The 143,060-nt window shown below is 49.6% G+C and overlaps 2 protein-coding genes and 1 long non-coding RNA gene across 20 annotated transcripts; 1 reads left to right on the top strand and 2 right to left on the bottom strand.

The window, feature by feature from the left end:
• Positions 1–44,160: 44,160 nt before the first annotated feature.
• LOC123930842 lies at positions 44,161–46,884 on the bottom strand. The gene is made up of 3 exons (XR_006816156.1): positions 46,701–46,884; positions 45,278–45,462; positions 44,161–44,489 (listed from the first exon to the last, which is right to left on the bottom strand). It is a non-coding gene; the product is annotated as an uncharacterized LOC123930842 (long non-coding RNA).
• Positions 46,885–47,223: 339 nt separating this feature from the next.
• On the top strand, positions 47,224–62,250 carry LOC123937229 (zinc finger protein 596-like). Of its 8 annotated transcripts, none has more exons than XM_045997918.1 (7): positions 47,693–47,936; positions 52,576–52,619; positions 54,756–54,840; positions 56,651–56,777; positions 57,723–57,818; positions 58,287–58,369; positions 58,838–62,250. In XM_045997918.1, exons 3-7 carry the CDS (start codon positions 54,829–54,831, stop codon positions 60,083–60,085), a joined length of 1,566 nt encoding a protein of 521 aa, XP_045853874.1. In that variant the 5' UTR covers positions 47,693–47,936; positions 52,576–52,619; positions 54,756–54,828; the 3' UTR covers positions 60,086–62,250. The 8 variants fall into 8 exon arrangements, with proteins under 8 accessions (XP_045853873.1, XP_045853877.1, XP_045853874.1 ...); XM_045997919.1 differs by lacking the exon at positions 52,576–52,619 and adding an exon at positions 51,631–51,654; XM_045997917.1 differs by lacking the exons at positions 47,693–47,936; positions 52,576–52,619 and adding an exon at positions 47,224–47,256.
• Positions 62,251–81,719: 19,469 nt separating this feature from the next.
• Positions 81,720–102,462, bottom strand: LOC123931508 (zinc finger protein 14-like). Of its 11 annotated transcripts, none has more exons than XM_045988768.1 (9): positions 102,349–102,458; positions 94,745–94,843; positions 94,208–94,217; positions 92,731–92,800; positions 91,857–92,013; positions 91,170–91,296; positions 90,412–90,507; positions 89,549–89,631; positions 81,720–84,008 (listed from the first exon to the last, which is right to left on the bottom strand). In XM_045988768.1, exons 5-9 carry the CDS (start codon positions 91,959–91,961, stop codon positions 82,677–82,679), a joined length of 1,743 nt encoding a protein of 580 aa, XP_045844724.1. In that variant the 5' UTR covers positions 91,962–92,013; positions 92,731–92,800; positions 94,208–94,217; positions 94,745–94,843; positions 102,349–102,458; the 3' UTR covers positions 81,720–82,676. The 11 variants fall into 11 exon arrangements, with proteins under 11 accessions (XP_045844724.1, XP_045844684.1, XP_045844704.1 ...); XM_045988728.1 differs by lacking the exon at positions 102,349–102,458 and adding an exon at positions 99,270–100,852 and having other exon boundaries at positions 94,745–99,220; XM_045988748.1 differs by lacking the exon at positions 94,208–94,217.
• Between the last annotated feature and the right edge of the window lie 40,598 nt (positions 102,463–143,060).

The following is a 143,060-nucleotide window of genomic DNA, read 5'->3' as shown; positions in this document are numbered from 1 at the left end:
CTGCCTTCAGCTCAGGTCATGATCCCAGGGTCCTGGGATCGAGCCCCACATTGGGATCTCTGCTCAGCAGGGAGCCTGCTTCCTTCTCTCTCTCTCTGCCTGCCTCTCTGCCTACTTGTAATTTCTGTCTGTCAAATAAATAAATAAATATCTTTAAAAAAAAAATAAAAAAAAAATAAAATAAAAAAAATAAAAATAAAAAAAAAAAAGATCAAAAGCTTCTGCACAGCAAAGGAAACACTCCACAAAACAAAAAGGCAACCCACGGAATGGGAGAAGATATTTGCACATGACAGTACAGACAAAAGGTTGATATCCAGGATCTATAAAGAACTTCTCAAACTCAACACACACAAAACAGATAATCATATCAAAAAATGGGCAGAAGATATGAACAGACACTTCTCCAATGAAGACATACAAATGGCTATCAGACACATGAAAAAATGTTCATCATCACTAGCCATCAGGGAGATTCAAATTAAAACCACATTGAGATACCACCTGACACCAGTTAGAATGGCCCAAATTAGCAAGACAGGAAACAACGTGTGTTGGAGAGGATGTGGAGAAAGGGGAACCCTCTTCCACTGTTGGTGGGAATGCAACTTGGTGCAACCACTTTGGAAAACAGTGTGGAGATTCCTGAAGAAATTAAGAATAGAGCTTCCCTATGACCCTGCAATTGCACTGCTGGGTATTTACCCCAAAGATACAGATGTAGTGAAAAGAAGGGCCATCTGTGCCCCAATGTTTATTGCAGCAATGGCTACGGTCGCCAAACTGTGGAAAGAACCAAGATGCCCTTCAACGGATGAATGGATAAGGAAGACGTGGTCCATATACACGATGGAGTATTATGCCTCCATCAGAAAGGATGAATACCCAACTTTTGTAGCAACATGGACGGGACTGGAAGAGATTATGCTGAACGAAATAAGTCAAGCAGAGAGAGTCAAGTATCATATGGTCTCACTTATTTGTGGAGCATAACAAATAACATGGAGGACATGGGGAGATGGAGAGGAGAGGGAGTTGAGGGAAACTGGAAGGGGAGATGAACCATGAGAGACTAAGGACTCTGAAAACAACCAGAGGGTTTTGAAGGGGCGGGGTGGTGGGAGGTTGAGGAACCAGGTGGTTGGTAATAGGGAGGGCACGTACTGCATGGAGCACTGGGTGTGATGCCAAAACAATGAACACTATTATGCTGTAAATAAACAAATAAACAAATTAAAAAAAAAAGAAAGAAAGGATGAATACCCAACTTTTGTAGCAACATGGAGGGAACTGGAAGAGATTATGCTCAGTGAAATAAGTCAAGCAGAGAGAGTCAATTATCATATGGTCTCACTTATTTGTGGAGCATAACAAAGAACATGGAGGACATGGGGAGATGGAGAGGAGAAGGGAGTTGAGGGAAATTGGAAGGGGAGGGGAACTATGAAAGACTATGGACTCTGAAAAACAACCTGAGGGTCTAGAAGGGGTGGGGGGTGGGAGGTTGGGGGAACAAGGTGGTGGGTATTAGTGAGGGTACGTACTGCATGGAGCACTGGGTATGATGCAAAAACAATGAACACTGTTATGCTGAAAAGAAATTTAAATTTTTTTTTAATTTTTTTTTTTAGATTTTATTTATTTGAGAGAGAGACAGTGAGAGACAGCATGAGAGGGGAGAAAGTCAGAGGGAGAAGCAGACTCTCCAAGGAGCAGGGAGCCCGATGCGGGACTCGATCCCAGGACTCCGGGATCATGACCTGAGCTGAAGGCAGTCGCTCAACCAACTGAGCCACCCAGGCGCCCTGAAAAGAAATTTAAAAAAAGAAACTGGGGTGATGGGGTCTACCTGCACTTGAATGGTGCTGAGGAAGCTGGGCCCAAGGTAACCAGAATGGAAGAGGAAGAGTCCACATAGCTGGAACCTGGGGAGCACTGCCTTGAAGTGATTATTCATTATTCTGTTGTTTGCACTTTCTCCTACTGGAAAAACTACTAGTTCCTCTATCACAGAGATTACAATTTATATCCACCACACTCAACAAAGTTGTAAACCAAGATGAAACCTCAATAAACACTGATGTTTAAAACCACTTGTGCCACAACCAAAGCCCATGTGAAGTGAACAGTGGGGGTTCTGCACTCCATGACCTAGAAATTCCAGAAGTTCTGTTGCTGTCTTATTCCACATCCTCTACCTTAGTGTTCTTCTTGGTGGTATGAATTTGGCTTTCCTCTGAGGACCTTCTGTAACCCCTATATCATTTATGCACCCTAAACTCAATGTGAATATTGTGTCCTTTCTACACCATTACTCTCCCAGGAGAGGTAGGCATGCAAACCAGTCAAGAACCTCCAGTCATCAGAAAGGATGAATACCCAACTTTTGTAGCAACATGGACGGGACTGGAAGAAATTATGCTGAGCGAAATAAGTCAAGCAGAGAGAGTCAAGTATCATATGGTCTCATTTATTTGTGGAGCATAACAAATAACATGGAGGACATGGGGAGATGGAGAGGAGAAGGAGTTGAGGGAAATTGGAAGGGGAGGTGAACCATGAGAGACTATGGACTCTGAAAAACAACCAGAGGGTTTTGAAGGGGCGGGGGGTGGGAGGTTGAGGAACCAGGTGGTGGGTAATAGAGATGGCATGTCCTGCATGGAGCACTGGGTGTGGTGCAAAAACAATGAATACTGTTACGCTGGAAATAAATAAAAAAAATAAATAATTAATTTTTTAAAAAGAACCCCCAGTCATAAATAGCTCATCACCACCCCAGGAATCAGTGTCAAAAGTAGATCATACTGACACAGCCATTTATCCCTATAGTCAACCAAGATTTGCTTCCCTATAGATTCCACTCACTCACTCTCCAGGTCATAAATGAAGTGGAATCCTTTTTCCTGTGGCAGCATTCAGCTGGCTGAAACTAAAAAGCAGCACAATGGAGAACAGCACGATGAGGACAAACATAAGTTTCATGATTTTGTTGTGAAATTCATGTGTGCCTATTGAAATCCATTTCATGACATTGTCTAAATGAGCAACATGCTATTTCCTTCATTCCAACTATTCTTCATTCCAACTATCCCGGAGAGGAACCAGGATTTCAGGGAACACAGAGTGAGGATGAGAACAAATCAGGGGAAACAAAGGAAAAGAAGTCCCATTGACCTCCACGTGCCAAAACATCAGCAGTCAGAGACATATGTCCCTAACTGGCAATCTCTAGGGTACCAGTAAGACCTCAGTCTTGGCAAAACACAGCCCCCCCCCAACACACACACACACACACACACACACACACACACACACACACACGAGACAATATAAGGAGAACAAACACATTACAATGTCCCCAATGCTATTAACCTTCATTAGGCCACTGAATAAATGCTAAACAATGCTAACCTATCCAGGAATGTGGTCAGAAAACAAGAGATGAGAATGGAAACAAAGGGTGAAATATAAATGTTAGGAGGGCTCGGGGTATAAAGCCATTTTTCAGAAGGCCAATGTGGTGTGATCCACCTATACATGAGCTAATTAACCCCAATTGCCAACCCCCATGGAATATCTAACTTCAATGTGTGTGGTCACAGAATCCACTAGTGGAGTTTCTGGAAATACGGCTGTATTCTATCTCCCAAATCAGATTGTTCTTGGGAGTTTTTTAAAAGTTTATTCTTGTAAAAACTAATTTTTTATTGTAAGATAACCCTGGCCTTTCAGACCACGGCATCTCAGACCTGTTTTTCAAGGAAGGGGGTGGGGGCAAAAGGAAAGCAAAGAGGTATGGGGTGTGTGCAGGGCCACTGGAGGAGAGGTCACTATTGCCTAGAAAGAGAGAGAGACCATCAAGTAGGGAAGGAGCTGAGTTTTGTGCTTGAAAACTCCATTCTAACAGAGAGGGAAATGAAAATAGTGCAAAATATCCATTTTATGAAAAACACCCAGTCACATGCTCAACCCTGTACAGGTAAAAGTCATAGCAGGGGGTCTTCAGTTAAAACTCTCACCCCTGGTGGAAATGCAATTCTTATTTTTTCTTTGGAAACTGTGAATTTAATTATTCTCTAGAAAATAAAGAAAATTTATTCCCACATATTTTGAAATATCTGGTAAATGTGTTGTTTTTATAAACAGAAAACAAACAGTAAATAAATTTTCATTAGTTTGAATTCTTAATTTAATTCTCTTGAGCTTTATTTGGCATTTACTCTGTAATAAAGTAGAAAATATACCAAAAATGTTTAAGGAAAACATCATGACGTTAGGCATATACCATTATCTATTATCCCATGAGAAACAGGATAAATCTCCATTGTGAAGGAAAATTGTGTGAATGTGTCCTTCTTAAACCAATGCTGTCCTCATGACGATCTGTGGTCCACCTCCAGGAGACAAGGAAATGAGCAGAGTGCAGAAGGGAGATTGAAAACCAGCTTCTTAAGGTCCCAGTGATAGAAATGGCAACAATAGGATTCTGGAGGAAGACTGTAGTATTTCCTTAAAGACCTTTGAAAAAGAGACTTTTTGCCTCTCTGAGTTAAAGGAAATGTGTTACTGATTAGAGGAGAAACCTCTGCAAAGACCAATTCCTTAGTTTTCTAAAAGGATCTGTGAACTAAGCTGCAAAGAATTATACAAAAATAGGAAACTCACCTGAAATAACAATCCTAAAGGAAAATAGTGAGGAGAATATGTGTTAAGGTGGGCTGAGAGCTTCACAATATTGACATTTCCTGCCTTCAGTGCTCTCCCTCTGTGAGCTCAAGGTGAAGTCATGCAGAGTACTGATTGGCAACAGCTTACCAGTCATTCTCTGTGCCCCAAATCCATTCTGTTCTCCACTTTCCATCTCCCTTGCTAGAACCCAGATTCCTGTGCCCTTTCCTTGTAGGTCCTTCCTCTATCATAGGGAAGCTGACAGTTGCCCAGAGGGGAGAGGTAACCTCCTGAGAGCCAATTACATATTTTCTGGAGAGCAGTCCTAAATGCACAAGAAAGACCAGCCTCCTGAGACATTTGTCTCTTTCCAGAGGAGGTCCCTGAGCTGTTGACTTGACCAGAAATGGAGAAGAAACAAAGTATCAAATGAGAACCCACCTTGACATCCACAAAGGGACTTACACTTGTGACAACACAAAGGGACTTTACACCAGTAGTTCATCCCCAATCTCCAGTCTCTTCCACAGAATTCATCACAAAATTCTCCAGAGTTCTCTGAAGTATCCCTCCACCACCACTGAATGTGGTCCTCCCAGAAGACTGCTCCGAACTCTCACTCCCTATCATGCTGCCTCTAGGCTCAATCACCATGCCAGACAATACAGCTGACACTTAGACAATATGGGGATTAAGAGAACCAACCCCCATGCAGCCAAAAACACATGTGTAACTTTGACTCCCCAGAAGCTTACTACTAATAGCCTACTGCAGACCGGAAGTTTACCAGTAACATAAACAGTTTATTAGCACATATTTTGTACATTATGTGTATTATACACTGTTTTCTTACAATAAAGTAAGCTAGAGGAAAGAAAAATGTTAAGAAAATCATAAGGAAGAGAAAACACATTTACAATACTGGGCCTTATTTATCAAAAAAAAAAAAATCTGCATGTAAGCGGATCTGTGTTGTTCAAGAGTCAACTCTTTCTATAGAGACAATCCTTCAGAGGAGTGTTTTATATGAATGGTCAGAGCTTGCCAGCACTGGGCCTGCTTTTAGGGGAGGGAAGCTAGCATGTTGCTACAATGTCCAAATAACACAGCAATCCAACCTGTCTTAAGGGTTAACTGGCTTCAGACTTAGCACTTCTTGCTTGCTGACCTAAGTCGGTAGCAGAAATAATCTACTTTCCTTAAGATTTGTGGACCACTGGCCTTTTAAGAGGGAAGGACCAGGCTTTCCACAAGATAAGGCCTGACTGTGTTCGAAAACAGCTGCCACAGAATCCAGCAAGTCTGTTCAGGGTCATGTCCACTTATAAGTCACAGGCTGGGCGCCTGCTCCTCCCACATGTAGCCCCTCCCTTACTCTATGCCTTCTCCTGGTGTCACCTGGACAGGAAAGATGGTCTTTGAGGCATTAATTCACCATCTTCCCAGGTTGCTGGCTTTCCTTTCCCACTGTCACTTGTCTTTGAGTATTGGTTTTCAAGTGATGAGCAGCTGAACCTGAGTTGGGAAATGGTTCTCTGTTCATAACATAAATGGTTATATAGCTTTTCAATATCTTCTGAGTGGTACATCTGCCCAGCACGTCTACTGCTTTGTAAGTAGTACACACCAAGATGTATTATAAATGTTGTTAACCTTAAAAATAAAAATTATTTTTAGCAGCTAACATGGTGTATTTGGGGGAAGGAGGAAGCAAGATAGCAGAGGAGAAGCAGACTGAAATATCATTTGGTCCCAGGAGATCAGCTAAATAGTTATCAAATCATTCCAAATGCCTACAAACTCAGCAGGAGATAAAAGAAGAAGAGCAGCAATTCTAGGAACAGAAAATCAACCATTTTCTTGAAGGTAGGACGGTCGGAGAAGTGAATCTGAAGCGACAAGAAGATAGACCACAGGGGGAAGGGCTGGCTCCCAGCAATTGGTGGAGCAGCAGAGCACAAAATCAGATTTTTTAGAAGTGTGCTCCACTGAGGGACATCACTCCAGAGGCTAAGCGGGGGGTGGAAACTTCGTGGGGACAGTGTGGTCTCAGGACCTGTGGGGTCACAGAAAGACTGGGAGTGTCTGAGTGTCGCAGAGCTACGCAGAGTGTTGGAGCAGGGAAGCCGGTGGGAGAGACAGAGCTAAGCAGTGGGCTCTCAGCTTGGGCTTACCTTAAACCGTGATCCGAGGCACAGTCAGGCCACTAATCTTCAAACAGGTCCCCACAAGTGGAAGATCTGGGGAGACCCCCTCCTTCCTTCTCAGGAGGCGCATTGTGTGAGGACATGGCAGGAATCTGCTGGGTTTGGAGACTCCAAACAAAGCCATGCATCAGAGATAGAAATGCTCAGTCACAGTCTGGGTAACCTTGGAATGCGGCCGGAGACCAGGAAGACAGGAGAGATTGACTACATTTCTCTGAGGGTGCACTGAGGAGGGGGCTCGAAGATGGGAAGCTGGCTACAGAGACAGAACCCAGGAGTGAGCGCTCAGCTCGGGATTATCTTAAATAGTGATCATGGTACAGTCGAACCATTGCTCTTTGAGCAGGGACTCCACAAGCGGCAGATCCGGGGAGACTCACCTTCCTTCTCTGGAGGCAGAAATGTGCTGGGTTTGGAGATTCCAAACAGGGCCACACGCCAGAGACAGAAATGCTTGGTCACAGGCCGGGTGAGCTCAGAGTGTGGCCCGAGGCCAGGGAGACAGGAGTGATTGACTGCTTTTCTCTGAGGACACACTGAAGAGTGACGACCTGAGCTCTTAGCTCCTCTGGCTGGAGATTGGGAGGCCACCATTTTCATTCCCATCCTCCAGGGCTCTAAGGAAAGTGTTCAGGGATCAAAAGCTCCTAGAGCAAACCCGAGTGGATTACTTAGCCCGACCCTCAGCAAGGGCAGCACAATTCTGCCTCGGGCAAAAATCACTACAACAGGCCCCTCCCCCAGAAGATCAGCAAAAAGATCCAGCCAAGACCAAGCTAATCAAGGAGAACTGATAAAGAACTGATTAAGGAGAACAGCGGAATTCCAGAAGAGGGGAAAGCAAAGCATGGAATTCATTCCTTTCTCCCCATGATTCTTTAATCTTGCAAAATTATTTAAATTTTTTTAATTTTAATTTTTTTCTTATTCTAATTTAACTTTTCCCCTTTGCCCTTTTACATTTTAAACTAGTTTATCTTAACAATATCTTTCTAAAAAAATTTTTTTAAACCTTCATTATTATAGTCATATTTTATCCTTCATTATATCTAACTTAATTTTTTGTATACATATAAGGTTTTTTCCTCTAAAAAATTTTGGGATACAACTTCTTCTAATAGATCAAAATATACCTTAAATCTAGTACAGAGCTTTGTTCTAGCCTCCCGCCTAAGCAAATTCTCTTCACTTTCTTTTCTTTCTTTTTCCAACCAACTTATCAATTCCTTTGTTTAGAAATTTTTTTTAATTTTCATCCTTAGAGTCATATTTCACCCCTTCATCATGTTTACCCTTATCTTTGTATATATATATATATGTATATATATATATATATATATATATATGGTTTCTTTTCTTTAAAAAATTTTGTGAGGTAATTTCTTCTAAGAGACCAAAATATACCCCAAATCAAGTGGGTGGCTCCGTTCTATTTACCAGTATAATATATATTTTTTTTAATTTTTCTTTAATTTTTTAAACTTCTTTTTACCCCCTTTCTTCTGCCCCCAATTTGGGGTCTTTTCTGATTTGGTTACCGTACTTTTTTCTGGGGTCTTTTCCACCCTTTTAGTATTTTATTCTCTCCTTCATATATTCTTATCCGGATAAAATGACAAAGTGGAAAACTCACCACAGAAACAAAACAAAACAAGAGGCAGTACCGAAGGCTAGGGACCTAATCAATATGGACATTGGTAATATGTCATAGCTAGAGTTCAGAATGACAATTATCAACATGCTAGCTGGGCTCGAAAAAGGCATGGAAGATATTAGAGAATCCCTTTCTGGAGAAATAAAATCCCTTCCTGGAGACAAAAAGGAACTAAAATCTAATGAAATTGAATCAAAAAAAGCAATAAAAAACGGAGGCTCTTGGGGTGCCTGGGTGGCTCAGTGGGTTAAACTTCTGCATTCAGCTCAGGTCATGATCTCAGGGACCTGGGATCGAGCCCTGCATCAGGCTCTCTCCTCAGCGGGGAGTCTGCTTCCTCCTCTCTCTCCCTCTCTCTCTCTCTCTCTCTCTCTGCCTCTCTCTTTATTTGTGATCTCTGGCTGTCAAGTAATAAAATAAAATAAAATAAAATAAAATAAAACCCTTTTTAAAAAGGACACTCTTAAAATTGCACCCAAAACCATAAGATACTTAGGAATAAACCTAACCAAAGAGGCAAAGAATCTATACTCAGAAAACTATAAAGTACTCATGAAAGAAATTCAGGAGGACACAAAGAAATGGAAAAATATTCCATGCTCATGGATTGGAAGAACAAATATTCTGAAAATGTCTATGCTACCTAAAGCAATCTACACATATAATGCAATCCCTATCAAAATCCCATCCATTTTTTTCAAAGAAATGAAACAAATAATCCTAAAATTTATATAGAACAAGAAAAGACCCCGAATAGCCAGAGGAATGTTGAAAAAGAAAGCCAAAGTTGGTGGCAGACAACTGCAGACTTCAAGCTCTACTACAAAGCTGTCATCATCAAGGAAATATGGTCCTGGCACAAAAAGAGACATACAGATCAATGGAACAGAATAGAGACCCCAGAAATAGACCCTCAACTCTATGGTCAACTAATCTTTGACAATGGAGGAAAGAATGCCCGGGGAGAGTGAGGGGAACAGTCTCTTCAACAAATCGTTTTGGGAAAATTGGACAGCCACATGCAGAAGAAGGAACCTGGACCATTTCCATATATGACACACAAAAAAATAGACTCCAAATGGATGAAAGACCTCAATGTGAGACAGGAATCCATCAAAATCCTTGAGGAGAATACAGGCAGCAACCTTTTTGACCTCATCTGCAGCAACTTCTTCCTAGAAACCTTGCCAAAGGCAAGGGAAGCAAGGGTAAAAATGAACTTTTGGGACTTCATCAAGATCAAAAGCTTTTGCACAGTAAAGGAAACAGCAACAAAACCAAAAGACAAATGACAGAATGGGAGAAGATATTCCCCAATGACATATCAGATAAAGGGCTAGTGTCCAAAATCTAGAAAGAACTTATCAAGCTCAACACCCAAAGAACAAATAATCCAATCAAGAAATGGGCAGAGGACATGAACAGATATTTTTGCACAGAAGACATTCAGATGGCCAACAAACACATGAAAAAGTGCTCCACAGCATTCAGCATCAGGGAAATACAAGTCAAAACCACAATGAGATCCCACCTCACACCAGTCAGAATGGCTAAAATCAACAAGTCAGGAAGTGACAGATGTTGGCGAGGATGTGAGAAAGGAGAACGCTCCTACACTGTTGGTGGGAATGTAAGCTGGTGCAACCACTCTGGAAAACAGCATGGAGGTTCCTCAAAAAGTTGAAAATAGAGCTACCTTACAACCCAGCAATCACACTACTGGGTATTTACCCTAAAGATACAAATGTAGTGATCCAAAGGGTTATGTGTACCCAAAAGTTTATAGCAGCAATGTCTACAATAGCCAAACTATGGAAAGAAACTAGATGTCCATCAACAGATAAATGGATAAAGAAGATGTGGTGTATGTACACAAAGATAAACTCGAAATGGATAAAAGACCTCAACGTGAGACAGGAATCTATCAGAATCCTAGAGGAGAACATAGGCAGTAACCTCTTCGATATCAGCCACAGCAACTTCTTTCAAGATATGTCTCCAAAGGCCAAGGAAACAAAAGCAAAAATGAACTTTTGGGACTTCATCAAGATCAAAAGCTTCTGCACAGCAAAGGAAACAGTCAACAAAACAAAAAGGCAACCCACGGAATGGGAGAAGATACTTGCAAATGACAGTACAGACAAAAGGTTGATATCCAGGATCTATAAAGAACTTCTCAAACTCAACACACACAAAACTGATAATCATATCAAAAAGTGGGCAGAAGATATGAACAGATACTTCTCCAATGAAGACATACAAATGGCTATCAGACACATGAAAAAATGTTCATCATCACTAGCCATCAGGGAGATTCAAATTAAAACCACATTGAGATACCACCTGACACCAGTTAGAATGGCCCAAATTAGCAAGACAGGAAACAACGTGTGTTGGAGAGGATGTGGAGAAAGGGGAACCCTCTTACACTGTTGGTGGGACAGCAAGTTAGTGCAGCCACTTTGGAGAACAGTGTGGAGATTCCTGAAGAAATTAAGAATAGAGCTTCCCTATGACCCTGCAATTGCACTGCTGGGTATTTACCCCAAAGATACAGATGGAGTGAAAAGAAGGGCCATCTGTACCCCAATGTTTATTGCAGCAATGGCTACGGTCGCCAAACTGTGGAAAGAACCAAGATGCCCTTCAACGGATGAATGGATAAGGAAGATGTGGTCCATATACACAATGGAGTATTATGCCTCCACCAGAAAGGATGAATACCCAACTTTTGTAGCAACATGGACGGGACTGGAAGATATTATGCTGAGCAAAATAAGTCAAGCAGAGAGAGTCAAGTATCATATGGTCTTACTTATTTGTGGAGCATAACAAATAACATGGAGGACATGGGGAGATGTAGAGGAGAGGGAGTTGAGGGAAACTGGAAGGGGAGATGAACCATGAGAGACTATGGACTCTGAAAAACAACCAGAGGGTTTTGAAGGGGCAGGGGGGTGGGAGGTTGAGGAACCAGGTGGTGGGTAATAGGGAGGGCACCTACTGCATGGAGCACTAGGTGTGATGCCAAAACAATGAACACTGTTATGCTGTAAATAAACAGATAAAAAAAAAAAAAGAAGATGTGGTGTATATATATAAATGGAATATTATGCAGCCATCAAAAGAAATGAAATCTTGCCATTTGCAATGATGTGGATTGAACTAGAGGGTATTATGCTTAGCGAAATAAGTCAATCAGAGAAAGACAATTATCATATGATCTCCCTGATATGAGGAATTTGAGAGGCAGGGTGGGGGGTTGTGGGGTGTAGGGAGGGAATAAAATAAAATAAGATGGGACCAGGGAGGGAGACAAACCATAAGAGACTCCTAATCTAAGGAAACAAACTGAGGGTTGCTGGGGGAGAGGGAGGGATGGGGTGGCTGCGTTATGGACATTGGGGAGGGTATGTGCTATGGTGAGCGTTATGAATTTTGTAAGACTGATGATTCACACACCTGTACCCATGAAGCAAATAATACATCATATGTTAATAAAATTTAAAAAAAAGAAATTTTTTAAAAGGCAGGGGAGAAAAAAAAAAACCATTGGCCTTAAATGACATGTTAGACCAAATGCACTTAACAAAGATATGAAGAACTTCCCATCCTAAAGCAGCAGAATACACGTTCTTCTCAAATACACATGGAACATTCCTCAGTATCGATCCCATATTAGGCCACAAAAGAAGACTTGATTGGGATGCCTTGGTAACTCAGTCATTAAGCCTCTGCCTTCAGCTCAGGTCATGATCCCAGAGTCCTGGGATCAAGCCCCACATCAGGCTCCCTGCTCAGCCAGAAACCTGCTTCTCCCTCTTCTACTCCCCCTGCTTCTGTTCCCTCTCTCTCTGTGTCTCTCTGTGTCAAAAATAAATAAATAAAATCTTTAAAAAAAAAGATGATAAATTTAAGAACATTGAAATCACATTAAGCATGTTTTCTGAAGTTGTTTCTTTAAGTATGAAACTAAAAGTCAATCAAAAGAAGAAAATGGGGCGCCTAGATGGCTCAGTGTGTTAAACCTCTGCCTTCAGCTCAGGTCATGATCTCTGGGTCCTGGAACTGAGTCCCGCATCAGGCTCTCTGCTCACAGGAAGACTGCTTTCTCCTCTCTCTCTGCCTGCCTCTCTGCCTACTTGTGATCTCTGTTTGTCAAATAAATAAATAAAATCTTTTTTAAAAAAGAAGAAGAAAATGGGAAATTCACAAATAAGTGGAGTTTAAACAACATGATACTGTGCAATGAGTCAATGAATTAATCAAAAAAGAAATTTAAAATGCCTTGAGATAAATGAAAATGGAAACACAACACAAATTCTATGGGACACAGCAAAAGCAGTCTAAGAGCTAAGTTCATAGCAATAGTCAGAAAGAAAGAAAGAAGATTCAAATCAATAATTTAGCTTTACACTTAATTGACTTAGAAAAAAAGTAAGAACAGAAGTTCAAATTTAGTAGAAGGAAGGAAATAATAAAGATCAGAATGGAATCAAATAGAAGCCAGGAATAAAATTACAAAGATCAATGAAACTAAGAACTGGTTCTTTGAAAGGATAAACCATACTGACAAATTATTACCTAGACTTGTAAGGAAAATAAAAAGAAAAAGCTCAAATAAATAAAATTAGAAATTAAATAGAAGTTACAAATGATAACAACAAAATTTCAAAGGATCATAAGAGACTACTATAAATAACTATAAGGCAACAAAATGGACAACATAGAAGAAATGGATAAAAATCCTACCAACATTAAAACCTTTCAAGCCTAAGAGGACATGAACAGACATTTCTGCAAAGAAGACATCCAGATGGCCAACAGACACATGAAAAAGTGCTCCACATCACTCGGCATCAGGGAAATACAAATCAAAACCACAATGAGATATCACCTCACACCAGTCAGAATGGCTAAAATTAACAAGTCAGGAAATGACAGATGCTGGCGAGGATGTGGAGAAAGGGGAACCCTCCTCCACTGTTGGTGGGAATGCAAGCTGGTGCAACCACTCTGGAAAACAGCATGGAGGTTCCTCAAAATGTTGAAAATAGAACTACCCTATGACCCAGCAATTGCACTACTGGGTATTTACCCTAAAGATACAAACATAGTGATCCGAAGGGGCACGTGTACCCGAATGTTTATAGCAGCAATGTCTACAATAGCCAAACTCTGGAAAGAACCTAGATGTCCATCAACAGATGAATGGATAAAGAAGAGGTGGTATATATACACACAATGGAATACTATGCAGCCATCAAAAGAAATGAAATCTTGCCATTTGCGACGACGTGGATGGAACTAGAGCGTATCATGCTTAGTGAAATAAGTCAATCGGAGAAAGACAACTATCATATGATCTCCCTGATATGAGGACATGGAGAAGCAACATGGGGGGTTAGGGGGATAGGAGAAGAATAAATGAAACAAGATGGGATTGGGAGGGAGACAAACCATAAATGATTCTTAATCTCACAAAACAAACTGGGGGTTGCTGGGGGAAGGTGGGATTGGGAGAGGGGGAGGGGGCTATGGACATTGGGGTGGGTAAGTGCTATCGTGAGTGCTGTGAAGTGTGTAAACCTGGCGATTCACAGACCTGTACCCCTGGGGATAAAAATACATTATATGTTTATTTAAAAAAAAAATTTGGAAGGGGAGGCGAACCATAAGAGACTATGGACTCTGAAAAACAACCTGAGGGTTTTGAAGGGTCAGGGGTGGGAGGTTGGGGGAACAGGTGGTGGGTAATGGGGAGGGCACGTTTTGCATGGAGCACTGGGTGTTGTGCAAAAAGAATGAATACTGTTACGCTGAAAAAATAAATAAAATGGAAAAAAAAATAATTAAAAAAAACCTTTCAAGCCTAAATCATGAAAAAATAGAAAATCTGAATAAAAATTTACTAATAAGGGGACACCTGGGTAGTGTAGTGGATTAAGTGTCTGACTCTTGATCTTGAGCTCTGTTCAAACCTCACATTTGGTTCCATGCCCAGCATGGAGCCTACTTTTAAAAATTACAGTTATATTATTGAATCAATAATCAAAAATCCCTTAACAAACAAAATTACTAGACCAGAGAGCTTCACCAGTTAATTCTACCATTCAAAGAAGATTTAAGCCTATCAGCCTCAAACTCTACTAAAAATGAGAAAAGACTGATTCTAAATTCATATTATGAAACCAGCTTTATCCTTACACCAAAATAAAGACAGTGGAAAGAAGGAAGGAAGGAAGGAAGGAATTAAAAACTAGTATCTCTGCAACATGGGGGGGTAGGGGGATAGGAGAAGAATAAATGAAACAAGATGGGATTGGGAGGGAGACAAACCATAAATGACTCTTAATCTCACAAAACAAACTGGGGGTTGCTGGGGGGAGGTGGGGTTGGGAGAGGGGGAGGGGGCTATGGACATTGGGGAGGGTATGTGCTATCGTGAGTGCTGTGAAGTGTGTAAACCTGGCAATTCACAGACCTGTACCCCTGGGGATAAAAATACATTATATGTTTATTAAAAAAAAAAATTTGGAAGGGGAGGCGAACCATAAGAGACTATGGACTCTGAAAAACAACCTGAGGGTTTTGAAGGGTCAGGGGTGGGAGGTTGGGGGAACAGGTGGTGGGTAATGGGGAGGGCACGTTTTGCATGGAGCACTGGGTGTTGTGCAAAAAGAATGAATACTGTTACGCTGAAAAAATAAATAAAATGGAAAAAAAAAAAACTAGTATCTCTGGAGGGAGGAGACAAGATGGCAGAGAAGTAGGAGGGGTTGTTTCAACTGGTCCCCTAAAGTGAGCTGATTATCTACGAAAGAACTCTGATCACCCATGAAATCAGCCTGAGATTAGAATTATACACTTCTGGATCTCTACGGGGGCAGGAGATGCCAGTGGACAGGTAAAGCAGAGTGGGAACATCAGACTGATATTGAAGATAAACAAAAGGGGAAGGGATCCACCAGAAGTGACCCACTGGAAAGTAATACCCCAATATGAGAGTGCCCTGTGATTGGGGACCAGCATTAACTGGAGTCTGCTTGAAAGCACTCAAAAAGAGCAAAAGATCTTAAGGGGAAATTGGTGGAGTTGGGCAGTTAGGGACAGGGACTTAAGCCCATGGACCCAGGATGGCCTCTGCTGGTGCAGAACCAGAGAGCACAGCGAAGAAGCCAGGTCTTGGTGCCTGAGCCACCAGCATGCCTGAGAGTGTCTGGGTGGCAGCGCCTGTGAAGGAGTCTGGTCTGAACACCAGCCAGTGCTCTCTAGAATCACAGCCTTTTGTGCTCTGCAGGTGCGCTGTGCGACCAGGGTCTGAGTCATGCTCCACACCCTCCCCTGAGAGAGGTCCATGCAGGCGCTAGCCAGGGCTCTCTAGGACCGGGAGATTCTGAACACTCCCAGTCTGTGCCAGCGTGAAAATCTCAGTGCGCTATCTCTGGTTGGGACCTCTCTGGTGATCCGGACCTGCCCAGACAGCCGCAGCTAGTATTTCTCGTGGTTTTAGGTACAAGCGGGAATCCTGTGACCCCAGAGACCATGTCTAGGGATGTGTTCTGCCAGTGATGGGGGAGAATTTATGTGCTCTGGAGTACCCAGAGGGGAACAGACTGAGGCTTCTCTCTGAGATGGAGGTCTGGGTGCAGTTTGCTTTCCTCTAAACCTCCAAAGAACCGCTGAAAGCCATCAAGGGGAGAAAAAACAAACCAATAAAAAACAAACAAAAAAAAACCTCCAGAGAACAAAAGCCTGAAAAACCAATTTCCTCAGATCCCAGGACTCAACTCCAGCAAGAATCCCTGAAAAACCACGTGGCAGACCTCTGTCCCAGAAAGCCAGCCCAAAACAAAAACAAACAAACAAACAAAACAAACCAAGAGTGCAACCACCACTACTTCATAGCTTTTATTTTTTTTTTAAGATTTTATTTATTTATTTGACAGAGAGAGATCACAAGTAGGCAGAGAGGCAGGCAGAGAGAGAGGAGGAAGCAGGCTCCCTGCGGAGCAGAGAGCCTGATGCGGGGCTCGATCCCAGGACCCTGAGATCATGACCTGAGCCGAAGGCAGCGGCTTAATCCACTGAGCCACCCAGGCGCCCCTTCATAGCTTTTATTTTTAATTTGTTCCCACTATTCGGGTTCTTTTCATCTTTTTATACAACTTTTTAACCTATTTACCATCACAATGAGATGTTCAGTACATCAAATTCCGTAATAACCTTTTAAACTAAACTTTTTTGATAAATATACCTGTGTTTTTCTTTTGCTTTTCTATGTTTTATTTTCTTATTTTTAAAAAAATTTTTAATATTCATGTAGAGATGAGCTTCAGGGTAATCTCCTTTCCCCAATCAATGCTACCCCTATATGTAAACCAGTTTTAACCCCCCTTTACTCAGGAAATTTGAGTCCTTTAACAAAGATATCAAGATACACCCAGGAAAAATCAAAATAACCATCCTCGCCCACACTGAGAATTTATAACCACACTCCCATCGTTTTCCTCTGTCAGTGTTTCTGTGTATTTGTTTTTGTTTTGGTAGTATATAAATCTTATACTTGGGGTTCATTTGGGCTGGGTTCTTTATTTATCTATTTATTTATTTATTTTCATTGTCAACTACTTTTGTCAGTCTTTTTGTTTGTATACTTTATAAATCTTACCTTTGGGGCCAGTTTGGGCTGTGCCTTCTCTATTATCTCTTCTTTCTTCTTTTTTCCTGTCTCTCTCACTCGCTCACTCACTCACTCGCTCTCTCTCTCTCTCTCTCTCTTTTTCTCTTTTTTTCTTTCTCTTTGGTGGGGACTCTTGATTGCTCAGAAGCGTTCCAGAGTGCACATTGCCTGCACCACAGTTGATACATTCAGCTACACATCCCTTCAGCCATCTCTCACTAAAATGACTAGGAGGAGGAATGCCCAACAGAGGAAAAATTCAGAGACTCGGCCCTCTCCATCAGAGCTTTTGGATATGGACATAAACAGTGTGTCCAAAAGGGAATTCAGACTAACAACTATACAGGCAATAGCTAGGTTGGAGAAAGACTTTGATGACAAAATACAATTGATTAGGGAAGAAGTGAAAGCCACCAGGGATGATGTTAACAATGTTCTCAATGAGTTCCAATCTAATCTAAATTCTCTAAAAGCTAGGGTAACTGAGACAGAAGATAGAATTAGTGATCTGGAGGACAAACTGATAGAGAAAAAGGATCGGGAGGAAGCCTGGAACAAACAGCTTAGAAGCCATGAAAACAGAATTAGGGAAATAAATGATGCCATGAAATGTTCCAATGTCAGAATTATTGGAATCCCTGAGGGGGGAGAAAGAAAGACTAGAGGATATAGTTGAACAAATTCTCCATGAAAATTTTCCCAGTCTGGCCAATGGAACCAGCATTTGTGTACTACAGGCAGAAAGGTCTCCCCCCAAGTTCATAGAACCTAGAAAAATGTTGAGACACCTGATTGTGAAAATGATGGATAATAACTTCAGAAAAGAGCGCTTGATAGCAGGTATGGGGAAGAGATTCCTTATGTACAGAAGAAAACCCATTGGAATAACATCAGACCTGTCCACAGAAACCTGGCAAGCCAGAAAGGGCTGGCAAGACATATTCAGAGCACTAAATGAGAAGAACATGCAGCTAAGAATACTTTATCCAGCAATACTGACATTCAAAATTGATGGAGAGATAAAGAGCTTCCAAGACCAGCAAGGTTAAAAAGAGTATGTGACCACCAAGCTGGCACTGCAAGAAATATTAAGGGGAGTTCTATGAAAGAGGGAAAAACCCAAGAATATAATTGAACAGAAATATATGGAGACAATCTATAGAAAAAAAGACTACACAGCTAACATGATGTCAGTAAAAATATATCTCTCAATAATCACTCTCAATGTGAACGGCCTAAATGAGCCCATTAAACAGCACACGGTTGCAGACTGAATAAAACGACAGGACCCATCCATATGTTGTCTACAAGAGACCCATTTTTTTTTTATTTTCAGCGTAACAGTGTTCATTGTTTTTGCACCACACCCAGTGCTCCATGCAGAACGTGCCCCACCTATTACCCACCACCTGGTTCCCCAACCTCCCACCCCTTGCCCCTTTAAAGCCCTCTGGTTGTTTTTCAGAGTCCATAGTCTCTCATGGTTCATCTCCCCTTCCAATTTCCCTCAACTCCCTTCTCCTCTCCATCTCCCCATGTCCTCCATGTTACAAGAGACCCATTTTGAACCTAAGGATACATCCAGACTGAAAGTGAAGGGATGGAGAACCATCTTTCATGCCAATGGGCCTCAAAAGCAGGTTGGGGTAGTGATTCTCATATCATATAAATTAGATTTTAAACTAAAGACTGTAGTCAGGGATACAGAAAGGCATTACATCATTCTTAAAGGGACTATCCACCCAGAAGATCTAACAATTGTAAACACTTACACCCCCAATACAGGACCTGCCAATTACATAAGAAAACTGTTAATCAAGAAAAAGAATCATACTGACAGTACAGACAAAAGTTGGTATCCAGGATCTATAAAGAACTCCTCAAACTCAACACACACACAAAACAGATAATCATATCCAAAAATGGGCAGAAGATATGAACAGACACTTCTCCAATGAAGACATACAAATGGCTATCAGACACATGAAAAAATGTTCATCATCACTAGCCATCAGGGAGATTCAAATTAAAACCACATTGAGAGGGGCATCTGGGTGGCTCAGTGGGTTAAAGCCTCTGCCTTCAGCTCAGGTCATGATCCCAGGGTCCTGGGATCGAGCCCCACATCGGGCTCTCTGCTCCGCGGGGAGCCTGCTTCCTCCTCTCTCTCTGCCTGCCTCTCTGCCAAGTTTTGATTTCTCTCTGTCAAATAAATAAAATATTTTTTAAAAAACCACATTGAGATATCACCTGACACCAGTTAGAATGGCCAAAATTAGCAAGACAGGAAACAACATGTGTTGGAGAGGATGTGGAGAAAGGGGAACCCTCTTACACTGTTGGTGGGAATGCAACTTGGTGCAGCCACTCTGGAGAACAGTGTGGAGATTCCTCAAGAAATTAAAAATAGAGCTTCCCTATGACCCTGCCATTGCACTGCTGGCTATTTACCCCAAAGATACAGATGGAGTGAAAAGAAGAGACATCTGTATCCCAATGTTTATTGCAGCAATGGCCACGGTCACCAAACTGTGGAAAGAACCATCTTGCTTTTCAACGGACGAATGGATAAGGAAGATGTGGTCCATATACACAATGGAGTGTTATGCCTCCATCGGAAAGGATGAGTACCCAACTTTTGCACCAACATGGACGGGACTGGAAGAGACGATGCTGAGTGAAATAAGTCAAGCAGAGAGAGTCAATTATCATATGGTTTCATTTATTTGTGGAGCATAAGAAATAACATGGAGGGCATGGGGAGATGGAGAGGAGATGGGAGTTGAGGGAAATCAGAGGGGGAGATGAACCATGAAAGACTGTGGACTCTGAGAAACAATCTGAGGGTTTTGGAGGGGTGAGGGTGGGAGGGTGGGGGAGCCTGGTGGTGGGTATTAAGGAGGGCACATAATACATGGAGCACTGGGTGTGGTGCATAAACAATGAATTCTGGTACACCGAAAAGAAATTTTAAATTTTTTTTTAAAAATTATCTCTGATAATATAGATGCAAAAATCCTCAAGAAGTATTACCAAACCAAATTCAACAATACATTAAGGGTGGCCTGGGTGGCTCAGTCAGTTAAGCTTTTAACTCTTGATTTCATCTCAGGTCATGATCTCAGGGTTGTGAAATCGAGCCACATGTTGGGCTCTGTGTTGTGGAATTGCCTTCAGATTCTCTCTCTTTGTCCCTCCCCACACTATTCTATCTCAAAATCTTTTTGTCTAAAAACCAATACATTGAAAGGGTTGTACACTGTGATCAAGTGAAATTTATTTCAGGAATGCAAGGATGACTTAATATCTAAAAAACAACCATATGATATACCACATCAACGAAATGAAAAATGAAAATCATAGGATGGCGTCAATACCAAAAACATGCTTGACAGAATCCAACATACACTGAAATTATAAAACTCACAATTAAAAACTCTTGAAGAGGAAAGATAGAGGAATATTAGGGGACCCACGTTCCATCAGGTCCCTTGAATTCAGCTAGCTACCAAATAATTCTGAACACCTGAGAATTTGGGTGAGATCTAAGGGGGGAAATGCTGTAATTCTACAAATTGAAAAGCAACCACTTCTGCAAGGTAGGAAGTGCAGAGAAGTGAACCTGAGGTGGTATATTGGAAGGTTAAGCATGGGGAAGGGAGCGTGTGTAAGCTGGGGACCAGAAAATGACATAGCAGCTGAGGGCTAACCCTCACCCTAACTTTCAGAAGTCTGCTCAGGTGAGGGACGTCCCTGAATGAAAGGCGCTCAGATGGTGAAGTGGGGTGGAATCCTAGGTGGGAGAGCCTGATCTCAGATCCCCGGGGTCACAGAAAGAACAGGGGATGCCTGAGTACAGCAGAGTTCCCAAGCTTCAGCGTTGGGAGGCGACCTACAATCAGCAAGCCTAGGAGTGGGCTTTCAGCTCTGTGTTGCCATACACTGTGAACCACGGCATATTCAGGCCACCGCTCTCCAAGCAGGGGCCCAGCAAGAACCCTGGAAAGAACCCCCATTCTTTCTCAGAGAGGTACAGTGCGGGTGTGTGTCACAGGAGTTTGCAGGGTTTGGAAATTCCAAATGGGGTCTCCTGCCTGAAATGAGAATGCCTGGTCAAGGGCTGGGTGAGCATAGAGTTTGGACAGAGATGAGGGAGACAAGACTGCTTTTTTGTGAGGCTGCACTGAAGGGTGGGGCATTCCAAACCTGGAGATCAGGGTGCAGCCATTTCCATCCTCTAAAGCAGTTCGGAAAGCCTTCAGGGAACAAAAGCCACATAGAGCAATCTGGAGCCACTTACATTGAGCCTTGTCCCTTGGCAAGGGGGGTGCAATTCTGCCTGGGGCAAAGAAACCTGAGAATCAGCACAATGGGCCCCTCCCCCCAGAGGATCAGCAAGAACATCTATAATACCAAGTTTACAGATCACACAGAACTGCAAAACCCCAGCACTAAGGGAAAACAGTATATATAACTCGGGGTTTTAGCCTCTTGATTCCTCAGTCTTTCAGTTTAAATCTTTTTTTGTTTGTTTCCTTTTCAACTAGTTTACCTACTCTTTACCCTGTGCTAGCAGGAGCCACACTCTGGTCTCCCTCCCAGAGCCTACCCAGAATCTGGAGTCTGAGTGCCCTAGGGACCAGCACACAACAGGGTCTCCGCTGACCAGGGACCCATGGCCTCCCAAGTGAGTCCACTCTGCCCTCTCCCAGCTCCTGCCCCGCATCACCTCTCCTCACTGTGGGGCTCCAGGACCCAAAACCATAGGGCTAGTTCAGTTCCAGCTTGTAATGCGTTTGCACCCTCCACCCCAAGCAGCTAGATTTCCTGGGGCTGGAGGGAGGACTGGCTGCAGACAAGGACGGGATTGGGGGAGATGTGGGGCCTCCTGGAGAGTGAAGGATGGGGCAGGGGCCGAGTCCTGGGGCCACTGCTTATGTCTAAAAGGGCTGAAGTCCATGAATGCCTATGGGGTCCCTCATTATGGTAACAACACCCTCACACTCAAGCAACCTGGTGGTGGGTCCCTCCTCCCTGGCCTCTTTGCCACACCTCTGACTCCAGCCAGGGCTGCCAGTCCAGGTTGGACCTCTGTCCCAGGGACCTATCAGGAGACAAGGCAGGAAGAGGACAGGAGAAGGGTAAGGGGCAGACTGATCTCCCTGCCCTGAGTCAGCCTTCACTGATGCCTCCAGGTCCTCTGGCCTAGCACTGCACTTAGCTGGACCCTGGGAGGGAGTCTTCATTCCAGGCCAGCTGGGTGGGGGGGTATTCACTGACCTTTCTGTCTCCAAATGTGCAATCCATCTGGCCTTGCACCCTGAGGCTTGCTGCCCAAGGTGGGCATGGTTCCGGGGCTCAGCAGACTTTGGGACTACAGAACACTTGGTGGTGAGGGAATATGGGGACTGTTCAGGTGCGGAATCATGGGTCTCATGCACATCTGCCTCAGGGCTGTGTCATGACACAGGTGCTGTGTGCAGGTCCCCTGTGCACACCTGACCCTCTCAGGAGGGAGGCCTGTGTGCCTGATGCACCTGTCCTCCACCTACCCATGGCAGAGTGGCCAAGTTCATGCATTTCCATGTCCAAACCTCAAGGATGGTTGGGACCCTGGGGTCGAGAGAGGAAGGAACTGGCCCAGGACAGATGAGGGGTACAGAGTCCAAGGAGCAGAACTGCTCTACAGTCCGCCAGCCCCAACCCTCCCATGAGTTTTGCTTTGGGGGTGAGAGCCCCTCATATCCTCAGGGTTAGCCACCTTGGGCATCCCCAGGCAAGTACAGGTATGCACACTGTGCGCACACGCGCACATACATACACACACAAGTCTGACTTCCCAGCTGGGGCTCAGAAGGGGAGGACACCCTGGGAGTGAGGTGGGTGACAAGGGGGAAAGAAGAGGTTGGAGACAGCTGGGCCATGAAGCAGGGGCATCAGGACTCCTGGCAAGGACCCAGATCCATAGCATGGGGAGGGGAGAAATGCCAGGCTGATGGTCAGGGGGTCTCCAAGGGGCCCAGAGGGATTGCCAGGGCACTGGGAGATGACAGGTTCTGGGGTCTAGTGTCCATCACCACCCCAGACTACTGGAAGCAGGATGAGATTACCCCCCACCCCAAGTCCAGTCGGGGCTACAGCACAAAAGGCCTCAGCTACTCTTGTGCCTACTGGGATGTAGAGACAGGGTGTCCCTAGGCTCCCACAGGCTTGTAGAAGAGCCTGTTGACCTTGGATCTCCATCCCTGACCCACTGTGCTCCCCTGGGGAAATGCTTTGTACTCCATCAAGGTCCTTCTGAGCAGAGGACAACCTGGGGACTTGGGGGACTGAGGACCTGGATTTGCAGAACATGGCAGAGCACTGGACCACTGGTCTGGGGACCAAGGTCAGGACCCTCCTTGTTGCAGCCTCAGGGTCCCCATTTGGAAGAGGTTCCAGAGTCAGTGCTCTGCTCAGGGTGAGGAGGCCTCAGGAAGGAACTGAACACCAGGACAGGAGAGGGAAATGGGGACAAGGGAGGCTCCTGAGGTCTCTCACATCACCCCTGGGAGCCCACAGATCCTGCTCCTGGGGGACACAGACATACAGAGAAGGAAACAGAGATTGAACACAGAAGACAGGGAACAAGGAGAAGTCACAGACTTTCCTCAATCAGGTTGGAAATGGCATCCCATCATTTTACCCCATCCTATTCCATAGAGCACAGTCACACTAGCCATCCACCCTGGAGGGGAGAGGATTCCACAGGGATGTGTGACCAGGATTCAGAAATGCCTGGGAACTGCTGTGGGAACTTCCCAGCATGTGGGCGCAGACAAGGCCCTGGGACCTGAGCCTAAACCTAATGGGAGCCCCTGGAAGTCTGCGTTACCAGGGACAAGATCTGAATCCGTTCGTTGCAACCTGCCCATGGGGGATGGGAGACAGGCAGGAGGAGGGTGATTTTTGCCTGGACCCCAGAGCAGATCCATGTTCCATGCCAAGACCAGCCCTTGGCTCACCCTTGCATTGCCAACTGTGCACCAGCCTCCTGTGATAGCAGGTATGGAACGTATGTACAGGTCCTCCCCCTGGTGGCATCCCTAGAAATAGAAGCCAGAACACTCCCAATGTGCAGACAGGAAGACTGGGGAAGCCCTGAGAGGCACACAGTCTGTCCAGGGTCACAGCCCTGGGCACGAGCAGGAGCCTGGTCTGAACCCAGCTCTGTCCCCCCACGGCAGGGACACCAGCTGTACCCTGGCCTCATGAGGGCTGTGGGTGGGCTATGTGGGTGTCACTGTATGGAGCAAGCATGGGGTGGAGGGTGAGCATTGAGCAGCTGGGGGAAGGGGGCCCTTGCAGGGACTCTTGTGTGAGGAGGAAGTCGGATAAGCAGGCCCCAGGCAGTGGTGACCTCACTTCCCTGACGACAGAGTCCAACAGAATTTGGAACCCAGGTAACCAGGCACCCACATTCCAGAGACAGCTGCCGGCCCAGTTCATTTTGTTGGAGATCCTCGAATGAAGAACATGTTTGCATGTTGTATCCCAAAGTCCAAAGGCTGCAGGCAGAGGACAGTGCGCCCTGCAAACACCTTCCCTCACTGGGGATGCCACATCAGGGATCCCCGATGCCTCTAGCCGTTTAGCCAGAAGAACCAAAAGGTGACACTGGAAGGCCCAGAGCCACCCAGACCCACACACTCTGATCCAACCTGCGCAGCCCCAAGTCCCCTCCCCGTGGGCGCACGCATGTGTGCACTTGTGTGTGCCTGTGTGTGTGAAGAGGGCTCATGTGGGTTGGCGATGTCCCAAGCAGGAGCAGGTTGATGAGGGGTCAGATGTCCAATGGGCAGGTCATGTACAAGGTCAAGGCTGACTGGGTGGGACAGGGTGTGGGGGGCTTTGAGCTTCTGCCCAGGGTTTATCCGCAGAGCCCTGCAGGGATGGGTCACTGTCCCAGATGCAGGGCTGTGCACACACAGGTCTGTGTCTGATCTGGGAGCAGCAGGGGAACTGGGCAGGAGGACAGTGGGGATGGCCAGGCAGGGGTCTGATGCCTCCGGGCCATCTACTGGTCCCTGTCTTTGCAGAAGGCCACAGATGACAAGAGGAGGCTGGTGGACATGCCCTCCTCCCTGACTCAAGGAGTGGGTGCACAGGGCTCTCCAGGAGCAGGGACTGGGAATAGCCTTGGAAGGCCTCCAACACTGCCCAGGCCACTGTCCCTGGTGGTCCTACATTGGACTGTGGTCCATGACCAGGAGCCCACAGAGGCCAAGCCGGAGGGTGAGAAGGCTGGGCCTGGATGCCTGTGAGTGTGTGGGGTTAGGTCAGTGCTGGGCCCCACAGGGACGGCCCTCACAGGCTGGTGTAGGGCCAGGAGCAAGGACTAGGCTCAGAGCACCCAGTGGGTGGATGGCAATCAGGGAGACATCCTGGTGAGGGTTCCTTCCTGGCTGTGGCTTCTCTGGGAGGCCCTGGGCTGTGCTCTGTCTCTGCAAAGGCGCACGGAGAGGCAGGCATGCGGATGAGCTTCTCTCCCCTCACAGCTGCTCCACCATCTGAAGAACTAAGGCTGGCTCCAAGTTCATCAGCAGCTCTGGAAGGAGGGAGACACCTCTCTGAATGCCACTTCTGCCCACTGTTAGCCACCAGATGCAGGAGCTGAAAACAATGCAGCTTCCATGGGGCTCTGCTCCCCGGAGGCATCACAGCTCTGCCCAGCTGTCCCCACTGTCCTCCTGCCCAGTCCCCCTGCTGTTCCCAGATCAGACACAGACCTGTACATGCATAGCCCTTCACCTGGGAGGCAGGGAGTTATACCTGCAGGGCTCGGGATAAATTCTGGGGAGACGGATGTTGCCCCCCCACAGCCCATCCCACCCAGCCAGCCTTGACCTGGGCTGTGAAGATGAGCCACCCAGCAGGCATCTGACCCCTCATCAGCCTACTCCTGCTCAGGGCGCCCCCCTGCCATCATGAGCCCTCTTACACACATGCACACACGCGCGCACACAGGAGGAGGGGACCTGGGGCTGCACATTCGGGTTACAGCGGTGTCTGGAGGGACTGGCTGGCTCTGGGCCTCCCTGTGTTACCTTTGGGTTCCTCTAGGCAAACTGCCAGATGATCTGACCCATAGTCTGCAATGCAGGAAAAGGCTCTCACTGTCAGCTTTCCTGAGACCATATCCTTGGGACATCAGAATACAGTAGGAGAACAGATTTTTCATTGGAACATCTGCAGCCAAGTGAACTAAGGAGGGGGCTGTGTCTAGAAGGTGGGTGCCTATGGGGGCCCTTTGGGCATCTTGGGGACCCCTGGCCATCAGCCTGGCATGTCTCCCCCACCCTCATCCTGTGTCCCTGGGCATGTTCCCAGGAGAAAATGTCCACACCCCACAGCCCAGAGCCCTCCAACGTCTTCTTTCCCCTTGACTCCTCCAGGGTCCACTCCCCTTTGACCCTACTTGGGGAGTTTGTGTGCCTGTGCCCACACGAGGATGCCCAGAGGATAGGACCCCACATGGGAGCGGTGGGCAGGGTCCCCCAGGATCTTAGGGGTGCTCATTCCCAAGGAAACCCCAAGGGAAGGTGCAGCCCTGGCCTAGGGAGCCGGAACCCTCCCTGTTCCTTGAGCCTCTGCTCACCTGGTGGGTCCCGGGCCAGTCCCTGCCTCTCCTGCCTTCAGTCTGCCAACTGTCCCAGGAGGGGCTGGACGAGGACCTTCATGAGTGGGGCTCAGTGGGGCCAGTGCTGGGGCAGGTGCGGCACAAGAGAGCTCTGGACGGACGAGGTCCCAACACTAACGGTCATCAGTGGCAGGTAGATCCTACACAGGCGCGCGCGCACAGACCAGCAGACAGCGCATGCGCGGGACCAACGTGGGCAGCGGGCGTGTGCAACCCCATGGGGTGGTTCCGCGTGCTCCTTGTCTCCCCTACCTGCTCAGGCACCCTCACCTCCTCTTTGATGGGGTGTGGGAGGGATGACTGAGTGGACATGGAGACCGGGGGATTAGAGAGAAATGAAATATACCCCCACCCTGCCGTCCTGCCCCCACCCCGTGTTCCATTCCAGTGTTCCTCTCGGTGCAGGGCTGGGTCAGGGGAGGGGCGGGGGACACGTCTGGGCGGGGAGGAGGTCAAGCCCCCTTTCCTCATCTATAACTCCTCCCCCTATCTTCCTGGCAGCTCCTCCCTCTCCCCAAGGTCCAGCACTCCAAACAGCTTCACCTCCCTGCTTTAGTCCCCAACACACTCTCCTGAGGGTGGGAGCTGACCCCCATTTTCAAAGTAGAAACCTGAGTTCCCAAACGTTACCATAGAAGCTTGCTGGCACGGGCTGTGGCATGGCCCTGCTATGGGTTTGAACCCAGATCAATCTGACCCAAAGCGTGAGCTGGCACAGAAGTGAGGAAGTGGCCTCTGAGTCCAGCCTTGGAGGTGAGGCCATCCTGGATGGCCGCCATGGGGAGGGTTGGCAAATTCTTGACGGGCTTCCTGGGAAAGGAAGGTCCTACAGAGGCTGGAGTGGGGTGAGGGGTGCACACTGGGGAGGGCATCTATCAGATTACGCAGGGCTCTCTGGATTTTGGCCAAGGAGTTGGGGGTCATTGCAGGTTGCAGGGATCAGGGGACACAATCCAGGCAGTCTTATCAGAGCCACAGCATCCTAGATTTGGAGGAAGCTTGGTGGGCATGTTATTTCCCCCACTCAAGTATGGCTATCCAAGCACCAGCCAGGGGTGAGCAGGCTGCCTCAGTTTCCTCCTGTGTAGAGTGAGGGCTGTGGTGGTCGTCTGCTTCCTCCCAGGCCTTGGTGTAATGCCTGGAAGGTCCAGAGATGGCTTCTTGTCAGAGTAGCTGTTCCATTGAGGTCAGTACCCAGACAGGTCTAAGTGAGGGAACCAAAGGGATGCCCCATCTGCCTAGTTCAGCAGGATACTCTTGAAAATGATGCCAGTCTTCACATCCAGGCTGATGGGAAACACCACCACCCGACTGCTGGAAGGAGAGTGGCAGTGAGGAGCTGTGGTGGCAGACCCTGACACACAAGGCTCATGTGAGCCCAAGGCTGCCACGGTGTGGTGGAGGCTGAGGAGGGGCAGGTGCTGCCTAAGGCTAAGATGGCACCTGAGGTTTCCAAGGACGGCCAGGAGGTCAACTCCAGAATGAGAGGAATTGCAAGACCATCAGAAACACGAGATTGTTCAGGGCACCCCCATGCCAGCATCTAGTTCAGAGGCTTCTAGAGACTAAGTCTTCTTGGTCCCTTGTGCATGTGGAGTGGGGACCCAGGCCCCAGGAAAGGATGTCTGTCAGGGAGAAAGGGTGGGGCTGTCACCTTCTTTTCCCGACCATCAGGGACACTGGGACGAAGTCCACATTGATCTCCACGTCCACATCGGACTGGGGGAGCTGGCTGGTGCATGCAGAGCATGTAGGCAATGTCCCTGCTGCATAGGTAGGGGCTGCATCTGAGCTGCTCACAGGACTTGGAGTGAGGGCTCCTCTTGGTCTTGGGTGCTGTGTTGGATGTCTGGTGGTAGAATTGAAGGGCTGACACAGTATTGATCAGACACCCTGGGTGAAAGGGTGCTCTTGGGTGTCCATGGGCAAGGTGGCAGTGACCCACATGTGGGAAGGTGTGAAGGAAGTGCACAAAAGATAGTTCCAGTACTATGTAGGGTTTCCTGCCTATGGACAGTGCTCCTTGGCAAAATTCATCTACTCTTCTTGTTCCCAGTGCACAGTTGCTCAAGACTGTGATTGGTCCATGGGAAGCCCAGTCAGTCTATTGTTGGACATCATACCTTGCAGTAGGAGAGGTTCAGCCTGAAATTACAGTCTGGGGGTGGTGTGGAGTGTCAGTTGAGGTAGAAATTGCCCAGGTAGCTTGATCTACTCCAGTCTGTAACTGCTTCTCTGCCCAACAATGCAGACCTAGGCAGTGGCCCTCTGGCTGGCTGGAGTCTGTTACCACTATTGGGTTCCTCTGGTTAAGAAGGAGGAGGAGGAGGGAAGGCAGAAGAAGAAGGAGAAGGAGGAGGAAGGGGGGAGGAGGAGGAGAAGAAGAAGATCAAAGTTAATAGATCAAAAGAAATTGTGAAGATTAGAGCAGAAATAAATGGAAGAGAAGAGCACTCAAGAAAATCAGTGAAAACAACAGTTCTTTCTTTTTGAGATTAACCAAATTGATAAAAGAGACAAAAATTGAACCAATTTTATACCAACAAATTGATTCGCTGAGATGAAGCAGATAATTTGGAGAAGCACACAAACTACCAAAACTTCCTCCAGAAGAAATGGAAACCCTGAGTAGACCTATAGTAAGTAAAGAGACTGAAGTAGTACTGAGAATTTCCCAACAAAGAAAAGCCCAGGACCCGATACTTTTCCTGGTGATTTGTCCTACACATTTAAAGAAGATATAACACCAATGCCTCTGAAATTCTGCAAAAAGTACAAGAGAAGGGAATATTCCATGTCACCCTCTAGTGCCAGCATTGCCCTGATTCCAAAGACTCACAAAGACCTTACAAGAAAAGACAACTGCAGGCCAAAATCCATTATGAAGAGAGATGCAAAAGTCCTCAACAGAATTCTAGCAAACAGATTCTAGCAGCACACTGAAAGGACCGAGTGTGACTTACACCAGGTATGCAAATACAATGTAGCTAATTAATGTCATATACCACATAAATAAGAAACATGATCATCTCAATTGATGTGGGATAAGCGTCAACAAAATCCCAACCTTTTCATAGTAAGTGCTCTCAATAAAATAGAAGATTAAGTTGTGATAAAGGAGGGGCACCTCGGTGGTTCAGTGGGCTGAGTGTCCATCCCTTGGTTTGGCATCAGGTCATGATCTCTTGGGTGGTGAGACTGAAGTCCAGGGAGGGCTTCAAACTCAGTAGGGAGTCTGTTTGGAGATTCTCTCCCTCAGCCCCTCTCTGCTCTCGAATTTGTCCTCTCTCTCTCTCTCTCTCTCTAAAATAAATGAATCCTTTAAGAATTATGATAAAAGATATTTATGAAAAAACTCATACATGTATCATTCTCAATGGTGAAAGACTGAAAGGAAGAATTTTCTCCATAAGATGACAAATAAATCAAGGAAACCCACTTCCACCACTTCATTTCAATGTTGTCATGGAAGTTTAGTCAGAGCAATTACACAAGAGGCATAATTAAAAGCTCCCAAATGGAAAGGAAGAAGAAAAGTCTATTTGTATAAGACATAATCTTATATGCAAATAATCCTAAGAATTTTTTTAAAAAAAACCTTTATTTGAGATTGTAATATTTCCTGCAAGGTATAAGCAGAGAAGACCAACACTTAGGAGTCAATGGAACACCACTGATAATCAAGGAATACATACGTGTATGGTCAGCTGTTTTCCAAAATGGGTACCAAGATCATTCAATGAGGCACAAACAGTGCCTCCAACAACTGGTGTTGGGAAACCAGATATCCATATACAAAAGAGTGAAGTCACAATATACCTTACACTATGAAAAAAAGTTAACTCCAAATGAATCAGAAACTAAATATAAGAGTGAAAACTCTTAACACTGTAGAAGTAAACTAAGCACATAGGGTTAAGACTTCATTCTCTTGGACTTGGCAATGGTGTCTCTAATGCGGCATCTGAGGCACAAGCGACAACAGAAAAACAGAGACACGGGACTTCATTGTTGTTAAAAACTTCTGTGAATGAAAGGACAACCTCAAAAGACTGTAAAGAAACAAAAAAAGGGGGGCGGGTAGGAAATATTTGCAAATCATAAACCTAGTAAGGTCTTGCATCTACATTATATAAAGAATTCTTACAACTTATGAACATAAACACCCCATTAAAAATAGTAGGCATTTCTCCAAAGCAGACAGACAGATGGCCTGGTAAGCACATGAGAAAATGATCATCGTTAGATAGCAGGGAGCAAGCCAACACCACAATGATGTACTTCCCATGCCTGGGCAAGCGTGGGCTATACTGAAAAAACAGAAATGAGAGTCAGAGAGGATTTTGAGAAATATGACCCCTCATACATGGCTGGGGAGATGTAAAATGGTAGAGCCACTATTGCAAAGCATGTAGCAAGTCCTCCAATAATGGTATGTTAAGCATACCATTATCATTTGCCCCAATTCCACTCATCTAACCAGAATTGAATACAGGCACTCGAACAAAAGCCTGCACATAAGTATTCATAGCAGCACTATACACGATAACCAAAAGAGGAAAACAACCCACATGTCCATGCACAGTTGTATGAATAAACACGAGGTGTGTTCATATAATGGGATTCATTCAGCCATAACAGGAATGAAGTATTCATACTTGCTATCACCTGCGTGATCTCTGAAAACATTCTACTGAGTGGGAGAAACTAGATGCAAAATGCCAATACTATATGATCTCATGGGTATGAAAAATTCACCATAGGTAAATGAGTAGGGACAGCTGCCAGATTCGTGGTTGCCAGGGAGCAGAGGAGTGGGGAATGGCTGGTGATGGACCGCTTAGTATGTGCGGGGTATCTCTCTGGGGTGATGGAAACGTTCTGGAACTGGATACTGATGATGGTGCACAGCATGGAAAATGTAGTTGATGTCAGTGAATTGTACAATTTTGAATGCTTAAAAATATAAAGTTTATTTTATATTAAGTTTAAAATATAACATACATGTAATCATAAAATGGAAAAAAAATGGAGTGCCTTCCCCAGAGAGGACAGGAAGGCCCCAGTCCTGGAACTGGCACTGGGGGTGGCTTAGCAGCGGGAGCGGCGCTGGGGCTGGTGCGGGCTCTGTCCCTGGAGCCAGGGCTGGAGCTGGTCTCGCTGTGCACAGCCCACCAGCTCCAGCCCTGTGGTGGGGGCCAGCACTGGCTCCACATGGGAGGTGAGGCTGGAGCCAGATGTGGAGCTGCGGTAGCTCCAAGCCACGTGCCAGCTCTATCCCTGGAGCCAGCGACAGAGCAGTCTGTCTGTCTGGGGTGCTGCCGCTGGCCGTGCTTGAGCTGTTGGTTGCTCGCATGTAGGAACTAGAGCCCCAGTTGCAGCCGGTGTTGACTCTGCAGCTGGCCAGGCTCCACCTCAGAACTGGTGTGCCAAGGTGAGTTCTGGACCTGTCTCCGACTTGACCTCGTTCCAGCTCTGCATCTGGTGCTAGAAGCATCGTCGGAGCTGTCACAGAGCTGGTAGTAGAGGGGCCTCTCTTTTTGGAATTTGTGTTTGAAACTAGTGTTTTCTGCCTCCAGTTTTAGCATGAGAGCTGCTGCTGGAGCTTTTTTCCACCTGGGGAGTTTGTCCCAGAGATACCCAGGCTCCGGAGCTGGTGCAAGGCTCCTGCTGGCATGGCTGTAAGATTGGAGCTCATGTTAGAGCCAGGGCCGCAGTGGGCTCGTCTTCTGAATCTGGCACTGTCTCTAACTCTGCCGTTAGTCTTGCCACTGGCTCTAGCACCGGATGTGTCCCGCTGCACTCTCCTCCTGGGGAGAGCAAGGGGCTGTGCTATCCCTCTTCCCAGGGATGGACATGCTGCCAGGGTCCCAAATGGGCTCATTCACAAGGAGCCTTTCAAAAGAGGTCTGTAGAGGGGCACCTGGATGGCTCAGTGGGTTAAGCCTCTACCTTTGGCCCAGGTCATAATCTCAGGGTCCTGGGATCAAGCCCCGCCTGGGGCTCTCTGCTCAGCAGGGAGCCTGCTTCCCCCTCTCTCTCTGCCTGCCTCTCTGCCTACTATGATCTCTCTGTCAAATAAATAAAAATATTTTTTAAAAAAAGAGGTCTGTAGGGAGGAGGCGAGATGGCAGAGGACTAGGGGACCCCGTTTAAACTGGTCCCCTGAATTTAGCTGGATAACTATCAAACCATTTTGAATACCCATGAAGTCAGCCCAAGATGTAAGAAATTATCTGGATCTCTACAAGCAGAAAAGCACTGCTTTTCTGTGTGGAGCCATGAATCTGCAGAGAGATAGGGAAGATAAAAAGAAGGGGGAGGGAGCCTCCATAAGTCAGCTCCTAGAAAGTGATATAACACCGAATACAAAATCAGAACCTGAGAAATCTGCTCCAGGGAGAGGCATCCCTCCCTGAAAGGGGCTCAGGGGATGAAAAGGCAGAATTCTAGGTGGGGCTGTGTGGTCTCAGGTTATGGGGGACCACAGACCAAAAGAAGATTCCTGAAATGACCAAGGGCCTGGGCAGTGGAGCCAGGAAGCAGCTTATGATGAGCAAGCCCGAGAAGGGACTCTCAGCTTGGATCGCCATAAACTGCAAGCCAGGCCAGTCGATAACCACTCTTTCCTTGAACAGCCTGAAAAAGTCTGGAACCTGTGCCTGCAACTGGGTAAAAACTCGCAGAGTGGTGGTGGCCAGGAAAGGGCCCAGAGTTGCGCCCAGACTCGATCTAGGAGATTTGGGTGCACATGCAAGCCCCCAACTGCTCCTAGTCTTAGAATCACAAAAGGCAGAGGCTCTCCTGGGCCCCTGGACTACCTCTGAGAGAGTTGCCATGGCATGCACCATGGGAGGCTGTGGTCTTCAGCGGCGCGTGCAGAGGTAGAGACTGTTTGTCCTGGAGGGTTTATTAAAGAGGGCAGACTGCGAATTTTCTGCTCTGGGTCAGAGGTTGGGCACAGCCATTTCTGCTCTGCTGCTCTGAAGAGGTGTGGAAAGCCCTCAGGGAACAAAAGTCACACAGAAGACCTGTTTCCACTGAGCCCATCTCCCTGAAGGGGGTGGGGGGGTGGGGGTGGACAACACACCCCCAACAACTCTGCACAGGCAGGGTTACCTGAGAAACGGCGGCAGGCCCCTCCCCCAGAAGACAGGCTGGAAGAACAGGCGGATGTGACAGCCTTATGGATCCCACGAGACTGTAAAACCCCAACGCCAGGGGAAAATTGTAGATTGAGCTCCAGATGTGGCCTCATGACTTGTTTATTTTTCAGATAAAACTCTCTTTTTCTTTTATTTCCCTTTTCTCATGCTTTTTTCTCTATTGTACTTTTCATTTCAACTAGATGTCTATTACAGCAACTCAATTTTCATACTTCCTTTTCAACTTGTATCATTCCACACCTGTGTTTTTTATAGATATATGCTTTATTTTAGCTCATTTTTCACTCTGTTCAGTTTTACCTTTTTATATATACAAGTATTACCTTCCTATTAGTTTTCAGTGGTGGCTTCTGAGTACTCCTGATTTTGTTAGGGTAAATCTTGCTCAGGTTGTGGTTGATATTTTGGACTCTGCTCATTCACTCAACCATCCCTAGACAGAATGACTAGGAGGAGGAACTCTCAACAAAGAAAAGAATCAGAGACAATGTCCTCTGCCACAGAACTAATGGACATGGATTTAAGCAAAATGTCAGAGATAGAATTCAGGATAGTAATCAACTTAACAGCTATGCTTAAGAAAACCATTAATGACAACATAGAATCTCTAAGGGCAGAAATGAGATCTAATCAGGCTGCACTTAAAAATGCTACAAATGACATACAGTCTAAACTGGATACTCTCACAGCCAGGTAAATGAGGCAGAAGAACTAATCAGTGATCTAGAAGATAAGCTGATAGAAGGAAGCTGAGGAAAATAGGGATAGGCAGCTAGTAGCTCATGAAAGCAGAGAGATCAATGATGCCATGAAATGTTCCAGTGTCAGAATTATTGGGATCCCTGAAGGGTGGGGGGAGAGAGAGAGAGGACTAGAAGATATACTTGAGCAAGTCATAACTGAGAACTTCCCTAATCTGAGAAAGGATACAAGAATTTGTATCCAAGAGGAAGAGAGGACCCCTTCTAAAATCAATAAAAATAGATCAACACCCTGATAAACAACTGTGAAGCTTGCAAATCTTGGAGCCAAGGAAGCTATCCTGAGAGCAGCTAGGGGGAAGAGATTTCTTATATACAGTGGGAGGAACATCAGAATAACATCAGACCGGGGCACCTGGGTGGCTCAGTGGGTTAAAGCCTCTGCCCTTGGCTCAGGTCATGATCTCAGGGTCCTGGGATCGAGCCCTGAATCAGGCTCTCTGGTCAGCGGGGAGCCTCCTTCCCGCCCTCTCTCTGCCTGCTTGTGATCTCTCTGTCAAATAAATAAATAAAATATTAAAAAAAAAAAAAGAATATCAGACCTGTCCATTGAGACCTGGCAAGCCAGAAAGGGCTGGCAGGACATATTCATACTAAATGAAAAGAACATGTGGCCAAGAATACGTTATACAGGAAGACTGTCATTCAGAATGGATGATAGATAAAGAGCTTCCAGGACAGGCAGAAATGGAATAAATATGTAACCACCAAGACAGCCCTGCAAGAAATACTAAGGGGGATTCTGTAAGTGAAGAGAGACCCCAAGAGTCACATAGACCAGAGATATATAGAAAATCTATAGGTACAGGGATTTTGCAAGCAATACAATAGCACTAAATTCCTATCTTTCAGTAGTTACTCTGAATGTAAATGGATTGAATGCTCCCATGAAAAGACACAGGGTTGCAGATTGGATTTAGAAAAAAAAAAAAAAAAAGCAGGATCCATCCATATGTTGTCTACAAGAGATTCATTTTGAACCCAATAACATCTCCAGATGGAAAGTAAGGGGATGGAGAACAATTTACCATGCTAATGGACCTCAAAAGAAAGATGGGGTAGCAATTCTCATATCAGGCAAGCAAGATTTTTAAATGAAAGACTGTAGTAGGAGATGCAGAAGGATACTATATCACACTTAAAGGGTCTGTCCAACAAGAAGAGTAAACAATTGTAAATATGCCCCCAACATGGAAGCAGCCAATTATAGAAACCAATTAATAACCAAAATAAACATGTTAATAATACATTAACAGTTGGAGACCCAACACTCCACTCATAGCAATGGACAGATCATCCCAGCAGATCATCAAAGAAATAAGGCTTTGAATGACACACAGGACCAGATGGACTTCACAGACATATTCAGAGCATTCCATCCTAAAACAAAGAATACTTATTCTTCTTGAGTGCAAATGCAACTTTCTCCAGAATACCCTTGGTATCAGGTCTCAACTGATACCAAATGATTGAGATTTTCCCCTGCAAATTTTCAGACCACAATGCTATGAACCTAGAGCTCAACCACAAGAAGAAATTTGGAAGGAATTCAAACACTTGGAAGTTAAAGAGTGTCCTGCTCAAGAATGATTGGGTTAATGAGGAAATTAAAGAAGAACTTAAACAATTCGTTGAAACTAATGAGAATGAAACCATGTCAGTCCAAAACCTATGGGATATAGCAAAGATAGTCCTAAGAGGGAAATCCAAACCTCTCTCAAAAAATTGGAAAAATTCTGAATGCACAAGCTAAACTTACACCTAAAGTACCTGGAGAAAGAACAGCAAACAAGACCTAAACCAAGCTAGAGAAGAGAAATAGTAAAGATCATAGCAGAATCAATGAAATAGATACTACAAAAACAGTAGAACAGAGCAACAAAACTAGGAGCTGGTTATTTGAAAGAATAAGATCAATAAACCACTGGCCAGATTTATACAAAAGAAAAGGAAAAGGACCACATTAATAAAATCATGAATGAAAGGGGAAAGATCAGGATTAACACCAAGAAAATAGAAGCAATTCATAGAAATTATTACCAGCAACTATATGCCAACAAATAAAGCAATCTAGAAGAAATGGATGCATTCCTGGACACTTATAAACTACCAAGACTGAACCAGGAAGAAACAGACAATCTGAATAGACCCATAACCAGTAAGGAGATTGAAGCAGTCATCAAAAACCTCCCAAAAAACAGGAGTCCAGATGGCTTCCAGGGGAATTCTACCAAACCTTTAAAGAAGAAATAATACTTATTCTACTAAAGCTGTTTAAAAAAATAGAAATAGGGGCTCCTGGGTGGCTCAGTGGGTTAAAGCCTCTGCCTTTGGCTCAGGTCATGATCCCAGGGTCCTGGGATTGAGCCCCGCATTGGGCTCTCTGCTTGGCAGGGAGCCTGCTTCCCTTCCTCTCTCTCTGCCTGCCTCTTTGCCTGCTTGTGATCTCTGTCTTTCAAATAAATAAGTCTTGAAAAAATATAGAAATAGAAGGAAAACTTCCAAACTCAATCTATTAGGCCAGTATTACCCTAGCCCCAAGACCAGGCAAAGACCCCACCAAAAGAATTACAGAACAATATTCATGATGAACATTGATACAAAAATACTCAACAAGATCCTAGCCAATAGGATCCAACAGTACATTAAAAGGATGATTCACCACAACATGTGGGATTTGTTCCTGGGATGCAAGGGTGGTTCAATATTTGGAAATCAATGTGATAGAACACATCAATTAGAGAAAAGACAAGAACCATATGATCCTCTCAATCAATGCAGAGAAAGCATTTGACAAAATACAGCATCCTTTCCTGATTATAACTCTTCAGAATGTAGGAGTAGAGGGTACATACCTCAATATCATAAAAGCCATCTATGAAAGGCCCACAGCAAATATAATTATTAATAGGGAAAAGCTTAAAGCCTTCCCCTAAGGTCAAATACAAGGATTCCCACTCTCATCACTATTGTTCAACATAGTACTAGAAGTCCTAGCCTCAGCAATCAGAAAACAAAAAGAAATAAAAGGCATTCAAATCAGCAAAGAAGAAGTCAAACTCTCTCTCTTCGCAGATGACATGGTACTTTATGTGGAAAACCCAAAAGACTCCACCCCCAAGTTACTAGAACTCATACAGCAATTCAGCAACATTGGATGATACAAAATCAATTCACAGAAATCAGCTGTGTTTCTATACACTAACAATGTAACTGAAGAAAGAGAAATTAAGGAATCAATCTCATTCACAATTGCACCAAAAACCATTAGATACTTTGGAATAAACCTAACCAAAGAGGTCAAGGATCTTTACTCTAGAAACTACAGAACTTATGAAAGAAATGGAGGAAGACAAAAAGAGATGGAAAAACATTCCATCCTCACGGGTCAGAAGAATAAACATTGTTAAAATGTCTATGCTGCCCAGAGCAATCTACATTTTCAATGAAATCCCTATCAAAATATCATTAGCATTTTTCACAGAGCTGGAGCGAACAATCTTAAAATTTGTATGGAATCAGAAAAGACCCCAAATCACCATGGGAATGTTGAAAAACAAAACAAAACATTGGGAGCATCACACTGGAAAAGGGGGGGGGGGGGTGATGACGCCAAGTGCACTAGAGTCTCCTGCACACACAGAGCTGGGCCAAGTCGTTTCTGGGTGCATCTGTGGAGCCAACCATGAGCACCAGAATACGGTCACCACCAGAGTCAATAACGGTTGTCTGGGGGCGGGGAGGATGTTCTGACCAGGGCAATGTGCTCCTGGGCACTTCATCTCTGTGCTCTGTTTCATGCACTGTATGATGGCTTTGTAATTACCATTTTATATTTCCACATACACGAAATAATTTGTAATATGTAAAGTGTAAAGTTCTTAACTTTTAAAAAGGTGTTCTTCCCAACAAACTAGCAGAAGTGGCATGCTTTCTACCAGGAAAATCCTAATGCGGGGCTGCTTTAAGCCCCAGGCCCGACGCAGAACCCCCTCCCCTGAGGGACACAGGGCAGTGACGCCCAGGAGGAAGCCGCCATGCGCTGAACCCCGGGCTCAGGACTCAGAGAGCACAGCCACCGGCTGAGCTTCTTGGTCACGCCGCACACCACGCTGCTGCCCTGGTCGCTGGCGCACAGCTCAGCGCTGTCCATCCCTGGAAGAGAAAGAAGGGCTGCTCCGGTCCACACCCCTTCTGCTGGGTGACGAGGGGAGTCGGTGCGGGCTGGTCAGGGCGCGTGGTCAGACGTGCCAGCCCCGCTCCCAGCTCCCCGAGCTGTTTCCCACCCAGCACCTGCAGGGACCCGACTTCACACGCCATACACCTGCCTCACTGGAAACACGAACCTCAGGGCTGTGCCGCACCCTCACGAGTGGCCAACGTTCCCATGGTGACTGCAGAAACCCCCAGCCCCGGAACCACAGACACGTGGCCGTCTGGGTCTGGCTTCTCGCCCGAGCACCACGTTTTAACCGTCACCCACCCGCAGGCCAGTGTCCCGCCTTCACTCCCGTGTCCAGCCCAAGCGTGTTCACCCCGCGTGCTTCCACCGCAGTAACTGTGACTCACAGCCGCACGGCACACGGCGGGCGGAGTAACCTGCACTATGGTCAGGCCTGGAGGGCTGCCCTGCCCCACCGGAGGCCCAAGAGGAAAGCTGCGCTGGCCAAGCAGGGGCGGCGCTCAGTGCCTGCGGTCTCCTGTGGAACCAGCTTGCTGCTGAGCGTCCTGTGGGAGCCACTCCCCATGGCCACACAGGGGACACAGAACCATCTTGGACCCCTCCCCCATGCCCACCCCTGCCAGCCACGCAGAGGTCACAGAACCGTTCCCCCCGCCACGCAAGGAACGTGGAGCCATCCACCCCCCGCCCGCCATGCAAGGGATGTGGAACCTTCTGAGACCCCCCGCCATGCAGGAGACACAGCGCCATCCACCACGCGGGGCACACGGAACCGTCATCCGCCGCCCCACCCCTCCCACACAGGGACCATGAACAGTCTGCTCCCCCCCACCCCCAGGCCCCCATCGCGGGGGACACAGCTTCTGGAGGCTCCAGGGATCCCCGGGCGTGGCGGTGCCTCTTCCATCACTGTCTGTCTGTACGTGGCTTTTCCCGTGTCTATGTCCCTCCTCTTTCTATAAGGACACAAGTCACGCAGGATTAAGGACGCTCTAATGGCTCCTATTACCCGCTTACATCTGCAAAGGTCCTTCGGAATGAGGTCCTGAGGCCAGGACATGGACCTCTCTCTCTCTGAGGATACAACTTAGCCTTCACAGTGAGATAAACTTGCTCTGAAAGGAAGCCAGTTCTACTTAAACGAGTCCCTAGGAAAGGCCCTAGGCTGCCCCATCTATTCAAGAACCATGTGGGCAGGAGCGTGAGGTCCAGCAGGCCCATATGTGAAAGGCATCCAGGAGTCTGATTTCCTCTTGGCCTGCTGGAATCCAGCCAGCTCCCCCGGACCCGCATATGCCCAGTCCGGACACCTTACTCCCCCCAATTCTTTCAAAGGTGGCAGCTTGAAACTGGCCGGAGACAGACGCCTTTTGGACTGCATGCTTGATGGGGACAGGGATTACCTAACAGCCAAGGCTCTCACAGGTCTGTTGTCTGGTGGGCCCCCACAGACTTGCCCGGGGGGGGGGGGGGGGGGGCTTACCAGATTCCTGCAACTCCGCCCTCAGAGCAAGATTCAATGACGAAAATGAGGCAGATGCTTCCTACCCTCACACTTCCTACCCACTCACAACACCTGCCTGGCCCCTTGGGCTCGGGATCCCCTACACTGTGCAATTCTCACAGTGCCCCCGACTTCTACTGCACCCCACCCTCCGGCCACTGAGGGCAGTGGGGCCAGCCAGGGCCCTCCAGGCTTCTGGGCCTCTGATGGATCTCAAACCACCTGAATACCCTCCAGGGCAGAGGGCGCCCTCCCCCACAAAATGTTTCTGAGTCAACAGTAGTCTCCACAATTGGCTGTGTACCTGATGGCATGCCAGGGCTACCAGGAATCAAGGTTCCCAGGTGTGTCCTCGCGAAGGGTACCCCGACAGCCACACGGGCACTGTTTGGCCAAGACAGTCCATGTTCCTCCAGCTTTACCTTGGGGGGCAGGGAGGATGCAGGGAACAGGCTCCTTTGTGTTACAGCTGGGAATTAGGCAGAGGACTTGGGAGAGCCCAACACCCATGCACAAGAGCCAACCCCGCTGCACACGTGCCCTCTGCTAGTCCCTGGCTCCCTGCATCTGCAGGCCGAGCCCCACCTTGACCTGTGCTGAGGAGACAGGGTATCTCTCTGCCTGCGGAACTCTGCTCACATCTCAACCACCAAAAGAGCCTCCTGGGCAGAGGGAGCCCACACCTGAGAATGTTTCCAAGGAGGCAGTTTAAAAGGGGCAGCAGGGGCGCCTGGGTGGCTCAGTGGGTTAAGCCTCTGCCTTCGGCTCAGGTCATGATCTCAGGGTCCTGGGATCAAGCCCCGCATCGGGCTCTCTGCTCAGCAGGGAGCCTGCTTCCCCCCCCAACCCCCTTTCTCTGCCTACTTGTGATCTCTGTCAAATAAATAAAATCTTAAAAAAAAAAAAAAAAAAAAAAAAAAAAAAAAAAACCAGAGTGGGAGCACTCAGTCCCCATTGAGCCTGCCTGCCTGCCTGATGGGATCGCCAGCTTTACCAGCAATCCAGGCTCCGAGGGGTCTTTTGTGAGAGATACACCAGCCAGCTGCCTCCAGACCAGAGCTGACAGGGTATGCCACTGCTCCTAGCACAGCCTTCAGTGGCAATACGCCCTCTGCGTCAGTCAAGACTTCCACTGAGACTGACTTCAGGGACCCACAGAGTAGACACACCTGGGACATGGCCTCTTCCTACAACTGCCCTGTTCCAGGTCCCCAGCACCCTGACCTGCACCGTGCCAGCCCACCAGCCCACCGTGGCCTCCTGTGCTATGGGGCTCCAAGTTGACTCCAGAGCATCAGAATGGCATCGGAAGCCCACATGAAAACAATCTCAAGTGGCAGGTTGCCCCTCCCCAGGTGGACTGGCTGCTTGAGGGGTCCCAGGTTTCTCCAGCAAAGGTGAAGTGTCTCTCTGGAGGGCAGCCTGAGCATCCCTCCAGTCTCTCCTCGTCAAGGCAGCCCAGACTGCTCCAGCTCAGCCTTCAGGGGTGGTACGTACAGTTGTGTAGAACAGAGCTTGGCTTCTGCAGATGCCACAGCCCGCCAGGAGCTTGCAGCCACACCTAGGCACTGCTCATGGCTGTTTCTCAAGATCCAGACCATCCCGGGCCCATGGCAGCCACATCTGTGCAGTCAGCCCCCCACCACTGGCCTCCAACCGTGCGTGTGCGTTTGCCAGTTGCCAAGACACCTTGCCATTCGGGCCCATGGTGGCCTGCTGAGGTCGGAAGCACGTTCTGGGGCCAGAGTTCTATGTACAGTTTCCTATTCCAAGTCCAGGCCTCCCCCTTGGCCTGAGCAGCCTTTGAGTGTGCAGTCAGCCCTCCTCATTCACCTACCCACCCCCAGCAACTTTGTTGGCCAAGCCCCTCATGGAATACTGGGCTCAGGCCAATGCCCCAAACTGCACCACCCCAGGGTAGAGGGTGGTTACACTCTGAAATTCTTTCAAAGGCAGCAGCTTCAGACTGGATACAAACAGATCCCTTTTGAATTGGGGGCTTCAAGAGTCCCTGGGCTTCTCGAACAGAGCTCCCTGGGGTCTGTGCTGAGGTCAGAGGGGTCCATCCGTAGCCTGCTCTGGGGCCCAAGATTGCCTTCCCTCCTATTTACCTTTTCAGTTCCTTGTGTTCCCTCAGGCCTGGGCTGCCTGGTCAGACACCTCTCCGCCAGTCTCTGGCGATGCATACCCAGTGGGTCCCTGACAATTAGGCTCAGCCTGTGGGTGCCTGTTGCCCCCTCCTTGTTACCTAACTTCTGTCTGTCGGTAACCTTGTGGGCTGTGGGGCTCAGCTTCGGCTCCCAAACCTACATATCACCACAGTCAAGAGTGGTTTCTCCCCTTCAAATTAAAACCACATTGAGATATCACCTTACACCAGTTAGAATGGCCAAAATTAACAAGACAGGAAACAACGTGTGTTGGAGAGGATGTGGAGAAAGGGGAACCCTCTTACACTGTTGGTGGGAATGCAAGTTGGTGCAGCCACTTTGGAGAACTGTGTTGAGATTCCTCAAGAAATTAAAAATAGAGCTTCCCTATGACCCTGCAATTGCACTACTGGGTATTTACCCCAAAGATACAGATGGAGTGAAAAGAAGAGACATCTGTACCCCAATGTTTATTGTAGCAATGGCTACGGTCGCCAAACTGTGGAAAGAACCAAGATGCCCTTCAACGGATGAATGGATAAGGAAGATGTGGTCCATATACACGATGGAGTACTATGCCTCCATCAGAAAGGATGAATACCCAACTTTTGTAGCAACATGGACGGGACTGGAGGAGATTATGCTGAGTGAAGTAAGTCAAGCAGAGAGAGTCAAGTATCATATGGTTTTGCTTACTTGTGGAGCATAAGGAATAACACGGAGGACATGGGGAGATGGAGAGGAGAAGGGAGTTGAGGGAAATTGGAAGGGGAGGTGAACCATGAGAGACTATGGAATCTGAAAAACAATCTGAGGGTTTTGCAGGGGCGGGGGGTGGGAGGTTGGGGGAACAAGGTGGTGGGTATTAGTGAGGGCAAGTGTTGCATGGAGCACTGGGTGTGGTGCAAAAACAATGAATTCTGTTATGCTGCAAATAAAGAAAAATAAATAAATAAATAAAATCTTTAAAAAGAAAAAAGAGTGGTTTCTCCCTGAAATGCTTTCAAACATTGGCAGCTTGAACTCGATGGTCCCCTGGGCCCAGGGATCGTCCAACACCCCAGGCTCCCAGAGGTCTGTTTGGAGGGTCCCCAGAACATCCTGCACCACCCCACCACATTCCTCCAGCTCTGCCCTTAAGGCAAATACGTCCAGTGTTCCTGATGACTGACAACATTAGGCAGAAATCACCTGCTCCTCATGGGCCACTCTCACATGCTGCCTTGTGCCCACGCTGCTGGCCTTGCTGTGGTTTGTGGCTCACGGGTGCCGAGTCCAGCCCCTCTTTCACCGCGTGAGGGCAGTGGGGCCAGTCCATGCTTCCAGGTTACTGGCGCCATGATACACTCTGGAACCACCCCAACACCATCCCAGACAGGAGCCCTCCCATTCCGGAAGTATTTCTGAGGTGTCAATCCTCACTTCCCCGAAGGGGTGCCCATGGGGTTACCAGGAATCCAGTCTCCCAACTGTCTTAGTGAACAATACCCCAGCAGCCACAGTCCTGTGCAGAAAGGCAGTGCACGTATTTACAGCATTTCACTGCATGAAATATGTACATTTTTCTAATACAGGAACATAATTTAGGCAGATGTAGTGGCCAATACTGAAAAACTTCCACCACATTAAGAGTCCACCTCTGTGTGTACAACCTCCAGGTAGCAGGAAACCGTCCACTGAAACTTTCTGACACGGCAGCTCTCAACTGGCGACAGTCACTCACCCTGAAGACTGGCCACACCATGGGCTACCAGGTGCCACATTCAGCCAGCTCCCCGGTCAGTGGGCAGGCCCTGACCTTGCAGGGAAATCCAAGTTTTCCAGGTCTGCCCTAAGGAGAGATAGGCACAATTATGCAGGTTAAGGCTTAGAAAAAGGCAGATGCCATGAATCCCCCAACAATATCCTCCTGTCATCCAGCTTGGCCAGACACTGCCCAGTTCTAGGTCCCAACCTCACCCCACCTTCCTCACCTGCCCATGCACAGTCAGAATCTGGGGGGGTGGGGGGACCCAGCCACATGGAGCTCTAGCCCACCCCACCCACTGGCAGAGCCTTCAGGGTGTAGGGGCCAACACTCCCAGGGGTCCTCTTGTGGCTTCCTCTGACACTAAGGACTGTCAGTCCCCTCTGGTACTGGCTACCTCTACGAGCTCCAGGGCTTCCTCAGCAATCAGGACTTCCCAACTATGGGTGCCTGGGTGACTCAGTGGGTTGAGCCTCTGCCTTTGGCTCAGGTCATGACCTCAGGGTCCTGGGATCGGCCCCACATTGGGCTCTTTGCTCGGCGGGGAGCCTGCTTCCCCCTCTGTCTCTGCCTGCTTCTCTGCCTACTTGTGATCTCTGTCTCTCTGTCAAATAAATAAATAAGACCTTTAAAAAAAAAAAAAAAAAAAGACTTCCCAGCTCTCTCCTGGGAGGTCTCCTGAAAGTGCTATTTGGCCAGAAGCAGCAAATGTCCCCTCTCTTTCAAGCTGAATGATTCAGTTCTTCATATTTCTAGCCAGAAAATTTATTCAAGGCTTTTATCAATAACATCAATTAGCATAATGTCAAGTTAAAACAACCCAGTAACTCCAACCCCTCTAGGTTATTGCCACCTAAAGAACATTACATTACCAGTGTGGCATCTGGGGGACTCAGTCTGTTGGGCCTCTGACTCCTGGCTCCAGCTCAGGTCATGATCTCAGGGTAGGATCTGCCCACATTCAGCTCCGCACTCAGATGGGAGTCTGCTTGAGATTGTCTCTCCCTCATCCTCTGTTCACATTCTCTCTTTCATTCTCTAAAATGAATAAGTACATCTTTGAAGAAAAAAAAGAAATAAAGAAAAGAAAAAGAACGAACATTACCAGCATGCTTCAACAACTGGAATAAACATCAAGCCCGTCACCGCACACTGAGGAGGTCGGGATATCAGTCAGAACTCATGCAACAAGCCCATGAGGTGCTGAGAAGCTGGACGGGCACAGCGGTCCTGGGCGGGCACAGAGCGCCAGTTGCCGGACAACACGTGGCTCTTCCCACAGAGTTGCTCTGAACCCTGCTGACTACGACAGGAAATGCTGATGCAAAGCAAACACACCTGAGAAGAAAGAGAGTTTCACTCCAGCTGCCCAGGAAACATGCTCTTCACAGAGAACACACTCCAGAGCATTAGAAACTGTTCACATCTTGTAAAAACTCAAAAGCTTACAGATTAACACACTGGCAGGAATCACGAGTTTTAGGGTTAGCATCGAGGAATGCAGGGGGCATTGATGGGCATCTCAAGGACAAGTCGGTTTTCCTTCAGGCGACTCGTTCACAAAGCAGATGTACAATGCGCATGGAGGGGCCGTCAACCAGGTTCACGGTTTGAACCAAGTCTGTACACGGCTATGCTGGCTCAGAATCTGAGTCGGCTTCCTTCCGACACGAGCCTTCCACGTGGCGGATTTACTTCGTGCCTCAGGGAGGAAGAGGAGAGTCTGGGTGTCCTTCCGGCATGGCTGTCTCTTAAGTAATTCTTACTTAAAATAACCAATATCTCACTGTACATTTCGGGGAGCCTGTCCTCAGGCCCCACAGTATCCGGGCAGTCCTTACCCTGCACGAACCCACAGTCCCGGACGGACTTCAGCAAGAAACCTACCAGGTCACTCCCCTCACCAACCCTAACCCTCACGTTTCCTCCTAACTTGCTGCCCACGAACCCCACTCTGCTCCCCGGCTGTGAGTTACCAGGCGGCGCACTGCATTCTCGGGGGAGCACAGCCACCCGCTGTCCACCGCAACACTGCGGGGTCCCTACACCCAACGCAGAAACAGCCCCACACCCTGAGGAAAGCACCCTTCACTGCGCTTTAACACGTCTCCTGGTTTTTTTCCTAAAACTTCGAGAGCCCCGCCGACCCCCGCGCCCCAAGGCCGCCCCCGCCGGGCCCCCGCCGGGTCCCCGCGCCCCGCCGGCCCAGACAACGGGGCCGCGCTCACACCTGTCACCCCAACCGGGGCGCGTCTGCGCACGCGGGGCACGAGGCCGCGCGCCTCCCGGTCTCACCTGGAAGTGCCCCCAACAGCTCCCGGGCGCAGGGGAGCGGCGGCCGGCTCCCGCGGACACCGAGCAGCCGCCAACCGACCCGAGCTGCCAGTCGGCCGGCGCGCGCCACCGACCGTGGGGACGACCGCAAAGTCTGCGGCCGCCTCTTCCTACCTCCGGACGCACCCGGCCCCGGCCCCGCCCCACGCCGGCCTCGGCCCCGCCCCTTCTCCGGGTCCCGTCCCGGCTCCGCGCTAGTCCTCCCTCGGGCCCCGCCCCACGCCGGCCGCGCCCCGCCCCTCCGCTGTGGCCGCGGTCCGCCGCGCTGGCCTTCCCCAGACCCCACGCTGGCCGCGCCCCGGCCCCGCCCCTCCGCGGCCACTAGGTCCCGGCTCACCCTCCCTCTGCCACGTCCCGGGCGGGCCGCACCCGCTGCACCGGCCCCGCCCCACGCTGGACGGGCTCCCGCACGGCCCCGCCCCACCTTGGCCTCGCCCCTCCCGGGCAAAGGCCCCGCCCCCCACGTAATTTCCTGCTATCCCGGAAGAGGATTTCCGGAAGGGAAGGTCCTGGTCTGGTAAGTGGATTGTGGTCTTTGAGGTTTAAACCCGGGCTCGTCGGCCCCTTGCTGGCTCCGTTCTCCACGCCCCGGAACCGAGGACTCCTGCGGGCGCCCCAGGCCCCGCAACCACCCGTCAGACCCGCGGGGAGTCGCCGGGCCCTGCGCTCTCTGGGCCGGTAGTCCGTGTCTCTTTGCGGTCGAAGGCGCCCCGAGGCCTCCACAGAATCCAGTCCTCCCTGATGCCGCCGCCGTCGTCCTCCGGCGGCCGGGGATCCGTCCCCGCCTCGGGGAGGCCCGTGAGCCCCCGCTGCGGGGGGAGAGCGGGCCCGGATCCCCGCGCCCCAGACCTGCCCCCGGGCTGCGTGTGCCGGCGTGTTCGCGTGCCGGGTCCCGCTGGGAAGGGAGCGTCTCTGTCCCGGAGAGCGGCGCGGGGTGTCGGCAGGGTGAGGAGGAAAGGTCGGGAAGGGACGGCGGGCTCCCCGCGCAGCGGCCTGCAGGCCGGGAGGGGTGGTCACGGAGGACTCCGACAGGAGCCGCGGACGTGAGGGAGGAAGTGGCCCGGGGAACACAGGTCAGCATGTGAGGGCAGAGCAGCGCGGGAACAGGGACAGTCGGGTGAGACCGACCAGCACTGGCGCCGGGCAATGCAAGGGACATTGCTGTGAAGTCCTAAGTTGCTCTCCTTGTTAAATCAGGTAAGTCACAATCAGACGAGAGTCCACAGTGCTTTTCCTGTCTTTATTACATACGGAAGTGTTCCTTGTTGGTTAGAAGATAATTCTACAGTGTTTCCATGCGCCGCTACAGCGTTTCCGTGCATAGCTACAGTGTTCCAGTGCATAGCTACAGTGTTTCCGTGCGCACCTACAGTGTTTCCGTGCGCACCTACAGTGTTTCCGTGCGCAGCTATAGCGTTTCTGTGTATAGCTACAGCGTTTCCGTGTGGACCTACAGCGTTTCCGTGCGCCGCTACAGCGTTTCTGTGTGCACCTACAGTGTTCCCGTGCGCCGCTACAGCGTTTCCGTGTGCACCTACAGTGTTCCCGTGCGCCGCTACAGTGTTTCTGTGTGGCACTGCTAGTGTTTCTGTGCGCCGCTACAGTGTTTCCGTGCGCAGCTACAGTGTTTCCGTGTGCAGCTACAGTGTTTCTGTGCGCTGCTAGTGTTTCTTTGCGCAGCTAGTGTTTCCGTGTGCAGCTACAGTGTTTCCGTGCGCAGCTGCAGTGTTTCCGTGTGCACCTACAGTGTTTCCGTGCGCCGCTACAGTGTTTCTGTGTGCACCTACAGTGTTTCTGCGCTGCTAGTGTTTCCGTGCGCCGCTACAGTGTTTCTGTGCGCCGCTACAGTGTTTCCGTGCGCCGCTACAGTGTTTCCGTGCACAGCTACAGTGTTCCCGTGCGCAGCTACAGTGTCCCCGTGTGCAGCTACAGTGTTTCCGTGTGCACCTAGTGTTTCCGTGCGCCGCTACAGTGTTTCCGTGCGCAGCTACAGTGTTTCTGTGTGCACCTACAGTGTTTCTGCGCCGCTACAGTGTCCCCGTGCGCAGCTACAGTGTTCCTGTGTGCACCGATAGTGTTTCCGTGTGCAGCTACAGTGTTTCCGTGTGCACCTAGTGTTTCCGTGCGCCGCTGCAGTGTTTCCATGCGCAGCTACAGTGTTTCTGTGTGCACCTACAGTGTTTCTGCGCTGCTAGTGTTTCCGTGCGCCGCTACAGTGTTTCCGTGCGCAGCTACAGTGTTCCCGTGTGCACCGATAGTGTTTCCGTGCGCAGCTACAGTGTTTCCGTGCGCAGCTACAGTGTTTCTGCGCCGCTACAGTGTTTCCGTGCGCAGCTACAGTGTTCCCGTGTGCACCGATAGTGTTTCCGTGTGCACCTACAGTGTTTCCGTGCGCAGCTACAGTGTTTCTGTGCGCAGCTACAGTGTTTCCTTGTGCAGCTCTTGGATATATTGAGGACTCGGGTCTTCACCTTCAAAACCAGGTTTAAATAGGTAGTCTAACATTCAACACATTCCTTTCTTTTTTTATGTGGTTCTAAAGATTTCATTTATTTAGACAGAGCCCCCACCAGCAGGGGCAAGGGGCAGAGGGAGAGGGAGAAGCAGACTCTCCCATGAGAAGAGAGCCCCATGCAGGACTCAGCCCCAGGACCCTGAGATCATGACCTGAGCCACTCAGGCACCCCAACAGTACATTTTTTGATGTATTGATGTGATGTTCTGGAAAAAAAGGGAAATTAAAAGCTTTTAATCAGTATGAGTAAAACCATGAAATAGAGAAGTTGCTGCTGCTCAGGAGGCTGGAATACAGTCTGGAACCTTCAGCGGCAGGGGTGAGAAGGGCAGGCCTTGTCACTATTGAACACAACTCCAGTGCATGCATAAGGCCAGTGATAGTTTACTCTCCCCAGGCCTCTCCTTCTGTCATCTCTGCCTAGCCCAAAACACCCACACACAAAGCACAAGACCTTTGGGAAGGGAAAGGCCAAGAATTTTTAAAATAAGAACAGAACAAACATATCTCTCCAATGGGGAGGTAAACCTTGGTTCTGGGATGAGAGGGTAAAGTGCAGTGAGTGTTAATAGATGGGAGAGAGCCTGGGAGCACAGAAACAGGAGGAGAACTCCACATCCTCCCTTGGTAATCCTGTATTCAGCCTATACTGCAAGAGACTGCAAGGATTGTGACTTGAAAGGGAGGTTCACACAGACTTCCATTCCCCTGAATGCCGGGTGACAGGTGGGCTTCAGCAGGAATCGGGCATTGTGAAGCACAGGGCAGACACTTGTTCTCCATCTGCAAGTTTATCATTCCTCTTCCCTGGTGCTTTAGTAGACCGCAGAGGACCACCTAGTCCACTGCTGATTTCCTCCCCACAGTTTATTCAAAATCCTGAATGGCACATTTTCCAAACTAGGAGAAAGATGATGACGATGGTGATTTGTGAATGGTTCTTTCTCTGGAAAAGTTCACTTATCTGTTGATTATTCTGCTTCCTGAATTGCTGTTTTTAGGACATATTAATCTCTGACTCTCAGGTAGCCTGCCTAACACATTTCCTCATTTACCCATGGCTTTTCCTCTGTACTCTCCCAACTCCAGACCAATTCCATCTGTCTGTGATTAGAGACAAGGACTGGGTACTACAGTCTCGGTGAGGTTTGCCAGTAGGTATTGTATAAGGACCAAATCTGGATGTACCATTAGCTCTTTACACACAAGGATTAAAGTGAATTAGTCGCAGCAATACCTGAACAATCATGGAAAAGAATAGCAATAAGGGGAGTTTTGTTATACCTGGTTGTATAATGAATTTGAAGCTTAAGAAAGTGAATGTGTGCATTTGAGGTAAAAATATTAGGAATTTGCAATAGAAGGAAGAGATCACAAGCTGATAGCTGGGACAAATTGAGGCGGCATTTCAACTCATGGTGTTTTATTCACTGGTTGCTATTTAAGATCAATCTAAATGCCAAACATGAAGAGAATTTTAACATTGTTCACAGTACATTGATCCCAACGTGCCTTTACTGTTGATAGATCATAAGGAATACAGCCCTCCACAGGCTTCTGAGGGTCCCTACAGTCTGGGTGAGTCAGTTTACTGGACCTGGAGATGGCACCTTTCATGTTATGATAAATTCTGGCCCGATGGCTCCCCGAAATTGCAAAGAAATCTTTACCCATGACGAACTCATGAAGGTTCCCCCTGCAGGAGCCAGGAATTCATTATGTGCTACAACATGTAGATTGGGATGAAATGACAACTCTTTATTTCCATTTTCTAATTACTTAAAAGAGGCTGAATGTATTTTATTTTTTTAGAGTTACTAAATGTTTTCCTAATTCATTTTTCATTTGCATTTACATATTTTTTTATTTTGTAGTTTAATCATATATACACAGACACCTACTTTGTTCTTACAATATTTATGCATTGAAACCAAAATCCTTTCTTCATGCCCTTTCCTTTGTATTTTTCCTGTGGAAGGAAGGCATCACCTATTTCACATTAAAAAATATCATATTCAGGGGCACCTGGGTGGCTCAGTCATTGGGCGGCTGCCTTCAGCTCAGGTCATGATCCCAGGGTCCTGGGTTCGAGCCCCGCATTGGGCTCCCTGCTCAGCAGGGGCCCTGCTTCTCCCTCCCCCACTCCTGCTGCTTATGTTCCCTCTCTTGCTGTGTCTCTCTCTGTCAAATAAATAAAATCTTTTTTTAAAAAATCATTCCATTTACTTCTAATATTGTGTCATTGAACATTGCTTTATTTTAACTACTTCAGTTGTGTTAAAGCTTCAGATAATGTATCTTCATAGGTAATTTGACCTACCTTCATTTTTTTTCTGTTCCAAATTGTTTTGGCTGTACTGTTAACCCAAAATCAAGATTGACACAAAATTGACTTTTAAGGTAATTTTCAGTTTTTATATGAAATACTATGTGCAACTTTTAAATTTGGATTGTACCAAATTTCTATAGTCACTGAGGTTTTTATGTCACAGTGTCTTCTAGCTTAAGAAGGTCTGATAGGTCTGGTTGGTCTGGTAGGCTTTATTCTTGTCATTTTATGTCCTCAAAAAGTTCTTAAAACATTTTTACTTGGGTCTACATGATGATTTCAAATGGGAGCCATAATATTTTGTTGTTGTAAGTAGAGACTTTTTTTTAAAGGGATTGCTTGTTTTTGAATTACTGTAACTAAACATAAAGTATTGACGAGTATATTAAGCATAGATCTGTCCGCTTCTGAAAATATTCATACTAGATCTGATCATTAAAAAGCATTCTCCTGTTCTTTGGGATTTGAAGTCCTCTCTTCTGAGGACGGCTGCAGTTCCAGGCCCTTGAGTCTGTATCTGTGTTTCCTTTCTGTTTCTCTTTGTCCTGACTCACATGTCCCAGGCAGTGATGAGTAGGGGCAGCCCTAGCCAGCCCCTTCTCAGCCTTTACGTGAGTGGGACTACTTCTTTCTCTGCTGCTGAGTATGTTTGCTGACATCTTCTTGATTAGCAAGAAGTATTCCCTATTATTTGACATGAATTTTAAAGATTCTCAATTATTTTGAAAGGTCAAATGTTTTTCTAATGATCCGTTGATGTGATCTAATTATTGCGGTATTTAAAATTGTTTAAGGGCTTCCTGGCAGCTCGGGTCATGATCCCAGGATCCAGAGATACACAGTAGAAATTCCATGACTGTCAGAGGGTGAGGGTGGGAAGAGGAATGGGAGTTGTTTAATGGTTTGGAAGATGGAAAGAGTTCTGGAGACAGATGGTGGGGATGAGTGCACATTGTGAATGTGTTGACATCACTGGACTGTACATTTTACAGTGACAACGGTGGAGGATGCCTGGCTGTGTCAGTCAGTGGAGCATGTGAGTCTTGATCTCAGGGCACGTTGGGTGTAGAGATTACTTGAAAAATAAAATCTTAAAAAAAGAAAAAAAAAGATTAGGATGGTAAATGTTACATTGTGTGTATTTTGCCACAATAAAATAAAATGGAAAATCCTCTTTATAGTAAAATCAATGCTTACAATGATCACTCACTCTGGAAAGAATCTGTCAAAAAGAAAAATAAGGAATAACCTGTCAAGTTAGATAATTCATTTACTTAGTAGGAAAACTCATTTTTTGGAAAATGAGGGCAGAAATCAGAATGTGTGAGTTCAAAGGCATGGAGGTTTGAAATATTTAAGGAGCATGGAAGATTTATTAGTTACTGAACAAGAATGGTGTTGCCGGATACGTTTGGAAGCCACTGCGAGTTGTGACTTGACGTATACAGGAGGGTCCGTGTCTTGGTCCTGTGTTGCCACATATGGTCATGGGATAGACAGGTATGTGGAGTCACCTTCTGTTGGACCCTTGATCAGCAGATATAGTAAAAAGACATAAATAGCATTAGCCTCAGTAAAAACCTATGGTGATGAATAACTGAATTAAACTGGACAGTAAAAAATGAGGCAGGCTGGAGGCTGATGTCTGGGAATTGGGGCAATGCGGTGGTTCTCACGCTGTACAGGATGTGGACGCAAGAACAAATTCTTGAAAAAGCAAGGACAGTAGGTCGTAAACACAGGGTGGGGCCTCTCATGGTTAATGTTAGGGGTACTATTCCAGGTAAAATGTAGGTGTGATGTGTAATCCCTAAAATTTGAGAATGGGAGAAAGGCAAAGAAAATTCAGATTCTGCTTGTAACACTGTTCTGATGGCCGCTTATGTGAATGTATGTGCCAGTGTGAGTGGAGTTTGTCATGTTACTGGAGTTTCCTAAACCTCTCCGATGATGGCATTTATTAAATTGTAACAAAACCATAATTAGCAGAATTCTTTTGAGGAAGAAATGAACAAATTATGTTTATCTCCCAAGCACAGAATCACATAAAATAAAACTTTATCTTTTCTTGACATGAGATACAAATGGGTAAGTTAGACCTACTTCTGTTTATGAGTCGTTATTATTACTTGTCCATGAAATACACTTACTTCCTATGGATGTTTTAGGGGAGGATTTACAATTTATAAATGCTTTCACAGACAAATACACAAAGTCAAACATCGAAATTCAGTGAAGTTTCAGCTAGTGCAGATTTCAGTGAACAATTTTCTAAAACTTCAGCTAGAGTAAATAAACGTCTTCCTGAAATCCTTTCATTCTTTAATTTCTGGAAGTACTACCCCATAAAGATTGTTAGACATGAGTTCTGCTGTAACCCACATATTCCTGCAATTTTCTGATGCAGGAGATTTTAAGGGGTAAATTTGTAAGGTGGGTGCCTTTGACCCTCAAAATGAAGTAAGTCACTTAATTGATTAATCTTACCATTAAATGCATTTTTTAAGATTATTTATTCATTAAAGAGAGCATGAGCAGGGGTGGGGGGGCAGAAGGAGAAGGAGGAGCAGACTCCCCACTGAGCAGGGAGGCCTGGTGATGTGGGGTTCGATCCCAGGACGCTGGGATGATGACCTGAGCCGAAGTCAGATGCCCAACTGACTGAGGCACCCAGTCACCCCCATAAAATTCATACTTAATGATCTTGCTTCATAACCAAACCCATTCAGAACAAATCTAAAGGCCAATGTTGGTGGAGACAATGATGGATGACATGTGTATCCAGAAGGCTGGACAGGGAAGTATAGGGTTGGAGTTGAGACACCCGAGAGCTGAGGAGTTAGGGAAACTGCTAATAAACAAGCTAATACCTAAGTCTGGGAAATTTACAGTGCTTCTGCATGTGGCAGGTGCAAGAAATCCTGTGTTGGAAGTGGAGGGAACTGGCTCTTCACCTTCTTCCTAAATTGAGGGTATTGCTGTTGTCTCTCCAAGCAGTAGTAGAGCCTTACCTTTGGAGAGTTGACCTCCTCTCCCCATTTCCTTTGGAGCGCACTGCATGTTTCTGTCCGGTCTGCTGGGGATTACTTCCAGGTGGAGTGGGTCTTCGGAACAAGTGGGTGTGGACATTGTGGGCAGCTGTAGTTTAATTGGCTGCTTTCTCATTCCTCAGCCTTGCCTCCCGTTGCTGAGAGACTGTGTGTGAGTGAAAACCCAGAAGACACTTGGCAACCGAGCTACTAAGAATGGACTCACAAGTGAGTAGGGAGTTATTCTTCCTACTGGAATAGCGTGTCTGTTGCCATCGTGTGGACATAAATCCCACAGGCATTCATGTTCTAAGTACACTCAAGTTTTTCAAGCTTTCCAAGAACTGTGGAATGGTCATGTTTGGTCAAGGACTCATCATGTGGTAATTTCTTTCCCAATGTTATGCTGAGGTATCTCGGGTTCAGTTAATGCCCTACATTTTCAGGAGACATGAGAGAAGTTTTTTTTCATAGTCATCCCATGCCCTAGTTGGCACCAAAAATGCACTTGTTAACCATTTTATTAACTATAGTGGGCTTAAGATTCAGGTCAGTACAGTTGATAGAGATGAAAAAGGAGCATAACTTTACAGTCCAGTAGAAAGGTAGATGTTTCCACATGTGAGCTCTGTCAATCCAGTATTATATTTGCCAGGGGGGAGGGGAGGTTGTTGCTAATTAATACTGAGGGAAAATGAATGATGGTCATGCCAGAGAAGCCAAGGAGTCGTCCTCCTTCTACCCCCCCCCCCCCCCAATTTAAACCTCTTAAAAGTTTTGGTTTTTTTTTAAGATTTTATTTATTTATTTGACAGACAGAGATCACAAGTAGGCAGAGAGGCAGGCAGAGAGAGAGGAGGAAGCAGGCTCCCTGCAGAGAGCCAGATGCAGGGCTTGATCCCAGGACCCTGAGATCATGACCTGAGCTGAAGGCAGAGGCTTTAACCCACTGAGCCACCCAGGCGCCCCAAACCTCTTAAAAGTTTTGATAGAATGTGTTTGTACTTTTTGAAACTTATAAAAAACTAAAATTCATTACGTCCTTTGTCCCAAATCCTGATTTTTTTTTCCCCTCTTTATAATTTCCCTTAGTTCAAATTTGGTAACTGGAAACAATGTATAGGGAATATTGTTTTCTTAACTTTGAGTATAATTCAGGAAAAGGAGTATAGGAGATAAAATGAAACCCAAGGACCCCTGGGAATTTTTGATGAGCTGAAGAGACAGGAACAGTAAAGTGGCTTTAAGCAAACGTGAACTGAGAGACGAGATAAAGAAAAGCATGATGATAACAGATCCCTGGAGGGCCTCAGGCAATAGGAGGGGTCCAGACACTACTATCCTTCCTTAGGGAAGTCTCAGCCTCTGGCTCATGCTCATGAACCATTTATCCTTATGCTTTATAATGAATACCTGTTATGTGAAGATTAAAGGATGTGCTGCTGATCTCATATCCTGTGTGGATTCTGTTCAGTTTTACAGAATTATGGACATTGTTTCAACGCTCTGATAGTTATTGGATAGTAAAACTAGAAGTTGCATTTAAATGTTTGCTGTTAGCATTTACTATGTCATTGGATCTTTAAGAACTCATAAAAGGTCATTACACCATATCATAGATGATTAAACTGAGATCGTATAGGGGAATAATCTTGTCAAAGTACTTTAAAAGTGGCCGGTTGTGTCATGAGTCCATAGATTCACTTGAAATTGGTGGAAAATAGTGTTTTAGTTTTAAGTGTTCCAGAGAGACTGTTATACTCATGATCTGGAGGTCTCAATTACAAGTTTATTACAAAACCCACAGGTTGGATCACACCTCGTTCTATATCTCTATAATGAAATGTATGTATTGTGAATGTGTCTGGGTGTATCTGAAAGTCAGATGTCCAGGTGTGCACTGAAAATGACTGAACCCAGCATTCTGTTTGAGCTTTCTGTACGTGCAGCCCCCACTTCCTTAGTGCCATTGTCTGTATCATCTGCCCCTGAATATTGGCAGGGATGGTCCTGTCTGAAAACGTCCATAATCTTCTAGGAATCAGTGACGTTTGAGGATGTAGCTGTAGACTTTACCCAGGAAGAGTGGACCCTGCTGGACAGGTCCCAGAGAAAACTCTTCAGAGATGTGATGCTGGAGAACATCAGTCACCTGGTCTCAATTGGTGAGTCTCTTACTGTTGACTATGTACGTATATTTCTGTTACTCATTTGCTCAACAGCTGTGTGGCTAAGACTCCTCATTTCTCACTGAAAACTGTCCTTCTTACAACTGCCTCACAACAATCTTCACGTTGTACTTTGATTTGTCATCCCACTAGAATGTAATTTTCCTCACAGTTTCATGTCTTTCTTGCTACTCAATCTCCACAACACCCAAACAGTGGTGGGAATTCATTATTTTTGAATTGGTAAGTAAATACATTGACTTAAAAAAGTAATTTTTTTTTTCCTGTGGGGACTGATCAGACCATGGTATTAAAAAAAAAAAAAACCCAAAAACAAAAATAGAAACAAAAAAGAAAAAAAAAAAAAAACACCAGGAGCACCTGGGTAGCACAGTTGGTTACGTGTCCAACTCTGTTTCAGGTCAGGTCATGATCTCAGAGTTGTGGGATTGAACAGTAAAGAGGCTCCATGCTCAGTGCAGAATCTGCTTAAGTTTCTCTCGCCCTCTTCCCCTCCCCCACCCTGGGTCTCTCTAAAATAAATAAGTCTTAAGTAAAAACAAAGCAAAACAAAAAACAGATAAGTGGTATTCCATGCAGAATCTAGATTTTTCTGATGTAGTTTTATTTACTGGGTTCATTTAGGATATAATATTCAAACACTGTGAGAACTTATATCTTCTCACTATGTTAAAATATTGAAGATTGCACGTTGGTCTCTGAACTTAGTTAGGCATCAATAATGACCTTAAAGTCTTTGGGAAAGATCAAGAGTTAACCTTCTGTTGGTGAAGGACTGTCCATGTTGTTTTCAACATACTCTTACCTGAGATGACTTTCAGAGGTCACCTCATTCTTTCCCATTCATTGGCCCTACACTGATGATCATGCCATGTCCTACACAGAAGTCAAAATTCAATTCTCTTTTTTTTCTATGAACAGGCAGACAGCTCTACAGATCTGATATGATTTCCCACTTGGAACCAGGAGAGCACCTTTCAAAAGAAGGGCTAGGTTTGCTGCAATGCCAGAGTCTGGGTGAGCTACCTTAAGAGCTACTAAGTGCGTGAGTAGGCCCTAAGAATCATCAGATGAAACTTAGCTGCTTTTTAAAAAGATAGACAATATGATAGGGGGAAATTTTTTTAGATATTGTCATTATATTTAACAGGTGTCAATTTCTGTTCTGTCTTTGGGAAGGTAATAGTTATGTACTATTGAAGTTAAAATACACCAAACATCCCTTTCTATGATTCTCTTCTGTGAAGATTTTCCCTCTCTTTTCCTCCCCAGCTTGCCGTCTCCATCTTATTTTTCTCATCTTTCAGTCCTGAAAATGTCAACTGTTGATGTCCTATGTGTTTCTTCTCCTTATGGTATTCCTTAATTTGACATTCTTTCCCATCTCTGTGTCAGTATTCAAAACATATTCCATGAGCATTTAGTGTCTTCAGTATTTTAATTCTGTCAATGTCACTATCGCAATTTTTCCCCCAATCATTTCAGATAGGGAAGATGATCTTAAAAAACAAGAAATGATATTCATGCAACATGTCTGCAAGAAGGACACAGCATTAGTCAGTGCGATGGTAAGCCTCAAGGGGATGAACCTGTGCTTTCAGAGATGTGGGTATTGAGTAAGGAAGGAATTGGGCACCATTACCTGATCATAATTTAAGCTGGAATCAAGGGTTTTCACAGCAAGAAGTTTTGGTTAGTTTGATTTTAGGGAAGAAATTAATCTGAAGTCAAAACCATAACCTGCGGTCTTGTAAACAGACAGCTGCATGATCATAACTTACATACCTAACATTTGAAACACAGTATTGTTTTGAAACATTGTCTTTAATCAGATATCTCTGCATTTGGGCTGCTACAAAAAAGAAAATTTCTATGCTTGCTGGAGAGGAATACATACATGTTTATGTAACTAATGTAGAGACAGTGTTGTAGGACTCTGTCCCTGAATGATGACTGTAGAATTTATATGTAGATGAAGGAAGGAAGGAATAAATTTGAGGAACTTTTTCAACAGTCTCTCATTTCCTTTTGAATAGCAGAGATCTCACACTCAAGAGGATCCTTTTAAATGCAATGATTTTGGAGAAAATTTAACTGAAATACTAACATGGACTCAATATGTGGTACCTAAAATGGGAAAGAATCCCTGTATCAGCAAAGAATGTGAAAAAGACAGCAGTTGTTTCCCATCGTTTAATACACGTAAGCAGAGTCACACTACAAGTAAATCACATAAATGTCATCAGCGTGGGAATGCCTTTATTCAAAGCTCTGCCCGTAGACAAACCAATACTACTCAGAATGGAGAGAAAACATTTGAATGTCATGAATGTGGGAAAGCCTTTGGAAAAAGTTCTAACCTGAGGCGACATGAGATGATTCACACTGGCGTGAAACCACATGGATGTCATCTGTGTGGGAAGGCTTTCACTCATTGTTCTGACCTTAGAAAACATGAGAGAATTCACACTGGAGAGAAATCATATGGATGTCATCTATGTGGGAAAGCCTTCAGTAAGAGTTATAACCTTCGGCGACATGAGATGATTCACACAAGGAAAAAACCCCATGAATGCCATCTATGTGGGAAAGCCTTCACTCACTGTTCTGACCTTAACAAACATGAAAGAACTCACTTTGGAGAGAAGCCATATGGATGCCATCTATGCGGGAAGACATTCAGTAAAACTTCATACCTTAGACAACATGAGCGAACTCATAATGGAGAGAAACCATATGAGTGTCATCTCTGTGGGAAGGCATTCACTCACTGTTCTCACCTTAGAAAACACGAGAGAACGCACACTGGAGAGAAACCCTACGAGTGTCATCTATGTGGGAAAGCCTTCACTGAATCTTCTGTCCTTAGACGACATGAGAGAACCCACACTGGAGAGAAACCGTATGAATGTCACCTCTGTTGGAAAGCCTTTACTGATTCTTCTGTCCTTAAACGACATGAGAGAACTCACACTGGAGAAAAACCATACGAATGTCACCTATGTGGGAAAGCTTTCAATCACTCTTCTGTCCTTAGACGACACGAGAGAACTCACACCGGTGAGAAACCGTACGAATGCAGTGTATGTGGGAAAGCCTTCAATAGAAGCTATAACTTTAGATTGCATAAGAGAATCCACACTGGAGAGAAACCATATAAATGTTATGTATGTGGGAAAGCCTTCAGTAAATATTTTAACCTTAGACAACATGAGAAAATACATGTAAGAATAATCAGTGTAGACGATTCACCACCTATAGCTTCAAACTATAAACACTCTTGAGGGCTCAAACACTCAAGAAACACTAGGTTTATAATCGGTGTGGGAGAGCATTTTTCCATCCTTATTACTTCACTCAACTGAAGGTAATCCCAAGTGGAGAGAATCTGCATGTGGGTCACATCTGTGTGACCAAACCTTCACATAAGGACTGACATGGAAGAATGTAAATGGAGTATGGAAGAATTTTCACCCACAGTTCTGTCAGACAAAATGGAGAAGTGGCATGTCAGAGAAAACAGGTCTGTAATTGATGCAGAAATGCTTTCCTTTATCCTTTAAATAAGCAAATTGTGCAGCAGAGTCTCTAGACCTGTAATCACCATGCACTCATTCATTCAGCAACACATCTGGCATGCAGAAGTCTGCTAGAACAAATAAGGGAGGAAAAAAAAACATTCCTAGGAAGACAGGAGAATTTTGTTGCCAAAGGGCTGTGTTCAATGAGAACTAGGACATGATAAAGATTGAGGACATTTGGAGTATCCTGTTTGCAGAAAGCCTAAATTACCTGACCTAACAGTAATGTCTGTAGTGACAAAGCACTCCCTCTACTAATGGCAAACACTGGCTTGGCACAGCTGAAAGCAGCAGCAGAAGAGACAAGCCAGCCTTGCCCATATCCCCGTCATAGCAGCCACAAACACACAAGTCGCCCAACTGAGGAGGCCTCTGCATCCCAGGTCCCCCCCCACAGGCAAATGCAGAAAGCTGGGAGACACCAGGTAACAGGCCAAGTCGCTGTTCCTACTCGCTTGAACGTACTTAGGCATCCTTGTTCACACATGGCAAAAAAGAGAATACAGATGCTTATAATTAATTTATACTGCTATGAGTGAGGAAGCAATGCCCTTTTCAATCCCTGCTTCAACTCTCTCCTTTGGTTTGAAGAAATTATTGGTGTGTTTATTGATGTTTCCTCACCCTAATTTGCTTGCTGTGTTTAAAGTCTTAAAGTGACCTATTAACATCGCCAACAGAACAGTGCTTCCCAAACCTAGAACTATTGAGTTTCTCCATCTTCTTGTGTTTCTTATAACTTCTGTTTTGTGTAGTAATATTACACATTTTCCTCATAACTCCAAAGATACATGAAAATTTGTTCCATCACCTTTCCTGCTGCTTTGCAGAGATGTTTTTGTATTTTTTAACTTTGAACATTGTCTTAAAAAGAGGAGGAGACTTACGTTGATGTGGTTTTACCCAGACGGGTTTATTATTCTCTTCAAGTGAGGAAACATCACTTCTTCCATCCAGGAGCTGAAATATGCTCGGGCTAGGCAGCAGTTTTGATTTCACTCAAGACATTAATGTCTTCCAGGTTGTTCCTCTAGATTTATGAAGACACCTCCCAAAGTACTATAAACTGAGAAGACAAAATGCTTTTCCTCCTTATCCCCACCTAAAAACCTATGGGGAAAAAGATCCCAGGATTGGAGATTCTCTATATTTCTATCAGTCTATGTCAGTCCCCATGTTTATATATCCATCTACTTAGTATTTCCTCATAGTGTTTTTTTGCCCATGATTTTCAGTGTCTATACAAAGCAAATTCCCAGACTTGTGGAAATCAGATGGTCTCTTCATGGTTCTTATAGTCCTCTCTGATTTCACAAATCTCTGAATTTAAAACAGTACAATTTTTATTTGATTGGATCTTTAATTTCCTGTGTCTGTCTTGTCTCTACTCAACAACTTATCTGGAAGCAGAAGCCTCAGTATTTCACTTGAACCAATTTCCAGTTGATTTTGTTTCAGTCAGGACAAGCTGCCTACTTCTCCGGACTGTCCTTTTGTGGTGTTCATTTCCAGGTGCTTCAGTAGAAGAAGCTGGTGTGAATATGATGACCACGTTGGCGGGCTTCCCTCTCCTCAGGTCATGTCATGTCACCCAGAGAGGCTACACTGCGGTGCCACTGGGCAGTTGCTTGTGTACTTAATGAACAGTTCACCGCTGCCATTGGTTGTTGGCCAATGCGAGCTACTCGAGGCCAAAACAGAAATAATTCACCTGGACATACTTCAGACCAAAGAATGATTCATCTCTAAGTTTAATGCTTAATATATTTGTCAGAATTTTGAAAACAGTAACTATTTATATAAGAAAAAAAATCTCCACAGTTTACAAGTTGGAATCACATTAAAAGTCTGATACCCTCTCATGGGAACCTGGTTTAGTTATCTGCACTTTCCTAATTTAGTTTCTTGGTACTGTGTTTATATCAAACCCCCATTATGTTAACCACACACAGCAGGGGGGCTGCCTTCTGATGGAGGTCCAGCACACGGCTGGAGCAAGTGGAAGACCGCTGAAGATCAGGTGCATTAAAAAGGGTAAGAGTAACAGTCTCACTTTACCTGGATCCCCATTCCCCAAAAAGGGCACACCTTAGTGCCGTGAGACAGCATTCTGGCCCACGTTCTTTCCCACAGGGGAAAGGTCACTCTGAGTGAGTGGCCTCTAGCCAAAGAAACCCAGGTCTTTTCTGCACTCCCTACAATACCGGGGTGAGCTACATAACCTGGGGCTGGGAATCCCATGAGAAGAGCACGTAGAGGTCTTACAGGGCAACAAAGACGTGGATCCTACTAACTCCACTGCAGACTACTGGGACCCCTACCCATGAGCTGCCAGGGACATGGCCCCTCAGAACCCCCCCGCCCTGTGCACATCACCCACACATCTCCAAACCTGGCGCTCAGCTCCCTGAGTGCACTCCCAGCTGCATCCAGCCTGAGGCCTTGCAGCTGGCTAGAGCATGCAGACAGCACTGGCCCCACTCTGTAGGACTGGCAGTCAAACAGGAGCACTTGCCAGCACACTAGGGAAAGCAGAAAGAAGGCTGTCAGCACCTGGCCCAGCTTTGCAGTATTAAGAGAAGGCCTACAATCCAGGAATTCCACACTCCCCCAAGAGGAGACCTGAGTTCGGAGCAGGACCACACATAGAAAAGGTATGAGAAACGATACAGAAAATACAAGATTTGAAAGAACATAGGTGTGCCAGGATGGCTCAGTGGGTTAAAGCCTCTGCCTTCAGCTCAGGTCATGATCACAGGGTCCTGGGATGGAGCCCCGCATCGGGCTCTCTGCTCATCGAGGAGTTTGTTTCTTACTCTCCTTTTGCCCTCTGCCCCTCTGCCTGCTCATGCTCACTCTCACTCTCTCGAACAAATACATAACTAAAATCTTTTTTTAAAATAACAAAATAAGCATTTAATGTAGTTATATAGCTAAATTCAGAATACTGCAATCCTATTTTATGGTGGTACGTTAACCACTTACTTCCAGCAGCAAGATTAAGAGAGAAAAGTACTGAGAATAACTATAGCTACCATAATTTTTAAAAGACACACAATGTGAAAAACATCAAAAATGTAAAACATAAGGGGAGTAAAGTTGCTTATCAGTGTACATTAGACTGTCACATCTAGATGTTTTATGGAAGTCTCCAGTGACCACAGAGCAATAGTTGACACACAGAAGATACAAAGACAGGATCAAAGCACAGCACTACAGAAACCATCAACACCCACAGACAGTTCTCTTACCTATAAGAGAACAAATGAAATGGCATCAGTAAACCTGTCCGGCAGTTACCAAAGACGTGAGCAGACTAAATTCCGTAACAGAAAGGCAGAGTGGGTAGTTGCACTAATAGCAATACCCAAACAACACCAGAAGATGCACTTCAGTTTTAAAGACACATACAGGGGCGCCTGCCGGGCTCCATCGTTGGGCATTGCCTTTGCCTCAGGTCGTGATCTCAGGGTCCTGGGATCGAGCCCCCATCGGGTTCTCTGCTCAGCAGGGAGCCTGATTCCCCCTCTCTGCCCACTTGTGATCGCTGTCTGTTAAATAAATAAAATCTTAAAGAAAAATATTGGGGGGAGAGAGAGAGAGCACAAGGAGGGAGAGTGGGAAAGGGAGAAGGAGAAGCAGATTCCCCACAAAGGATCCCAGTGTGGGCCTCGATCCCAGGACCCTGAGATCACCGAAAGAACCACCCAGACACCCCAATCTCATTTTTAAAAAGCAACTGTAGAGTAAAACCCATCCCATCATGTAGATTTCTACATTCTCCCACTTTATTCCAAGTAACTAATATTTTGAGGCCAGATCCACACGGGCTCACTTTGTAGGGCTGGAATGCATTATGAAGTCAGGGAGATCAAATTTTCCATTACCAATGTTATTTTCCAGGATTTTCCAGTGATTCCTACACATTAACTCGGCCTTACTCAGGGTTGACAGGACATCCTGCGTTGGTCCCCAGGAAATCCCTGTTACCCTACCTCACTGAAGCTGCAGTACTCACCCCATCTCCAATCCCTACCTGCACATGAAGTCCAACGACTCAACCCCAAATGGAAATGCTTCACAAGTTTGATGTCAGTAGTTCATAGATGGGATCTATCTTGAGATGGAAGAGGACTCAGAAAACACCATGAGTGACAGTTAGCACGTGTTAGGTAGGATACTTGAGAGCTGAACATTAGTCAGTCTAAAGTCGCATTTCAGGAGGGAGAGGACATAACAATCGACAGTAACTCTTCTTCTAAGGAAGAGGGATTCCTGACTCCTGCTCATCTTCCTGTCTGAGCTTCCTTCCAAGGTAACTCACTCCTGAGTGTTGAGACTGCCTTTCAGAGCTTGGAATCAACATACCTTCCTGTGCCACAGCCAGACACATCAGGAGTCCTCTTTCTACTGAAACACGGGGACACCACCCACAGAAACTCCAGCACCGTACTGTGTGGCTGGAGGTTTCTGGGATTTGTCCCGCATAACCTTCCACCCAACCCGCACGAACGCAGGCAGGCTCAACAATGTTGTGTGTGAGACTCGTGCAGCATGAGTGACCTCGGGAGTCTCGTTAGTGGCCCTCAGCTGGCCTCCAGGTCAGAACGGGCCCTTCTGGTCTGGACGCCAAGAGCCGCAAGTCTTGTCTCCCGTCCCCTCCTGCTCCAGGCTGGGCTGGGCCCCCGGAACAGACCCCAGGACAGAGGCAAAGACAGCCCGGGCTCCTGGAAAGGGCAGAGACGTGGTAACATGAAATGCAGCTCACTCCAAACTGCACGGAGGCAGACAAATGTTTAACTCCAGACCCCGTCATCTGCCCTACAACTACGGCCCCTGTGGGGATGGGAAGTCCCTCCTGAGGGGAGGATGCTCTGCCCAGGCCTCTCCTTCGGGACTGCAGCCGGGCTGTCTCCACGGGGCTTCGCTAGCCGCCGAGGCTGGATGTTCCAAGTCCCCGAGTAAATGTGACTCGGCCTTGTTCTCCTTTACTGCTTACTCCTGCCCTCATCTGTGTGGGGATCTCCCTTTTCTTCTTTCAGTTTCTAATAGATTTTTACAGAATCAGGGCAGTGTTTTTTCCCCTTTGAAATGGAGAGTTCAGCTGCCGTGAATCTTTCCTTCAGAACTCACAGTGACAATAAACTTCAACATGGAGGCCCAGAGTTCAGTTTTTGTTTCTTCAGAAAGTCTTCCTATCCTAGTGAAACCCACACGTCACTCGGCAGCAGTGGGTATGTGACTGAAATCCGACGCTGAAGACACTGCTGGTGCCTGCGGAGCACTGATCCCCAGTGGAAGGTGGGCAGAGACTCCTTTCTCTTGCTCTGGAGCTTCCCAGTGTCCCACCCACTCCTGGTTCCTTGACTCCCTCCGCATTTTTCTTTTCCTTCCCCAAGCTCACAACACATCGCTGGGTGCCCCTCTCCTTGGAAGAGACACCTGTGGTCTGTGCTTAGTGTAAACAGTCTTGTTCCTCACCTGCCCACCGCCCTGGAACCCCGTTCGTGTGCGGGGAAAGGCACGGAGGTCAGCAGGAGCCAGCAGGCTGGAGCCAGCAGCGCCCTCACGGGAGCAGGCTTCCCCTTCCCACCCTACCTGCAAAGATCACAGGCCAGATCTCATACTCCCCAGCAACTTCTCTATCATGGTTTTCGTCATAATGACCTCAAGTAGTGCACTTTTCTCAAACACCATGTCAGACTCTCAGAAAACAAAGCTGAGAACCAGCTACCAGTAATGGAAACCATGAAGGATGGCTCTGTGTGGTGTGTTCGTCATCGTGGGCTCTGTTCCGACAAAACATCACTTACCATTCAGCCCGTCCTTGAACATTCGCTGGGAAGGGATAAAGGGAGCACATACGTAGTCCGAAACGTGAGCTTACAGCCCACAAAGTTAAAAGATCACATAAAGAAAATTTATTATTACACAAACTGGTTAAACCAAACTTTGCTGCTACCAAAGTAAAAAAACAACAACAAAAAAAAAAAAACTGTCCTTAACAAATGTACACTGAAACAGGGAAAACTTTCAGAATACAGCAAAGAGTAGAAAACACTGGGTCTTCACAACCCGAGCACGACCCTACACAGGGAGAAGATAAAACACAAACTACGAGGACTCCGGTGCGCGGAGCCCCTTTCTGTCTGTCCCCTGCAGCTTCCCCAGGTCGCTGTCCTTCTCTGCACCCCCCACGTGCACACGGACCCGGCACCGCTCTGCACCCTCCCGCAGGGGCACACGGACCCGTTCCGCCCCGCGCCCACCTTTGTCTTCGCAGGGGCCGAATCCCGATGGTCCTGGGGGAAGCGCTGCCCGGCGGAACGTAGACACAGCCTGGCCGGCACAGCCCGCAGGGCCTCCGGACGGAGGGCAAGGGGTGTCCCGGCCAGGGCCGGCCTCCCCTCCCAGCTCCAGGCTCTGGGGCAAAACAGGGCCACACCCCGGCCGCATAGTACGCGGCTCCGCATGCGACGAAACCTCCGGCTCGCAGGCGGGGGCGGAGCTTCCAGACGGCGCTTCCGGGTCGCGCGGAGGCGGGGTCCCGAGGAGGGCGTGGCCCTCACGCCCCCACTTCCGGCCGCCGGGCACGCCCGCACCCGCGTGCGGGACGGCGTCGGGCCTGCGAGTCTCTCGGAGGCGTTAAGGTTGCGGCATGAAGCAGTAAACGCCATAGACGCCGGGTGTTTCCTTCCCAGCCGCCGGGAAACGACTGCGAGTGCGGCGGAGCAGGTGGGCCGCGGCGGGCGGGGCGGGCCGGGAGAGCGGAGTGCACGGGCCCGGCGGGCTGCGGCGGGCGAATCCCGCCCTGGAGCCGCCGCTCCGAGCCGGCGCGGGAAACTGCGGGGCCGCCCTCGGTCCTGGTCCGCGTCCACGCGGGAAGCCTGCCGCCCTGCACGGGGCACGCGCGCCTGCGGCTCTCCGTCTGGGTCCTTGCAAGTCGGGTCGTCGTGGGGCGCCTCGGGGACGGCGGCCCGCAGTGAGCGCGTCGGGGTCTCCGGGCGGGTCTGTGCTCTTCCGGGAGCGTTTCAGAAGCAGAGAGACCCCACTGCGGTTCCAGTTGACTCCCTGGTACCTTTACCGCATGTTCATGTGCAATCGCCTTTTCTGTTCGCTTTAACCGTCCCGAAGCCGCTGCCGACGGGACTGTGGTGAGGCGCCTCCCGCACCGGAGCTGCGGTCGCTTTCAGGCCGAGGCTGACGGCTCTCCTGCCCGAGAGGCGCACGCGCGTGCGGGAGGCGCGCCGGCGCGAGGGCGCAGACCCCCGCGGAGCCCCACGCGGCCCCAGCGCGCGGAGATGGGATCTGAGCTGACCCAGACGCCGCGCTAGGCCGCCCGTTTCCGACGTTCCGTAAGTAACACCGCTTTCCCCGCATTTTTTTAATGTATCAACTCAGCTGCATTTAAAGGGTAGAAATTCACCTTCTCTGAAGCAAAGGGACAGAAACGGCCGCCGCAGGCCTCCAGGACGGAGGTCCCGTCTGCTCGGACCCGCGGCAAAGACGACACCGAGGAAGGCCCGAGGCCTGTGTGGGACTTGGTGCTCAAGGGATCCGTGTTCCCAAAGCCTCCTTCAGGCTGCTCCAGACACTTCTGTCTCTTGATTGGAGGTCACGGCACACGTCGGGGTAAACCAGCCCGCCCCCAGCCCACCTGCCACCTCCGGCCACCGCGTCTGCTCACTAACCTGGAGCTGGAGCCGGTGGAAACTGCTGGGCGGAGGAGGGCCTGGGCGCTGAAGGGGAAGTCAGTTGCTGTTCTTTGCTGTCGTCACAGTTTAAAAGAACGTCCAGGCACTCCGTTGAGCTCCCTGCCTGAAGAACTGTTCCTTTTTTCAGGAGAAATCCAGTCCTACCTCAGCACACTGGTTAGACGGCAGTCGGGTGAGGGCCACTCAGACGGCCTGGATGAAGACGTGGCCTCTCTCAAATGCAATGCAAGGGGGCATCTCGGTGGCTCAGTGGGTTAAAGCCTCTGCCTTTGGCTCAGGCCATGATCCCAGAGTCCTGGGATCGAGCCCCACATCGGACTCTCTGCTCCGCGGGGAGCCTGCTTCCCTCTCTCTCTGCCTACTTGTGATCTCTATCACATAAATAAATAAATTCTTTTTTATAAATAAATAAATAAATGAAATGGGGAAAAAAAAGGCAGGGGACGCCTGAGTGGCTCAGTGGGTTGCGCAGCTGCTTTCAGCTCAGTTCATGATCCCAGGGTCCTGGGACTGCTTCATCAGGCTCCCTGCTCATTGGGGAGCCTGCTTCTGCCTCTGCCTCTTCCTCTCTCTCTCTGTCTCATGAATAAATAAATAAAATCTTTTTTTTTTTTAAAGGTGGAATTTCATGGTTCCATCCCAAACTTCTTGAATTATCATTTCCTGGTATTGAGTCCTGGCTCTCCAAGAGATCTGTAAGCATGTTAAGGTTTAAGCAGTAGCATTTAGCTAAATGATTCTCAATGCTGATTTCCTGTTGGGACCCCTTGGGCAGTGTAAGACACACAACTGTCGTAGACTTGACTGCAAATGGTCTGGAGGGGCGCTGAGCACTGGTGCTGCTCTAACAGTGCGTTCACGCCTCCTGACCTGCTCTCTGTGTCTGCACGTCCAAGCTGTAGCCCACTCCTTGCCCCCAACCCCATGTTCTAATTGCTGTTTATGTTTGAACCTAAAATTCTTTAACTCCCTTTGTTGTTAAGATTCCAGGAGGGAGAGGAATTTTCTGTGCTTCTCCAGACCCTCTCAGTATTGCCAGACATGCAGAGCCACGCTGGAGGAATGAGGCAAGATTTGGACCATGAGGCCAGGGCTAGTACAAACAGCCTGTGACCCGACAACATGGAGACTGGGCATCTCCTGGGTCACAGAAGATCTGGGGACTGGCCCAGCCATGGACCTTTCCTTGCTCTGCAGGGGGCAGCCGGCACTTGAGGGACGAAAGCCCATGGACAGAAGGAATCACTGCTAAGGCGAGTGTAGACAGGGAAGTGTAGCTACGTGCTCTTCGGAAGGAACTCCCCCCCCCCCCCACCAGAGCAGGACCACCATTCCAGGTGATAGTTGCCATTTTTCCGAAGTTAGAAGATGTAGACGGCTTGAGGCACGGCAATCTCCTCATCTCCAGCTCCATGGTTCTCAAATACTGCTGCCCATTCCTACTGCGTAGACCCCATGTAAACCCTTGGGCACACGTAGGCTCCAGTCAGACAGACCACGATGGTGACAACACAGAGCTGACATCTTGGGTGTTGAGCATAGACATCAAAAATGTTTAAAACTCAACACCTGCTACAAAAATAAAACCTGAACAACTGTTTCCAATATGAGAAAAAGAGGACTCCGTGTGGGTGCAGGGCCTTCCAGAATTTTATACACATAAGGTCAGCTCCAGAACGTTGTTTCTGTGCATATCCTGATGCACCGGGGCTGAATTCTGCCTCAGAGGTTGTGTTTTTAATTAGGCAAAGGCCCTACCAAGCTCCCTTTTATTCCCAGATAAATAAATCTTTTTTTTAATATTTTATTTGTTAGAGTGAGAAAGCACAGGCAGGCAGAGGCAGAGGGGGAAGCAGGCACCCCATGGAGCAAGGAGCCTGATGCGGGACTTGATCCCAGGACCATGATCCTAGGATCATGACCTGAGCCGAAGATAGCTGCTTAGCAGACTGAGCCACCCAGGCATCACAGATAAATCTTGATGAATAAAACTAATTTACAAAATGTTCTTCAGTGCTTAAAAGTTAACATACCTATATATCACATTGGGGAGAATTTTATTAATATTGAAATAATTTGGGCACCTGGGTGGTTCAGTGGGTTAAGCCTCTGCCTTCAGCTCAGGTCACGATCTCAGGGTCCTGGGATCGAGTCCCGCATCGGGCTCTCTGCTCAGCGGGGAGCCTCCTTCCCCCTCTCTCTGCCTACTTGTGATCTCTGTCAAATAAATAATAAAATCTTTTTTTAAATTTTGAAATAACTTTATGTATTTATTTATTTTAAAGATTTTATTTAACAGAGAAAGAGACCAAGCATGAGCAGAGGGAGAGGGAGAAGTAGGCTCCCTGCTGAGCAGAGAGCCCAATGTCGGCCTTGATCCCAGGATCCTGAGATCATGACCTGAGTTGAAGCCAGATGCTTCATTAACTGAGCCACCCAGGCACCCCTGTAAATAAGTCTTTCAAAAATTAGTTAAGGACTCCTGGGTGGCCCAGTGGTTGAAGCGTCTGCCTTTGGCTCAGGTCATGATCTCAGGGTCTTGGGATCAAGCCCCGCACTGGGATCTCTGCTTGGCGGGGAGCCTGCTGCTCCTCCCGCAGCTGCTCCCCTTGCCTGTGTGTGCTCTCTCTCTCCCTCAAATAACTAAAGTATTTTTTTTTAAATAAAGACATATTTATAATGATGTGTAATAACCAATATATACAGACTATTCCCCATAATGGTTCCCACTGAAACACTTCAACAGAGCCAAAAACTCTTGTCTCTGGACAGGACACTGCTTAAAAGATGCACACTAGATAGGTGGGTGCTTTTCCCAGACTTTATCAAGATTTAATCATTCGGGGTGCCTGGGTGGCTCAGTGGGTTAAGCCTCAGCATTCGGCTCAGGTCATGATCTCAGGCTCCTGGATGGAGTCTCACATCGGGCTCTCTGCTCGGCAGGGAGCCTGCTTCCCCTTCTCTCTCTCTGCCTACTTGTGATCTCCCTCTGTCAAATAAATAAATAAATAAAATCTTTTAAAAAAATAAATGTTTTATTAAAAAATGATTTAATTATTCACAGACCAAATGCGGGTTAATTTTGTAGTATTCTATTTACATCATAATTTAAAACCTACTCACACAATTTGACTCATTTTAATAAAAGTCATTAGTTTAAAAGTTTATATGCCAGTTTAAGAAGTTCCAGGTTAAATACAGTTTACATTTACGTAACTAAACAGGCGGTGGGTGCACACGTGCCTCATGCACCATCGGGGACTCCCCCATGGGCACACAGGCCGGATCCGGAACACCATGGACCTGGGACAGCAGCTCCCTGCCTTTCCCTGTGTGGATGTAACAATCTCCTCCACGTCCCATGAGACCGAAGGGTGAGCTCGCCTCCTACAGGGGGTCATCACTCAAGGGGACAGAGGGACAGTCTGGAGGAATGGAGAGTTCTGCAGTGGAGGAGGGAGCCAGAGCTGCCATGGGACTGGAGCCCCATCCTGCACTGTCTGATGCGGGGCGACCATTCTGAGAGGTGGCCCACAACACAGCCAGGAGCTGAAGGGCAAGAACCAGGGTGGGCACAGACGGCACTCGGTTAGCTCAGTGCCCAGCACCCTGACTGGCATCCTCCTCTCCCATAGGGCTGCTTCGGATCCAAGTCCAGTTGCGATGCACAGAAACTGGAGAGTCTGGATGGGCTCCAAATCCAGTGCCTGCCCTCTACTGGGTGATCTGGAAGGGATTGGGTCTAGATCTGGATGGGCACCTGTCAGAGCTCTTGCCTGATGCCTGGAGGCTGAGCTTGGAGTCCTGAGCCTGGGTCCACGTGGCAGTCCGTGAGTTCAGCTTTGAGTTCATATTATGACACTAGATTTGGGCCTGAGGTATTAGGACAAGGCTCAGGTCATGAGTCTAGGGAGCATCACGGGGGCAGCATTCAGGCCCATCTGCCAGGCAGGTGAGGATGAGTGCAGGGTCCCAGCCGGAATGCTTGGATGCATGACAGCCATCTCTGACCTGACCTGTCTGTGGGGTGAGGTGACACTCTTCTAATGGGAGACCCTGTAGGGCACGTGGTCTCATGGTGGGCTTCTTTTCCAGCAGCTGACTTGTGAGAAGAGGGTCCAGGGTCGATGTTCCCTTGGTTGTGTAGACAAGCATGGGCCTGACTGCGTGCTGTGGGAGAAGACACCACACACACATGCACATGCACACGTATGTATTATGTATGTATGTACATGCGAATTGCACAAGACACACATGCCTTGTTTTCTATACAGTAACACACTGTAAATATATCTTCCTTCTGTTTTCTTAATGTCAATAATTTCTTTTCTCTGGCTTACTTTGCTGTAAAAATAGTGTGTAACACATAGAAGGTATAAATATGTGATGCCTGACTACGTTATCATAAGGCTTCCGGGCAACGATAGCCTATTCATGGCTCGGTTTGGGGGGAAGTCTGAAGGTAAACTTGGATTTCCAACTGGTAATATATGTGTTAGTTAACTTGACTGTGGGAATCCACCACTATGTATATGTATGCACATGTATATCAAATTATCATGTTCTATAATTTAAGTATTTTCCACTGCAATGTTAATTAAACCACAGTAAAGGTGAAAAATAAAGATTTTATTTTAAATGTTAGTATGTTTTTAAAAATGTTAAAATGTAAAGGCAGGGCACCTGGGTGGCTCGGTTGGGCAACTGCCTTTGGCTCAGGTCATGATCCCAGAGTCCCAGAATCAAATCCCATATCGGGCTCCCAGCTTCATCGGCAGTCTGCTTCTCCCTCTGACCTTCTCCCCCGTCATGCTCTCTCTCACTCTCTCTCTCTCTCAAATAAATAAAATCTTTTTTTTTAATGTAAACTTATATTATGTATACATACATTATATATACATATATACCCACACACATACAAGCAAAAATGTTCAACAATATACGAAAAGGATAAGACATTAAAACAATGTAGAGATCCTCCCATGAATAAAAGGTTCAATCAGTACTTCTTTTTTGAATCAATAATTTTATTTTTTTATTCTTTATTAACATGTAACGTATTATTAGCCCCAGGGGTACAGGTCTGTGAATCGTCAGGCTTACACATTTCACAGCACTCACCATAGCACATACCCTCCCCAATGTCCATCACCCAACCACCCTCTCCCTGACCCCCTCCCCCAGGAACCCTCAGGTTTTTTTTTGTGAGATTAAGAGTCTCTTATGGTTTGTCTCCCTCTCAACCCCATCTTGTTTCATTTTTTCCTTCCCTACCCCCCAAACCTCCCATGTTGCCTCTCAACTTTCTCATTATCAGGGAGATCATATGATAATTGTTTTTCTCTGATTGACTTATTTCGCTCAGCATAATACCCTCTAGTTCCATCCACTTTGTTGCAAATGGCAAAATTTCATTTCTTTTGATGGCTGCATAGTATTCCGTTGTATATACATATACCACATCTTTATCCATTCATCTGTTGATGGACATCTAGGTTCTTTACACAGTTTGGCTATTGTGGGCATTGCTGCTATAAACATTTGGGTGCACGTGCACCTTCGGATCACTACATTTGTATCTTTAGGGTAAATACCCAGTAGTGTGATGCTGGGTCATAGGGTAGCTCTATTTTCAACTTTTTGAGGAACCTCCATGCTTCTTCCAGAGTGGCTGCACCAGCTTGCATTCCCACCAACAGCGTAGGAGGGTTCCCCTTTCTCCACATCCTCGCCAACATCTGTCGTTTCCTAACTCGTTAATTTTAGCCATTCTGACTGGTGTGAGGTGGGATCTCATTGTGGTTTTGATTTGTATTTCCCTGATGCCAACTGATGTGGAGCACTTTTTCGTGTGTCTGTTAGCCATCTGGATGTCTTCTTTGCAGAAATGTCTGTTCATGTCTTCTGCCCATTTCTTGACTGGATTCTTTGTTCTTTGGGTGTTGAGCTTGGTAAGTTCTTTCTAGATTTTGGATACTAGCCCTTTATCTGGTATGTCGTTTGCAAATATCTTCTCCCATTCTGTCCACTGTCTTTTGGTTTTGTTGACTGTTTCCTTTGCTGTGTAAAAGCTTTCGATCTTGATGAAGTCCCAATATTCATTTTTGCCCTTGCTTCCCTTGCCTTTGGCGAAGTTCCTAGGAAGAAGTTGCTGCGGTTGAGGTCATAGAGGTTGCTGCCTATGTTCTCCTCAAAGATTTGGATAGATTCCTTTCTCACATTGAGGTCCTTCATCCTTTTTGACTCTATTTTTGTGTTTGGTGTAAGAGAATGGTCCACTTTCATTTTTATTCATGTGGCTGTCCAGTTTTCCCAACACGATTTGTTGAAGAGACTGTCTTTTTCCATTGGACATTCTTTCCTGCTTTGTCGAAGCTGAATCAATACTTTTTAAATGACAGTGATTCATCGCATTAACACACAGTGAAAATCAATATGACCCTCTCAAGAGGTGAGAGAAGCCCGGGGCTCATTTCAGCATCCAGTCATGGTGCACACTCCACATGGACCAGGAAGGGAGGGGAATTCCTTTAATCTGAAAAGTGCATCTACAAAAAAAAAAAAAACTCAAGAAAAGGACACCTAATGGTCAAAGGAAAAAAAGGAAAAAAGAATGCTTTCCCTGAGATCTGGAACTTGGCAAGCATGTACCTTCTCACAGCACAGTTACATGGGGGCTACGGGCTTGAGACCTGGGAAGAGGCAGTGGGCCATGGGACGTGATGGGCACAACGCGTCCTGCATATATCACGAGGCCTTGTCAGCGTCTGACCCATGTCTGCAGGCTCCACAGAGTATCTCCACCACCCAGCCTCGGCCCTCCAGCCGACTCTCCATTTCTGTTCCTCAACATGTTTACTACTGGTATTATCATCAATAACAATGTTTCCCTGGGTAGATTTTTATATTGTCTTTTTCTATGTCATTATCTTTTTATTATTTTCTTCCTTCCATCTGCTTCCAGCATGTGTGTCCTTTTTTAGTTCCTGAGAAGGACATGGAGGTGACTGATTTCAGTCTGTCTTCTATTCACATATGTCCAGGTAAGTCTATAAATTTGCCCCTAAGCGCTGATCTACTTGGGTCCTACGTCCTCCTTCTTGTCTTCTCACCTCCTATGCCTGGCAGCTACATGTGCTCTGCAGGATCACCATGCCATACCTTCCGCTGTCCAAACCCTGCGCCCACAACCTGTGTCTGTAATTGCATATTTCTAATCCCTCTGCTGGGAGTTCTTGCCAGGTCCTCAGAGTCTCCATCTCTTGTGTCTGCTGGGGGCCAGCCCACAGGGTTCCTTTTCCCTTTTGACAGCCCCACCATGGAGCCCACGTCACCATTCCCCAGTATGCCCGTGTAGCCTATGGCAGAAGCTCAGCCGACCGGGGAGAGAGGTCTGAGTTGCCAGGTGTCAGAGCAGCAAAGCATCAAGTCAAGAATGAGAACGTGACTCCTATAGTCATGTACTGTGGTGGCACAAGCAAGAACCTTAGCCCTTAGCCACAGAAGTTCTCCCTTGCTGGACTCCTGTCCCACAGAATGCTGGACAGATAGAACGAACATGAATGTGGGGCTGGACTCACTGTTGAGGAAACCCCCAAAAGCAGGTAATGACATTTTCATAGACCTTTGGTCTGGAAGGAGACTGAGATGCACAAGGGGTAGGAGGGCCCTGAGCACTGTCAGAGTTGGAAATTTGCTTTCCAGGTTTCCCCTTCTCTCCCCACAAGGGGATCTCAGCAAAACCATCTGGAGAGGACCTCATCGCAAGACTCAGATGAAGAGAAGCACACGTTTCAGGAAATGCTGTTCTTCCCTGAGGGTTCTTATGCTGAAATCCAAATTTCCAAGTGGCACCATCATTTAATGATGAATGGAGAAATGGGATCCCATGAAGAACATTAGGAGAATGTGTTAAGAGTTAAGAATGTACACAAGAACTTAATGTCATGGGCGCCTGGGGGGCTCAGTCGATGAAGCATCTACTTTTGACTCAGGTCATGATCCTGGGGTCCTGGGATCAAGTCCCATGTCGGGCTCCCTGCTTCTCCCTCTCTCCCTCCCCACTGATTGTGCTCTCTGTCTCAAATAAATAAATAAAATCTTTTAAAAGAAAAAGATTCATCTTGGATTTATTGTTCTTACTCCAGAATAGTAAAAGGATGAATTTGTGTTCTGTGTCAAAGAAACAGAGAAATTAACAGAAGGGAACACACACATCACAAAGTTCACAGAGTCCAAGAGAGAGCCTCTCTCTGCTAATGAATTAATTGAAAAAGCAATTCACTTCACCTGTTTGCAAGTATTGCTGTAGTCCGTCTTTCCCAATGCTTTTTATAGAGTGTATACAAGGTTGAGAATAAACCTTTCCATAAACTGGCCCATAAAGTACATGCCAGACAAATATGACACGTGCAAAGAAATGTTGAAATATTATACAAAATACAAGTAAACATTGCACCTAGTAAATACTGTAGCATGATCAAGTGACCTTTATGTCAGGATGCAAGTGTGATTCAGATTTACGGTATCCATTAAGACAATCATATTAATAGAAATGAGAAAATTACATGCTCATGTTTATGTAAAAACTATATTGGAAGAATTCTACAGAAATGTGTTTTAATCAAACAAATAATTAAACTCCCCAGAACACAAAGTCTGTACCCAATACACATGCCCGTTGGGCTAAACATTGCCTTGGTGTCCTCAAGAAAATTTAGTGTAGGGTAACTGCTAAAACAGGAAATAAGTGAAAACAAAATTACCAGAAGAATAAAATCTTCTGTGAAAATACGATAATTCATGTTGAAGGTATTTTATGAAAAATCATCAGAAATTAGTAACAGATGAAGAGGTGCCTGGGTGGCTCAGTGGGTTAAAGCCTCTGCCTTCAGCTCAGGTCATGATCCCAGAGTCCTGGGATCGAGCCCCACATCAGGCTCTCTGCTCAGCAGGGAATCTGCTTCCCTCTTTCTCTCTCTGCCTGCCTCTCTGCCTACTTGTGATATGTCAAATAAATAAAATCTTTTTAAAAAAAAAGAAATTAAAAAGAAAAGAAATTATTAACAGATCAAGTAAAGTCTAATGGTGCAACAGTTATCTTCCTTTATGAGGACAGTCAGTATTGCCGTCAAAACTTCAAAAGTAATGGGGATGCCTGGGTGGTTCAGTGGGTTAAGCATCTACCTTTGGCTCAGGTCATGATCCCAGGGTCCTGGGATTGAGCCCCACATGGGGCTCGTTGCTCGGCAGGGAGTCTGTTCCTCCCCCTGCTTGTGCTCTCTTACTCTCTCAAATAAATAAAATCTTAAAATAGTCACTGCAGATGTCTTCCTGCAATTGCAAGCAATCCCTCCAAAACTGTGGGGCTGTATTATACCACCTCTCTTGCCGCCCCCACTTCAGAGCCTGCAGTCCTGTTCCGGGGGACTGTGCCCATCCACTAGCCTGTTTTCACTTGCTCGTGAAGTCTTTCTCCCTCAGGCTGACCCCCAGCGTCCACACTGAGCAAGTTCTGCAGGGATGGAAACGCCTGCAGGTCCTACTGCCCTGACGTGGGCTTCCTCCTGTGTGGTATCTCAGTTCAGGGAATCCTTTCTGGCCCCACAACTCTCAATTTCCATAAATACACCCTTTAAGGGAATATTTCCTATTGTCATTTCACCTCTACTCACCATGTCTTACCAGGAAGCAGAAGCCCCAATATCTTGCTTGCACGACATTCCACGTTATTCCCACTAAGCCCGGAAAGGCTGCCCTTCTCTCATGGGACTCCGTTCTCCCTCCTGCTGATTTTCAGCTTGCCCTGGTAGAAACCCCAGGGAGGACAAGACAATGCTCCTGCCCTGGACGTCAAAAACCTGTTCAAGCGTCGACATAACAATATTCTCAAAGTTCTGTGTATTTTAACCAGGTTTTTCAGTTGCTCTCTATAGGATGGACCCACAAAATCCTCTCACTCCTGGCAGAAACTGACATCCTTTTACTTCACATATTTTCAAGCAAAGAATGCTTTAATATTTTTATGTACAAAACACTTATATCCACGTCTTAAGAGCAATAGGACTGTTCTGAGGACAAAGCTTCTAACTGATCATCTGGACTCTGCCTTCACCCACCGAGACATCCGGGCGCCCCTTTCTGCATTTTCCCCATTACTCTTCTTGCTGGTGTGTTTGTATCAAACGCCTAGTAAGAGGATCCACTGGTCTCTTCTACTCTCCCAAGAATGAGGTTGCCAGGCTCTGAGGGAGGTCAGCTCGCATCTGTCCCTGTGTCTCGAGCCTCTCCCCTCCAAGCCTCAGGTGTTCATGTCCATGCCCAAGTGTGAAATGCCTCAAGATCCAGACACACATGCAGCCAGACTGCCTGTGTGGCCAGGGGATATCTTCCCAAGATCTGCACACAGCTGTTCCCTTGGTTTGTCTGCCTTTGAGGGGTTGGCCACTATTTGTCTGTTGAGTGTGGTCAGTGTGGAAGGTGCACACATGACTGTCAGAACAGACACGAGTCATCAGATCTCGTGTGCGCACATGCTCGTGTTAGGGTGTGTGTGTGCTGAGGGTGTTGTGTTCACTGTGGGATCAAAGCATGTGATGACTGTTTCAGAGGCCACAGGAGGTGGAAGGCACCAGCTCAGCAGTCCAGCAAAGGCCCACAGAGCAGGCTCACGGGGTAGCCTGGGAAAAGTGCAGCGGCATTGTGGGGTCAGGGCCTGTGGACCTTGCGGAGGCTCTGGAGAAGGGAAGACTAGACTCCAGGATCTGAACAGTTCAGAGATGTGGGAGCTGTGGGCACCAGGGATGGGGGCTCTGAGTGGGAGTTTGGACAGAACCTTGGGGGCAGTTATTGAAATGTATAGTGGAAATCCTGTAAGTGTGGGTCACGCTCTGCAGAGTTGGTGATTGGGGGGTCTCGTAGGGTCAGTGATCACGCAGACAGCAATATGAATGCTTCCAAGTGGTCCGGAATGGGGGTGCTTGGGTCAGCCACCAAACGTGTGAGGCACAAACACAGACATCCTCATGTGGTCTGATCTGGGGCCACCTCACCTCAGTGAACACCCTCCTCCCACAGGAGAGCACTTTGCCCTCTGTAGTCACCAAGCCAGGCTAAAGGCCTGTTGGTGCCACTGTTCTTCACTTGGAGCCCGCAGAGCCCACACCAGGCAAAACCCCTGCACCAGGCACATTTTGTTAAATATCGAAGAAGTAGGGGGCGTGGATGGTGCCCTCAGTTTGGAGGCCGACACTTGGTTTTGGCTCAGGTCACCATCCCAGCCCTGCGTCAGGCTCCACGCTCTGCTGGTGCCTCTCCCAGCCCCACCCCTGCTCACCTGCTCTCTCAAATAAGGAAATAAAATCTTAAAAAAACAAACAAGTAGTAATGTCCCCAAATTCAAGAAACCCATCTTCACTACCAGCCTGAGAGACTGACCAACCCCTCACTGAGGACATGAATGTTAGAAAATTGTCATTTAGGAAGTGCACGAGAAAACCTTCCACTTACATCCTAGGTCGTAATGACTCTTTTCCCACGATAATCGGCCACGAAAGGACCATCTGCTGGCCCCAGGGGCCCTTACTGCCCCTTGGAATGGTTTGCTCTCTACATGGGACGTCCTCTGCAGTTGCTACACTCTGAAAAAACCCTAACATTCAACAGAAAAACTGAGAAAGACATCCGTACATTAAGTGACTATGTACGCAGAAAATCCAATTAAATAAAGTGCTGAGAAATGATTAAACTTATCAAGTTCAGAAAGTTAGTGATAAGTAAATGTAAATTAAAATATAAGCATTTACGAAGGCATGAAAATGTAAAACCTGGGGGTGACCATGATGAAGCTGTGTGAGCTCCTACAGTGACTTGGGCCACGTTGTTCTCTACCCAGTGCAATGACCTACCATCTCGGCTCAGAAATGGGAGATCATGAGTCTTGTTACTGCTTTATTTTACTATTGTGGACCCCAAAGTACTTGCTAGCCGCTTCACATGCAAACCAGCAGCCTCAAGATGCCAGAGTGGCTCAGTCGTTAAGCATCTGCCTTCAGATCAGATCATGATCCCAGGGTCCTGGGATCGAGCCCCACTTCCGGCCCCCTGCTCAGCAGGAAGCCTGCTTCCCCCTCTCTCTCTTCCTAGTTGTGCTCTTTCTAGCTCTCTGTGAAATTAATAAAACCTTTTAAAAAAAAAAGAAAGAAAGAAAAAAAGCAGCCTCTCCCCTACACTCGTCTGAGGGCTTCCTTTCCCCCTGCTCACGTCACCCCAGGCCCCGTTCTCCCCCACAGGCCAGGGACTCAAGGGGGCCCATCTGGTTACTTTACCCTGGTTGATTCCTTCCCTCACCCTGCCTTGGCTCCTCTCCTCTTGCCCTCATGTCCTCTGAACTGGTTTTGCTGGGAACCAACCTCAGCTTCCCCTAGTTCAACCCTATTCCTCCAATCAACCTGAGCACCTGCTCCCTCCTGCACAGTCCCTTCCTCTTCCCTGCCCACCCTACCCTTCCTACCATTCCCGCCCACCCCCCACCAGCGAGGTCAGTGCTGTGTCCCTAGGTGCTGCCCTTCACCACACAGTCCCCTCTGCCCAATGTCCTTCCTCAGTTCCTGTCTAGGGGTCCCATCCCTCTGTGCCCTTGACCTCATCTAGGGTGGGGTATCCAAGGCAAGAATCTAGAAGCGATGAAGGGGAATTCTTTCCCTTCCAAGGTTTGGTGCTCTATGATGGGGCCTTCTGAGGCACTCACAGAGGGAGCACACTCATTCGCGGGGGGGTGGCTGCTGCCAAAGGGATCCTCAGAACTGGTGACTTCCTACCAAAGTCAGCTCTCCTAGATCTCACTCTGTAGTACCTGTGATTACGAAAGGAAGGCAAACATCTGCCAACCAGAAAACAAGAGCTGCCCCAAGAGACAGACAAATTACTGGGGGTTAAGGAATTGTGGTTTGGGAAGCACAGATCCCAGAGTAACCATAAGTGTCCTATGTATGGGGTGAAAGCAAGGGTTTCTATGAGAAATAGAAGGGCAACTACATGACCTGGGCAAAAGAGAAAAGCATTGTCCACTGGTACTAACATCTGGTCAACCCTGCAGAATTTCTGCGTGCACCTGAGAAGGGGAGGCATGCTACTGCTCAAAGATGGTGTGGCGTGCTCGGGATCCTACTGAGCCGGTGTCATTGAAGGCTCATGTTTTTCTACAGATTTTGTCTGAATGACTTATCCACTGATAAAAATGTGTTTTAGAGTCCCCCTTCTATCACTGTACTACTGTTTCTCCCTTCACATGGGTTTAGGTTTTATATATGAAAGTGGTCACTTTCAAAAGATTGAGTCAAAAGCGAGACAGAGCACGAGCAGCAGGGAGGGGCAGAGGGAAGAGACTCTCCACTGACCAGGGAGCCTGATGCAGGACTCGATTCCAGGACCCCGGGATCATGACCTGAACCAAAATGAGATGTTTCGCAGACTGAGCCCCCAGGAGCCCCTATAAGTAGGTGTTCCTATGCTGGATGCACAAATAGAGGTTATATCCTGCTGCTAAACTGATCCCACTTATTGTCAGGCTATACCCTTCGTTGCCTCAATAACGTCATTCTAAAATGAAAACAAATGCAGAATTCAGTCACAAACTATCACTCTTTAATTCATCGTTATGATCTACACACATGGTTAACAATATGTAGTAATGACACATCATCTTGTGTTGTTTTTTGGTTAATATTTAGTTACTTTCTAGCTGAATCCAGTAATTATTGCTGTGAAAAAATAGGCCTGACCAACATAACGTATTTTTTAGCAACAACTTTGCTTCATATGCAGTTCTACGTACTAGTCCCTTAAGAAAAAAAAAAAAAACCATTGCTTCTTGTCATAAAATTCGGCATTTAGAATTCCCAGATGATGTCACAATCCTACATATGTTTCTTACATTTTTATAATAGGCCATTAAGCAAAAAATATAAATTAATGTCTAAACTGTGTGGTTAGACATTCTTGATAGATGTTTTTCCTAGTCAGGGATTTCTGATGCAAACTCTAAACTTTCATCAGATTTTAGCAATGGCATATATACAGTGTGAGAAATTGCAAGTTGACTAAGGAATTAAAAATCACTGAAGACTTCCATTCATCCACTATTCTACAGAGTGTGAAACTTCACATGCCTACAATAGTTTTTCTACTAGTAAAGGGTTTTTTTCCATGCATATTACAATGAGTAAGCTCCAGCATCAATTTTTCTGTTTTTCTCCTTGAGCAACCTCATTCTGTAAAGATTTTCCTGTGTAATTTCCCATTCTAGGGAGATTAGATTATCATTCAGACTGAATTTTCTTGTACACTCTACAACCACAGATCAGCTAATGTCTCTTCCTCCTTGATGTTAAATACAGGGTTCCTCCAAATGGAGTTCACTCATGTTGTGTAAGGATAAATTTAAAATGAAGGCATTTCCATAATGAATATGGCCATAAATTTCCCCCACTTATGAGTTCTCGGATTTGTTTTAGATTAGAGCTGTGGCTGAAGGCTCTTCCATATTTTTCAGTAGATTTCGAGTGAGTTCTCTCCTGTCTTCAAAGGCAAGAGCTCGTAACAAAGGCTTTTCCACAGAGAGGACATTTATATGGGTTCTCTCCAGTATGAGTTCTCTCAAGTTCTTTAGAGCTTTCAACAAAGGCTTTTCCACATAAAGGACATTTGTATGGGCTCTCTCCACTATGAGTTCTCTCATGTTCTCTAAGATTAGAGCTTGTAACAAAGGCTTTTCCACATAAAGGACATTTATATGGTTTCTCTCCAGTGTGGGTTCTCTCATGTTTTCTAAGACAAGAGCTTGTAACAAAGCCTTTCCCACAAAGAGGACACTTATATGGTTTCTCTCCAGTGTGAGTTCTCTCATGTTCTCGAAGACAAGAACTCGTAACAAAGGCTTTTCCACACAGATGACATTTATAAGGTTTCTCTCCAGTATGAGTTCTCTCATGTTCTCGAAGATTAGAGCTTGTAACAAAGGCTTTTTCACATAGAGGACATTTATACGGTTTCTCTCCAGTGTGAGTTCTCTCATGCTCTCTAAGATTAGAGCTTGTAACAAAGGCTTTTCCACAAAGAAGACATTTATATGGTTTCTCTCCAGTGTGGGTTCTCTCATGTTTTTTAAGACAAGAGCTTGTAATAAAGGCTTTTCCACAAAGACGACATTTATACGGTTTCTCGCCAGTGTGAGTTCTCTCATGTTGTCTAAAACAAGAGCTTTGAACAAAGGCTTTTCCACATAGATGACATTTATATGGTTTCTCTCCAGTGTGAGTTCTCTCGTGTTCTCTAAGATTAGAGCTTGTAACAAAGGCTTTTCCACAAAGAAGACATTTATATGGTTTCTCTCCAGTGTGAGTTCTCTCGTGTTGTTTAAGATAAGAACTTTGAACAAAGGCTTTCCCACACAGATGACATTCATAAGGCTTCTGTCCAGAATGAATATGCTTATGTCTAGTTAAAGATGAAAAATACCTGAAGTGACTCCCACACTGATTACAGACAAATGGATTCTCTCCTGTGTGAGTTATCTTATGGGAACGAAGATGTGAGTTTCGACTGAAGTTTTTCCCACACTCATCACATTTATAGGGTTTCTCTCCTGTGTGAATTCTCTGGTGTATGCAAAGCTTCCTTCTATTATGGAAGCATTTATCACATTGATTACATTTATAAGGTTTTGCTTCCATGAAAGTTTTCTGATGTCTATAAAGGTCGCTTCTATGACCGAAATGTTTTCCACACTCGCTCCATTTATAGGGTCTCTGTCCAGTGTGAGTTAGGACATGTTGAGTCAATGTGTAGGTCTGACTGAAAACTTCATCATACCCAATATGTTCAAAGGGGTTTTCTCCTGGTTGGTATTTTGGCTGTTGGGAAAGAGATGAGACTGTTATAGGATCTCTCAGATGTATTTATCCACTCAGTTCTCTGAATATGAATTCAGGTCTATATAAATTCTAGGCCGGCCATTCAGTGATAATCTCCAATTAAAATCTTCCCCAGGTTACTTACATGCACATGGGGGTATTCAACTCCACATGTACAAACATTTTTACTGTTGTATACTGTGTGGATGGAGGTTTCTGGGGTTTGTCCTGCATAACCTTCCACCCTAACCCGCACGAACGCAGGCAGGCTCAACAATGTTGTGTGTGAGACTCGTGCAGCATGAGTGACCTCGGGAGTCTCGTTAGTGGCCCTCAGCTGGCCTCCAGGTCAGAACGGGCCCTTCTGGTCTGGACGCCAAGAGCCGCAAGTCTTGCCTCCCATCCCCTCCTGCTCCAGGCTGGGCTGGGCCCCCGGAACAGACCCCAGGACAGAGGCAAATACACACAGCCCGAGCTCCTGGAAAAGGCAGAGACGTGATAACACGAAATGCAGCTCACTCCAAACTGCACGGAGGCAGACAAATGTTTAACTCCAGACCCCGCCATCTGCCCTAGAACTATGGCCCCTGTGGGGATGGGAAGTCCCTCCTGAGGGGAGGACGCTCTGCCCAGGCCTCTCCTTCAGGACTGCAGCCGGGCTGTCTCCATGGGACTTCGTCAGCCTCCAAGGCTGGATGTTCTAAGTCCCTGAGCAGATGTGACTCGGCCTTGTTCTCCTTTACTGCTTACTCCTGCCCTCATCTGTGTGTGGATCTCCCTTTTCCTCTTTCAGTTTCTAATAAGATTTTTACAGTATCAATGCAGTGGTTTTTCACACTTTGGAACGGAGAGTTCAGCTGCCCTGAATCTTTTATGTGGAACATAACTGGTGTAGTCGGCAGGACTCGTGACATACCCTTTCTGAGGAAACCTCCACGCTGATGTAGATATTCCTGAGTGGGAGGACCCTCAGTTCTGCTCACTAGCAAAAGAATGGTCTGAGCAGGTCTGTCTTTGTGAACACGGACGGTAATTAAAGTCAGCTGAACCACCGCCACTCAAGACGCTTCAGGAACTGTAACTGGGACAGCTGATGTGTCTGTCATTCCCAGCTCGCTGGGGATGGCGTCTACTAATAGCATACACACAAAGGATCACATCGTGATAAGTACCAGGAGGAAAAACTAAAATTAGAAAAGGAGCAGATTTACAATCTAGAATATCTGTGTATCAACACCAGACTTCTGTTCTTTCTTACCAATCCATACCCATCAGCATGTGGCCAGAAAACCGGCCATATGGATGGCCAGGTAGAAATAAAAGTGAGAAGAGGGACACTATGAAAGTGCAAGTAGCTATGGCTTCTGCTGGTTGTGAGTGGGGCCCTGACCCCTGGGATGGCGACATCTGGGATGACGATGAGAGGGGTACGGACTGCAGTCATGGTGAAAATCAGGCTCTCAGACGGAGCCACCTTAAGCAGCAGGGGCATCACCCAGCAAGCGTGAGAAGAGATACTTTTGAGGACTCTGAGAAAAGAATTCCTCCCAAAGAGATGTTCCAAGTACAAAATGCCGCACTAAACAGTCTTAAAAGAGGTGGATTCTGAACACACTGCAACAGCCAAGGCAATTTCAGAGATTGTACCCGAAGACAGACGGGAGTGAGGGAAACAACTCTGTATCCAGAGAAGTAGGAGATATATAAAAAAGATGCAAGGAACAGGAATGTAGGTTTTGTTGAAGGGAAAAGAAGGTAAATTTTGTCCTGGATGGGACTGGCTGTTTGGAGAAAAATGGCTTGGGACAAAACAGGGATGCAAAGTAAGGTCGTAGAAGGTTTCTGCAGGGAGATCTTTGGAATTTTAAGTATGGTAAGGCCAGAATAAGTAAATGAGCGGATTTTAAAAGTACATGGTGAAGATTAAAATTCTGGTTTTCTCTCTGTTCAAACGACAGTTTCTCTAATTATTGGTTTGTACTTGCTAAGATGTAAATAGTTGTTTTCTTTCTATCTCTCCAGAAGAAAGTTTCTATATTTTGTCCTTATCAGGTCCTAAAGGACCTGTAATCCATTTAGGCATGTGCTTTAAAACTTTCTAGGGTTTTAACAAACTTCCCAAGATTTCAACTGCAGATGAAGTCTTTTTGACCAACAAGTACGTTTCACTCAGTGTGTTAAGTTACGTGGAAAGCAATGTCAAACAAATGACGTTCAGTCTTAGGTTATGTTGCCTGGGTAAATGCCATGAGTATTCTAGAGATCATGTGCGACCCCTAAAGGTTTGACAGAGGTCAAATAAGCCCATGTTATCTCAGCTGCAACCTATCACCAACAGGTGGCACCAAATAACGGCTCATTCAGTGTCACAAAGTCTTCATGGGTAATGCTAAGGCAGCTTTCAAGGTCTCTGGTAACCTGGACCTTTGACGTTTTGCTTGAATGGTAAATTGGGATTAAATCTGTTGCAAGTCTACGTGTTTTCCAAACAGGATCAAGTACTAAAGCACTGATTACTGGAACAGGCTTGCACTTTTGACTTCTCATTGAAGAGAACTTAAGGATATTTGACTCTTTTGAGCTTAACTGATTCATAAATTTTCCATCCAAAGAATTCTGGTGTGACAGATTCACAACTGGTTACTACTCAGCGTTTATTGAAGATGCCTATGGAAAGACACTTGGCAATGTGCCCAAACACTACAATTACTGTTTCCGTACAGATGCTCAGCATGCTTGCCTCCACAGAGCAGACCTTCAGCAAAGCAGCTACCTCACGAGCCCTACCGTGGCAGACGTAGTTGAGCCTGTGACAGACACCGGACTAGCCCAAGAGGCGCACAAGAAAAGCAGACACTTGGGAAGGCAGGCCACTCACAGGTGGGTGCAGGACTGTGGGATGCCCACCACTCGGGATGCCGTAAATGAAACCGTATTAAAGTATCCAACTTATCGGATTTGGCAAAAGCAAGAAATTCCACAACAGTACAAAGGGCCAATGTGGCAGCAAAGACTCTCTGCCCAAATTTGGCAAATGGATTCTGTGGGGCCGTTACCTTGCTTCCGAGGCTGTCAATGCATTTGTGGGGCAGTGATTCCACACTGGGTACTATGCTGGGTATTCAAAAGTCGGCCCATTTGCCCACGCCACCCACAAGAAAACTATCGGGGCGCCTGGGTGGTGGCTCAGTAGTTAAGCAGCTGCCTGCAGCTCAGGTCATGACCCCAGGGTCCTGGGATCAAGCCGTGCACTGGGCTCTCTGTTCAGCAGGGAGCCTGCTTCTCCCTCTCCCACTCCCCTGGCTTGTGTTCTCTCTCTAGCTGCATCTCTCTGTGTCACATAATAAAATCTATTAAAAAAAAAAAAAAAACTATCAAAACCTTAGAGACTGTTCCACTATGATATACGTACTCAAATCCACAATAACGGCTCCCACTTGACAACTAATTCATAAAAGCTTTTGTCCCCTCCTATGACATTGAATGGATTTATCATAATTACCCTACTACCCTCAGGCAGTTGAATTGATGACACTGATAAACAGATTATTTAAACAACAATTTAAAAAATTAAGGGTGGGGACACCTGGGTGGCTCGGTTGGTTAAGCCACTGCCTTCGGCTCACGTCATGATCCCAGGGAGCTGGGATCGAGCCCCACATCAGGCTCCTTGCTCAGCGGGGAGCCTGCTTCTATGTCTCTGCCGGCCTCTCTGCCTACTGGTGCTCTCTGACGAATAAATAAATAAAATCTTTTTTTAAAAAAATTAAGCGTGGCTCTTTATCAAAATGGAAGTTATACCTAATGGAGGCTTTAAAAATCCTCAACAGACCTACTAGGTCTGTATGCCTCAATAGACCTACTAGGCAAAATGAGACTGACTCCTTTAGGGCAGATGAAGGCCTCTAACGTACAAATAAGCCATATGCCAAAACTCTTCTAGCCACTATTAATATGCTAGAATATACAGACGCTAAATTACCTTACAAAGCCACCTGCCAATGCTCTCCCTTCTGCTGAAGTGACTGCTCAAGGAGGGGACACTACAGTAACACTCCTGGGCTCTGATGATAAAACATCATCACGTTTGGGCTCTGTGCTGTCCCGTCACCTGGGCTCCAGCTGAGGCTATCTTCACCAAACCAGGACAACCACTAACGTTGCCCTGCTGGGCCCACTGTTTTTTCCACACAGGACTCGCCTGCTGGCGACATGACAGACACCGAGAGTTACTCCCAGACACGTATCAGCCGTCTTCTTCCCCTCACTGAACAAACTTGTCAAGAAAACTGTAATTTCACTATAGGACTAACAGCCATCACCTTGTCCAATGACGGTGAGTATACATACGTAAAACTGAAAAAGCACACACCCAATGACGTCAGTTTTAAATGAGAATCTGTGCTTGCGACAGTGCTGTTTCCACTACCACCTGTTAATTAACCCAGTCAGTACTTCCCCTAGCTGTTGGCCTGGTTACCCTGTTGAGGAGGGTTCCTAACCGATGCTGTGTGCATCGTCACGTTCACCGTACTATCTATATGTTGCCGGACTTGTGGATACATCAGAAGTGCCTTGCAGCTACATACAGTATCAGAACATGCACAACTCAAGGACCAAATGTACCATATGGATGGAGGTTTCTGGGATTTGTCCTGCATAACCTTCCACCCCAACCCGCACGAACGCAGGCAGGCTCAACAATGTTGTGTGTGAGACTCGTGCAGCATGAGTGACCTCGGGAGTCTCGTTAGTGGCCCTCAGCTGGCCTCCAGGTCAGAACGGGCCCTTCTGGTCTGGACGCCAAGAGCCGCAAGTCTTGTCTCCCGTCCCCTCCTGCTCCAGGCTGGGCTGGGCCCCCGGAACGGACCCCAGGACAGAGGCAAACACACACAGCCTGAGTTCCTGGAAAGGGCAGAGACGTGGTAACACAAAATGCAGCTCACTCCAAACTGCACGGAGGCAGACAAATGTTTAACTCCAGACCCCGTCATCTGCCCTACAACTACGGCCCCTGTGGGGATGGGAAGTCCCTCCTGAGGGGAGGACGCTCTGCCCAGGCCTCTCCTTCGGGACTGCAGCGGGGCTGTCTCCACGGGGCTTCGCTAGCCGCCGAGGCTGGATGTTCCAAGTCCCCGAGTAAATGTGACTCGGCCTTGTTCTCCTTTACTGCTTACTCCTGCCCTCATCTGTGTGGGGATCTCCCTTTTCTTCTTTAGGTTCCTATTAGATTTTTACAAAATCAATGCAGTGTTTCTTCCCCTTTGAAGTGGAGAGTTCAGCTGCCGTGAATCTTTTGTTATAAAACACCTCGGTAGCATCTTCACTGGAGAGTTGAGTGGTTTTGAAGACATCATGTTTCGTGCAAATAAACCATGTCTACAAAACTATCCTTTTGTGAGAGCCGTTACTGTTTAAATCCAGGCCAATTTCCTCCCCAAACTAAATTTTTGACCATATTCCCTGACAATACGTGATTAACTTATCCGACTCCCAGGTCTGCAACACGGACAGGCACGGTCTGTCCTCAGGAGACTTACTATTATGCTGCAGTCAGATGGGTCCTCCTTGAAGATATCTTGCATAGATATTGTTTCTTCCTTTTTATAGCTGTTTTCTAAGCCTGAAATAATTGAAGACAGGAAGAGATGAACCTAAGAAGTATCTTGAGTAGAGAATTAAAGTGTTGAAAACACACAAGACCCATGTGTGTTTCCAACAGTGACCACTGCACGACCACGTAACATGAAACTGAGGACAATCCTGGTGAATAAACATACACACTTCAGAATAATATCAACTAGAAAAAAAACTCAAAACATGGAGGACATTGCAAAATGGATAGAAGTGAGTTGGGGAAATCAGAGAGGGAGACAAACCATGAGAGACTGTGGACTCTGAGAGACAAACTGAGGGTTTTGGAGGGGAGGGGGGTTGGGCGTTGGGTGACCCGGGTGGTGGGTATCAAGGAGGGCACAGACTGCATGGAGCATAAACAATGAATCTTGGAACATACACATACACACACACACACACACACACACTCTCTAAGTTAAAAAAAATCTCAAAAAAGAAAAATAAATAATGATGGGCTATTGCAGAAAACATGAGTGGAAATCATTACCAAAAAAAAAAAAAAAAAAAAAAAGGAGCGAGAGAGAGAGAAAATCATGACAAAGACCACAAGGTGAAATTTCACCTCCTATGAAGACAGGAACATTCCTTATCTGAGGTCAAATTCAAGTACAGAGCAGTAAGGACAGGGCCTGAGGACTGCGGCAGGCTCCTTGGCCACTCGGTCTTCTGAAGCTCTCATTCGCTCAAGCAAATGTGCACGACATCAGTGAGATCCTGCTCACTCACTCGCTAGACTTTTCGCACAGAGCCCGTGTCCCCAGCTCACCTGGATTCCAGCCTTGGGCAAATCCTCTGTCTTCCCTCCACAGCTCCCCTCCTTGCTCCCACTGGGAAATCACATCTGCTTGGAAGAACTGACAGCCTAGATCAACAGGAGAATGGTACATGAATTTATGGAAGGACCGTGTGCGCCCTGCACAACAGCCCAGAGAACAGCGCCTTCAACACTGGAAACATCGACAATGGTTCTCAGCCTGACCCTGCACCCCGGTCAGTCAAGACCGCTGCTTGCGGTCAAGACCCTAGCTCAAAGGGGTGCAGAACGCTCTGCGTGTACATCCAGAAAGAATGAAATGAATGTTCTCACAGGGCGGCTACCATTATTTCCAAAGGAAGACAATAACACACGCTCCACTAGAATACACCGTGGCCTTTTATGCAGAAAGTGGTACAAGATGTTTGGTTTTCAGCTGTGCTCAAACTTCACCACAGCGCCCAGAGCAGAAAATATGTAAGATATTGATTTATTCATCCAAAAACTATTCACTGTATTCCCAGCATTGTTCTGGGTCTTGGAGAAAGTGCAGTAGAAAGACACACAATTTGAGCCAAGAAGACTACATTCAAATTATTATGTAACATACCTGACAAAATAATTTACAAATTTCATCAAGTCAGAACAGAAGGGCCACAGAGGAGTAAGAATTAGGGCAGAGAGCCGCTGGATTGTGTGGAAGCGGCCCTGCCTACAGGTTTATCAATCAACAGATGAATATGCGAACGGACAGAGGGCAGCGGACTCACCCACGGACACCAGGTGAGTGATATTCTCCAGCATCACATCAATGTACAGCTTCCTCTGCGACCTGTCCATCAGGGTCCACTCCTCCTGGGTTAAGTCTATGGCTACATCTTTGAAGGTCACGGACTCCTAGAACATCACAGACAGTGTGTTTCAGCAGGCCCGTGCTCAGTAATGCACAGGAGACAACTGTCGACGGGACACTGACGGCAAAAGGGGAGCGGTGTGGACAGGAGGTCAAACTCCATGTGTGGCTCAAATCCCACGTGCTCCCATGCTGATCTGCCTGTGCCTTCCTGACACACTGAGAAACAGATACATACAGTAAGCACAGATCGACTTCGTGATCACAGATCTCGATATGAGATCACCCAGTGATTTCCAATAAACTGGTGATTCTGACTAGCTGGTTGGCGATGATCACCTCCATTGAACAGCACTGCGGGGTGCCTGGCTGGCTCAGTGGGAAGCACATGTGACTCTTGATCCCGGGGTCAGGCATGCGAGCCCCGGGCTCACAGAGATCGCAGGAAGGACAACTGTATACAGGCTGGGGCTGCGATTTCTACTGAGCTGAGGTGCAAACGCTTCTCTCACCACCAACAAGGGCCACACGACCTATCGGTCCGTTCCCTACGAACAGGCAGAGACGCATGAAGCCAGGCCCACCACAGACATATAAAACTCACTTGGTCTTTAGAAGAGATCAGAGCAGACAGTATCGTGAGGGGCTCCTGGGGCTGCTCCTCTGGAGGGTGGCCCCACAGGGAAGCCTCTGGCAGCGAGCTCTCCATCCTCAACAGCAGCTGTCCGCGGATCGGTTCTCTGTGGAGTAATCCTGTTTTTCTGTTCAAAGGCAACAGAATCCTCTCAATTAGTTCCGGTCTCTCTTGGTCCTTCAAAAATTGTTTCAGGATTTTACATTTTATTCTAATTTCTACACATACTCTGCCAAATGCACAGCTAATTTTTTAAAACTACTCCCCAGGCACTGTTTTCAGATTTCCAATTTTAACAAAGTTTAATCACAAAGAGGGAAAGTGAGTGAAAGAGAGAAGGGTAGTACAGAGGATTTTAGTCATCTTTGGAAGCTTCCAAACTTCAAGTATATGTTAACCAAACTTTGTAAGTTTAAAATTGAGCGGATAAAATGATTTCTTCTTTCTTCTCTTACACAGACGTTTCTTGAGATCTCTGGAAAACAGCGGGAACACCTGTCCCCTCTGGCACCGACTGTGCCCCTCACCACGTTCCTAGCACTAAGGAGTACACCATTTCCCAACTAAGACCGCACAATGCATAAGAAAAGAAAATCCTGCCCATCTGTCTTCTGCAAGGACACCGTGAACGGAGGATGAGATACATCCGTGTGAATGTGGGGAAGGAGACGACTTCCTGATTGATCCCTGACCAAACGCAAGTATCCGTGGGTCCTGAGAACAGTTAAATAGGGCCCAGATCCCCAATCACAGCCCGATGCGCTGAGAAGTCTCAGGCCAAGAGAAGCCTTCCCATCCATGGGCAGCAGAGCTTCCTTCCAGAGAAAGATCCATCTCTACTCACCTGCAGTCGCATTCTCAAGAATTCCGCCACCCCTCGCCTCCTCTGGAGCTCCAGTCACAGAGAGTACAAGCTGAGCAAGGAAAGAGAAGCCAAGAGACTCCAGTCTTACCCGCCATTCCCAGACACCCTGATCGTGAACCCCGGAGACCCCTCATGCAACCCCGACTCCCCCTACAAGAGCATGCCACGGGCCCTCACAGCACTGGGGGGCTCTCACATCTGCCTGGAGCAAACGTGAGAAGGCTTTGGCTACCACTGCTAGTAAGTAAAATATGAATATTCTTTTCTATTTTCAGACAAGGGAGTGAATATCACTCAATGTATAAGTTAACCAGCAAGTTCTTTTTTTGTTTTTTGAAGGTTTTTTTTTAAAGATTTTATTTTAGAGAGAAAAACAGCAGGACCAGGAGGGACAGAGAGAGACCACCCCATGTTGAACATGGAACCCGACCCAGGGCTCGATCCCAGGACTGTGAGATCAGGATCTAGCCAGAAACCAACTGCACCACCCAGGCACCCCACAGACAAGGAAATGAAAATCAGTGAGTTTATAAATTAACCAGCAAGTTTTTCATGGGGTTATTAATTCCTTTCTTGATCCCCAAACCTAAAAGACCCTGACTTAGAAAATGTAGAATGCAGGCATCGTATGAGGAAATTTATTTGTTCAATCTAACATTTTAGTAAAGTTGTACCTGTAATACTGTCCTACATTAATCAACAGCACAAACAATACTTTAGCATTTCACAAATCTTATATTTAAAAATATTGTAAACTTGGGGCGCCTGGGTGGCTAAGTGGGTTAAGCCTCTGCCTGCAGCTCAGTCATGATCTCAGGGTCCTGGGATCCAGTCCCGCATTGGGCTCTCTGCTTAGCAGGGAGCCTGCCTCCCCCCGCCTCTGCCTGCCTCTCTGCCTACTTGTGATCTCTCTCTGTCAAAAAAAAAAAAAAAATTGGGGCGCCTGCGTGGCTCAGCTCAGTAGGTTAAGCATCTGCCTTCTTCGGCTCAGGATATGATGCCAGGGTCCTGGGATCGAGCCCCCTATCAGGTTCCCTGCTCCTTGGGGAGCCTGCTTCTCCCTCTGCCTCTATGTGCATGTCTGTCTCTATCTCTCATGAATAAGTAAAATCTTTTTTTAAAAAGTCTCTTATAGAAATAAAAAACATAAAAATATTGTAAACTTTATGGGGCGCCTGGGTGGCTCCGTCGGTTAAGCATCTGCCTTCTGCTCAGGTCATGATCCCAGGGTCCTGGGATCGAGCCCCAGGTCGGGCTCCCTGCTCAGTGGGGAGTCTGCTTCTGCCTCTGCCTCTCCCCCCGCTTCTGCTTTCTCTCAAATAAATAAATAAATTCTTTTTTAAAAATAAATAAACAAGTTTTGGCAAACTGAATTCTTACCAAAATTTTGTTAGTACTTAACTGTATTTCATGGAACAATGATATTATATCACAAACAAAAGTAGACTTAACTCACCTCCTTATACCTAGACTCCAAAAAATAAGGAAGACAAAATAAAAGTTTAATAAATATGACTCTCTGCTTGGAAATTTACATATAGTCCTCAAGGCTTACAAAGACTGCTGGCTACAGACTGAGTGCCCCCGCCCCTCCGCCCCACACAAATCCACTCCTCAAAGCCCAGCTACCCAACGCAGTGGCGCCTGGAGGTGGTTTAGAGGTAGTCATGACAGCAGGCCCCCCAGGAAGGAACGGAGGACATTACTAGAGGGACACACCAGAGCTCTCTGCCACACTGGGACTCAGTGAGCGCCAGGCTTCTCCAAGCCCAGAACTCGGCCGTCACCAAGGCCCCAATCTGCTGACACCTTGGTCTTGGGAGTTTCCAGACTCCAGAATAAAATAAATGTGTGCTTTTACACGAGCTGTAAGCCACCTCGTCTGAGGCCTTTGTTACCAGCAGCCCAGAATGACTAGAACACGAACTTCTGGAACAAATGACACGAACGTTGTTTGCTATTCCAGAAAGCTTTAGTAGTGTGACAAACTTACACGGCTAAAGACTGACACAGCTAGCACTCGAAGTGGTCTCCTTCCCCAACTCCGATTTCTGCACACGGTCCTCTTCGGGGGTACAAGCCACCCCCAGGTCTGGGCAGGAACGCGTGTCAGATCGTGAACCAGAAACCCCTGTGGCAATCCCTGCCGGCCCTCCCTTCAGCAGCTGCTCAGAATCACTCCTCCTACCTGCGGGCCCCTGTAGTCTACCAGCCCTTAATCCCATCACCTCTACTGCCCACTTTGATCCCCAGGTACCCCCTTCCACATGCATCCACGGCAAAATAATGCAGTTTTGTTCCAAATGCGCAAGCAAGCCCTGTCCAGTGCCTGCTTACGTGGCTTGTGCTCTGAAATATCGGAGATTGAGACTCCCACTTGGTTAGTTCTGCCTCACCTCCCTGATCCAGCCATTTCTTCCACCTGGTTAATGACCAACACCCAGTAACAGACAATAGTCTTATTTCTCAAAATCCAAACATTCAAATACACAGTCTTTTTTTCACACCAGTAACTAATTCTCTGGCAGCGACCGGGTGTCCTGACACTCTCTTCCTGGAGTCCACTTCAGATCCCACAAAGCCCCCCTCTACTCCAGATGTCAGCCCAGCCACAAACGTAGCGCTGGCCGACTCACACTTCTGCGGGGCGGACCGCAGGCTCAGGAGTTCCCACAACCCCCAACTGAGGTTTGATAATTTTCTAGAATGGCTCTAGAATCTAGGAAAAACTTCACTTGGGCTTACTGGTCTGTTATAAAGGACAAAAATGAGTCGTCAGATGAAGAGGTACATGGGGGAGGTCCCAGAGGGTCCCCAGTGCATTATCCCTGTCTGAGGTGGGGTGCATTACCGTCCAGCAGGTGGAGGCTTTCACCAACCTGGAGAGTCTCCAAACCTGGCTGGCTAAGAGTTTCTAGAGTTCAACCTCCAGCAAGCTCTCCCATCCCAGAGGCCACCAGGTGGGCTGCTATCATCTACAAGCACAAATTTATTCTTAACACTCTCCAGCTTCAATTTCTTTCACGCTTCCTCACTGGCCCTCTCCTGCCTGCTGCCCCAGCCCGTCCACCCGGCTCCCCTGACTGCCGTCTGCTCCCAGTTCCTGGGGCACAAAAGGTTTTGCTTGTCTCAGCAATTTTACACAACTTCTGTTCCCATGAAAATACAAGTCTCTCAAATTACTCATACCTCCATGAACATTCCTAAGACTTTGCACAAATAAATTTTTTTAAAGATTTTATTTATTCATTTTGGGGGGGGGTGAGGGGAGAGCACAAGCAGAGGGAAAAGCAGGTTCCCCACTGAGCAGGGAACCCAACACGGGACTCGATCCCAGGACCCCAGGATCATGACTTGAGTCAAAGGCAGACGCTTAACCAACTGAGCTACCCAGGTGCCCCTGCTCAAAGAAATTAACTAAAATATCTGTATTTTACACAAGCGTTTTCCTAAAGGATATAACATCCTTTAGGATTATGTACACAGCTTTTTAAATTTCTTTAAATTATCTTTCCTAAATTAGCCTTTAAACAGCACACAGTCTGACAATCTATCCTTCTTATTCTCTAGTAGAACTACTGTCTGGCACAAGCCTTGTTCCGAGTCCCCTCCTGCACACACCTCTCTGCCGGAGAGGTCATCCCTGCCGCAAGAACACTGCAGTGTGACTTAGCGGGCAAGACCGCGGCACAGGAGAGAACCCTGGAGACTAAGCACTTCATTACCCTAAATGCTTGCTATAAAAAGAACACTCACTTTTGAGAGTTAGTATTGATTCGCTTTTATATTTGATATAAATTCACTCAAAAGAAAACAAATCATTCTTTCTGGAATCAAATGCCCGTGCCTAAATGAAAATATACTGCCTGATAATTTTTTTCATTAATAATTTATTCTTTTATATGTTAAGGTAGGTCCTAAGGCTTACCAACTTTATCGTATTATTAAAAAATATTTGAAACAAATCCTATTTATGGGAAAATCAACACTGAAAGTATAAATTATTCTTGGAACCAATAGTATTTTGAAGCACGTCAACTATTACAGTCACTAGGGTTTCAACAAAACCTGACTTGAAATGGGTGCTGGATGGTCCTTCTCTCTTCCCAGGGGCTAATGGAAGAGCAGAGTCTGCACAAAGCCTTCATGTGCCTGCATGGAGATGACCAGGAGCGGGTGCTGAGGGCAACTCCCCGGGCCCAGAAGGATACGACGTCTCTGCCCCAAGGTCTTAACTATAGGCACACCTTGCAGACAGTTTTTTACAAAGGTGTGGCGACGCAATGTTGACCAGCAGCATTTGCTCACTTTGTTATCTCTGTGTCACAGTCTGGTAATCCTCACAATGTTTCAAATAGTGTCGCTATCATATTTGTTACTGTGATCTTGATGATACTGTGTGATGTGATGTGATCTTGGTGATGCGTGTGTTTGACGACACTATTGCACTTGTTCTGGGGTGCTGTGAGCTGTGCCGGTATCAGATGGCTCACTTAATGCTGCAGGGAGCCTGGGGGCTCCGTCGATGAGGCGTCTGCCTTCAGCTTAAAATAAAAAAACCACTGTTGTGTAAGTTCTGACTGCTCCACTCAGCTGTCCCCCCTCTCCCTCTCCTTGGGCCTCTATTCCATGAGACACAACAAGATCGATCTTAGGCTGATCAATAACCCTACACTGGCCCACATCTCTCACCACATCAAAAGCTAGAAATGATTAAATGCAGTGGGAAAGGCCTCCTGTGCCCAACCGTTAGCCATGTTGTGAATACAAAGGAGTTGTTTTTGAAGGCAATTAAAGGCACTAGTCCAGTGAACACAAGAATAACAAAGTGAAGTGAAACAAACTTATCGCTGATATGGAGAAAGCCTGAGTTGTATGGACGGAACACACTCCCCTAAGCCAAAGCCTGACCCAGAACAAGGCCCGAATTCTCAGTTCTGTGAAGGCCGAGGCAGGCGGGGACTCTGCAGAGGGAAAGTCTGAAGCCTGTGGAGGTTGGCTGCTGGGACAAAGGGAAACAGCCGTCGCCCTGACACGAAGGACAAGGTGAGGCCACAGGTGCCCACGGAGATGCTGCAGCAAGTCATCCAGAAGATCCAGCTCAGAGAACTCAGGAAGGCGGCTGCACTCAACAACGGACTGCCAGTGTAGACCCAACAGCCTTCTGTCGGGAGACAATGATGTCTAGAACTTTCACACCCACAGACAAGTCAACACCCGGCTTCAAAGCTGCGAAGGACAGGCTGGGTCCCCTGTGAGGGGCTGATGCAACCGGTGACTCTGAGTGGAAGCCAGTGCCCACGTCCCATTCTGAAAATCCTAGGCTTCAGCATCCTGCTCAATCTACTCTGCCTGGGCCCTACAAATGGAACAACACGGCCTGGATGACGGTACATCTGTCTAAAACACGGTTTACTGAATACTGTAAATCACCATCAAGGAACTACTGCTCAGAAAAAACATTCCTTTCAAAATATGACTGCTCATGGACAATGCACGTGGTCACCCAAGAGCTCTGATGGAGACAGACAATGAGATTAATGTGGTTTTCATGCCTAACACAGCATCCATTCTGCAAAACGGCAGGGGAAATGCGGACACAGACATGGGCTCAAGACACAGAACTCTGATAAATTATAGGGGGGAAAAGTTTACGAGGATCTCTATAGGGAAAAAAAAAAAATCCAGAAACAGTAAAGTTCCCCCACCCCCTTTAAATTATAAGCTCAGACCGCCTGGTGGCTCAGGCGGAAGTGTCTGCCTTAAGATCTCAGGGTTCTGGAATGGAGCCCCCCCACCTGCCAACGCCATCAGGCTCCCTACTCAGTGGGGAGTCTGCTTCTCCCTCTGCCTCTGACCCTACCTCCCATCTGTGCTCTCTCATTCTCTGTCTCAAATAAATTAATAAAACCTTTTAAATAATAATAAAAAAAAACTGTAGGCACAGTTATAAATATGAAAGAGTTGAAAAAGCATTTGTTGTTAGGGAAGAAAGGTGTAGTGCTGGAAAAGCAACGATAGTGGAAACTGACAAGTGCTGCTGGCAGTCATTCATGAAGAGGACCAGGGAGACCAGTGCAGAGAAAGAAAGAGCATGTGCAAATGTCCTGAGGTGAGGCAAGCCTGAGAGGACCGTGACCTAGCAAGTGGTCTGTGCACTAGAACAGTGAGTCACAGTTACATCCTTCTAGTGACACTTAACAACTGAGGATTCTGATTTTTTTTAATATTTTATGTATTTATTTGACACAAAGAGAGAGATCACAGCAGGCAGATCACTGGGTAAGCAGTGATCATTTCAGACAACAGTAAGAGAATATCAAATCCCTGTGCTCTCCCCCGAAGACACCTACAAAAAAGCCCATGCAAAGGCAAAATTCCCATGATGATGTGAAGAAATTCATAACCTCCATCAGAAATGGTCTAAGAATAATCTCCCTTACAATGAGCACTGCTTCTGCAGGGACGCCTCTTCTCTTGCAGAAGGGATGCAAGGAAACAGACTCCTCTGTTTCCACAAACACAGTGCAGTCTGGTTTGCTCAGACACCCACCTGACGGGCTCCGTTTGTCACAGGGAGCTATGCAACCCATACTGACTCAAGAGGACTCACTCCATCTGATGTGGGGACTCCCAGGCATATACTACTACAAACCTAAACGCTGAGGGTGTGATGGAAAAGGTGTCCCCAAGGCTGGGTGGGTCACACACAGTTCTATCCCTTGACACCTACGTAAGCAGAGAGGGGACGAAGAAAAAGGGAAGGGAGAGTCCAGATGTCAAGAGTACTTGATCACCCATGGCGTAAGGTCCTGGCTCCTGAGTCAGAGTCCACCTCCCAGCAGGTCTGAGAAGGGTAAGCTGAGCCCAGGGGAATGGAGATTTGGAGATTTGGAGACTTGGAGGAGCACTGGGCCCCCCTTCTTTCTAAGGACTCCAGAGGGGCTAGTGTTCTATTGCCTAACAGAAAAATATCTTCCAAATTCTCAATTGATTTGAGCTCAAATATTAGTATTAAATTAAAGTAAAAGTTTTGAGAAAGCCATGGGGCGCCTGGGTGGCTCAGTGGGTGAAGCGCCTGCCTTCGGCTCAGGTCATGATCCTGGGGTCCCGCTCAGCGGGAAGCCTGCTTCTCCCTCTCCCACTTCCCCCCCTACGAGTGTTCTCTCTCGCTGACTCTGCTAAAAAAAAATAATAAAATCTTAATAAAAAAGATTTTTGTGTGAAAGCCAGAAGGGCGTCCTCGCTCATAACCGACTCTGGGAGGCTGTGCCCCGTGAACAGATGCGATCCGGAATCGCCCGATTCCAACCCGCGCAAGCGCCGGTGTTTCCGAAGAAGCCATGGAAGAGGAGATGCTCACTTCCATTTTCACGCCGAAGGCTACCAAGGCCGTACATGAAACTACTGAAATCTGAATCCACCCTGACTACTGCTTGTCCACGCTCACGGGACACCTCCCTACAGTGCAGGCTCGCCAGGGGCAGCTGCGCGGCGAGCGCGGACCCCGCGGAGGAGCGGGCGCCCCGGGACCTGACCTTGCACGTGGACGCGACTCCACAACTCCGCGGCGGGGAGGGCGCCCGCACCCCGGCCGCGCCGCAGCCAATGAGGAGCCACCACACTTCAAACTGCCGGTTTCCTCCAATGGACTTTTCGTTCACAGCGACCTTCCCAACTTGCCCCTTGCCTCCCGAAAACCCCGGCCTCTCCTTTGTTCCCTGCTGGCCCGAGGCCCCGGACCCGGCGCGGCCTCACACGCCCCAACGCTCCCCGCTGGGAACGGCCGGCGGCCCACTTCCCGGTTAACAATGGGGAACAATGAGCATCCGAGCCGACTGTCCTCGGATGCCGAGAAATTGGTCTTTCACTAACGAAGAGCAAAACCCACGCACTTCCGACACGGTCCCCCCCGAACGGGAACCAGACCCCGACCGCAGCATCCCCACTTCGCCACACAAAACACTCCGAGAGCCCCGCCGACCCCCGCCGCCGCCCAAAGGCCGCCCCCGCCGGGTCCCCGCGCCCCGCCGGCCCAGACAACGGGGCCGCGCTCACACCTGTCACCCCAACCGGGGCGCGTCTGCGCACGCGGGGCACGAGGCCGCGCGCCTCCCGGTCTCACCTGGAAGTGCCCCCAACAGCTCCCGGGCGCAGGGGAGCGGCGGCCGGCTCCCGCGGACACCGAGCAGCCGCCAACCGACCCGAGCTGCCAGTCGGCCGGCGCGCGCCACCGACCGTGGGGACGACCGCAAAGTCTGCGGCCGCCTCTTCCTACCTCCGGACGCACCCGGCCCCGGCCCCGCCCCACGCCGGCCGCGCCCCGGCCCCGCCCCACGCCAGCGGCGTCCCGGCTCGCCCCACGCCGGCGTCCCGGCCCCGCCCCACGCCGGCCGCGGCCTCGCTCCTCCGCCTACGTCGTGGCCCGGCTGCGCGCTCGCTCTCCCCAAGCCCCGCCCCACGCTGGCCGCGACCCCCGCCCCTCCGCCGACGTTCCGGCCCGGCTCCGCGCTCGCCTTCCCTGGGCCCCGCCCTACGCTAACATCGGCCCCACCCCTCCTCCGATGTCCCGACTGCGCTCCGCGGTCGCCCTCCCCTAGCCCCGCCCCTCCGCTGACGTCCTGTCCCCGCTCACAGCTCGCCCTCCCCGGGCCTCGCCTCACGCTGCCCGCACCCCGGACGCGGCCCCGCCCCTCCGCTGACGTCCCGTCCCGGCTTCGCGCTCGCCGACTCCAGGCTCCTCCCCACGCCGACCGCACCCCGGACCCGGCCACGCCCCTCAGCTGACGTCCCGTCCCCGCTTTCCGATTACCCTCCCCAGGCCCCGCCCCACGCCGGCCGCGTACCGGCCCCGGCCCCGCCCCGCCGCTCTGTCCCGCGTCGGCTCCGATATCGCCCTCTCCAGGCCCCGCCCCACGTTGGTCGCGCCCGCGCACTGGCCCCGTCCCACGCTGGCCACGCCACTCTCTAGCCCGGTCCCGCCATCGGACCCCACCTCCACAAGCCCCGCCCCCAGAAGGCTCCGCCCCAATTCGTAATTTCCTGGCGCCAGAACTTTTCTTGGCGCGAAGGACCCCCTGCGGTGGTGGGTGGGCGTTGGTGTTTGTGGTTCAAAGCCGCGCTCCGCCGCCGTGTCCCCGCCCGGTCCTCCCGGACGCCGCGGGCCCCGTCCCTGTCCGCGCGGAGCTCCGCGGCGCCCTAAGACGCCCCGAGGCTGGGCTCTCGGGCGCTGGGGCCGAGCCAGTGTCTGTGCGGCCGGAGTGGCTCCGAGGCCTGCACGCCCGGCCTTCCCTGCGGCCCCGCCCCGCGCCGCGTCCTCACTGGGGACGCGGGTCCCGGTTCTGCGCGCCGCCCCCCCCCCCGCAGCCCGCCGGCTCCCGGGCCGTCCCGCACCCCCAGCCCCAGCCCCGGCCCCGGGATTCTGCCCACCGCGGTCCGGTCCTCGCCGGACACCCGCCTCCCCACGGCCGTCCCCCCGCGGCCGGGTCCTGCGTGTGGCTCCCGGGCCGCCCGTCCGCAGCCTCCGCCGGCGGGGGCACGACCCCGCCCGCGGACGCCGCGTGCTGCGGGGCCCCCAGACCCGGCCCCCGGCCGTACCTGCCCGCGCGATCCCGCCGCGGAGTCAGCGGCTGGGCGGCCGGCGTCCTCGCTCCATCTCCGCGCGCCGAGTGGGCGGGGAGACGAGGCGAGCGGCCCAGCGGGAGAGCCGGGGAGACGCGAGAGAGGCCGAGCGAGGAGGAAAGTGGGAGGTGCTACGGGCTGGAGCCGCGGCCCGGGGCGAGGGCCCTGGGCGAGCCGCGGCGGCCCCGCGGGGAGGGAGGAGGGGCGGCCGCGGGAGGACGCGGGCGTCGTGCGGCTCCGAGTCTCCGCATCACTTTCCCTTTTCAGCGGCTTGTGCGGGGCCGGCGGGGAGGCCTCGGCGCTTTCCCTGCCGCGCTCCGTGTCGGAAACACTAGTGCTCGCCCGTGACGTCGCACCGTGTCGTGGGCCCCGCGGGAGCTCGGAGCTTCGTATCAGCGGCCGGGCGGGCCAGTCGGTGCGGCGTGCGGGGCCCTTCCCGCGTGCGTCCGCGCGTGACTCGGCGGCTCCGACCGACTGCGTGTTTGCTTCACGTTTCTTTGTCCTTTTTCCACACACGTTGAGGGATGGGCCGGGCTGTCCGGCCGCTCTTGCTCCGGCCCTCGGGGGGACACGTGCATCTCGTTCCCGGGTTCTGCTGAGGACGAGGCGGTCTCCCCGGGGTCTCCCCGGGGTCTCGGGGCGCGCGGCACCTCCGCGGCCCCCAGGCCGACACCAGCCTCCCGCGCGTACAGGGCAGGCTCCCCCTGGGCAGCGGCGTCCCCCGGCTCCTGAGCTGACCGAGGCAGCTCTGCAGGGGGTGGGGAACCATGGACACATGGACGCCCACTCCGGCCTTCCCGGCAGACGCCGGTGGTCGTGGGTCTCGTGCCCGCTGAGAACATTTCAAGAGACTCGGGCAGAGCCGGCCAAGTCCGCGGTTGGTCCGCGGGGACGAAGGTGCTGCCCGGCTTGACTGAGGCTTTGGCGCGTGTCTCCAGTGGGCCGGACGCCCTGTCCATTGTTTTCACTTCTCCCGTTTCCCACTAGAAAAGCTAAAATAGAGGATCTAATGGACTTGGAGAGACAGTAAGAGTGAAAGCGAGTGAACCGATTCCGCATTTTGGTAGTGGAGTTTAATTACAATACACTCCATACGTGATCCATTTTTCCTCTTCAAATGTTTTTTTCATATGGTCCAGTTGCAATGGCCTTGTTTCGGTATTTTTAGAATGGAAATAAAAATACGAAGTTGATAAACTTTCAAGAAATGATATCTAGGGGCGCCTGGGTGGCTCAGTGGGTTGAAGCCTCTGCCTTCAGCTCGGGTCATGATCCCAGGGCTGGGACCTGGGATCGAGCCCCACATCGGGCTCTCTGCTCAGTGGGGAGCCTGTTTCTCTCTCTCTTCCTGCCTCTCCAACTACTTGTGATCTCTGTCAAATTAATTAATTAAAATCTTTTAAAAAATGATATCTATGAAGTGTGCACTATGGGTGAGATATGAAAGACCCGCAGGACAAACTTCTTAGGTTCATAATATGTAAGGACTCACGGAAACTTCATTCATATCTTATTTACCATCATGCATTAGAAACTTGTTTGGGGGCAGCAAGAACTCACTTTCATAGGGTTCATGGTTTTTTGTGTTTTTTTTCCCATTTTATTTATTTTAGGGTTCATGGTTTTTGTCAGCTACGTCAAGTGAGGCACCGAAACTATCAAACTTAATGTAGGGCGCCTGCGGGCTCAGTTGGTGAGGTGTCTTCCTTTGGTTCAGGTCATGATCTCGGGGTCCTGAATCAGTCCTACCTTAGGCTCCCTGCTTGGCGAGGAGCCTATTTCTCCCTTTGCCTGCCTCTCTCCCTGCTTGTGCGCACTCTCTCGCTCTCTTTCTCTGTCAAATAAATAAAATATTTTTTAAAATTTAATGTAAAAGACTACTTGCATGGATTTTGTTTACTTGAGATCTGGTTTCCAAATGACACATTTTATGTCTAGTATAAGTCTTGTTTATATCAAGAAGGACATCTAGAACTCATGGTCCTGTATTTCTGGTGTAATCCAACTCATTCCTTGGAACGATATTAGATTACTATTTACATGTGCTTATTGTTCCAGAACACTGAAAATAGATATTAGCAAAATATGACAGGACATGAATACTCATCTGGAAAACAATCTGTCATTCAGAAGCAGTTCCTATTTTGGTTCCTATAGATGTGTTTGTGTATATGTTTTCCAGGGAACCTGGACTTGGGATCCCTTTTTTCCTCTGTCCAAAGCCCTGCCTGCAGCAAACATTAGGCCTCAGCCCTGTGTCAGTGCTGACTGCCTTGCTGCCCTTTCTGCTTGCTAACCTCATGTCTGGATTTGTGCTCTTTGTCTACGGCATTTGAGGGACCATGAGAGCAGTCCCTGGGCATCCTCCTCAGTATTCCCCAGCCATTAGGGGAAGCCTTGGGGTGTCCTCACTGACTCCCAGGTTCTGGGATGTACTTAGAAGATTCTGGGGACACCTGGGCAGCTCCGGTCATGATCTCAGGGTCCTGGGATCAAGTCCTGCATCAGGCTCCCTGCTCAGCAAAGAGGCTGCTTCTCCCTCTGCTGATCCCGATCCCCCCCGACCGTGCTCTCTCACTCTCTCACTTTCCCTCTCTCTCTCTGACAAATAAATAAAATCTTTATTTTTTTTAAAGAAAGGACTTTTTTTTAAAGATTTTATTTATTTATTTGATAGAGATCACATTTATTTATTGGATAGAGGCAGAAAGGCAGGGGGAAGCAGACTCCCTGCCGAGCAGAGAACCTGATGCGGTGCTCTATCCCAGGACCCTGGAATCATGACCTGAGCCAAAGGCAGAGGCTTTAACCCACTGAGCCACCCAGGCACCCCCAAATAAAATCTTTTAAAAAATAAAATAAAAAAGAAAGAAGGAAAATTCTGCACAGGCTCCGCAGGCGCGGCCTTCTCTCAAGACTTGTCTACTTGCCCCAGTGGTGTTTGGGCAATAGGGGTCTTAGGAGATTTAAATTACCTTGGCGGTCTAAGGATGCCCTCCCAGTACCTCTAAGCAGCCATGAGCCCTTACTGGACCCTGGGTATCTTAGAATGTTTTCCAGGGCTCATTCAGGGCAAGATCCCCTCCTTAAGTCTCCCCTATAGAAATGGTAGTTCTGGGCATCTGGAAAGGGACTTGGAAATTTCCAGGCACTCATGGGGAAACACCATCGAGGGAGGGAGCGCCTGTATGTTTGCATATCTTGGGAATACTTAGTCATCCTGTCCAGTAAATCTGACCCTGATTGGATGGGGAAACATTATTTAATATTTTATAACCACAGCAGTGGTCACTAATTGCAGCAGTAATTATGATAATGCTGATGAACATCAATAATAATGATGATGATGCTCTTTATGATGATGACAATAATTAAAAACCATCAGAAGAAACCTCAGTAAGCAGGAGAATAGAACACGGGCCTCCCGGAGTAAATGATAAAGTGCCCAGAGCAGGACTTATGGAACAGTGTGAGTCAGAGTCCCAGTTCTGCCCAGACTTGCTTTCTTTCTCACACATCGCAGGCCATGTTCCAGACAGATTGAAGGTGTGTAGCAGCCCTACAGGGACCAAGTCTGTTGGCAGTACTTTCCCAACAGCATTTACTCACTTTGTGTCTCTGTGTCACATCTGGTAATTCCCGCAATGTTTCAAATTTTGTCTTTGGAAGTGGAACCTGAAGATGGGACTGGATTGCTGCATTTTCTTTCTTTCTTTCGTTCGTTCGTTCTTTCTTTTAAACTTATTTATTTGAGAGGGATAGAGTGTGAAAGGGAGAGGGAGAAGCAGACTTCCCACTGAGCAGGGAGCCCAATACGGGGCTTGATCCCAGGACCCTGAGATCATGACTGAGCCCCCCAGATGCTCCTAATTGCTGCATTTTCAGGATCAGATTCTAACAGATGAGAAGCTGCTTCTTGTGGATGAGTAAAGGTGGCTCCCTGAGCAGGACTCTATTCCTGGGAAAGATGCTGTGAAGACTGTTGAAATGATGACAAAGGATTTAGACCATCACATCAACTCAGTTGATAAGGCAGACCCAGGGTCTGAGAGGAACTTTTGGAAGAAGTTCTACTGTGGGCAAAGTTTATCAAACAGTGTCAGAGAAAATCATGAAAAGGAAGAGTCAATCAATGTGGCAAACTTTATTGTCTTATTTTAACAATTGAATTTATAAAATGAGACAAAACCAGAGAGGGAGACAAACCATAAGAGACTCTTAATCTCAGGAAACAAACTGAGGGTTGCTGGAGGGGGGGGTTGGGAGGATGGGGTGGCTGGGAGATGGGTACTGGGGAGGGCGTGTGTTGAACTGAGCGCTGGATGTTGTACAAAACTGATGAATCACAGACCTGTACCCCTGAAACAAATAATACATTATATGTTAATTTAAAAATAATAACAGAAAAATAGTAGTTAAAATACTATATTAAGGGCCATAGTTATAAGTAAGCCGATTGGACAAAAATGTATCTTTGAGTTTTATACACTCTGGTTGGGTTGTTTTCTGGAGGCGAAATACAGATTTTTTTTTCTAACTTTCCAGTAGAAAGGAAACTGTGTTCTCTTTTTTAACTTGTAATCCCAGTCGCTAGGAGTCCTACATTTCTACTAGTAGCCAAGCTGCTGCCCCAGCGGCTGCCACAGGGGAGGTTACAGTCCGAGCCGTTCAAACCATCAGGATGTACTTCTTTTGAAATCATTTTACTGCAATGATTCTTAGGTATCCTCTTTTACAGTTAAAATCAGGAGTTTCAAAAAAGAGCGAATTATGCAAGTGAATACATTTTCCAGTTTGATATGTGAGTGAATGTGGCAAAATTGCAACCGTTCTCTGTTGAGTACTGACAGAGCTGCTGAACACTGGGCCACAGGTTCTGTGAATTTGTCTCCACCAGCCTTTCAACTTCGCCAAGTCTGCAATGCCACAAAATAAAGCTACAAATCAGGGGCGCCTGGGTGGCTCAGTGGGTTAAGCCGCTGCCTTCGGCTCAGGTCATGATCTCAGGGTCCTGGGATCGAGTCCCGCATCGGGCTCTCTGCTCAGCAGCAAGCCTGCTTCCCTCTCTCTCTGCCTGCCTCTCTGCCTACTTGTGATCTCTCTCTGTCAAATAAGTAAATAAAAAATCTTTAAAAAAAAAAAAGCTACAAATTAAGCACTTAGAAATATTTTTTTAAAAAAGTGATTGATTTTAAGGAGAAAGGGGGTGGGTAGCAGGGGAGGGATGAGGAGAGAAGCAGGTTCCCGGCTGAGCGCAGATTTCCAGCATGGGGCTCGATCTCACGACCCTGAGATCATGACCTGAGCTGAAACCCAGTTGGATGCTTCACCCACTGAGTCCCCCAGGCACCCCCGTTGTCTTATTTTAAGAAACCACCATGGCCACCCCACCTTCAGCAGCCGTCAGCACCGAGGCCAGACCCTCCACCAGCAAAGAGGTTAGGACTCGCTGAAAGCTCAGAGGGGAGCATTTATTAGTGATGACTTTTTTTTTTTTTAAGATTTTATTTATTTATTTGACAGACAGAGATCACAAGTAGCAGAGAAGCAGGCAGAGAGAGAGGAGGAAGCAGGCTTCCCACTGAGCAGGGAGCCTGATGCAGGGCTCGATCCCAGGACCCTGGGATCATGACCTGAGCTGAAGGCAGAGGCTTTACCCACTGAGCCACCCAGGCGCCCCTAAGTAATGCTGTTTTTAGTGAAAGGCAGTCCCGTTGGGGGTTTTGACATAATGCTATTGTACACTTAGGAGGCTACAGGATAGGATAAATACAACTTTTCTACACACTGGATAAATGTCCAGGTGGTACAGCAGTCGCGTATGCCACGAACCCCCCACCGTCCCTCACCACCAAACCACCCGGTCTGCTCATCCTAGGCCCAGAGGTGCCAAACCTGTTGGCAAATGGCCACCCAGAGCCACTGGCCTCAGTGATCCAAAGCCAGCAGGCGGACACAGGCTGGTCCTCGTCCATCAGCAAAGACTTCACATCTGCTTTCGCCATCCCTTTACCACCATCAAGTGTGTCCCACTCACCTGGCATCAGTCTGTCCTGGAGAAATCTGTATTTTCTGTCCTGAGACCTGCTTTCTAGTTAGTAAGTTACTGAGACCCTTTGATCAAATAACACCAAATATTACGTTGGGACACCAGAAGCCTGATACTTAAGTCCACCTAATGGTCATCCCAAAACTGCATGGAAGTCAGCCACTAAATCCAGGTGAACGTGGTGTCTTTGTAGAGTTAGAATACATCAGCCTGAAAAGCAAATTTCTCCCTTCTTGGAGCTTACCTTCAGATCTCTTCTACAGCCAAAGCATTTCTGTAAGTGGTGAGATAGTAAATATTTTGACCTTTGCAGGTCTTCGGTCTCTGTGACATGTTACTCATTTTTTCCGTAATTGTACGAAAGCAGCCGTCAACCATACACGGACAAACGCGTGTAGTTCGCCTCCAGTGCCCAAGGACATCGAATTTCCTATACAATTTTTATACATCAGGAGTGGGCTTTGGGGCGCCTGGGTGGCTCAGTGGGTTAAGCCTCTGCCTTGGGCTCAGGTCATGATCCCAGGGTCCTGGGATCCAGCCCTGCATGGGCTCCTGCTCAGTGGGGAGCCTGCTTCTCCATCTCCCTCTGCCCCTCCCCCTGCTTGTGCGCTACCTGTCTCTGGCTCTCTCAAATAAATAAATAAAAACCTTAAAAGAAAAAAAGAGTTTCTTTTGCTATTTTTCAAAACTGAGAAATGTAAGACGCCTTTTCACTGGCAGAGGGCAAGACTCAGCAGGTACCGCCGTTAGGCCCCTGCCTTGCCTCATTGTCTCCAGAGCCAGCTCTTCTATCCTCAGCAACGTGATTCAGATCCTCTCCACCCAACCCACTCAACGCGCTTTTCAAGTCTTTTACTGATGCGTTCATTGTGACATCATGTGTCCTGTGTTCAGAACAGAGCTGAATTCAGAAGGAAGACCTCAGCAGTTTCAGCAGCTTGAGCCAAGCGGTTTTCTGGATTTGGTTTTCAGTGGGTGAAGAATTCCTGTGTCCCCCACAGCCCTGGTTCACACCAGTCGTGCACTTCAGCATCTGCGCAGCTTCCGCCCAGATTGGCTGTCCCCGGTGCATTTATTACTAGATTTTTTTTTTGACGGAGTATTTGGCGTGCTTCCGTGCTTGCGGGCAGGCGGAGGCGGGGATCATAGGCAGCCTCTTCTGTCCTCCTCGCTCTGCATGGAGCCTGACACCACCTGCCACACGGCTTAAACCCATGACCCTGAGACCATGACCTGAGCCTAAATCAGGAGTCAGAGGTTTAACCCACTGAGCCAACCAGGCAGCCCTCTGGCTTGATGACTTTTGTATATGATTCCCCGGGGAAATCCTATGATCCGGCTTATTGAAATTGTCAATTCAGAATATAGCCAAGATCCTTCCTGATTATTCGAAGAAAGGTATCTTAGGGCAAAGATTCTGCCTTTCCTTAGCTTGCACACTGCCAATACCCCTGCTGATGAAAATTATAACCCTAGGGAGACAGGAGAGGCAGTGAACAGACTTCTCTAAGCACATGACAAGTTACTAATGTCTGGGCTCATGGGATGCGGGCTCCTAGGTTGACACAAAACACTGTCCCATAGGCCACAGTGACCAGCTGGATGAAGCAAAAACCCAACTCAGAGAAGGGCACGCGTGAGCTTGGCAGGGCACAAGCCCTAGAGGAGAGGTCTGAAAGGTGGGTAGAGGCTCCCACGTTAGTCCCAGACGGGCCCTCTCGTGACAGCTGGCAGATGTCAGGGTCCCGCCAGCTGCATGTAGGAGCCAGACCTGCAGATGCGGTGCCCCAGCTGCACGTGGGGCAGAGGTTCAGTCTGGAGCACAGTCACCCCTCAGCACCTGGCTGCCCTTCCTCCTCCTTGATCTAGGGTCAGTTAGTTGACATCTCTCATCCAGAGGTCATCGACTCATCAGTTGCCTGTAGCGCCCAGTGCTCATTCCATCACATGCCCTCCGTCGTGCCCGTCACCCGTCACCCAGTTGCCCCACCCCATCCCCTCCCCTCCAGCCACCCTCAGTGTGTTCCCTACCATGGAGTCTCTTACGGTTTGTCGCCCTCTCCATTTCGTCTTATTCTTCCTTCCCTCTGGCTGCCCTTCTGCCATCCATTCCCCTCCAACTCTTGGGGCCGGCGTCTTATCTGCATATGAAGCCCAAGGCCCGGGGGTGTTGGCATGTGACGTGGGTGACAAGGACTGGCAGACCCCTTTCCTGGACCTCCCAGAGGACTTAGAACATTAGGAGGCGGCTGGGGCCGGCAAGCTGCCATTTTGTGCCTTCTGGCCAGTGGCAGCCTTTCCTGAGACAACAAGGGGACTCAGGTTCTCTAGCTCAGACTGGATCAGGATCCCCTCCATTCTGCACCTCTGTTTTTGGCAGTGATGGTTCCTGGGTTCTGAGCACAACCAGAACATTTTATTTTTTTTTAAAGATTTTATTTATTTATTTGACAGACAGACATCACAAGTAGGCAGAGAGGCAGGCAGAGAGAGAGGAGGAAGCAGGCTCACACTGAGCAGAGAGCCCAATGCGGGGCTCGATCCCAGGACCCTGGGATCATGACCTGAGTCGAAGGCAGAGGCTTTAACCCACTGAGCCACCCAGGCGCCCCCAGCCAGAACATTTCAAAGACCCTTGGACAGTCACTAAAGTTTCCTCCAGCATTTCCATGAAGTCAGTATGTTTTCTGAGCCCCCAATTGGCTTAGATATATTTTTGGCGACTCTTCTTGGCTAAGCATGATCTCTGGGTATTACAGCTCAACTGGAGAGGATGCTGGGCCCCCAAGGGAGCAGATTAATTTTTCTAGAGTAACAGGCAAGCCAAAGGCATCCTTCCTGGTGCCAGCACCTGGGCAGAATGCCTCAGGATTTCAGGAGTCCTCCTACTAGAGGGAGCGGAGGGTAGAGGCGCGGACCCCCGGCCTAGTGTCTTTATAGGTCATTTGAGGAGCCTTCAGCAGGGCCGCATGGATAAAATACTTGGCGTTTCTCCTATTTTGTTAAATTGAGATATAACGCACATATCAAGTACTCTCCCCTTTTTATTTTTTATTTATTTCTTAGACTTTATTTATTTATTTATTAGACAGACAGAGAGCACAAGCAGGCAGAGAGGCAGGCAGAGGGAGAGGAAGAAGCAGGCTCCCCTACCAAGCAAGGAGCCTGATGTGGACTTGATCCCAGGACGCTGGGATCATGACCTGAGCTGAACACAGCGGCGTAACACACGGAGCCACACGGGCACCCCTCCCCCCTTTTAAAAAAGATTTTATTTGTTTGACGCAGAGAGAGAGAGACAGTGAGCACAAGCAGGGGGGAGAGGCAGGCAGAGGGAGAAGCCCACTCCACATTGAGCATGGGGCCCAACTCAGGCTCGATCCCAGGACTCTGAGATCATGACGAGCTAATAGCAGATGGTGAAGTGACCGAGCCACCCAGGTGCCTCACAAAGGTCATCCTTTAAGAACAGCAATATTGTCTCAATTCAGCACAAGGTACATGACTACATATAATTTTCCTAGGAATTAATGAGTTGGGTTATCAATCAGTTATTTCCTTCCTTCCTTCCTTTCTTTCTTTTTAAAAATTTACTTATTTATTTGAGAGAGGGTGGGGGAGAGAGAAAGCAGGAATGGGGCATGGGGTGTGGGGCTGAGGGCAGCAGAGATGGAGGGAGAAGCAGACTCCCCGCTGAGCAGGGAGCCTGCCCTGGGGCTCAATCCCAGGACCTGAGATCATGACCTGAGCTGAAGGCAGACGCCTCACCTGAGCCACCCAGGTGCCCCTCAATCAGTTATTGTTAAAAAGTTGCACATTGCCTCTTGTATTTCCCATAGAATTGCAGATATATTATTATTGTAGAATTATCACAGGTACTATAATTTTTCATGTGTCCCCACTAATCTTTGAAGTCTTCGAAGGGAGGGTAGATGCGTTTTTTTGAATTTCTGTTTTTGTTTCATAAATGTCTTATCCCATATCCACAGGAGCAAATGCAGCAACTAGTACAAAAGATATTTTCAGTGAAATGTTTGTTTTTTGCTTGGTTGAATGAATAAAAGACAGGTATAGGAGTGGTTCAAGAAGAGCTTATATAGAGCTCCTAGCTGGCTTGGTTGGTTAAGTGACTGCCTCCGGATCAGGTCATGATCCTGGAGTCTTGGGATCAAGTCCCACAGAGGGCTTCTCTGCTAGGCAGGGAGTCTGCTTCCTGACGGTCCCCCTCCCGTGCTTTCTCCCTCTCAAATAGAATCTTAAAAAAAAAAAGGAGCTTACATATTTAAGGACTCATATATTTGAATATGAGCATTATTTGCAAAGTTCTGTCCATTTTCTCTTTCAGCTGCTGGAGAGGAGAGCAGGAAGTGGAAGGGTTTGCATATAAACATTCAAGTTACTTTGAGTAGATTAAAACTATCAATAAAGTGGAAATAATATCTGTTGTGTTTTAATAAATGAGAATTTGAATGTTTATGCAATTTATTAGGGTTGATTATTTTCTGAATCTCAGGATTGGTATAAGTGAATTAAATATACATATATTTTACATTGACTAAGGTAGAACATTCTTGTAAAAACATTAGGAATCTTGAATGTGATCTTTATTTTTTTAAAGATATTTATTTATTTATTTATTTGACAGGGAGAGTGAGAGCCCAAGTGGGGGGTAAGAACAGAGGGAGGGGGAGAAGCAGACTCCTCACTAAGCAGGGAGCCAAATGCAGGGCTGGATCCCAGGACCCTGAAATCATGATCTGAGCCGAAGTCAGATGCTTAACTGAGTGAGCCTCCCAGGTGCCCCAGATCTTTATATATATATATATTTTTTTAATTTTATTTTAAGTCATCTCTACACCCAATGTGCAGCTCCAAGCATGCCTCAAGATAAAAAGAGTTTCATGCTTGGGGCACCTGGCTGGCTCAGTCGGTAGAGTGTATGATCCTTGTCTATAGGCTGTGAGTTCAAGGCCCACACTGGGTGCAGAGATAACTTAAAAAAACAAAATTAAGAAAAAAATCACCTTCTTTACTGACTGAGCCAGCCAGGCACCCAACTGTAATCTTTATTACAATTTAATGCCAAAGTATTTTTCTTTCTTTTTTTTTTTTTTAAGATTTTATTTATTTGACAGACAGAGATCACAAGTAGGCAGAGAGGCAGGCAGAGAGAGAGGAGGAAGCAGGCTTCCCACTGAGCAGGGAGCCCGATGCGGGGCTCGAGCCCAGGACCCTGGGATCATGACCCGAGCTGAAGGCAGAGGCTTTAACCCACTGAGCCACCCCCAAAGTATTTTTCACCTTGAGAAAACATTTATAAAACTAAAAGAGAAATTTATCTAGAGAAAAGTGCGTCAAGAAGATAATCCACCGAGAACCATTTCTAGTATCTGAACGTGTTTCATACGTGTTATCCACACAGGTTGTCTGGGACGTCAGCATATCCTTAACATGCCCCACATAACTCCTGAATTTCCAGGAGCTTACAATTTTTATGATTATTCCAGGAATAGCTGACTTTTTCGTTTTCTTAAGGAAAAGAAGCAACTTTCTCAGTATGACAAAAGCATCTGGGACTTGCTGAGCACGACCCACCTGACGTAGGTGTTGCTGTATGTTTGTCTATACAGCGTGGGAACTACCCAGCGTAATACACCGTTCTCCTGGCCAGCGGTCCGAGAATTCCTGAAGAGTTTTAAAACTTGTGCCATGTCCCCCTTGTCTATGAAAGCTGTGCTTTAGACATCAAACAATGCGTGTTAGTCACGTTACTTAACACTGCTTTGCGTCTGTAGTCAAAATTATGATCTACAATTCCATTTTCTTGCCCAAACTCTGTTATTTTTTTCTAAGTGTAATTAGCATATATTAATTAGCATATAATAATGAGCACAACAGTCAAGAAAGAATTCTTGACATTTTATGGTGCAAAAAGGTGGTCTTATTAAAGCACAGGGACAGGACCAGGGGCAGAACTGAATTGAGCTTGAGGGGAGGCCAACTATGTATTATTATATACGGTTTTCTATCCTATGGAGGCAAAGGTGATGTTAGGGCTCTGGAAATGGAATCTGTAGGTTCTGGGAGGTGTGGCTACTATTAAGATTGTGTTTTTCTTGTGAATCATTAGACTGTTTCAGATCATAGTGGAGTTTCATGTCCTGCATTGCTGTAATTGGTGTGTTTGGATGTGGGGTCCGAGAGCAAAGGGTCAAGAAGGAATTCTTGAGATGTTTTCAGTGCCCAGAAGGTGGTTTTGATGAAGGCAAGCTGAGGACAAAGCAGAAGCTGACCCCCGGAGCTGGCATCTGTGTGACATTCCTCAGGCACTCCCGCCTGCCTGAAAGCTAAGGGAAGGGCCGACACAAATAGTTACCGGATAGAGATCACAACCCCGCAGGACGCAAGTCTCCATCAGCTTACCAACGTCTGTGATTTACAGGACGGAGTTCTGATCGAGAGCCTGACTTCCAGAGACCCACAGCTCCATTTCATGCGGCCCTAACGTCACCCTTCCCTCCGAGTAATGTGGGAAACAGGCAGAGGACTGTAAGTAAAATTAAATGTCCTTATAACCTGCACCCCATTGACAAGTACTTAGAAATACGCAGAGTATAACAATCGTCCAGGAAGCTCCCCACTGTCTCCCCGTTAATGCCCCCCTAAGGAGAAAACCATCCCTGGGTTGAGAACAACCAGGCCTCCAGGAGTTCCTAGGTCCTCGTTAGCATATCAAAGTCCTTTTGGACAACCTCCCTTTGTCCTTCCCTCCCCCAACTCCCAAGTGATCAGTCAGTCCTCAGAAACAGGGGGCATGGGGGAGGGAAAAGCCTCTTTCTGCCCATGGGTTCTGTCCCTGTGCCTTAATAAATAAAACCACCTTTTTGCATGAAAATAAGTCTCCAGAATTTTCTTGGCCATCATTGGCCCAGGACCCCAACCGTCCAAAACCACATCAGTTTCAGTAACGCGTGGGGACAGGGCGCGCGGCCGGAGAGAGCTGCCCGGGCCGGGCGGAGCGGGGCGTTGCGAGGAGCGAGTTGGGGGAGGTAAAGGCCAGGGACGTTTCCAAAAGGACGTGCTGTGCTGAAGAGGACGCAGGGCTCCTGGGGCCCGGCTCTCGTCGAGCGCGGGCTGTTCTCCCTCGGGCGAGGCACCGACACGCAGACCGGGGAGCGTCCTCCGGGAGGGTCCGTCCTCCCCGCCTGCAGCGCCCGGCCCGGGGCGTCAGGCCGTCGGACGGTCACCCGCAGGGTCTCTGCGCTGCACGCCCCGCCAGGACGGTTTCCGCAACAGCGACGTCCGCGCGGACAATGCCACTCCGGCTTCGAACCGTCCGTGCACGTGCTCCCAGCCGCCGCGCGCGCAAGGACACCGCCCCGGGCCGGCGGAACCCGCTTTCCGCACGGCCGTCTGGACGGGCTGGGGCTGGGGCCGCGGCCGGCCGGCCCGGGGGAGCGCCTGCGAGCGACGGCGGAGGCGGACGCGGGGGGGCGGGGGCCGGAGGCCGGGGTCGGCTGAAGCTCCGCGCGCTGGCCCGGAAATTCCACCTCCGCGGGCCGAAGGTCACATTCCCGACCCCCCGCAGGCTCCGCCAGAGCCCGCCTCCCGCCGCCGCGGCTCCGCACGCCCGCCCTCCCCCGTGCCTGCCCGCGCCGCCCGCCCACACCCGCCCGACCCCGCCCGCACCTCCGCAGGCTCTCCGCCGTCCCCGCCCGAGACCCCCCCGCCCACACCCCGGGGGTCCCCGCCCCCGCCCCCGCCCGTGGTCCCCGCGCCCCCCGCGGCACAGGCGCGGCACAGGCCCTCCTCCGTCCCCGCGAGGATCCTTCCGCCCACACCCCGGCCCCCGAACCCCGGCCGCGTCCTCCCGGTCCCGACCCGCCCGCCCGGGGAGACCCATGTCCAGCCCCCTGAGCGGCGGGCGGGGAGGAACGAGTCCCGCTAAAGCGGCCACCGAGAGCGCAACAACTCGCGCGGGGACGCCCCGAAGCGAGGCTTCCCCCCGCGCGCCAGCCTTAGCGGAGACGGGGTAGCTCCCGCCCCGCCCGCAGCGGCCGCCTCCGAAAGCGCATGCGTCCCTCTCGGGCCGGGCCGTGCGGGTTCGCGCGCCGCCTGCCGGCTGCCGGCGGCCGCGCAGGAGCCCTGAGCCCTCCTGTGGTCTGGCGCCCCCTCCTGGTCTCTGTGTGCGAGACGGAACTTCCGGCCTCGGTTTGGCGCGCAGGCGCCCCGCGGTTGTGTATATGTATATGTTATGTATATGTATATGAACCGTGTAAATGTTACATCTCTTGCAAAGGGAATTTAATGCAGTTAATTGTCACGACTTACATGCAAGATTTCCGAGGCTGCCTAGGAACCTTCCTCCCCAGCACTCCTCAAACTCAACACAGTTCAGGACCCCATGGACCTCATTCTGCTTGCTCTGTCTTCTGTGCGTCTGGCGGACGATCTGCCACGACCAGAGTGCTGGACGCAGCAGGAGAGGCAGCGAGGGAGCGCCACGCCTGGGATCGTTCAGCTACCAGCGGCCAACACGGAGGGTTAAGGCTCAGATACTCCGACCCAGCCGTCTGCCCCCCATGACTTGGGTTCTGAACCCACTTCTTTCCGAGGGGGTTGTGCCTTGTGCCCGCTGATGTCTCGGCTCTCTTCCCTGGTCGCCGTGGAGTCTCAGGACTTCTTACAATAGTTGTATACACTTTCAAACTTCTGAGGGCAAGGTTGGTGTTTTCCTGAGGCCCCGCAGGGTATGGGAGCCAGAACAAGCAGTGAGAGCTCTGTCTGATCCCAGACACCACGTCACCCTCTGGGTGTCACCCTCCCCAGGTGTCCTTTGGCCCACCTGCTGAAGCCGGGCCTCTCCATCCTTTGACCAGCGACCAGAACCCCCGTGGCCCAGTGCCAGGGGCTCTTCCTCTCCTGCTCTGCTGGGAAGCTCCAGTCTCCAAGCAGCCTTGCCCTTCTGTGTAATGTCGGGTCTCCTTCCACTTCCCTCCCCTGGCCAAACCTCAGCCTGAGCTCAGTGCCCCCCGCACGCTCCCCGAAAGTCCACGTCCCCTCACTGACGAGCCCACCGGCTCCCAGTGGCCACTGGTGCTGACCCTCAGCGTTCTGCTGGTCCTTTCTCTCGCTTCAGCTGCTAGGTGACAATCTTGACCCCGTGGAAGCAATCACAGCAGGACTCCCGGGGTCCCCCACTCTCACGGGCTTCTGATCCCTTCCCTACTCACCACCCCAGAGGCCTCCAGACTCCACTGTTCACCAAGTGCTGTACTATTCTCTCTTTATCATCATCCCTGTCCACGGGTGCGTGGGTCACTCCACCCAGGAGAACCCTGCCGGCCCTCTGTGGGTCCTGCACACCCTGCCAGCGACTGTCCCATAGACGGGCCATCTGTACTTGGTGTCCACCCCCCCCTTTGCTCTGAATCCGCTGGAATCAGCTGCCCCTCCCACAGACAGGGTCTTGGCCTGGGGACCCCCACATCTGAGTGCGCGGCACAGCCAGCATTTGGCCCGGCCATCTGTCTGTCGTGTGGGGAAATCCCTTATGTCCCTGGTCTTCGGAACACAGCCTTCTTTGTCTTTGTCCTTTGGCAGCTGGCTCTCCCTGGGGCTCCTGGGGCGTCCCCTGACCTTGGGTCTGCGATTCCCACAGCCTCCCCATCCCGTAAAGCGGAGCGCGGGCCTGTGACAGGGTTTCTTCCTGTGCGGACTCATCTTCATCCTGTGAAGGAAACTTGCAAGCCTGTGCAGACCCCCTGAGGCTGGGCAGGGCACCGGCTGCTCCCACCGGACGCCTGACCTCAGCCTCCGATCTCTAGCCTGTGATCCCACAGTGGCAGCAGAAAGGGGCTCTTTAAAAACTGGTCCCGCTGTGTCTCCCCTTGACTCAAACCCTCCCGCGGCTCGGTGTCAGCATCAAAGCGTTAGTCCCAGGAACCACACGGGCCCTCCAGGACCTGGTCCCGACCACCTGCGGGTGCCCTCTGGGGCTAGCAGTCAGTAGGCACCGGGGATGCCCTCTGCACACTTTCCCACGCCTCCCCTCTGCCTGCAGAGTTCTCGCAGAGATGCTGGGTCTGCACCCATGTCCAGGCCTGCCGGCCCTGAGGGGCCGCCAAGAGGTCACCTGCCCCTTCCCAACGTAGGACACTCCCATCACTGCTTTCCTTCACTCGTGGGCACGGAGATTCCCGACACCCTGCACACCTCCTCTCCATAATCCATCCCCTGACCTCAGCCTGGGCCCACGGGGCTGTGCGCAGTTCGCTGGGCCCCGGATCTCCGCCGCACTGAGAGGGACGTGGGGGAACACGGGAGGACAGAGGCCAGCGCGGGGAAGGATGGCACTTGGCTCTGCGGGGGGGACCCTCTGAACAGCCAACCAAGGCTCTCTCCGAAGCCGCCCCTTGGAGGGAAGGAGGCGGCGGTGCTTCTCACCTGCACATGGGGGGCGCATGAGGGGGGTGGGGGGGCTGGGCAGTGACACCCCCAGGACACTCGCGGGGGCTTGCTTGGGGCGGCTGCCACAGCCACGCTGCATTAGCCAGGCCCTGCGGAGAACAAGAACCAGGTGGGCCTCCGTGCATAAGCAGGGAGGTTCCTCCCGAGGGACGAGGGAAGGCTCCACGTGAAGCTGCCCTCCACAGGCCACGGGCCCAGCCAAGCCACTGTGGTCCCCAGCCGGATCCAGAGAGCCTCCAATCGGGAGCCCACATCTGAGGCCTCCTGGGGGACACCCTGCTCCTGCAGGGCAAATCCGGCCGCCCCTGCCCTCCCGTCCTCTGTGGGCCCTTGGTGGTTGTGGGATGCCGGACTCTGTCCTAGTCGCTGGAGCACAGGAGCTGCTTTACTACCCACCCCGCCCCTGCGCTAGGGTCCCTGTCCGTGTCTGCAGAAGAGGACACAACCCGCTGAGTGCCCGGCTCTGGGCGATTAGGCTCACAAGCGTCATCTGTCAGAAACAACACTGGACCCTCTCTCTCCAAAATCTCTGCTTTTCCCGCCTGCGACAGACTCACGCAGGGAACACCGCTTGTTCAAATCAGCCCTCGTGTCCTGAGTGACTCCAGTGAGGCCCTGGCCCGGTGGACACACCCGCTCCCTGCTCTGCCCCTGCACGCCTCTGTCCTCACCGTGCGACGCCTGTCCTCCAACGCCAGGGGCAGCCAGTCCTCCAGGGCCTCGCAGGGACCGTCCCGAGTTCCTCACACCTGCTGCAATGCTGGGACCTGAAGCGGGCTCAGAACGCCCCTGAGCTCGCGGACACCTGGTGTGGCAGTCCTGCGGAAGGACAGGAAGATGCGGTCTGTCCTGTCTGAAGGAATCTGCCCCACGTAGAATCTGCGGCGCAGGATGTCAGGCGTGAGCTGCAGCCCCTGTCCCAGAGGACTTCCACGCACTTGCTTCTGTTTCGGTGTACTTGGTTACATACTCAGCCTTGCGTTCTCTGGGCGTTTTGTTTTAAAGATTTTATTTATTTATTTATTTATTTGTCAGAGAGAAAGAGAGAAGGAGATCACAAGCAGGCAGAGAGGCAGGCAGAGAGATAAGCAGGCTCCCCGCTGAGCAAGGAGCCCTATGGGGGACTTGATCCCAAGACCCTGGGGTCATGTCCTGAGCCGAAGGCAGTGGCTTAAGCAACTGAGCCAGCCAAGCGTCCTGTTTTGTTTTGTTTTTAATGTGTCCTTGATCTCCCCTTACCTCTCAGGTTTGTTGAAATAATCTTACATTTGTGTGTCAAATTATTCAAATTCTCTTAACATTAGGATATTTTTCTTTCGGAAGAATGTGTATTACATCAGGTTAGGCTTTATAATCATATAGAAAACAACTATTACCAAATGAACTCCCAGTAGTGTGGGCTGTTCTCATCACCACTGTCCCTCTGGACTCCGTGTCCCTCCTCCTCACACCCGCGCTGTGCAGGGTCCCGGGGGCAGTGACACATCCACACCCGGACTGTCCTCACCGGATGGCTCAGAAGTCCTCTACTTTCCTGACAAGTGTCCGGATCGTCTTTAGCATTTCTACCACCAGAAAAGATTTCCCTCATTTTTGGTCATTTTCCTGGCATTGTGGGAAGGAAAGGAAGCTAAATCTGTTGGCTTATATGAGGATCTTGAATTTAAGAACCTTCTAAATGGTATCACTGAAAAAATAAAGATGCTTGATGGTCTAGAAACGCTTCCTGTGCTGTTGTAGAAACAGGGCTCTGGAGTGAGTAGTTCACTGCCCGGACAAGCATCCTGTCTTCACGGGAACCACACACATCTGAGAGCCGGGGCCCGCTGGACACTCTGCTGCGCCCTGGGCAGCACATCATAGACTTCCTGGCACCTTATGAAAATGCTGTGATTCAGCAGTTGTGGATCTTACGTAAGAATTGTGAGCGTATTATTTAGGCTCTAATAAACCACTCAGAACAAATTAAACTTCAAATTAATAGGTTTAATTTTTAGGGGCGCCTGGGTGGCTCAGTGGGTTGGAGCCTCTGCCTTCGGCTCAGGTCATGATCCCAGAGTCCTGGGATCAGGCCCCGCATCGGGCTCTCTGCTCCGCGGGGAGCCTGCTTCCTCCTCTCTCTCTGTCTGCCTCTCTGCCTACCTGTGATCTCTGTCTGTCAAATAAATAAAATTTTTTAAAAAACGTTTAATTTTTAAAATTTCAAAAATGTATTCTATTTTTTTTAAAGATTTGTTTACTTGACAGAGAGAGAGATCACAGGTAGGCAGAGAGGCAGGCAGAGAGAGGGAGAAGCAGGCTCCCCGCGGAGCAGAGAGCCCGACGTGGGGCTCAATCCCAGGACCCTGAGATCATGACCTGAGCTGAAGGCAGATGCTTAATCCACTGAGCCACCCAGGCGCCCCTCTGCCTTTTTTTTTTTTTAAAGATTTTATTTATTTGGGAGAGAGAGATAAGGAGAGAGAGCACAAGCAGAGGGAGAAGCAGATTCCCTGCCGAGCAGGGAGCCCGACGCAGGGCTCGATCCCAGGACCTGAGCTGAAGGCAGACACTTCACTGACTGAACCACCCTGGGGCCCAAAAATATTCTACTTTCTAAATTGGTCCAGTGGGTGAAACACAGACACACAGCGGACAAGGGGGAGACAGAGGAGCCACCCCTGACATCCGCACTCAGTATTCACCTGAAACGCAAGCTGCACAGTCACCCCTCCTCCGGCCCTACCTCATCTTCCTGAAACAGCACACACGAGAGACGAGCAGTCGGCTGATGGGAAGCGGGGGACTCCTTCCAAGGGGCTGAGTTCTTACTGAGACTTGGCTGCCTCTTCTGGCTCATCTGTTTCCTTCCCCTTCATGGAGGCCGTGGTGAACTACAGGCCCGGAAAGGACCGAGCCGCACGCGCTATCGGCCCTGCGCAGGGGTGCTCATCCGGATCTTCAGCTCCGGCTCTCACCGCGGGCGTTGGAAGAAGACAGATCAAGTGTGTACTCTGCTCCTCCCCGTCCCGGCCAACCTGGCAGAACCCCCTCCTGGTTTGAGAATCCCACCTCAGCCCCGTCGTCGGCTGCCGCCTGTGGGGACACCGCCTGTGGGCACACTCGTTTGGTTCTGGAACCTTCCCACATTCCGGCCATGGTCCCTGGCCTGCGCGACCCTCCGCATGACTCAGACGGAACACGGGGATCCCTCCTGCCCGTGCTGTCACCGCGGGAGAAGGAACGGCGTGCCCAAACGCAGTGTTGAACCTGTCGGGCAACAACACGTGGTGAACAGATGCCCTGCGGTCTCCGTGAAACATCAGTCCACGCCCCACCAGTTGCACACGTGACTGTGTCCCCTGCACCAGGACACATGGCCCCCCAGTGCAGGGACAGGGGGCATTGATAGCCTGTCCCCTGGTGGGAAGCTGTGCCTGGCTTGGCCCCATGGACTACCTTATGTGGACTCAGAACTATGGTCACCGGATGTCAAAGCCCCGTGAGACGTAGAGCCAGGGGTCAAGCCCTCACCAGACCGCGTCCTCCCTTCTCTGCCCCCACCCTCCAGGGGCACGTCTCCACTGTGGGGTCCAGCCTGCTCTGCCGCTATTTCTGTCTTGACCGCCTTCCCGTCGCCTGGCAGACCGCAAGCACCTTAGAGCCGGGGGGGGGTGGGGGGGGGGGTTTGTCTGCTTCACATCTTAAAGTGACTGAGTGTACAGTTCAGAGCTCCTGACCGTTCCCCCGCTTGTCCCTCGTGACTGTCTTGTGCATGGTCACATGCGCATGGTCACATGCACTGACGTCTGGTGCACGGATTCTACACGCGAGAAAGCAAATGGAGGGCCCACACAAGTTTCGACGCAGGCGGGAGCCACGAATGTAGGTAAAGGAGAGAATATAGGCCTTGTCTTGCCAGTCCCTTGGGCGGCAGGCCGTGTCCCAGGCTGTTTCCTGATGTGGCACCCAGCGGGCCGGCTCAGCTGTGCTGCGGGGGAAGGCAGCTCCTCCAGCGGGTGGGGAACGGGCTCCCAGACAGCCTGCTCTGCACAGGGGCTTTCATACACTTCCAATGAGAAACCCCCTCCCACGACTCCCCCCCAAGGCTGGCAAGTTCCCTGAGGAATGGTAGCTTCCTCCCCTGGACATGGACGCAAGGAGGGATGACAACTCGATTTTGGCAGACGCTTCCAGAAATATCAGAGCCACATTGGCAGCCCTCACTGTGAGTTTATCCTATCCTTACCTACTTTTCCTTCCCTCTTACTTTTTTTTGAATTAGTCAGAGAGAGAGAGAGAGCGAGCACAGGCAGACAGTGGCAGGCAGAGTCAGAGGGAGAAGCAGGCTCCCCGCTGAGCAAGGAGCCCGATGTGGGACTCGATCCCAGGACACTGGGATCATGACCTGAGCCGAAGGCAGCCGCTTAACCAACTGAGCCACCCAGGCGCCCTTCTTCCCTCTTACTTTTTAAAAAAAATTTCATTTTTTTAAGTAAACTCGATGCCCCTCGTGGGGCTTGGGCTCAGCACCCTGAGATCAAGAGGCACCTGCTCTCAGTCCCATTCCTTGACCGCAGGGTGGAAGACCCCCGGCTTCGTGCTCGGGAGGGGCCGTGCTCTGTTCGGGTGGCACCGGGAGCCCCGGCGCCCACAGCAAGGAAGGGTCACGTGCCAGGGGGCGCGCAGGGGGCCGAGGACTGGACGGTGGCGGCCCCCGCTGGCCAGCGCGCAGGGACAGGGGCCACGAGGGCGGCCTCTCTGCTCCGCTTCACGTCCTGGGCCCAAGCAGCCCACCCGACCCCCGCCCGCCGCGTCCGGACCCCGGGAAGGTGGCCTGCACCGCGGCGCCGCGACCTCCGCCACGCGGGGACCCCGACCTTCCTCACGGGTCGGCGAAGGTTCAGAGACAGTAAGGCCTGGAGGGGTCCGCGTCGGTTCTGTGTCCGCGAACCACGGACGGCGACCGCGCCCCGACGGGACCTGCACGCGGCGCGGCCAGGAGCGCCCCGAGCTGCGGTCCCCACGGAGGCCGGCCCGCGCTGACCGCGCCTTCCCCCCGGGAGCAGCACGGCCAGGCCGGCGTCTGGGAGGCGGGGAGCGGGGCTGGGAGATGAGTGGCAAGCGCGGGGGCTTCTCCGCTTCCAGCTCCCGCCGGGCTGTGGGGGCCTGGGGGTGGCGAAGATGGGGTCCCCGGGCCGCACAGGGGCGCAGTCAGCGTCCTTGTGGGTCCGCCAGAGCGGCTCTTCTCCGCCAGGACCCGCGGCAGGCCCCATGCGGGAGCCGGGGGCGGAGCGCACTCGGAGAGCGCCGGGGTCCGCACGTCGGGGCCCCCACATGCGTCAGGCAAGCTCTGGGCCCAAGGTGATGGTCCCGGGAGGTGATGAGGTCGTGCGGCGGCGCCCACAGATAGATTTAGGGTCCTCATGAGCAGAGACACGGGGCGCTCGGGCCTCTCTCCCTCCGCTCTCTGCCCTGTGAGGTCCAGAGAAGGCGTCTGCAAACAGCAGGCCTGCCCGCACTTGGATCTGGGACATGCGGCCTCTGGGACCGTGGGAAAGGGGCTTGTGTAAGCCATCCCGTCCAGCTGGACTAAGACACCTGCCCCTTCGGCCTAGGGGTTTTGGGGAGACAAATAAAGTGTAAAAGCTGAGAAAATCTTTGAGCCAGGTGGGGATAACACCAGCCTGCCCACAAAGGCTGCATTCACAGAAGAGACGATGTCCTCTTACTACTCAGGATGGGGACATGCGGGAATGTCTGGGGATGGCCCCCAACTGATGGCTGCCCGCGAGCCCTGGGGAGGCAGCTGGCCTGGATCCAGAAGTGGGGTCAGTGTAGAAGACGCACAGAACCCCAAGAGTTGTTAAACGATAAAAAGAACGAGAATGTCCGGCTCTCCATTTTTGACACTTTGGGCAGACAGCCGTCCTCTGGGGGCCCCAGGTCAGACAGAACTAGATACCAGCAGCTCCCCTCTCTCCACGGCGACAACCAGAATTCCACAGACCTCGCCCCAGCGTCCAGGCCCCCCGCCACCCCCGGGGCTGTGACTGCAGCTGGTACCCCACTCTGGGGGCAGTAGGAAAGGCAATAGGGGCACTTTGGCAGGAAGTCAGATCTGTCTGTGTCTCTCTGGGAGCTGTGGGCCTGGAGCGGTGGGTGTGGCACCGTGTGGGTGGAGCGTGGGTCTGCCGGTGTCCCTCGGTCCCGCTGTGTGTTTGTGATCGCCGAGCCCACGAGAGCTCAGGGCCACGATAACTCCTGCAGACAGGACTGCGCGTGGTGAGCTCCTGTCATGGCCGGGCCGGTGCTGAGGGTCCTCTGTGCACCTTCCCTTCTGCACCGACATGTGCCAGCCAGCATCGTGCCCGTGTACCCAGGCAGGGACTTCTGTGCAGACGGGTAGAGGTTGTCTCCCCAAAGCACTGAAGGACACAGCCCGGATTCAAGTTCAGGTCTTGTCCTTCCCTGAGGCCCGGGCTGTGACCGGGACCTGCACAGGTCCCTGCTGGCCGAGAGGAAGGAGGAAATGAGCCAGAGCAGGCAGAGAGCCCACGTGGGGGCAGGGGAGGCTCGGGGAGGGCAGGCAGTGGAGGGGAGCCCCCCTCCCAAACAGTGTGATCCAGACGAGCCCGGCAGACTCTCGGACAGGATTCTCATGCGGAGGCCTGCAGACTAGTGGGGGGCGGGGGGCGGGGGGCAGGTAGAGGTCATTCAGTTGTGGGAAAATGTCCATGCGGTTCCTTCTCAAAGCCAGGTGCTTCTCAGTTGTCAGCTGGGGTCCCCCCAGGCAAGTGCTCCTGGCAAAAGAATTCATTTTTCATGCAGACTCCAGGCTTTTCCCAACATTTAAACCTTTCTCCAGCCCTTGGATCATAAGGCGTCATGGCAGGCCTTGGAGAGAGGGTCAGCACAGACGTGGGTCAGGCCAGCAAGGGGAGCTGATCTCCTGCTGTTTACACAGCAAATTACATTTTTGAATAATGTCTCATAGCAGATTAAGCCTGAACAAATCATTCTTTCAGACCAGTGAGCACTTTAAAGGATTATTAAGTCCGAAGGGGCTCCAGATGGTCCTGCGCTCCAGGTCAGGAGAACATCCTCCCCGGGGCAGCTGCGCACATCGCAGTCTGGGCTGCGGCCCGGCGGGAAACCGGCACCCACACGTGCGCCAGCTCCCCACGCTGCTCAGTCCCCATCTGCCGCCGTGCCTCCTTTCTCTAGGCAAGGCAACGAGAGCTTATTTAAAGCCAACAGCATGCACTCAGCCCAGCGATTTTTGTTTTCTTTCGTTTTTTTCTTTAACTAGAAATAACTGCAGGAGTTTGGGGCTTGGTTTTTCTATAGGAGTCGGACATTCCGGCGGCTGGTCCGGTGAGCAAGTGCAAATCTGGCCGGTCTACGGAAACTAAGCACGTTCCCCAGTGAGGCTCCCCTGGGGTCCAGCATCGCAAGGGTTCAGGAGAGAGCATGTCCCCGACAGCAACCTCCGGAGGAGGGCCAGCCCGCTCCGAGGCGGGTCATGAATCTGGGGGCCGGGGGTGTCTACGAGCAGTCCACAGGTGTTTCGGGTGTTCGCCTCTCAGCTCCCGCGGCACTGGCCGACTCAGCGGGCTTCTACCCACAGCCCCGGGCCTCCTGTTTCTCCTGTCATTGACAAACGGTCCCAGGCTCAGGAAGGCCGCCTGGAGCCCCAGGTGCACTTTCTAACGCCCACACATGTAAAAGCCCTGAAGGGCAATCCGTCCTTGCCCTAGGGAGGCTCTGTACGCTTTTTCTCAATAAAAACAAAAAAAGGAAATACTCTCCTCTCAGAGGGGTGTCCATAGAAAGTTGCCCTGGGGTAACCGCAGGGCAGTGCCGAGGGTGGACTGTGGGCCCTCAGGGACTGTCCTCGAACCGGAAGGTGCCTTGCGAACAGCTGGGCAAGTCGCATCTGTCCCCAGGGAGTGCCTGACAGCCGGGGCAAGGCGGTGAGCAGCCGGCGGCTGAGCACGCGAGGACCCACGGGGGGTGCAGTCCAGGGGTCCTGAGAGGCAGAGCCCGCTCAGGGGAACGGAGAAACGGAAGGTCTGTGACCAGGACCTTCCTGGCAAAGGAGAAGGCACGAGCTGGGCTCCAGAGAAGGGAGGCGGCTGGTCCCCTTTCAGTTCAGAGAGAAGCCCGGAAAGGCTGGAGGCCCGTGGGCGGAGCTGGGGAGGCGCAGAGCGGCTGGACCACGCATCTGGAGCTTGGAGGGACTGATCTCATTCATCCCCAAGGCCGCCTGCCTCCGTGTGGAGGGTGTGCTGGGTGCAGAGGGCAGACCACTGAGGCTCCAGCCACGACTCTGCTGACCTGTGAGGCAGGGACTGATCACACATCAGGGCGTGCTCTTGGGCCAGAGATTCTGCACGAGGCAGGGAGGAGAGGGAACTCTGGAGGGGCACAGCCCATGCACCCCACATGCCAGGAGCCGGGGGGCGTCCGGCCCAGCTGTGAGGACAGGGTGCTTGTCTGGAAGACCCCCAGGGATTCGGGCCCTCCTTGGGGGGAGGGTACGTGGGCCTCCGCTCCTGTCGTGCATGTGGAGGTGTGAACAGGTGCGGAGGAGGGGGAGGGGGACGGGGAGGAGGAGCCCCAGCGGAGCCCCCCCCACCCTGCACCCTCACTGTGCGTGTTTCTGCGGGACGCCCAGGGGACTGTGGAGGGCGCGCAGAGCCAGACACAGTCCTGGCCGCCACGGAGACACGGAGAGCGGAGCTGTCACCACACACTCAATGCGGTGCTGTTAACCAGGTCTGGGGACTGACTCACCCACCATGAGCGGGGTCTGTCCCCTGGGACCAGCGCCTCACCGTCCCCGCCTCCCACCTCCCACCCCTGCTCACCACCATCCACCCACTGCCGAAAGTTTCAGGAGATGACGCCACCGTGTTCGCTGTGATGAGTCTGGGAGACTCGCTCCATGAGGCCTTGGGCACAGGGGAGGCGGGAGGCTGTCCAGCTTGGGGTCAGGACTGCCGTTCCTCCCGCACACCGCAGCTCTGCAGCGGCCTGTCCCTTCATGCTGTCATTTGAATCTGTCTGCGGCTTCGTGCCTATCTGTTTTGTCCCGTGGAAACTTACAGGCACGCGCAGAAGTAGAGCACGATCTGCCCATCAGCCAGTTTGGGCGGTGATGGTGCGTGGCGAGTCTGGTCTGTCCTCACGCCCCGTCCCTGCCCCTGTGGCCTCTCAGGGCAATCCCCGGCAGGGCATGATGTCGTCCACCCTGAGGATCTCTGGAGGGAGGGAATGCTCTGCAAATGTAATTGCTGCTCTCACGCGGAGTGAACAGGGATTGGCGAGCAAAGTGAAGCACCCAGCAGAGTCCTGCTGAGCTGCCGCGTGGCACAAGTGACCAGTGTCCCCTGGGGGCTGAGCCTTAAGGACCCACAGACTCCTGTTTGCCCCTTGTCGGCCTGACAGCACCAGGGCCAGCAGGGCCAGGGAGGGACCATTTGGGAACAGAGAAAGGAACAGCTTACGGACCTCAGAGGCCCTTGGTGTCCCCCTGGGTCTCCAGGTGCTGTGGGAGGGCCACACCTGGCTGGAAGGGTCTCCTGGGCAGTTCAGCGCCCGCAGACACCTCTGTCTCCAAACCAGCCGTCTGTGCCTGGCCGGGAAAGGGAAACAAAGAACGCGTTGATACTTCAGGCAGTAAGTTTAAGGTGGCATTGTTTCACATCAGCAGAGGGGCGAAATCGTCCTCAATTCCTCGGATGGCTCAGAATTAGACTTTTTTGTGCAGTTCAGAGGGTCCCAGCTATGATGAGCTGGTATATCCGGTGAGTCGCCTAGTCTGACAGTCACGGCCCCATCTCCGTCCTCCCTGCAGGGCACCCTCCTCTCTGCCCAGCATCTGCCTCTAGTCCTCCACTGACAGCACCCTGCGGGGTCATTCCGGGACTGCACCATGTCCTGTGTAGACGTGGAAATTGGATGAGACTCAGGTTCCCACCCAATTTCTTGCCAAGTGAGGAAAGACAAATGTGGATGGCTGGACGCTCCTTTCCGTCCGTTTGGGGACTCAGGAGGAAGCGGGCTCAGCTGGGCCCACTGCCTGTGGGAGCTGGGAGGGCCTTGGGGGCCCCTGGGGATCCCAGCCTGTTCCCAGGCCCCGTAACAGACTGAAAGCTTGTGTCGCCAAGTTCTCCTTGGAATCCCGTGCCTGCGTGTGTGCGGGGGGTCCTTTGGGAAAGGAGGTCCTGAGGCCATCCAGGCATCGTCAGTGCCCTTCACAAAGGCTGGAGGGCCAGCTCCGGGGGGCATCTGACACCCACACGGGCGCCTCCCCTGTGTGAGCCCATGTGCACCCTCCTCTGCGTGACGGTCCTGGGAGGTGGGCGTTCTCTGGTGGCGGGGGTCAGGTCCCAGGAATTTCTTGTCGGGGAGGGAGCTTGCGAGTTGCTGCTGTGGGGGGTTTGGGTGCTCCCTTGGGCGAAGCTCTGCCTCCCCGCGCCCTCCAGGTGGTCTCCCTATGCTTCCCTCTACGAGGCCGCCGGCGGCTCTGGGCCCTTTCCCACGCCCCTCACGGATGCCTCCAGCTGTGGTGGCTGGACCCTGACCTGCGTGCCCTGCGTGCCCCCGGGCTCATGCGAGCGCTCTGCCCTCCCGGTTTGAGGTGGGGGTTGTCAGGGGGTGGCCAGTTTTGCTGTCCAGTCCAGTGTGTGTCTGTTTCTGGGAAATAAACACCACCCACTGCCTCCATCTTCTCGGAATTTTCCTTGAACCCAGAATTTCCTTTCTAAGGAAACGTAGGCCACGGTCGAGTACAGAAAAGATGAGGCGCATGTCACGCCCACCTCTCTGCACAGGCTCCACCTGGGACGTATTCCTGGGCGTGGGTGGAAAAGCGTGCGTCACAGGGTCGCACCCAGCGATCACGCACATGCCTCCCTGGGCCCCGAGTTCTCTGCAAGTCTGATCTCCAGAGTTTCCGGGCTGCGGGCTGCTCTGGGGGTTAGGGAATAATTTCCTGGCCAGAGCGAATGTGGAGCGAATGGACCTCTATCCCCTGCAGAGCAGGGTATGGACATGCAGCGGGGGGGTCGGCATTCACCGCCAAGGGACCGGAAGCTGGAAAGAGACTTGGAAGGAAATGCATGACGACTTAGGTTTCCATCGCGGCTGTGAAAAGGTAACAACCACGACTGGCTTAAAACGACCAGATTTTCTTCCGGTGCCGGCGATCAGAACCTGCAATGAGGGCCAGTTCCTCCAGGGCCTCCGGGGAGGGTCTGTGCTCACCGCTGTCCTCCTTCTAGAGGCGGTGGTGTTCCTCGGCTGGTGCCCCGCCTTCTTCAGAGCCAGCAGCTCACTGTTGTCTCCCTTCTCTGGACTCTGCTCCCTGGCACTCGGCGCCTCCTGCCTCCCCCTTACACCGACCCCGTGGCGGCCCCGGGCCGGGCAGATACTGTGGCCTCAGCCACCAGCGATCCCGAGAGAGAGCCTGGGGCCGGGGTGGGGGGTGAAGCCTGGGACTCTGGCCAAGGTGGGGGCCCAGGGGTCGGAGCAGATCACCCTCAGCCCCACTCCTGCCTCTGTGGCAGGCACTGAGCGCCTTGGCCTTGCCCGTGGGATCACAGAGGCAGAACTCAGAGGCCATGTTGTGGGCATGGCAGGCGTGTAGTCCCCACAGAGCCATGGAGCCACGGCACCGGCCTGGCCCGTCCTGCAAGGGGGCTGCTGCAGAGCCCCTTCTCATGGGACTGCTGCGTAGGGCAGGGCTCAGGGTAAACAGGCTGCTCTTGGAATAAGGGCCAGGTTTCTTGGGGTCCCCCGGGGGGGGGGAGCTTGTTCCCTGCCCTGCTGGTCCTGCTGAGCCGTGGTCTGGGCCACCTGCGGGGCCAACTGGAATTTGCAACTGGGGTCATTTCTGTTCAATGCTGTTTAGTGTTTTCACCTGCTTGTCTTACATAGCTCCCAAAGTTTTACAGAATCTGTTGCTTTATTGGGTCAAGAAGCCAGACTGGCTTCCTTCACTTGGCGATGTGCACTCCAGGTTCCTCCGTGGCTTCCATGTCCTGAGAGCTCATTTCTTTCTGGCCGAATCCTTTCCCTTATCCGTCCACTTACGGAAGGACAGATGGGCTACTTCCAAATTTTGGCAATTACGAATAAAGCTGCTGTAAACCCTCACTGCAGGTTTTGTGTGGACGTGTTTTCCACCCCTTTGGATACAAAAGAGCATCATTGCTGGATTGTAAGGTGAAAAACACATTTCGTTTTGTAAAAAAGCAACAAACTATCCACCAAAGTGTCTGCACTGTTCTGCACCCTGCGGGCTGTGCGTGGGGGCTCCCGCGGCCCACCCCCTCACCAGCACGGTGTGGTCGGTGTGGGGGGCTTGGGCCCTTCTGGTGGGGCAGTGGCGTCTCGTTGTTTTAACGTGCGTTCCCTGGTAACTGCGATGTGGAGCCTCTTTTCCGACGTTTGTCATCTTTATGAATATTAGTTTAGTTTCCAACGTTCCTGGGGGGAAAAAAGAGATGGTTTTTGGCTTGAGTTTTCTGGCAAATTGAAGAGGTAGCACTTACGTGTTCGCATGGCAGAGGGTGTGGCTTGGAGCGACCGTGGCTGCGTGAGACCCACAAACATCTGGAACGACCGTGGCTGTGTGAGACCCACAAACATCTGGAACGACCGTGGCTGTGTGAGACCCACAAACATCTGGAACGACCGTGGCTGTGTGAGACCCACAAACATCTGGGACGACCGTGGCTGTGTGAGACCCACAAACATCTGGGACGACCGTGGCTGTGTGAGACCCACAAACATCTGGACCGACCGTGGCTGTGTGAGACCCACAAACATCTGGGTAAGGGGTTCCCATAGAGACAGCACACTGAGCTCTAAGTATTTTGACTTTAGCTAATCACGAGGGGCTCCCCGAGGTTAGAGAGGTTGCATGCTCTTGTTTTAACCACAGGCAGAAGGAAGCTTTCTGCAGAACATCCGTAATAAAGAGCTGGTGTATTGAGTGAAATGTGTTCCCTTCCTTTAACAGAACATCCTGTATTGAGAAGTAGAAATGTGTGTGTGTATGTGCAAGGACACCACTCCTCCAGATTTGTTCGAACCGGTCCAATCTCTGTTTCTTCTTTTTTGGTTTTTTAAATATTTTAGTGATTCATTTGATAGAGCGAGCAAGCGAGCAAGCACAAGCAGGCCAGTGGCAGAGAGAGAGGGAGAAACAGGCTCCCGCTGAGCAGGGAACCGGATGCAGGGCTCCATCCCAGGACCCTGGGAATATGACCCCAGCCGCAGGCAGAGGCCTCACTGACTGAGCCCCCAGGCGCCTGTCAACACTGTTTCAGTTCAAGTCAAATGCTGGTTTGGAAGGATTTCTGGTGTCACATGTCATCTATGGTCTAATGATCCAAGCTGATTGAACTTGAGTAAGAATTAATTTCTTTTTATATCATGTTTCCTTGTTGAAAGCAGAATTGTTTAAGAGAAAGAAGGGAGATGGCACCCGTTTCGATCTAAACTGTGAAATGGACGGGGCGCCTGGTGGCTCATTGGCGTCGACTGTGTATCTTGGCTCAGGCCTGATCTCAGGGGTGGGACGGAGCGGGAAGTGGGCTTCCCCGGCCGTGGGGTCTGCTCCGGATTCGCTCTCTCCCGCTCCCCGACAGCGCGTTTGCTTAGTGCACGGTGCCCCCACCGACAGACACGGAAATGCGTGATTCTGCCCCGCACCCGGGGGACCGACGGAGCTGACCTAGCGTCTTGGCGGAGCCCGCGGTGGAGCAGCAGCGCGTCCCCTGGGTCGGCCTCGGACGCCGGGCTCTGACGCGCTCCGCCCGCGGCTTCCCCGCTCCTCCGGGCCTGGCCCTCCTGCCCTAAGCCCGCGAGCCCGCGCGGCCGGTCCGCCCTGCGCACTCGCTTCTGCGCCCGCGGCGCCTCCGCCAGGCTCTTCCGCGGCGGCAGCGGGAACAGGCCCGGGCCGGTGTCCACGCAGCTCTGTCCGCCGCCTTCGGCCTCAGACCGCCCCCGGGGGCTGCAGCACGGACGCTCGTCCCACCTGGACGCAGCGCCCCGCGCCCCGGGCCTGGCTCAGGACAGAGGTCCTCGGCGCCCTCCGTGCCCGGCCCTGCCTCCGGGGCCCGCACTCCGGGAGGACGAAGCCAGGACGAAACCAGGTGCTGGAGCGCGCGGAGCCTGCTCTCCCCCGCGGAGCCAGAACCGCGCCGCGAGGACGGACATGTGGGCGCAGGGCCACGTCGCGGCGGGGCGCGACCCGAGGAGGAGGGGGCAGGGCGTGGGGGCGGCGAGGGCGCACGGGGATGCGAGGAACGAGCCCCGGGGTGCGCTGGGGTTAGGACCGCAGAGCCCGCCCGGCCCCGGACCGACGTCCGCTCTACAAAGTGCGCGCGTCCCTGCGCCGGCGACACGCAGAAGCACCGCGGGCCGCGGACGGCGGTGACAGCGGGCCGACGCCGCGCGCAGCCGGCAGCCCCGGGAGCTCTGCCTGCCGCCGGCCCCCGCCCCCGCCCCTGCCCCCTGCCCCCCGCCCCTGCCCCCTGCCCCCTGAGCGGGCAGAGGAGGGAGGGGACGCGCAGGCGCAGAGACTCGCCACCTTCCGGCGCGGCGACCGCGGTTGCCGGGGTAACCGAGACGCGGGCAGCGACCCCGCCTGGCGGGTGCGGTGGTCGGACGGGGGCGGGGCGGGGGCTAGTATTGGGGCCGACGGGGCGAGGGCGGAAAGGCCATCCGCCGGGAGGTCGGAGGCTCGGCGGGCACAGCAGCCGTCCTGAGCACGGTGGTGTTTCCCTTCCAGCAGCTCCTCGGCGCCTGTGTAGACGGTGGGTGCAGGGAGACCGCAGGGGAGAGCCAGGGGCCCGGGCGCCAACCTCCAGGAACAGACGACTGGACTCAGACCCGGGGAAGGGATGGGGGACTGAGAAGTGGTCAGATCTGGGATCTTGGTGAAGGAAGAGTCAACAAGATTTGCTGCTGGACTGAATGTCCCCCCAGAAATCGGATTTACGGAAAGTTCCTAAGGCGAGGGCCTCGGCAGTGGCTGATTTCTGCTGCACGGAGCAGCGGCAGGAAGGCCCCATGGAGATGTCCAGTCGGACGCTGGGCCCTGAGCCCAGAGCACCGTGCTGAACCTACAGACGGGGGCCTCAGTCCGCGTGGTGTTGCGGTGGATGCAATCACCGAGGAGGGACGAGGGTTGAGTGCTGGGGTTCTCCAGTGTGTACCGCCGGGAGAGAGCAAGCATCCAGCCCAGGGGCCAAGGACACAGAAGGAAAACCAGAGAGGTGTGGTGTCTTGGAAGCCAAGTGGGAAAAAAAAGTTTAGGGAAAAATCATTTAAAAAATGGATGCTGAAATGTTAGCCGAAGCATCCCAACACCGTGGTGAGGAGGAGGCTCAGGGCTGAGGCTGCGTTGAGTTTTGCCCATGGAAAGTGGGCCGAGACTTTGTCAAGAGTGCTTTCATGGGGGAACCAGGCTGGAAGCCTGCTTGCTTCCGGAGGGAGCAGAGGGGAGTGTGTGCGGGTCTCCTGGAGAGTCTGCAGCAAACGTGAGCAGAAAAGTGAGCGGAGTTTGGAGGGAGGTGTGTGATCTCAGTGAGTAAAGCCGGGTTTTTGTTTACTTTCTACTTTAATTTGGACAGAAATCAGCGTGTCTGCAGAGAGACGGGTTGATCTAAGAGAAAGAACAGTAAAGCCCTGGGGTTAGGGAAAGGGCTGCTGTAATTCTCTTTAGTAAATGCAGGAATCTGTTCATCATTCCTTCCGGGTTCTCACCGCTCGGTAGGCTGTTATGAGACACTGTGCCTCCTTCTCATCTCCTTCCTCAGATGGACTTGGGCTCTTCAGCCCATGGCACGAGCCTGGATGGCAGGGGCCAGCCTCAGACACACTTACCTCTATGGGTTTCCACCTTGTGAGCACAGAGGTGTGTCCTGGACATTACTGCGGGCCTTGGCTCCAGAGTCATTTGGAGGAACATTTCCCTCGATCTCAGGGCGTGGGGATCAACTCTGAATTCCCTGTCCGAGGGGAGGGAGGAGCGGGGCCCAGGGCAGCCTTCCCAGTGGCAGGCTCCCCTCCCTGCCGAGACTTGCTGGCTGGGGTCCGGTTTCCTTAGCTGGACGCTGCCCTGGCTGCATGCAGACCATGGTCCTTGCACTCGGTGCCAGGAGGGTGGCTTGGAAAAGCAAACTCTGGAGAGAGTCAGAGTCGACTTCGAAGGAACTGGTGGTCTGTGCAGATGTGTTTTTCGCAGCGGACAGCCTCAAGAGGACCAAAAGGCCTTGACGACGTCCCGTCCGCAGCTGACTACCAAGAGGGGTGGTTGCCAGGCTATCCCCAGAGCCAGCCGGCCACCCAGACCGTGTTCCTGGTCCAGCCGCAAGGGGACACTGGACGCTCATTTCTGTGCTTTTGAGGGCTTGAAGGAAGGATGTTCTAATATTAGAGTCAGAAATGGTAAGAAGACATTTCAACAGCCCGCTTTTTACCACTGTTAAACTAGGAGGAGATCCATTGAAGGGAGATGTTTCCAAGAGAAGGAGCTAGAGGGCAAGCTGATTCAGGACGGAGTTAAGTAGCGTGTCAGAACAAACAAAAACCAGAGGAAGCAAACACACATTGACTTTAAGTGACAAAGTGACAAGCAGAATGAATGTCCTTCGATGTGCCTAAGATTTGAAAACGAAAGCAAGTTGCTCTGCATGTTATGAATTACGTTTGCGTCTTTTGCACCTTGTCTGACCACATCCCATCTCCGTCCGGCTGTGAGTCCTGGCGTTTCCTCGATGGAGGGGTCTGCAAGGGACACGGCCCCTGAACAGAAGCCTCTGTAATCCGCATGTATCCATGGAAACAACACAGGAATTGGAATACTAATATTCAAATGAAACTGAATATAATTATTAAGCATGTGCCCTACTTCCCTCTTCTTCCCACTTCCTAGCCCTGCCCCCAGCCTGCGGTGCCCCACACGTGCATGCACATGTGCACACACAGGCACACACGCACATGCAGGCACACACACGCATGCACACACGCAGGCACACGGCACGCACACACAGCGCACACAACACACACGCACACACAGTTGTGCAGACTCGCACACACGCACGTGCACACATGCAGGCACACGGCACGCACACAGCGCACACAACACACACGCACACACTTGTGCAGGCACACACGCACATGCAGACACACACATGCACACACGCACATGTAGACTCGCACACACGCACACGTGCACACATGCAGGCACACGGCACGCACACAGCGCACACAACACACACGCACACACTTGTGCAGGCACACACGCACATGCAGACACACACATGCACACACGCACATGTAGACTCGCACACACGCACACGTGCACACATGCAGGCACACGGCACGCACACAACACACACGCACACACTTGTGCAGGCACACACGCACATGCAGACACACACATGCACACACGCACATGTAGACTCGCACACATGCACACATGCAGGCACACGGCATGCACACACAGCGCACACAACACACATGCACACACTTGTGTAGACTCACACACATGCACACGTGCACACACGCGGGAGGCGGGTGCATCTGGATACTGTTAGGACGGCACCCTAGGTGCCAATCCTCCGTCCCTCCGGGGGTGATGGTCAGCCCGCACATAAACACCCTTCTGAGTCCGAGGACCCAGGCTGTAAATCTCACCAAAAATGTGCATCCACACACAGGCACCAAAGTTCAGCCTTTCTATCTCAGCGTGTCTGCTGCTAGAGGCTCACACTGGCTCGCTCACTTCTAACAGGCTGAGCTGTCTGCACAGTGTTAGGGACTGAATTCACGTACTGCGACCCTAACCCTCAAAAACTCAGTAGGGAACTGTGTTTGGAAGGAGGGCCTTTATTTTTTTAAGAAGATTTTACATGTTTATTGTCAGAGAGAGAGGGAGTAAGCAGGGGGAGCGCAAGCAGGGGGAGTGGCAGCAGGTGTCTGGGATCGTGACCTGAGCTGAACGTCGATGCTTCACTCCCAAAGCCCCCCAGGTGTCCTATGGAGGGGGGCCTTCAAACGGGTGCTTAGGGTAAACGGAGGCTCCCAGCGGTGGCACCAATCCAGCAGGGCCAGTGTCCTAGTGACAGGAGGAGGGGAGGACCCAGGACTACCGTGTCTGCAGGGCAGGGAGAAGCCTTGGGAGGAACTGGCCAGGTCCAGAGCTCAGGCTTCTGGGCCGCAGGACGAGAGGGGCAGGTCCTGTTTGTGCCCTCTCTGTGCTCGGCAGGGTGACTCAGATGGGCTGTGAAATCAGAACTTCTCACCGTGTCTTCTGTCCTCATTTTTCTACCTTACATTTCAGACTCCCTCCACCCCCCGTGCAGAGAGGGCGAGCTGCGAGACAGTGCTGAGTGCTCCTGTGAAGGGCGGGCAGGCAGTGTCTGTTCTCCTGGCTCAGGGGCCCCCAGGAGAAGCCGATTCCCAGTGACCGCCGCGGGCCGCCGCCCTGCCCAAACCTGTCCTCCCAGGCTCCGTGACCGCTGCGTGCTTACAGAGGTTCGGTTACTCTGGCTGTTCCGCTGGAGTTGTCGCAGCCTGAAAATAAAGCCATCTGTCCACTAGGAAACACACTGGTCACTTTCATCCACACACAGTCATGAGGAGCCCATAGGAAATGTGAAAGTGAGTGAGCCTATCGCCGTCGGTGACCGGAGGGTCAGTCCCACCGTGCGTGTGCTGGCTGGCCCTCAAACTCTTCTGAGAAACGGGGAAGCCGGCATCGTCCTTTCGATTTCACAGCTGTGAGACCGGCCTTGAGGAGGCCGACGGCTTGCAAGATCACGCAGGGAAGACACACCAACCCACACTTCCCTGTGCCCCACCAGGCCAGTTCTCACCCTTGGCCTTGCAGAGACAGCACATGTCACACGTTACACGTCTTCCAGCCAGGGTGAGTCCTGAAGGCCATCCGCAGACAGGGCACGCACACGTGAGCAGGAGGGCCTTGCCAGGAAGAGAGACGCATGCTGTCACCAGGTGCTGGCAAGCGGGTCCAGCAGACGCCTGTGTGGAAGAGGCTGGGAGTGTGCTGAGGTGTTGGAACCCGGTTCTGTAGAAACAACAGGGTGAGGAAGGAGGCCCAGAGTGGTAGACGTGCGGGGCGGGAGGAACCCAGGGTGGGCAGGATGAGGAGGATGTCAGGCAGGAAGTCCCAGTAGGAGACGAGGTGGCGGAGCACAGCTGGAGCACGAAGTGCCAGAATGTTCCATGCTCGAAGCCACAGGAAACATGCTGTTGAATCAGGTCCATTTTTAGCAGGTTTCTTAGCAATTACGCAGGTGTCATCCCAGAAAAAAATCAGTTATTTGAAGGGATCTTAGGTGAAAAGACAAAATAGCTCTCACGCCATCGTTACCACTGTGGATTTTTATTAGGAAGCTCTTTATCCTGCAGTTAGAAAGCTTTTCCCCCTCGCCCTTGGTTCTGACTCGAAAGCCCCACTTGTGCGGATGGAGGTTATGAATGTTTTGTGCGGGGAGAATACACGGCATGAATAGGGCCAATAATTTTAGGGCTGACTGAGTGCCAAAGGCACTGAGATGACGGTCTGCAGAAGGAAGTTTCTGGACAACCCAAACTGGCTGGTCAGGTAGTGTTCAGAAGGGGTGCCAGAAACAGCCTGTCGCTTGTGCCATCAGCTGCCACGTGCCCCTTTTCTCAAAAGCTTAAAGAAATAGAGAGGCGTGCAGAGCCCCAAACTGTTCTCTTTGGTCTGAGGTGCACAAGCACATGAGACCCAGACCACACCAGGAGGGAAGGATTCCAGGACACGAGGTGTGCCTGGCTTGAGCCACACGAACGGGTTCCCTGTATGACACAGTGACCTTGTGATCCTAGCGTGAGCATGCCAAGAGACGGGCCTCTCACCTGTGCAGCTTCTAGAACAATCCTCCCCTTTCTGAGCACCTCCTTCGAGGGAGGGCCGTCCTTGCTCTGGTTGCTGGTGAGCCACGTGGGCCCCAGGCGTGTGCGGAAGGAGGTTAGGGCTGCTGTCCCTCCGTGGGACACCCAGGCCCGCCCAGCAGCCCCTTGCACAGGCAAGGACACAGAGGCCTGTGTGCATGAACTGTGATGGCCACCCTCACCTTGGGGACAATCTGCGTCCACGTCTCCTCAGGGAAGATGTTCCGCCACCCTGGCCACGCACCCGCTGGAAGCGGGACCCATGTGTGCAGGGTGAGCTGGGGCCCATCTCCTCCCCCCAGGGGAGCACAGAGACTGCTCAGCACCAGCGTCCCTCCTCCACCCCTGCCTTGCCACACACGTCCGGCGTTCCAGGCGAGTGATCTGGACTCATTAACAAAGATTAGTGCCTCCGGAGGTCAAGGCCTCTGCTTACAGGGTGTACGGAATGCGGTGTTCTTGTGACAGACTCATGGAGGGCTAGGTGTCTGCCTTCCTCTGCTCACAGGCTGAGGCCTGCTCAAGGTCCCTGAGCTCCTCTTCCTACGTCCTCAACGCCTCCGTCCCCGCCCGGACTGAGCGCTGCTGCGCCCGCGGGCCTCCGGCTCAAGGACTGACCCCACCCACGGCCCTGCCTGCCGTGGGGATCATCTCCGCCTTCCCCATTCCACAGGGAGCACCACGGTGGAGGGAGAGCCTCGTGTGTCTGGGCCTTGTACACCACGGCGCTGGCACAGTGCGGTTGCTAAGTTTGCTTGTTCTTTTTCCAAGAAGAGATTGTCTAATTTGTTGGCGTAGTGTTGCTCATAATATGTTCTTACAATTGTTTGTATTTCCTTGGTGTTGGTTGTGATCTCTCCTCTTTCATTCATGACTTTATTTATTTGGGACCTTTCTATTTTCTTTTTGATGAGTCTGGCCAGGGCTTTATCAATCTTATTGATTCTTTCAAAGAACCAGCTCCTGGTTTCCTTGATTTGTTCTATTGGTTTTTTGGTTTCTATTTCATTGATTTCTGCTCTGATCTTTATGATTTCTCTTCTCCTGCTGGGTTTAGGGTTTCTTTCTTGTTCTCTCTCCAGCTCCTTCAGGTGTAGGGTTAGGTTGTGTACTTGAGACCTTTCTTGTTTCTTGAGAAAGGCTTGTACCCCTATATATTTTCCTCTCAGGACTGCCTTTGCTGTGTTCCATAGATTTTGAACCGTTGTGTTTTCATTATCATTTGTTTCCATGAATTTTTTCAATTCTTCTTTAATTTCCTGGTTGACCCATTCATTCTTTAGAAGGATGCTGTTTAGTCTCCATGTATTTGGGTTCTTTCCAAATTCCCTCTTGTGACTGAGTTCTAGCTTCAGAGCATTGTGGTCTGAAAATATGCAGGGAATGAACCCAGTCTTTTGGTCCCAGTTGAGACCTGATTTGTGACCCAGGATGTGATCTATTCTGGAGAAGGTTCCATGTGCACTAGAGAGGAATGTGTATTCTGTTGCTTTGGGATGAATTGTTCTGAATATATCTGTGATGTCCATCTGGTCCAGTGTGTCATTTAAGGCCTTTATTTCCTTGTTGATCTTTTGCTTGGACGATCTGTCCATTTCAGTGAAGGGAGTGTTAAAGTCCCCTACTATTATTGTATTATTATCATTAATGTGTTTCTTTGATTTTGTTATTAATTGGTTTATATAGTTGGCTGCTCCCACGTTAGGGGCATAGATATTTAAAATTGTTAGATCTTCTTGTTGGACAGACCCTTTGAGTATGATAGAGTGTCCTTCCTCATCTCTTATTATAGTCTTTGGCTTAAAATCTAATTGATCTGATATAAGGATTGCCACCCCAGCTTTCTTCTGATGCCCAATAGCATGGTAAATTGTTTTCCACCCCCTCACTTTAAATCTGGAGGTGTCTTCACGTCTAAAATGAGTTTCTTATAGGCAACATATAGATGGGTTTTGTTTTTTTATCCATTGTGATACCCTGTGTCTTTTGATTGGAGCATTTAGCCCATTTACATTCAGGGTAACTATTGAGAGATATGAGTTTACTGCCATTGTATTGCCTGTAAGGTGACTGTTACTGTATATTGTCTCTGTTCCTTTCTGTTCTACTACTTTTAGGTTCTCTCTGAAGTCTAGATCTGACATATTACCAATGTCTGTACTGATTAGGTCCCTAGCCTTTGGTACTGCCTCTTGTTCTTTTCTTTGTGGTGAGTTTTTCTGTCTTGTCATTTTATCCAGATAAGAATAAATGAAGGAGCGAATAAAATACTAAAAGGGTGGCAAAGACCCCAGGTAAATGTGCTTTCACCAAATCAGAAGAGACCCCAAATCATGGGGGGAAGGAAGGGGGTAAAAAGAAGTTCAGAAAAAAAAATTTAGAAAGAAAAAATATAAAAAAGAAAACATATATATTAGAGTGGTGACTAGAATAGAGTCACCCACTTAATTTTGGGAGTATTTTGGTCTCTTAGAAGAAACTACCTCCCCAAATTTTAAAGAATGAAAAACTTATGTGTATACACACACACACACACACACACACACACAATAAGGGTAAACACAAGGGATGGAATGCAACTATAATGATGAAAAAAAATTTTTTTAATTAAAAGAAGAGTTGATAAGATAAGTTGGTTGGGGGAATAAAGAAAAAGAAAGTGGAGAGAATTTGCTTAGGCTAGAGACTAGAGCAAAGCCCTGTGCTAGATTTAGGGTATATTTTGATCTATTAGAAGAAGTTGTATCCTGGGGCGCCTGGGTGGCTCAGTGGGTTAAGCCTCTGCCTTCTGCTCAGGTCATGATCTCAGGATCCTGAGATCAAGCCCTGCATCGGGTTCTCTGTTCTGCAGGGAGCCTGCTTCCTCCTTTCTCTCTTTCTTTGCCTGCCTCTCTGCCTACTTGTGATCTCTGCCTCATAAATACATAAAATATTAAAAAAAAAAAAAGAAGTTGGGGTGCCTGGGTGGCTCAGTGGTTAAGCCTCTGCCTTCGGCTCAGGTCATGATCTCAGGGTCCTGGGATCAAGTCCCGCATCGGGCTCTCTGCTCCACGGGGAGCCTGCTTCCTCCTCTCTCTATCTCTCTCTCTGCCTGCCTTTCTGCCTACTTGTGATCTCTGTCAAATAAATAAAATATTTAAAAAAATTAAAAAAAAGAAGTTGTATCCCAAATTTTTTTAGAAGAAAAAACCTTATGTGTATACAAAGAATAAGGTTACATACAATGAAGGATAAACTATGATTATAAAAATGAAGGTTCAGGGGCTCCTGGGTGGCTCAGTGGTTAAAGCCTCTGCCTTCAGCTCAGGTCATGATCTCAGGGTCCTGGGATCGAGCCCTGCATCGGGCTCTCCTTGGCAGGGAGCCTGCTTCCCCCTCTCTCTCTGCCTGCTTCTCTGCCTACTTGTGATCTTTGTCTGTCAAATAAATAAAATCTTAAAAAAAAAATGAAGGTTCAAAAAAAGATTTTTTTAAAATGAAAAGTATTGTTGAGATAAACTAGTTAAAAAACGTTAAAAGAGGAAAGGGTAAAAGTTAAAAAAAATTTTAGCAGGAGGAAACAATAAAATTAAAAAGGTCAATTAACTTTGCAAGACTAAAGAATCATGGGGAGAAAGCCATGAATTCCATGCTTTGCTTTCTCCTCCCCTGGAGTTCTGCTGTTCTCCTCGATAAGTGAACTTGGTCTTGGCTGGATGGTCTTGCTGATCTCCTGCAGGAGGGGCATGTCCCCGTGATTTTCAAGTGTCTTTGCCAGAGGCAGAATTGTACCACCCTTGCCCAGGGCCGGGCTAAGGCATCCGCTTGGGTTAGCTTTTGGGAGCTTTTGTTCCCTGAACGCTTTCCGTAGAGTGTGGAGGCCCGGAATGAAGATGGTGGCCGCCCAGTCTCCCGCCGGAGGAGCCGAGAGCTCGGGACCCCACTTCTCAGTGCGCCCTCGGAGATGAGCCAGCAGTCTGTCCCGTCTCCCTGGCCTCCTGCCGTGCTCCGAGCTCACCGGCCTGTGACCACGCATCTCTGTCTCCGGTGCGTGGCCCTGTTTGGAGTCTCCAAACCCCGCAGATCCTTGAGCTCTTCCGGGGGGGGGTCTCCCCGGATCTTGTGGGGTCCCTGCTCACAGAGCAGTGGCCTGAATGTGTCACGGATCACGGTAAGGTAACCCCAAGCTGAGAGCTCACTCCTCTGCTTTGTCTCCGTAGTGGGCTTCTCTGCTCTAATACCT

This window comes from Meles meles, chromosome 2 (assembly GCF_922984935.1).
Source record: "Meles meles chromosome 2, mMelMel3.1 paternal haplotype, whole genome shotgun sequence".
Lineage (NCBI taxonomy): Eukaryota > Metazoa > Chordata > Mammalia > Carnivora > Mustelidae > Meles > Meles meles.
Note: the sequence above shows the minus strand (reverse complement) of the source record. Positions and strands in the feature narration are given on the sequence as shown.

Bases quoted from the DNA above. Each gene is read 5' to 3' on its own strand.
- LOC123937229 (XM_045997917.1), top strand. The intron at 56,778-57,722 runs GTGAGTCTCTTA...TTCTATGAACAG, and splicing joins CAGTCACCTGGTCTCAATTG to GCAGACAGCTCTACAGATCT. The intron at 58,370-58,837 runs GTAAGCCTCAAG...CCTTTTGAATAG, and splicing joins CAGCATTAGTCAGTGCGATG to CAGAGATCTCACACTCAAGA.
- LOC123931508 (XM_045988719.1), bottom strand. From the start codon at position 91,961: ATGGAGAGCTCGCTGCCAGAGGCTTCCCTGTGGGGCCACCCTCCAGAG. The intron at 89,632-90,411 runs GTGAGCTGGGGA...CAATTATTTCAG, and splicing joins TGCCCAAGGCTGGAATCCAG to GCTTAGAAAACAGCTATAAA. The intron at 84,009-89,548 runs GTAAGTCTCCTG...CTTTCCCAACAG, and splicing joins CATCTGACTGCAGCATAATA to CCAAAATACCAACCAGGAGA.